The sequence below is a fragment of the Podarcis tiliguerta genome (assembly GCF_965153285.1).
Source record: "Podarcis tiliguerta genome assembly, chromosome: 12".
Taxonomy (NCBI): Eukaryota; Metazoa; Chordata; class Lepidosauria; order Squamata; family Lacertidae; genus Podarcis; species Podarcis tiliguerta.
The window spans coordinates 40,904,285-41,027,227 of record NC_139545.1 but is presented as its reverse complement, the minus strand read 5'-3'; the positions used below and the strand labels follow the sequence as shown (position 1 = coordinate 41,027,227).

General features: G+C 41.7%; 1 protein-coding gene and 2 long non-coding RNA genes across 5 annotated transcripts; 1 reads left to right on the top strand and 2 right to left on the bottom strand.

Annotated features, from left to right (window-relative positions):
• Window positions 1–5,241: 5,241 nt before the first annotated feature.
• Window positions 5,242–15,509, top strand: LOC310661134. The gene is made up of 3 exons (XR_014503760.1): window positions 5,242–6,789; window positions 10,652–10,864; window positions 12,711–15,509. It is a non-coding gene; the product is annotated as an uncharacterized lncRNA (long non-coding RNA).
• Window positions 15,510–34,589: 19,080 nt separating this feature from the next.
• Window positions 34,590–110,352, bottom strand: ZEB1 (zinc finger E-box binding homeobox 1). 3 transcript variants are annotated; one of them, XM_083406140.1, is made up of 9 exons: window positions 110,160–110,352; window positions 60,522–60,722; window positions 55,158–55,220; window positions 52,229–52,390; window positions 48,785–48,987; window positions 43,068–43,173; window positions 39,887–41,697; window positions 37,963–38,143; window positions 34,590–37,154 (listed from the first exon to the last, which is right to left on the bottom strand). In XM_083406140.1, exons 1-9 carry the CDS (start codon window positions 110,215–110,217, stop codon window positions 36,565–36,567), a joined length of 3,375 nt encoding a protein of 1,124 aa, XP_083262266.1. In that variant the 5' UTR covers window positions 110,218–110,352; the 3' UTR covers window positions 34,590–36,564. The 3 variants fall into 3 exon arrangements, with proteins under 3 accessions (XP_083262266.1, XP_083262267.1, XP_083262268.1); XM_083406141.1 differs by lacking the exon at window positions 110,160–110,352 and adding an exon at window positions 107,566–109,984; XM_083406142.1 differs by lacking the exon at window positions 110,160–110,352 and adding an exon at window positions 107,888–108,225.
• On the bottom strand, window positions 71,252–85,180 carry LOC310661157. The gene is made up of 2 exons (XR_014503791.1): window positions 84,621–85,180; window positions 71,252–71,805 (listed from the first exon to the last, which is right to left on the bottom strand). It is a non-coding gene; the product is annotated as an uncharacterized lncRNA (long non-coding RNA).
• Window positions 110,353–122,943: the final 12,591 nt, after the last annotated feature.

Below are 122,943 nucleotides of genomic sequence, written 5' to 3'. Positions count from 1 at the left end.
CCCAAAATATAGTCCGGCCCACCACATGGTCTGAGGGACGGTGGACTGGCCCACGGCTGAAAAAGGTTGCTGACCCCTGTTCTACACACTTGGTAAGTATGTATTTTAATTCTTTTTAACTTCAAGACTGGAGTATTGCAGTGCACCCTATGTGGTGAGTTTGGAAATTGCACTTAGCGCAGAATGCTGACTATTAGAAGGCACCTTTGCTATATTGTTTTAGGTGCCTACTAATATATACTTTAGCTATAGATATTAGCAACCCTATCTGGGCATATAATTTAGTTATGTATAATTTTTTCTAAATTTTGCTGATTTTATCTGTATATTATTGATAATTATTTTACTGTTTTATGTACACTGCTTAGAGTTTTTGACTACAGTTTATAAAATTTCTTAAATAAATCTTTTTTCCAAATTACCTTTTCTTTTCTCTTTCTGTTTTTGTTTTTATTTAGTTTTTTTTATCTTATTGTAGTATGAAAAAGCTTTAATAAAAGCACATTATTCTTAATAATAAATTTCTTACATCTGCTTATCAGCATTTTGGGCTTGGAGGAACCTTTCCTGATCTGAGAAATATGTAAATATTATGGAAGTTTAATAAATCAAGCTTTCTGGAGAGAACTGGCACCCTTGACTTTCAGCTTCCTTTTTAATAGTCCTCTTATTTTTTATCTTTATAATTTTCCTCTTTTGAAGCCAATGTGACTGTTTTGTACCCCCTTATTCACTTACGTATATACTGCATTTTGGAGCGGTATGATTCACCAAAACCTGCGTCACAAACCAGTTCCTGGAACCCTCTTAGGATTAAGTATAGCAACTAGGATGGGTGCTCTTGACCAGACTCATATCGCACCACTTTCAAAGGATCTGCACTAATTAATGATTCATTCTCAAGCCCAATTCAAATTGCTTATGCTAACACAGGGGTTGGCAAGGTTTATCTTGCCTGGGCTGGATCGGTCCCGCGGAAATCCCTCTGTGGGCTGGATTGTGTGCGCGCCCACAATTTTTGGCATCTGTGTCTGCACAGACGTGATTCCCAGCATCTGCACATGCGCAGATGCGATTTCTGGCACCGCGGAAGTGAGTCCCTGTGTTGCACTGCGCCGGTTTAGCGCAGTGCGCGAACGGGCACCTCAGTTTGGGGGCGGCTACTGGGCTGGTCAAACGACCTCCATGGGCTGCTTCTGACCCATGGGCCTTAGGTCGGTGACCCCTGTGCTAACATAAAAGGTAAAGGTAAAGGACCCCTGATAGTAAAGTCCAGTCGCGAATGACTCTGGGTTTGCGGCGCTCATCTTGTTTACTGGCCGAGGGAGCCGACGTTTGTCCGCAGACAGTTTTTTCGGGTCATGTGGCCAGCATGACTAAGCCGCTTCTGGCGAAACCAAAGCAGAGCACGGAAACACCGTTTACCTTCCCGCTGGAATGGTACCTATTTATCTGCTTGCACTTTGACATGCTTTCGAACTGCTAGGTTGGCAGGAGCTGGGACCGAGCAACGGGAGCTCACCCCGTCGTGGGGATTCGAACCGCCAACCTTCCGATCAGCAAGCCCTAGCCTCAGTGGTTCAGACCACAGCACCACCTGCCACCCTGTGCTAACATATAAAGCCCTAAATGTATTGGGACCCAAATATCCAAAGGAACAATTCATCTGCAGGGCAGGCCCTTATTGTGGTCCCAACACGAGGTGAAGTTTGAGGAGTGGTGGCATGTGAAAGAACCCTCTATGCAGCAGCACCTTGCCTCTGGGAGGACCCATCGCCAATCCTGCTAACTTTTCATTGGTTGGTGAGTACACACTTCTTTACTATGCTATGCTATGCAATTTTGCGGAGAGAGTACTACTGCCTAAGAAAATATAAGTAACAGAAGCAGAGAAATCTCAGGTGCCTTCAGCTCAACTGGAGTTGTGTACAGAAGGCTTACAGTTTTCCAAATATATATTCACCTGGGATATAGCCATCAAATTTGGGGAAGCTTGCAGTTAAGGAGTTCTGGGAAGGTAAGCAGGAAGGGAAACAATATTTGTTTAGAGTTACCATAATTATTGTATTGTTGTTCTACACACACACACACACACACACACACACACGGATACAGCATATACTAACACATCACTACATATTAATATTCCTGTGGTTGCAGATCTCCCACAGAAACAACTAAGTTTGAATGATCCTTCAGGTGCCAAACAACATTGATACTAACAGCCGATGTCTAGTGCTTAGGGCTTTGGAGATAAGCTTTTATGACGTTAACATGTAAATATTCCAAAATCTGGATTTATAATATAACTCACTTGCTGAATATGCATACCTGAAACATCTCAGCTATACCTGTCACTGCTAATTAGAAAAAAAAGGTCTAAGGGGCTTAAATCTAAGCCTACTTAATACGCAGAAAACTATTCATCTGTTATCACTTGAGCTGGGTACCTGAAGAATGTTTAACTTGTAGGTGAATTACTTAAAACTGCAGATTAATAACCAAGTCTGTCCTACTTTTCTGCAGACATGTGATGATCTGTGTAAACAGGCTTTCAAGCTACACTTGAATTAGGGTCTATTCAGAAGACCACCTAAGTGGGTATTAGCTGCTAGAAAAGAGTAGATCTATCGGCTGGCTGTATGAATCTAATGCCAGGCATTGTTTATGTAAACCATTGTGAACATCGTTTTTCAGCTATTTGTGTCAGTGCTCCAGAATCTGAATATTCTGTATCACAGCAGGTACACAGAGCAGGTTCAACATAATTTGGGAACCCAATCTGCAGGTTCTACAGTTCCTTTGCAATGATTGCTGTGTTGTGTGAATGGACTCTTAAGAATGAGTTCCCAGTGAAGTTTTGAAATGCCACATAAATGTCTGAGGGAGGCAGATGAAGGCCATCTCAGAGCCGGCTCCAGCTGGATATTCCTCTGCTCACAGACTCACACCTTGGGCAAATTTCCACCAGCTCTCTTCTGGGAATGATTCTAGGAGAGAAACAAGGAAAGCTGGCGGAAAAAATCATGGCCTTCTCTAGCTCAATTGTCTCTTCCCTGCCCTCTCTGCACTTTCTACCACCATGTGCTCTATGGAAAGAATTCTGATGAATTATGATAGTTTAATATTACTACTGCGATTTCATTAAAGTCTTTTTTATGTTTCTTATAAGGCACCTTGGAAAGATTAGTGTCCTGAAAGAGTGGATATAAATAATTGCAATAAATAGGATGCTGCTGCTAGGCAGTTTCATTTTGCCTCCCATATCCATTTGTGAGTTCTAGAAAAAAAGAACCCATTCAAACGGTGAGCAGCACAAGGTGGGTAGGAAGAAGGAAGGTTTGAAGATCACGCCAACCCAGCTTAAAATGAACTCCCACCTAGCCTCACTACTGTATTCAAATAGTGCAGAAAAAACCCTAACAAAGTTCCTAAAATAGACTATTTAATAAATAAACCAAACTGGTTCTTGAAGTCAGCTTAACATGACTTCAGCAAGTTTGAAATAGTATCCTGACAATCACAGATACAGCATTTCAAAGTTTGAAGTGTCCAGCTTGACAGCTTCCCCAAAACTGGACATGTAAAAGTGAATAGAACCAGTGCTTTTTTTCTGGGGGGATGCAGCGGTACTCATACCCCTAAACATTTTATGGGAGAAGAATTTTTTTTTTTAAGTTTTAGTTTCTTCTCTCGCATGGTGAATTGTCATTTTCATTGAATAGCACGGTGAATTGTCAGTTCTGTTGCTACCCCTGATGGCGGCCTCATTTCCTGTCACAATGTTTTCCGAGTCTCAGATGGAAGCGAGTGTTTAATGTGTGAAGCAGTGTGGATGTGTGGTGTTTTACTAATGAAAGTTTGGCTTCACTGGGGGCAGTATTTCAATATGAGTAATGCATGTTCTTTGTACTTTTGTCCATTTACTGTATTTATTTTTCCTGATTTGAACTATAAAATGGTGATTTTCTTGAGTCAAAATGAGAGTACCCCTAAACATTTTTAAAGAAAAAAAAGCACTGAATATAACACACAAAAATACTGAGTGTTGCATATATCCCTAAAGCTCAGTATGGAGAGAATCCAGAAGTAATGCCAATGTTCAAAAATTGGGGGCCAGCCAAGCCGATTCCCAGTCTTTTAGTTTCTGTTTTCTGTGTTTATATTCCTGGCCAATAGGGATCCAAAATGGCAGCAGAGTTCAGTTGGTTCCTTCTTTGGTTTCACAGTGCGAAGATTTTCAAAGTGACATTATGGGAACATATGGGAACAGAGGCCACAATCACACAAACCATTACTTCGATTTTAACAAACGCACTTTAAAATGGTAGGACACTTTGAACTGGCAGGACACCGAGGAAGGGGAACGGGATTCTGGCGTGGGGTGTAGCCAGGACTGGTATAGACTGAGACAAGCTGAAGATGGGGAAGGGGAGGTTGGGGACTTAGGAGGTACTCACCAGACATCAGAGGATGTTGCAGGGACAGCTGACAGTTCAGGGGAGCCAGGAGAGGGGGACACCTCACCAGAACCAGAGGTGACCCCATCTTCACAGGCACAGCCGGCTCTGATGCACCAGGAACAGCAGGAAGCACACTGCAGGAGACTAACTCCGGCAAGGGAAAAAAGCCTAGCTCACTACTGAACTAGGTGGAGATCATGGGCCTTGTTAGTTCTGGGATTAAACTCAGGGCAGGTGAGAATCACATGCTTCATTAAGAGGAGAGACACAGCTACTCAGCTGGAGCAAACTCAGGTGCAGCAATCAAGACTGAGAAGGATAAAAAGGAAGCAAGGCAACAATTCTGCGTCTACTCAGCTTTCTCTGTTGATGAACTATGGCTTGGCTGCTTTGCCCTTGGGACTGTGTCCCTTACCTGCTGGGCACACCAGAGTTCAGGATATCTTGTTGCCTGAATACAGTGGTACCTCGGGTTAAGTACTTAATTCGTTCCAGAGGTCCGTTCTTAACCTGAAACCGCTCTTAACCTGAAGCACCACTTTAGCTAATGGGGCCTGCTGCTGCTGTGCCACCGGAGCACGATTTCTGTTCTCATCCTGAAGCAAAGTTCTTAACCTGAAGCACTATTTCTGGCTTAGCGGAGTCTGTAACCTGAAGCGTATGTAACCTGAAGCGTATGTAACCTGAGGTACCACTGTACTTGTTTGCAAGAACATTGCAGGGTTAGAGACTGCATTTCATTTTCTCCGCATGCTGCTGTCCTTACTGCCTGGCTGGGTCTGATGGGAGTTGTAGCCCAAAACATCTGGAGGCCCTCAGGTGTAGAGAACAACCAATAACATCTAGGGCATCTCTATACAAAAAGTGGTTTACAAACAATTTCCTCTTCTCAGGGAACTCTGGGAAATGTAGGTTTTTAGATGAATTCAGGGGGACTAGGAATCTCAGCATTCCCACTTAGCGACATTTCCTAGGATTCTTTGGGGAAAGCCATGCCTGTAAGCTCGTATAAAACCAACAGAAAACTGGTGATAAGTCTCCTGAGGATAAAAAAGCACCATGTATTATTCCTTTTCTTTTAAACTGCCCATTGTTGCTGCAAAAACGGCGTGAGTGCAGGTGTGCATTTGAGTGAGTGAAGCACCTGGCTGGTCACGATGCTTATCCGAATGTGTTTGGATCAGTGAGTGGCAACTTGTACAGGATCAGCCCTGCAATGAATCCTGACCACCATAACCACTGTGGCCTCTAAACACATTCCCCGCCCAAGTGTTATATCCTTAATAGACAATTCTACATTACAAGGAGGCAATGTGTTTAAATAAAATCTGCACCTGCTAGTTCAGAAACACAGGTGCAAAAGTAGACATTTAAAAAGAAACTGAGTGCACCCTATCACTGTGGAGAAGCCTGTGGCCGGGTGACTCGTGTGGCTGCTCAGTCTGCTGTCCAGATTCACACATTCATGGGCCTCGCCTGCTCTCCCTTCTTAGGCTTGTCTGCCTTGGAACCAGGCTTGGACTGAGCAGCCTTTCCAAAGGACAAGGCCTTCAGATAGAGGACAGTCCTATGTAAAGTAGGACGGACCGTCCTACAAAAGGTTTACTCCAAAGGCCTGTTGCCAAGGCGATGGGGGTAGCCGAGCAGCAGTGCCGAAGCCTTATGGCCTGGGCCCCATTCACAATGGGTCGTAGAAAAGGCCACGCAAGCGGCTTCGGCCTATAAAACGCTTTTGGAAGCAGAACTGCTCCTGGCTCTCCTCTTGCCGTAGTGCAGCACTGCCCTCCCGCAGTCTGAGATTTAAAAGCCCAATCTGGCCCAGTGTATAGAACCACCGAATGGGGGAAGGGCCCCTGGGGATAGATAAATAATGGACTCCAAACTCCCCTCAGGCCCCTTTTATCTACTATTCAGTTTGCTGAGAGGAGGTGCTGAAAAGAGCCTGTTCATATTCAGATGTCTGCTTTTGTCTTGATGTTCTAATTTAGGGTGGGCCCAGTTAAACACTTGAACGCCCTCACAGGCCTCTGCATTGCCCAGAATGAGATGTGCTCACATTCAAGGAGAAAAAGTTTATTTTATTTTATTTGTTTTTTAAAAAGCAAAACAAAACAGAAACCCTAAACTTCAGCACAGACCTAGCAGCTCACAGTGTTTATGTATGATCAAATATTAGGCTGACTTAAATTGATTCTCCTCCTACAAGACAGTAACACCTGAAATTCTCCCCTCCCCTTTTTTCTTTTGGTAAAAGGGCAAGGATCAGGAAGTTTTGCATAGCTATGGGAAACAAAAGTGTATCAGTTCAGATAATTTCTACACAGGGGTATAGTTCAACTGAGAGCATTATTTAACATGTCACATGTATCTACTGTAAAAAAAAAAAAAGGCTTTCAAAAAAATATAGACTATATTTTAATGTTTTAAAACCTAGAGTTGGACTCTTGTCTCTCTGCTTCCTGTATTTTAGTGGCAGATTTTCTGAAAATTATAAGAATCAATACGATCCTAAACAAATTCTGTTCAGTTTCTCCAGGCTGTTGTGCATCATCATGGCATCAAAATGCAGGCATGTCTGAAGAACATAGCAGGGTCACCTTCATAGGCAAACGGATCATACTGCGAAAGTGGAACGCCACCAGGTCTCCTGATGTGGATTAAGGAGTGAAAGAGCTCCTATATCTCACAGCTCATGAATGAACAGGACACAGGGAAAGAGGAAGGGGGGGGAAATTCAAAATATCTGATGGAATTTCTTAGAATACTATGCAGTCTGAATAGCAGAAAACAGGTTTCTTTCCTTGTGCTACCCACCCATCATCAACACAATGTTTTCTTTTTATTTCCTTGCCTCCTTGCTTTCTGTTTCTCCTTCAAGCAGAAGAGTTTCTCTTTCGAGTCCCCAAAATATTAAATTCCTGCACCACAGTAACTAAGACCAGCCCTGTTCTGTGAAACAGAATCCAAGTTGAGAAATGGCTGGCACCCACTATACACAGATGGAACAAGCAATATATGTTGTTGAATATTGTATGTAATTCCAGACTGAGTGACTGTATTCGTACTTAAGCCTTATTTGGCCACTCTAAACAGGGGTAATTGGAATCATCCATTACACTATAAATTAAAATGTGTATCAGCTAGTAAAGAACAACTTCCTCTTTTCCATTGGCCTAATCCCAAATCCGACCGTCTATTATAGTCAGTGCCATTCAATTTCATCTGAACAGATTTACACAGCACACAGCTGGCAATCATATAACACCCGCAATTTTTTTTGCGATTTTTTAATGTATCCTTGTTCATTGAGTTTACCCAAAAACTGAAAAGGGTTAGCTGTTCTCCTTGTTTCTGGAACTAACTGGTTCAAGAAGAGATACATAACACAGAGCAGTATAATATGGATATTATAATGCCAATTTCTAAAGTAGGCAACATTTGTTGTTAGATGCAGTGTAGTCACTGGATAATACTGAGAAATGACTGATCCATTCTGATTGTTACCGAAAACAGAGTGATGGGGAAAAAACAATAATATTGCAAGCAGTTACATCCTCTGGCTGTGGGACATTGTAATGGACTTGCCTAAGGACCTAGAGACAGCTAATGAAAAGATACATGAATTCTCCTAACAGATTTTTCAAATGCTTAAAGGATCTTTACTCCAGAGGCAAAAGTGGATAGAGCCAGTGCCAAAAATAGATGGTACAACCCCTTTCCCCACATTTTTGCCTACATGAAAGAAGGCCATGGGCTGCATGAAATTAAGCTGAGGTTGCTCACTCCTGATTTGATTTAGCAGGGTTTTTCCCACAAGAATGCAGACATGCCCATCAGTTTCCTACAATACTTCTTGAAGAATCACAGTGGATATTGTTTAGTGTCTGTTTAATAGATTAAAGATCCTAACAGATAAAAAGTCAGGAGGGGAAAGCAAGGGTTGCAACAGCAGCAACAAAACCATATTCTTGGATTCTTCAGCAGGAGCTGGCTGGCGGGGTGGGGGGTGGGGAGGCATTTTAATTACATCTCTAGCAAATGGACCGCTGCTTTCATGAAGTTTCCAAGCTGCTCTGCAGTTTGTTCAGGTGACAAGCAAATGTCTGAGCAGACATATGGCGAGGTGAAGAATCAGTCTGTGTGGGTTGAAGATAACACTGCCAACTCACCTTCTGCCACTGCTGGGCAATTAAGGCAATTCAGCATCTCAGTGTGTTTTTCCTGGATGTTTACAAGTGAAAAAGAAAGAAAATACTTGCAAAGTCTGGGTGTGCTTTGATTGCTATTGTGGTGCTTCTGCACCTGAAAACTGTGCAGTAAAATGGTCTTGGGAAGCTGCAGACATTAATTAATCCTGTGATTTTGAAAATGGCTAGGCAAGGCCATTCCCCACAGTCCTTTTGCATGATGAAATAGTAATCTGAGAAACATAGGAAATATACTAGGCCAGACCTTTTGACCACATAGCTCAGGGTTAGGAAAACTTTTTCAGCCCACAGGCCACATTCCTTTCCTGGCAATCTTTTGAGGGCCACATGCCAAACTTGGTCAAGTGAATTAAAATTACTGTGGAAAGTAAAGGGCAGGTATTCAGGTATTTAGGACTATCTTAGATGATGCGATCTTTGAAGTCTGTCGATCAAGATGTGGCTGGCTTTCCTTTAATAACTAAGACAGGGGTCAGCAAACTTTTTCAGCAGGGGGCTGGTCCACTGTCCCTCAGACCTTGGGGGCGGGGGCGGACTATATTTTGAAAAAAATTATGAACGAATTCCTATGCCTCACAAATAACCCAAAGATGTGTTTTAAATAAAAGTAAACATTCTACTCATGTAAAAACTGCTGATTCCCGGCCTGTCCACAGGCCAGATTTAGAAGGCGATTGGACCTGATTTGGCCCCCGGGCCTTAGTTTGCCAACCCATGATCTAAGATATCCACAATACAGTAGAATTACTTTTTTTGTTTGTTCTTGTTTTACACTCCAATTTGATCTCTCAATTGCACAGTGTTTGGAGATCCCTAATTGCTTTCCTAGGGGAGACTGTCATCAAAGCAGGCAAGAGCGAGGGAGAGAGAAAAAGGGTAAAGAAAAATAAAACCCCCGTGACAGATTAACTTTGGCGTTTAGGGCAAGTTTATCACCTTAGGGCATGAATCAAAGAGTAAAAATAATATTTTACCGGCGGTAAATCTCTTTGGAAGCGAATTAAGATGGCTGCTGTGAAGAAATGCATTCAAGCTCTTTTAGCAATTACAGCAACATCAGGAGCAGCTACTGAAGGGATTGTTTGGGGCACACAATTTCCCCTTCCCCAAGGTTCTTCATTCATAGTAACTGGAATGGAGAGATAATATTTGCCCCGCAGACATGACACAGTGAGTCACTTTTACAGGGCATCGCCGCTTGTCCCTTTGCCACTGTGGGTTGAGGAAGCTGCTCCCCAGTGCCTTCCAGCACTCCCCCACAGCTGGAACAATAACAGCCTATGCCTGTCCGGCTAGCCTGGATTATAATCCGGCAGCAGCCGTGGAGGATCTCAGGTGGAGCTTTACATCATCTTCTAATGTAAACAGCATTGTATGAGAGCCTGACAGTCCCCCAGGATTTCCACTGAGCAGTGATTGATGCGAAAAGGGATGGAATTGCCATGATTCGGCATCAGTCACAGTTCTCTCTTGGCTCTAAAGCTGACCCTGTTAGCACAGTCTGACTTGGATCATTTGTCTCAGAAGTACCGAGGGATTTTAAAACAGCTGTGGATTCAACCATTTCAAACGGGAACATACTTCTGGTTTGTGGTAAGAATAAACATACATCATATGCTCTTCAGAGCCCAGGGGCTCCTTGTTCTTGGCTTGCTTTCCGGCTCTCTCACTCTCTTTCTCTGCTGCTGCTGCACTTTCTTACTGCTGCTATTCTCCCCCCCTCCCCCCCCCGGCTTCTTTCCACTGCTTTCAACTTATGCCCACCTTTGTCCTCACACATCTTCCCTCCCCAAATTAATATACTTCCCTTTCCATCTCTTCTGATATAAGTGAGCAGGTGGGTGGGAGAAGTGTGTCTAAAGTCGAGAAACAATTGTGCATTTGGCTGTTTTGTACATCTAAGGCAGGTGGTGTGTCTTTGGGGTTCTGCTTTTTTGTTTTGCTTTTTCAGCATCTTAAACTAGTTCCCACTTTGAACAGCATCCAGGCAGCGCAGCAATGAAAGAAATGCAGCAAAGTGCAATAAAGATGAAGCCTGTCAGTCCTGCTGCATTTCTAGTGAGGCTGGCTTCTCAGAAGTGTAAGCTTTCAGCGATGAAGAAGAGGGCCTCTCTGGTGCTGCTGCTCTGATTATGGGATTCCCTTCCTGCAAAGGCTCACCTGGTGCCTAACTTAAGAGCTTTTTGAAACCAGGTGAAGTCCTTTAAAAAAATAATAATGCCATTGTAACCGATTTCTGGGTTTTACATGCTGTTATGGTGCTTGCACTCATTTTTAGGGATGAAATTGAATGCAGCTTATAAAGTTTTGATTCAGTGTTCTGAAAATGTTCTGTGACTGGGAACCCTAAACACACAGGGTTCCCAATTTATTTATTTTAATAAATTTATTTATCATTACAATTTTGTCCAGCTTCTCCGAGGAGCTCAAAGTGATGCACATAGTTCACCCCCACCCCCCACTCAATTGTATCCTCACAACAACCCTGTGAGGTTGGTTTTTTAATGTTTAATGTTTTATTATGCTTTTTATAAATGTTGGAAGCTGCCCAGAGTGGCTGAGACAACCCAGTCAGATGAGTGGGGTACAAATAAATAAGAAGAAGAAGAAGAAGAAGAAGAAGAAGAAGAAGAAGAAGAAGAAGAAGAAGAAGAAGAAGAAGAAGTTAGGCTGAGAAACTGTGGCTGGCTCAAGGTCACACAGTGAGCTTCATGGCTGAGTGTGGATTTGAACCCTGGTTTCCCAGATCCTAGCCTGACACTCTGGTCACTACAGCATTACTTGCTCTTTGCAGGGGAGACTGAGTTTGGCCCTTTCAGATCTTCCCTCCTAATGTGGAAAGACTGTGAATGGAGGAGACTGTCACATGTGACCTGCAGCCTCCCTCAATGGACAGAACTTTTTAAAGTACCTGGTTAGCATTATCTGTGCCTTTTCTATCAGAAATGGAATATACATTCACCCCGAAGGGCTTTTGAGGTATAACATATTTCAGCTTGACAACTGCTAGATTTTAATGTGTAACATCTTTTAACTTCACCACCACTGGCTTCCATGGTACTGATTACAGTATAACAATCTGTGACATTTGTATATGGCAACATCATAGTGTTTTATCCCTTTGCTATAAGCTGCCCGGGATGCAGGTGGTGCTGTGGTCTAAACCACTGAGCCTCTTGGGCTTGCTGATCAGAAAGTCGGCGGTTCGAATCCCCGCGACGGGGTGAGCTCCCATTGCTCGGTCCCAGCTCCTGCCAACCTAGCAGTTTGAAAGCACACCAAAAAGTGCAAGTAGATAAATAGGTACCGTTCCGGCGGGAAGGTAAACGGTGTTTCCGTGCGCTGCTCTGGTTTCGGTGTTCCATTGCACCAGAAGCAGCTTAGTCATGCTGGCCACATGACCTGGGAAAACTGTCTGTGGATGAACGCCGGCTCCCTCGGCCTGTAAAGTGAGATAAGTGCCGCACCCCCAGAGTCATCTGCGACTGGACTTAACTGTCAGGGGTCCTTTACCTTTACCTTTTTTATATATAAGCTGCCCAGGCTACAATAGGAGAAAAGCAGTATATCCATTTATATTATAAATCAGATTCCCATAGGTCAGCAGTACGACAGTTTGCTGGGAATGTGGTGTGATAAACTATGACTAGGCCTTGAATGGAGCCTGCTGCAGTAGTGTGTGGTTAGGCTCACCTGCTCAGGTCACCTGGAGGGGCAAACACCATAGCACAGTGCCTCTTAGTTTCTCCTGCACAAAGGGGTCAGGTTCATGTGGATTAAACTGTAGTGGGGCCTAAGGCATGTAGGATTGGGGCTGTCAAAATATTTCACACGCTTCAGTTTCAGCAGAGGTTTCTCTGAGCCAGTATACAGATTTCTGCCTGGACCTCTACAGGTGTGAATTAATATGCCTGATTCGCACAGGTCTCTTCCAATTCAGATAATCTCAGGATGCCCTGCTCCACTGAGATAAAGTTACCTACTTCCATCCGCTTTCCCAACTATTTTTCCATCTTCCGTCTCTTTATTTCCTCTGCAGCAACTCCATCCCAAGAGACATCTGCTATGAGGAGCGATAAACTGAGAAACGAAATAATTACCACAGCTTGCGCTGTCTCAAACAACCTTCGGTGCTCACATTTAAATTGCTGGCACGGAAAGCCAAGAATATAACAGGGTAAAACAAGTTCCCAACCACATATGCCCCAAAGCGAATGTTTCTTTGCCACATGAAGGAAACTGAAGCTTTTATTTACAGACGTCCTCCAGCCGGTGTTAAATGAAGCCAATCTGGTTCCCAGGATATGATTCTACTGTGTTAAATGATGGGAACACTACTGTGCCTTTCTCCCCATAGAGGACTCCGTGGCCTGTCGGAGAATTGCAAGTTGGGAAGGACTGACTCGGAATCCCATTTTTCAACGCGAAGTGGCTACTTCCCACCCACCCCTCTGAAGTTAGCCCCAGAGGCTGTGTGGGATGATCTGTGGGCTTCTGATCAGAGGGAAAGAATGGCAGCAGTTTTATTCCAAAACGCAGCTGTGGATTAATATCACAAAGAAGAGTTTAGCCGGGCTTTTTTTCTTTTCTTTTCACAGTTCATTCACATAATGAATGTGAATGTCAAGACACCTTCATCTGAAGTCTGAGCGCTTTGGAACAAAGCAAAACAAAACAAATTTAGTGGAGGTGTCAAGTTTCAGGAACGCAGGAGCGGAGGTGGCGAAAAGCTCCACACAGGCTCAGCAATTGCTTTCTCTTCCATCATCCTGCCGGGATAAAATATGACCACACTCTTGTCTTCTGCTCCACCCACTCCCAAAGGAAGAGACGGTTGAGAATGTCTACAGCTTTGGCGCGTGAAAGGACTGCAGTTTCTATGAGACAAGCTGTATTTTTTAAGGGGGGGGGGGAGAAAGAACACCTTTTAGAAACTAACTTGGAGTAAATTTGAGGTTAGGAAATTCTCTGAGCCCTTCCATAGTGGCCCTTATTAATATAAGCTTGTACTATTAGCACAAGGCTAAGCATCCAGTTTTCACCAGTTTCCCCTTTGCGCTGCAGCCTCTTTGCTATATGCCCTACAAAGAATCCCCCAAGCCACAAGAACAGCTCTTGTTAGGGGCATGAGAGGCTGCAGTGGGTAGGATGCCTTGCCAGAAATCAGATATGCACCTTGCACAAGCAGAAATGTAAAACCCTAGTGCAAAACCAGTGTAGACGTCACTGAGACAGGAGTGTGAACATGCTGGGAATGTGGAAGGCGTTGAGGCGTTGCTCCTGATGGTGGTAAATTGCCCACTGCTCCATTGTCTCTTGAGACAGTCGGATCTCAATAACAGGAGCGCACAACCATCCGTGGTCACAACCGATAGCACCCCCCCCCCCTTATTTTAAGTGTTCAAAGCACTAATGAATTCTTACAACCAGAATGTTTACCCTCATGTTGCAGACGGCACCAAGAAATGGTGACTCATCTAAGGCAACAGGGAGTTTTCGGCAGAGGTAAGATGTGAAACAGGAAGTTGCCATCCTAGGTGGCATTCTTAGGACACAATTAGACAAGATAGCAGGAGAAGTGCAGTCAGCTTTCCTGAATGTTTTAAAGAAGCTAAATGCACCCACAGAGCAGAACTGTGCCACTGTGGAAGAGGAGGTGTTAAACATCCCCCTTCCAGTTTCCTAGAAGTAGTCTTTGCTGCATAGGTGTTGGGGGTTAATTATATTATCTGAGAGGAAGCAAGTGCAATCAACTCAAGGAGCTGCCAGGGGGGATTTTTTGTGGGGAGGAGATAGCTCCAAAATGCTGTCCTCCCGAGAGGGGCCTCTGGAGCCATCCCGCAAGCCATCACCAAAACTTTAATGGGCCCTCTACTTTTGTTACTGATGGAGGGACTGTTAGCACTTCCAGTGTCACTGCAGGTAACATTTGCACAGAGAAGTAGTTCAATTTCACGCCTGCCCTCCATTCTCTTTATTACTGGCTATGACATGGTGTACCTGAGACATTCTGCAAACAACCACAAAGGAGATCAAAAGAGTTGATGGTATCTGTGCTGATGAAGCACAAGGCGCAGGGCACTTATAGTGGCCCAGGAGCCATTGAAAGGCAACGCTTTCCTGCCCTGCTCAGAAAAATTATAGTTACATCGTGAGCTGAAAGTAACATTGGAGGAACCGCACTGTAGCTTCTTCCCACACCACTGTCTTTTCTTCAGGAGCAAAGGTACCATGGAGGTGTTTGTTGTTGTTTTTTTAAAGGCAGGGGAGGAATAAAACACATTAAAATACTTCTAAAGTCAACAAATAATTACTCAATTAAACAAATATGAAAAACCTAAGTGGCCATCCTCAACCCCAAATTCAATCCAATCAAGTTTTGGTTCTGGAAAGAGATGGAAGGGAATGGAAGTCCAGGCCAGAGCCTGGGTGCCACATCTGACAAAGTTCTATCTCTGGTCTCCACACACTTTTCTTCTGAAGATGGTGGGGAGGGGACATGGAGCAGGGCCCCCAGTTATGACTGCAGAATATGGGGCAGGTTCTTTGGGGAGAAGTGGTCCTTCGATTAGTTCGATGGGAGAAGATAGGTCTCTACAAAGGAAGTTCGCCTGGTGCCTAAAGGTGTATAATGAAGGCGCCAGGAGAACCTCCCTGGGGAGAGCATTCCACAGACGGGGAGCCACTGCAGAGAAGGCCCGTTCTCACGTTGCCACCCTCCAGGCCTCCCGAGGGGGAGGCACATGAAGAAAGGCCTCAGAAGATGATGGGTACAGGTAGGTTCATATGGAAAGAGACAGTCCTTGAGGTATTGTGGTCCTGAGCTATTTAAGGCTTTATAGGTTAAAACCAGCACTTTGAATTGGGCCCGGAAACTAATTGGTAGCCACCAGGATTGGTGTAATATGCTCAAACCGTCTTCCAGTGAACAACCTGGCACTAGCTGAAGTTTCCGAACCGTCTTCAGAGGCAGCCCTAACCTTTTACCTGGCAGTAACCTGACCTGTAAGAGATGGTTTATCTTACTGGTCAGCTCTGTCAGCATATTTCAACAGATTACTACATAAATTTGAGAGCCTTCATTCTGCATCTGGTCTCTATTATTTGCAAGCTTTTAATTCACAGAGTAGTTCTGCCACAGACTTATCCGTTACAAAATACTTGGCAGGTCGTTGGATTGGAAAGGTGTCAGCCTATGGCCAAAGTTGCAGGGGGAACAAACCCTAATAAGAAGCTGGTACCTGTAGGAGCCAGGCCTGTCGCCTTTATAAAATAATCTTATTCTTTCATCACAATTTGTTTTATAGGCTTCTGCTAGTTTTTGTTTATTATTTTAACAATGGTAAATACAAGGTGGATGGGGAAACAGGGAATAAATATGTTAAATAAACAGTGCAGCAGGGGAACCCCAAATTTAGTATTGTGCTACCTGGCAAATCAGCTTAACTATTCCAGTTACTACGGAAGATATCAACAAGCCATGCGTTCATTTAGAATCTGAACAGATAGAGGGGCTTCCCTTTCATGCCCTGAAAATAAATTCAGAAATAACCCACATACAGCTAGTCATTTTCCCCAGTGTTTCTGTGTCGACAGTGGTGGATTTGGCACTTTCTAATTTCAGTGGCGCCCTGTGTGACACTAAAATTTGGTGCCTCCTGCTTCTCAAGCTCTGTTCTACAGCAAAACACCTCTCCCCACCCCCAAACTGATATGGAAATGTGGAGAACTGAGGACTGGAAAGATGAGAGACTGAAATGGCCAGATTCACCCATCCCTAGCTTCTGTTGCAGTCAAAGTGAGCACATGCCCACATATTGCCTAAGGCAGAGAGTAGGGAAACTTTCTGCCTTCAGGGAAGCCTTTCCGTACTGACTTGTCTGCTAATGGATGCCTGCATGTTTAAGATGATTTGGGAGCATCTTCCAAGGCGGTCCCTCAGTTCTCATGGGAGGCTGGCCACTTGGGGCCCAACTCACTTCCAATTGCATGGTCTAGAAATGCGTCCAAGAGCACCTCGGGCGAAGGAAGACCACCAGTGCTGAGCAAACTGGCAGAGTGGGTGTCCGCCTTGCCGCACTGTGCTTTAACGCTCCCCCCCCCCAGGAGCATGCCCAGTTGGCGGTGATTGGCCAGCTAAGCCCACTCCCAGAAGGTAGCCCTGCCCAGAGCCACCGGCATGGCCAAGCACCAGCAAGCAGGCATCTAGTCTCTGGCCCCCCAGCCAGATCACCGTAGGGCCCTGGTCAGGCCACAAAGATGCCCTCCTAAAACCTTTGAAACAGAATGTAAGTGGAGGCAAACTTTCACAGTCACATCAGGCAGCAGATTCCCAAAGAGCAACGTGGGCAACACTCCCCCAACCAAGGCTGCAACCCAGTTTCCAGTTAGAAACTCCTCCCTCTCCGTCTTTGACAATTCTTGCAGCCAAGCTGTCCTAAATCTGCACACCAACTCTCGTTTCCAGATACCGGATTGCATATCTTTTTGTACTTCCTGCTGCCCCAGTTCTGTAAACACGTGTCTGTGTAGGAAGAGTGGGTCATGTTTGAAATGTAGCATTTCAGTTCTACATTTCTGTACCACTTTTCATGCTGATCTCTCACTGCGCAACAAGCCCAACCAAATGGGAAGGCCAAACGGGCTAGTTACCTCCATCACCTGAACTTGGACTGCCTCATCCCACTTAGACAGGAGTGGGTGCCGTCCTCTAAAGAACTGCCACTTTGCAACCTCTAATAACATTATTGCCGCCTGCAATGGATCACTGGGGAGTCTTCAGTGACACAAACACAGAGATTATGCAGCAGGGTAGGGTGGATCGTGTCCAATATCTGCAGCACAGCTGCTGATAGTGGCTCTTTCAAGCCAGCTCTTATATTGTTGTTGTTGGCTGTGTCCCAAGAGCAAGCAATGCAAAATCCCAGTCGCTTAAAGTCGTCCCCCCCACCGCTGTCGGTTCACCATGATGTATGGCTTCAATGTGTTCTGTAACCTGCACATTGCTTTGTAGAGAAATGTAATTAATTGTGAGCCACTGCTCCACATATGGGTGCGTGGGGGAAAGAAACGTGTTTGATTTGTTTATTCAAAACATTAACGTTTTTTAATTCCCTTTTTGCTTTCAGGCAGAAAGGGCAATGGGGGTTAAGCAAAGCACCCCTGGTTCCTGGAACGTCAAAAAAAGAAAAACATGGAGTTGGGGGGAGAGAGAGAGAGAGGAGGAGGAGGAGGAGGAGGAGGAGGAGGAGGAGGAGGAGGAGAAGAAGAAGAAGAAGAAGAAGAAGAAAAGAAACCTTGCTCTTCTGGAAAGATCTAAGATCAGTCACATTATTTGAGCCAAGTATCTCCAAGTCCAAGATTGCACTGACATGAAATCTTCCGTTGGGGAGGATCCTGGCTATGTGCTCATCTTGGAGCAGCATACGAAATGTCCTCTGTGGCCTTGATCCTGCTCTGTGTTCTAAGTGACTATTTCATTATTTAAAACAAGGTGCAGGTTTAATTTGACACTGGGAGCAAGCAAGGGGGTTTCTACTTGAAGTTTCCTTTTGTTACCAAGATGCCCCGTTGAGGTGATGGGCACTGAAAGGTTCTTGACGTCACCTGTATTGCAGATATTAATATTGCACAGCTTGAAGCAAAAGGGTGATTAAAAAATGGACTCCCCTTGGAACATAAATTGCCCAGACCCTCAAGCAGCAAATCGGGATGGGCCGCCCCTGGGGCAAATAAAGGATCAGCCAGAGCAGGAGGGTGATAGAAATAGAGGTTGCCAGAGGAGCAGTGGGACACTGGCCAGGGTAATACTCTCCCACACAGAAAGCATCTCACCTGGGCCCCCAACAGACCTTGTGGTGCCTCTGACTACAGGGTCACACTAAAGCCTAGTGATAACAATGATGTAGAAAGCCCATGCCTGGGCAGTATTACTGAATGGTTCTTCATTCCAAAAGAATTCCCTGAGCCTAGAAAACTAGGAGTTAGGGAGAAGGTTTCTAGCCTTCCTCCTAGCATCTAGCCTTCTATACACAGGTATTGTGTGTGTGTGTGTGTGTGTGTGTGTGTGTTGTGTAGGAACATTTATTCATGTGAGCTTCCACCTGAAGTGACATGGGCTTACCACCCCAGGAGGTACTAAGTATAAATTAACATCTGAGATGGTTATGAAGCACTTCAGTGATGGTTTGACTGTGCCCTCATTCAATACACACTGACAAAAAAAGCCAAACATATCTGGAAAATACAGTGGTTGTATGTGGTTGCATGAATCATTGTATGTGAAGACGTTTCTGTGGGATCCAAATGTTATGGAACAGTTTCAGAAGATGTCAACATCCTTCGCTCAAATGGAGCCAAGCAGGTTCTGCTACAAATCCCTGACACAAATTCAAAAGGCATGACCCTAATCTGTTTCCCTCACCAACTGTTTCTGCTGGAAGACTTCCAACTGAAAAAAACACGCACATGAGGACCACTCAAGGACAGGAAGCCATCTTAGAATTTTATTCCACTTTTGACAACATGGTCAGGGAGTGGACTGGAGGTTAAAACAAGCTTCAAGTGATCTACTAATTCCCCTGTATGTATTGCTTACTTGGCTGCTCATAACATCTGCCAATTAAATGAATGTCTTGGTACCAGTCCCAGTTCTCAAAGAACGTGTTGCTCGCTCAGAAGACTGTCAACAATTCCTGAGATTACTTTATCCCCTCTGATATAAATTCATCTTTATTCACAATGGGCTGGATCCAGTGCTTGTTTCTGTTTCTCCAATAGGAGGAGTCCTCCTCCTCTGGCTGAATGACTCTTTCTAGCAACGGAAGGACTGCTCCACTGGAGGAAGGGAATATTTGGATCCCAACATTATCTAGCAGAGCAAGACAGGGCTCTCTGGTCTCATATGTTGTTGGACTCCAACTCCCATCACCCCCAGACAGTGCACCCTCTGTTGTTGTTTCCTTGAGCAAGACCATTGGCATCAACAGGAGTCTTTCCTACTCCACCTTAATACTAATTGCTGCACAGGGTAGGGATATTTCCCCAGATCACAGCTGGGAAGTGAAGATTTCAGCTACCGCTCCCCACATGGTGCAGGGCTGATCACAATCATGCTGCCTGGGTCTGGTATTCAAATTCAAAGTAGTGCCCTACAGAAGTTGCTGGACTGCCACTCCCATTATCCCAACCACTCAATAACATCTGTAAGGCACACATTCACTACCCCGCCCTAAATGATGCCCAATCAAGGTGAGCCAGTGAGCTAGGTGGAATATTTTTTGATGCTATGCTAGTTGGATGTTTCAGCCTGGTCTGGAGAGACTCAGATTCCTATTCATTAATGAACCAAATGGCCCTTATGAGCAACTGACTCCCATGTTTCCCTCCCCGCCCCCATATCACATGTCATGTGAAATTAGGTAAATTTACTTTGTATTATGTGGATGAGTGATTCTTGTACTGGAGTTGGAAGTGAGCACAAGCTACTCCTACAGAGTTGCTAGTAGATGATGTTGTGCATCAAATCTGAGAATATACTAATATTGCCTCACACAGCGACTCCATATTAAAGATGGGTTAAACATTTCCAAATTCACTATTATTTTATTTGTTTGTGAAGGCAAAAGTCTCTAGCAAAATACAGACAAAACCAGTATCTATTTTGTCCCTGGGGTATTCAGACTGTTTCTGAAGTTAACAAAAAACGACCACTTGAAAATACATAACTTTTTATCTCTTTCTCTCAGATGTGCATGTCTGTTTGTGGGTAGGAAACTTTGTAAATTTTTAATGTTTATTATGTTTTTATATATGTTGGAAGTTGCCCAGAGTGGCTGGGGCAACCCCAGTCAGATGGTATAAATAGAATAATAATAATAATAATAATAATAATAATAATAATAATAAAATAATTGATTAGGACATCCCTATTTTAATCGGAGATGTTGGAGGGCTTGTAGGAAGTGTATGATAACAGTCACATGATGTAACCTCCCTGCAAACAAATCAAAATGAATACTCATTAAATAGGTGGCAATGTCTAGTCTCCCTGCAAATGAATCAGGATGAATGCTGAATAAATAGGTTGTCTGGAAGGGCTCATTGACCCCTACAGCCTGTTCCTCTCTTTCCATGAACACCTGTACACTTTGCTAGATTCCTGGAAGACTCCACCATAGTACTTTATACCTTTATAAAGCACCCTCAGGAAATATTAGCTTCATTCGTACAGCATTATGTAATAATGGCTGTTTGGGATTTAAATGAGCTCCTCTTCTTCCTTACATTTCACTCGATAACAAGAGATGTTTGAGGGACTGACAAGTGTGTAGGTTTTTACCCGAAGTCTCTGCACCATGTTTTGTAACAGAATCACAAGATATAGATGTAGAACACCTCTTTCTCTGCTCTGCATGTTGCTTCAACCTTTATTTGGAGGGAAAGTGTCAGGCAGTGAATCCTGCTAGCTCTTAATAAGCGCTCCCTTCCATTTGCCAGAGACTGGCACTCAATTTCTGCTGCTTGCACTTGTTCAAATAGTGGCTGCATGGATTAAGTCTTGTTTTCTGAAAGCCAGTTCCCTTGCCTGCTGGCGCACTCACCCATTGCTTATATATATATAAAAAACCCCACAGGGACTGAGAACTGGGAAAAGAAGAAGAGGTCTTTATAACCTGATCCCCTCTCCCTGCAAGAAATAAAATGCTGCACTTTTCTGATTGCAATTTAGCTGCAGGCAATGGATTAGCAGCATGTGGGAGGCCTACTTAGAGCCAGTGGTAATTTGATTGCTGTGTCCTGGCACTAAAGCACCTTGAAAGGCTTCATTTTATCTTTGCAATGTGAATGCATGTAGCTTTCCAGACCCATCGAACCTAATGATCACACAGAGAGGGGTTGCATTGGCACTGACCCAGTTTGCACAAACCAAACCATGGCTTAGCATGAACCAGCAGATATGAGGGTTCTTAGTGTAGCACCCTGCTTGTGGTTAACGCTTAGCTGGAATGAAATATTCAACGCAGCAATAGAGAAATTAAAATAATAATTTATTTGTCAGACAAATAAATGATAGGCACAGTGGTATATGGTTACCAAAGCTCTGCCCCCTCCAGCCCTGATGGCCAGCACTTATATTTCCTCAGCCCAGCCCCTTTGCTCCTCCTTTGGTTGCCTCTGTCCAATCAGCCTGGTTGAAATTCCTATTGGCTGTTTGCTAGAACCAATAATAAAAGATACACCCATTTCCTATTACCTTTTATGGGAGACAAAGAGCTATATTTCCTTCTATCCATAAATGGCAGACAAGTAGCCATATATCTTACATTTGCCTCGACAAGGCACCTTAATTACCAGATCACCTTTTGCCCCTGTTGCCCTTGCATTCCAAAACAAATGGCTAAAACAAATGGCTCATGGTATTAAATTCTATCTTAAACAGAGATCTTGGGTTCACATTCTCACACACCATCAATGAAATAAGAATCTAACATAAGAATCTAACATTTCTTACTTTCTAAATCCTTTGCATAATTACATTAAGCCAACAAATCTCATACATAACATAGATAGCTTTTTAGAAGAAAAGGCCTTTGCAAAGAAAAAAGGAACTCAGTAAAAACAGCTTCAAAAGAAGCCTCTTCAGTTTACACCCCCCTTTCCCAGCCAGCTGCTTTTCCCATTAGCTCTTCCCAAAATTTATTGCCCTTTAACTTTCTCAGTATACCTTAAACCTTAGGAAATATGGCTAGAGTCTGATGGGAGGCACATGGTATTATTTTCTGTTAAACAATAAATCTTATTATTAACCAACTCTTAATTAGTGTTTTTGCAGCTTGATTGTATTCTGTAATATGTAGGGTCAGTATAACATTTGCTCCCAGCCTGTAATTCCCTTTTACAACTTTGAGAAACTTGTCTCCTGCTACTGCTATAAATCAGGGGGGCCCTTGTTCAGGAGAGCAGGAAGATAAACAACTGCCAAAGTACTTAGCCAGCTAGTTTTAAAATACAGACCTTGATCAGATGCCTCATTAGAGGGAAGGTTGCAGATGGCGTGCTCCTCCTCTGGTCTTACTGGACGTAAAACTAGTGTTATGTTTGAACCTGGGCTTGTAGTTTATTTTGCTCCAGGCAGAGTCGTAGGTGGTAAGCCAGAGAACAAATCTTGGTTAACGGCTTGTGGTTTGCCTGGAGAGAAATAAACCACAAGCCTGGGTTCATATCTAATGCTAAGCCAAACCATGGCTTTGTTTTCAGTAGCGTAGCAGGAGCAGAACTGGAGGAGGCACAAAGCAGTCATGATCTGATCTTTGGGAACCTGCTTGTTTGGCTTAATATCACGGGCCATTTCAGCTCAGGTCCTGAGGCTGTTTCTTGTGTCTTTCTTCTGAACTGGGTGGAAAAGGCATCAGTTATAGATCACGGCACGCCTTTCTGTATGATGTAGGAATTGGGTCTTACTGTGGAGGCACCTGTCTCTCCCATCAATACCATATTGGCCCAAATATAAGCCACACCCGAATATAACCCACACCTTTAAAATTAGAAGGGGAGGGGGGAGAAAAAACACCCGAATATATGCCGCTCCATTCCTCGCTGCTCCTGGCTGCATATTGGGTGGGTGGGGAGCACCGCTGCGTTGCCAGCAGCCTTCCTCGCTCTCTCCCTTCCTGGCCTTGGGGGAGAGGACGGGGGACTGCGCATAGGGCGGACATCGCTTTGCCGTGCTCCTGGTGCTGTTTGCCCTGCGCTCCTGGCTGCATACCATAAGGTTGTGAATATAAGCCGCACTTTAACTTTTCACAGTCGGAATTTGGGGGGAATGTGCGGCTTATATTCAGGACAATATGGTATTTCCCCCCCCCCCCCCAATGCCAGGGATGTTGTGATACATCATCACACTCTCCATAGGGTCCCCACCTGCTGTCAATATGGGGTGGCAGTTCAACCACTCTCCTCACACCCAAGCCAATACAGTGGTACCTTGGGTTACATACGCTTTAGGTTACAGACTCCACTAACCCAGAAATATTATCTCGGGTTAAGAACTTTGCTTCAGTATGAGAACAGAAATTGTGTGGCGGCGCGGCAGCAGCAGCAGCAGCAGCAGCAGGCCCCATTAGCTAAAGTAGTGCTTCAGGTTAAGAACAGTTTCTGGTTAAGAATGGACCTCTGGAACGAATTAAGTACGTAAACAGAGGTACCACTGTATTCCATTCACCCTCTTCTCAAAGAGTATTCCCTCCCATTTTATATATCAGACAGGCACCATCTCTGTTATTTTTTGACAACTGTTAGCACTTTTTCCTTCAAGCCTTGAAAGTGAAGCTTCTTATCCCAGTCTGCATCGGATGTGAAATGCTTTTTTCTTTTTCTTTTTTTTAAATAAAAATGTTTTTATTGTTGATGTTTTTATTCTTAATTGCTTTGGGCTGTTTTATGGGAATTGATTCATAAGTGAAATGAAGCAAACAAGCAGAGATGCTGAAAATATTTGTCAATTAGATTTTCGAGAAAGCTCTTCCCAGAAGTAGCACACTTTCTCTTTGAGATTTAGACTATGGAGCTCTGTGCCCCTGGGGAAGGGTTTTCTTTTCTTTTTAAAATCTGTCGCTTCCAGGTCACCTGTTTATTGAGCATGCATCCTGATTTGTTTGCAGGGAGGTTAGATGATGCTGGCTCTTTACTGAGCAGCAATTCTCTTTGCAGGGAGGTTAAACGGCATTGCACCCAGTGAGCACTATTCCCCCTTTCCAGTGCAGTCTCCTGTCGCTCTCCTCATAGCAAATGCCCGCTTTTTTTAGGGGAAGCAGGTCTGTTGTGCAAGAGGGTCAGATCAACTTTAATTGTGCAACCCGCATTTGCCACTGTGTAACTGAACCCCACCCCAAAATCGTAACAGTCTAGGAAGTGAACATCATAGAGGTTAATCGCTCCTACCATTTCTCTTAAACTGGGAACTTCTCGGGAGGAAGTCATTTGGCCTGCCGCAAAGAGGTTTACAGGCTCTGAGAGACCTGGAAGAGGTGCCTCATCTACCCAAAGTTCTAAGCAAGAGGGCAGTCTAAGAGGGTTCCCCCTTCTCAGAGCCTGACTCACATGGGTATAAGTGATGTGGGAGTTCCCAGGCGTGTTCCTTTGGCTCACAGTATTATTATCAAGATAGAGAGTGTGTGAAGAAGAAGAAGAAGAAGAAGAGGAGTTTGGATTTGATATCCCGCCCTTCACTCCCTTTAAGGAGTCTCAAAGCGGCTAACATTCTCCTTTCCCTTCTTCCCCCACAACAAACACTCTGTGAGGTGAGTGGGGCTGAGAGACTTCAGAGAAGTGTGACTGGCCCAAGGTCACCCAGCAGCTGCATGTGGAGGAGCGGAGACGCGAACCCGGTTCCCCAGATTATGAGACTACCGCTTTTAACCACTACACCACACTGGCTCAGTATTATTATCAAAATAGAGAGTGTGTGGCAAAGTAGTAATACTTTGTGCTTCTAAAAGCAGAGATGGGCACCCTTTTACAGTGGTACCTCGTGTTACATACGCTTCAGGTTACAGACTCTGCTAACTCAGAAATAGTGCTTCAGGTTAAGAACTTTGCTTCAGGTTGAGAACAGAAATCGTGCTCCGGCAGCGCGGCAGCAGTGGGAGGCCCCATTAGCTAAAGTGATGCTTCAGGTTAAGAACAGTTTCAGGTTACGTACAGACCTCTGGAACGAATGAAGTACTTAACCCGAGGTACCACTGTATGTCAAAGTCTGCATTCCCTCAGAAGAAAACTCTTGAAATCTGCATTTCTTGGTGGTGAGCAGACCCAAAGCCCAAACAGCCTGCCTGTGTTCTTTCTGCCACACTCGCCTCTTCTTTTTCTGACTCGCCCCGCCCTTATCTGAAGGAGAGTTACCTGAAAAATCATCTTCACCCATACCAGCTGGCTCACACGGTTGAGGGAGTTTCTCCTCACATCCCTGCCTAGGCTGGTTGGCAGGCCTGAAGTCTCTTCCGCAGTGGCCCTGCATCCCTAGAGTGGTGGGGGCCTGTGAAGCCCAAATTACCCGTCTTCTTGAAACGTAAGTAAAGGTAAAGGTATCCCTGCCCGTTCAGGCCAGTCTTGCCAGACTCTAGGGTTGTGCGCTCATCTCACTCTATAGGCCGGGGGCCAGCGCTGTCCGCAGACAATTCCGGGTCACGTGGCCAGCGTGACAAGCTGCATCTGGCGAGCCAGAGCCGCACACGGAACGCCGTTTACCTTCCCGCTGGTAAGCGGTCCCTATTTATCTACTTGCACCCGGGGTGCTTTTGAACTGCTAGGTTGGCAGGCGCTGGGACCGAACGACGGGAGCGCACCCCGCCGCGGGGATTCGAACCGCTGACCATGCGATCGGCAAGTCCTAGGTGCTGAGGTTTTACCCACAGCGCCACCCGCGTCTTGAAACGTACACCAATTCAAATGTGGGAAGGGAAACAACCCTGGTATTTGTGCTAATTGTATTTTTGTTTTTGTGTTTTGGAAGTTTACTTGCTATGCTGGGGGAGGAGGGCTGCACCTGACATGTATTGGCATTTCTTCCTCTTTCCGTCCTCTCAAAATGCCTCAAAGGGGCCTCTGTATTATGAATTAACCATCTTGAGAGCAGACAGGAGACATCCTGCTTTGCAGAGAAATAGCACACACTGTTTTATAGGCATGATAACTTCTTCCTCCCGACTCACCATTTCGAGGGAACACCTGTGGAAACAATCCCCATTCGCTGTCTTGTCTCCATTGTGTCTGAAATGGAGATAACAGCTCAAAGGACGAAGACGGCATCCCTCTTACTTGTTTGTCGAGCAGTCTGATAAAACACTGGCAGCCCCCCCCCCCCAACTTAGTGAAATGCAGCCAGAAACTGAAGAAGTGTGCTGAGGTAGCGTTGCTGAAGAGATGAAAACAGTGGGAGACAGAATGCCTGGGCGAAGTCATTAGCAATCTCTAATTATACAGACAATTTCACAGCCTAATGCCAAGGTGACTCAGAGTTCGGTAAACATCACACATTTTATTCTCTCCCTGTTACATTTGGTCCGTCCTTCTTGGAGAGCCTGGGCTGTGTTATTTGTACCACCAACTTGCCTGGATGCCATGAAATGGTTTGATGCAGAGGAATGCTGGGAGGAACCAGCTGGGGAACCATTAAGGGAAGGAAGGCTCAGAGCCCAGACAGTGGTGGTGGGACTACGATGATTGGTCAGAGGGAGAAGATTGGTCAGAGGAGGTGTCGGAAGCTGAAGAGGTAATAGGGCTTAGTGAGCTGGGAGAGTCTGTGGCAGACAGAAGTCCAGGATCAGAGGCTGAAGCTGAAGCTGAAGCAGGCGAGTGGGAGATGGGAGGTCAAGAAGCAGAGGTGAGTCAGGCTGGTGAACGTCATGGGAGGCTTCCCCTCCTGCTGTGACAAGCTCTCCTCCTGCATGCCTCCCAGAACTAGGAGGGGTGTGAAATGGGTGTAGCAAAGGGACAGGCACAGCCTCCGATTGCTTGGAAGAAGCCCTGGAGAGGAGATATAGATGATCACGGAGAGATGGGGACCATCTCAGCAACTGATTTCATGGAGTAAGACCTATAGGTAATGAGCTGCTGGGCTGATTTGGCCTGACACTCAGTCAAGTCTGTAAAAATAATGATTTTGCTACTAAAGAGCTAACTCCAACCTTCAACTGTGTGATTTACTGACTGGCTCGTTCTGCGACACTGCATGATGGCTGGTACACAGAGGAAAGATGGGAAACTTGTAGCCCTCCAGATATTGTTGAACTATAGGTCCCATCAACCATGGCCATTAGCCATGCTGGTGGGATGGAGCTGATAGGGCTTGGGAATCCAACAATTTCTGGAGGGGCACAGATTTGCCATACCTGGTATACAAGGAGGGCTTGTATCATGAGAAGACTCCAGGATGGTGAAAGACAGAAAGAGAGGGTCACATGCCAAGCACAACCTTACAGGATTCTTGTCAGGGAGATCAGGGCCAGATTTAAGGGTAGGTTCTTGGAGGCGGGGTTGCCTAAAATTAATAGTGTAAAGGCAAAGGAAAAGAAGTAAGCCTCCAAGTACGCTTGTTTTCTTAAAAATAATAATATGGAAAATAATCAATAATTTGTAAATTTATGTTTTTAAATGAAATTAAATATTAATTTGCTACAAAACTGCTTTGTGTATATGACACACTACTTGTTGCAATGCTTAGGCCTAAAGCACCCTAAACAAAAATTGGTTGTTTGTTCTAAATATATAGGACTTGCCTACTTACTTCAATGGAGAAAATGCACGATTTTAAACAAAGCCATTTCCTTTTCAAAGAGTGTAGCTACTTTGTTTTGATCCATCCATCCACCCATCCAATCTAGCAACAGAATGATTCGAGTAATGCATTTGAGGACATTTTGTCTACGTTGGGCAGCCCAGAGAGACTGATACTTTCATTAAACATCTTGTAATACACCCACTTCTGTCAAGATACCATAGTGCTGATTTTTAATCAGTTTAATCCATTAGTTAAAAGCAAGACAGCTGAACAAAACAAAACCCCATCTATCAATTGACAGCCCTAAACCATAAAGCTGTTTTCACCTGACACATATTCTTAGCTTACCCTCATGTTTTGCCAAGAAACGAGAGAGGACGGACATTTCAAACGGGCTTGAAAAGTATTAATTTAGGAAGGGGAGGGGAAGAGAATTATGCAAACTAGTCTGATCATCCCTAGTTTCTTACTTGGGAGTTTATTGGAAATGACAGGAAAGTTTTAAAGAGGGATTTTGAGGACATTATATCAATAAAGCAAAACAAATAACAACGCAGTTAGAAGCAATTATTTATGTCTGAATGCATTATGTGGTTCCACTGCACCAATTAACCCAGACTGTCTCCCACTCAGTTATTGCAAATTGCCTCCTTTATAATTGTATATGCAACCCTTGGAGGATAGAGGCTATGAAATCTTATTTACCCAGAGTTTATAGCACTTGCATACCAACATTTCAAAGCCAAGCTCCATAAAATGTCTTACAGATGAAATATCTGCATATCCCAGCATCAGGCTCTGCAGCTAATTAAATCAATTTTTTTAAAAAATGAATTTTCTATATGGTGCACTGGACGATACCTGCACACAACTGTGATGTATAGACTTCCATTATGAAGAGATGAGTAATGCGGTGGATGTGTCTGTGTGATGCGGCAAGACACACATGGGAGCAGCATTACTACTTTGATGAAATGTTCCCAGAAAGCCTGTGTGAAGCTAGATAAATATCCTGTCCCCGTGATAGGCTTTTCTATAGGAAACAGTTGGAAAGTGCTAAATCACCTGTTGGATGAAAACAGGTACACTTGCTTTATGATACGTGAGCGGGGCTTCATAACAGCAAGTCAAACGAACAAGCTGTTTTCATGAGGTCCAGCGTCATGTCCTATCCAATAATACTTGCAACATTCACTTTAAAATATCATTGTCTCCACAAGCTGAAAAACACACACACCCCTTTTCGCATAGGGTTGGCATTATATTTGTATTCTATTACCTGGCAACATCTCTCCCCCCTCAGATGGCAACACACACAATTTTAGCATTGGAAGAGACATGTGCTTGGCGGATCAGCTTGAAGGGGGGAGGTCACACCAATATGTACACCTTGTGTACCTGTTAACTCCAGTTTGACGGCATGCTAATTGCAACTGAAAATCCCAAAGTTCAGTGGTCTTGTTTAGCAGTGCTGGAATATTGATAGGAGAGAGAATTCACAACAGTGAGATTCTGTATTTTAAGCAGGATGATGGAAACATTGTAAAAACAAACGTGACAGACAAATTAGCTTATTAAGCCACTTTACAGTGTGAGCTGACAAGAGCTGCTTTTAGACATAGCCCTTTCATGGCAAAATAGTGCAGGAAAAAAAAAACACAGAACAGAGATCTTAAAAGGGAGGGGGAATGAATAACAAATCTTTAGGCCAAATTTCTGGCTGAAACAGTTGTATTTTTGTCATTGAAATGGGAAAAGCAGCACCTCTGTACATTTTTATAGGGTGGCGAGGAAAGTGTGGAACCGCTGAGTTCACTCCTGTTATCTCACACCAGAACGACAAAATGGGATGGAAGTGAAATGCCCAGTTTTCATGCAATAGGCATTTGTGGTGTGATTCGTGGACTTGGGAGGGTTTGATTGGAGGAAGCGAGTTCAGATCAGAACAAGCAGTTCCATTAGCCTGCTCTTTTTAACCGACTGACACTCTTGCTGGCCTCTGCTCAGCCACCCACACGGATTGTTTGAAGGCTAGAAACACTGATCTGCTTGAGTATGAACCATTCTGGCAGGGGAGAATACGCAGGGAATTACATAAGGCCCTCCTTGCAACAGAATCTCACCCCAAATATATACAGCACATTTTCTTAAGCCCTTAGCATAAACAGGCAGTGGGGCTTATGCGGTAGAAGCAATCTCCTGATGTGTTGATATCAGATTCCCTTTTACAGCTCCTGGACATCGGGCCAGTGCGTTAGGTCTGCAGGACTAGCTTCCTGGTATAAGATGTGAGAAAGGCCACAGACTGGGGCAGCCAACATGATGCCTTCTTGATTTTGTTGGACTCCAGCTCTCAGCATCCCTGCCTATTAGCCATACTGGTTGGGGCAAATGGGAGTGTGAAATCCAAACTTGGAAGACATCACTGCCCCAGATGTCATATCTATGCCAGCCTTCATTACCTCCACTGGCTATGAAGCAATAAGCAGAAAGAACCTAACCCGGCTTGTGTCAATGGAAGTAGCCTGCTAGGTATCCCTGGTCCTCAAGTGTTTTGGACTTTAAACACCTAAAACAAAATGATGAACTTGACTCGCTTGTTAATAGGCAGTCAGTGCAAATCTTTCAACACAGCTGTAATACGTGCAAAGCTGGTTGTTCCACTGAGCATCCTAGCAGCTGCATTACAAACACACTACTATCCATCGGCTCAGCCTATTTTGCAGAATTAGTGTGATGTGAGAATAAAAATGAGCTCCATGAATGCTGCTGCTCCGAGTTCCTTGGAAGAAAAGTGGGAAACAGATGTTATGGCACTAGATATTATGGGGCATTTGTGAAGTCACTGTCCTGGAGTGATGAAACAGAAGCAAATATTCAGGCAGGACTTACTGTACTTGCTTTTCCCCCATTTAAGGACATAAGACAAATTACAGGATACAGAAACTTTTTATTAAACCTTTATTTCATTCTCAATTGTATTGTTACTCTTCAACACACAGCTGTTAAGGAAAAGATCACACAATCAGATTTTAGGGGGGGGGGTTTGCTTCCATGTTTTTCTGTTGCTCACTTTTATATTCCCAATAATGCTTTGCCACTTGAAGTTAAAGCCAGTTTTAAAATTGCTTTAAAGATGCTCCTCTGTCTTCTTTAAAAAAAAAAGTTTAAAAGAATAATCTACGGTGCCCAGCAGTATAACTAGTTGTGTTTGACTAGGTAACATACTACACAGATGTGACAGCAAAAGTCTGACAAATTGTGAGTACTGTTCCCTCTTTAATATTGTTGTTAGGCTGCAAGCTAGAGAAACAAGGTGGCATCTTTATCTTCTGGCTGGGCACTTTTGTATTTCATCCTTTCAAGGCAGAGAACAGTTAATTAACAAAATGGAAAAAAATATCAGAGAGGACAGGAAGTTCTGCAACTGAGCATCACGTGTAATTTGGATGCAAGGTAGTAGGAAGTGCTTACATAAAAGCCATGTGTAAGACACCGTCTTTCCTTTCCTTTCCCTTCTTGCAACTTACCCTGCAGGAAGAAATGCAAGGAAACCACGTTTAGGAGTCATCTGGCTGCACCTTTTCATTAGTGTATTAAAGAAACACCACCTGAAATCAAAATTAGTGCACAAAGCCACCCTATTTCCAGATGTGATCAAAGCTTCATCCCTTGTTTGTGGCAGCAGCAACAGCAGCAACAACAATCTGTTCCCTGTGCCATCTAGAAGAGAATTTAAGATTTACTCACAGAACCTAAGAGTTTACCAACAGCAGAAGTGGAAGATAGCTCTCATGGTTAGCAGCCATTGATAGATTTGTCCTCTGTCCATTTGTCTAACCCTTTTAAAGTCATTCAAGTTGGTGGCCATCACTACATAGCAGATCCTCACTACACAGTACAGTGGTACCTCGGGTTAAGTACTTAATTCATTCCGGTCTGAAACTGTTCTTAACCTGAAGCACCACTTTAGCTAATGGGGCCTCCTGCTGCTGCCGTGCCGCCAGAGCCCGATTTCTGTTCTCATCCTGAAGCAAAGTTCTTAACCCGAAGCACTATTTCTGGGTTAGCGGAGTCTGTAACCTGATTACCACTGTATATCTGGCATCCCCAACCTGCGGCCCTCCAGAAGTTTTGGCCTACAACTCCCATGAGCCCTAGCTAACAGGACCAGTGGTCAGGGATGATGGGAATTGTAGTCCAAAACACCTGGAGGGCTGAAGGTTGGGGATGCGTGCAGTATATCCATTATATTTTATCACAGTAAGTTTACACTGGCCCTAAAAGCAGTAGCTGAACCGGTGTTAAAACTAAGATGTCTAGCTGGATACATTTTAGATAAAAAAAATTATAGTAAGATTTGGATGATTTGAAAGCTCTTAGTTGAGAACTTTTTGGCCCAAAATGTACTAGCGTACCTTCAAATTCTTCCTAGGTTGGCAGGTACCCTTTCACTTGCCAGAATGCCTAGAACATCACTTTGTTGTGAGGGTGTTCTGTGGCCGGGGGAAATGATCATGAGCCCAGGAAGAGCACCAGGAAATTCCATGCCCTGCTCTCAAATTGTCAAGCGGTTTTTTGCAGTCTGCAAATGAAATTGCAAAAATGGGGAGCTTTTCATGCAGCATTAGAATTGGCACTTGAATCCCACTCATATACAGTACTTTTTTTTTTTTAAAGGAATCCCAAGAAAACTGATCAGCAGAATTGTAACTACTACAGGTGTCAATCGTTTAGTGTGGCAGCACCTTCACTTTCGAACTCCCTGCCTATTGATATCAAGTAGGTGCCTTCACTGTATTCTTTCCAGCACCTGCTAAAAACAGTCTTGTTTAGACGCTTTTAAATCTTAATTTATTTCAGTATTTCAACTTTTGTATATTTTAAAGTTGTGTTGTCACCCCCCTTTATCTTTTCGTAAACTGTTTTGAGGTTTTTTTTTGGTTACAAATCAAGTGGTGTATAGTTTATGAAATAAATACCATAATAAATAAGAAGGTGTGCACATGGTTGGAGACTTGCAGAACAGCCTAATCGTGCTTACTCAGAAGTAAGCCCTGCTCTGTTCAAAGGGCCTAACTCCCAGATAAATGTGCACAAGACTACAGCCTTAAGTAGAAAACTTTATTTGGATTCCCCCCTCTATTTTTAGAAGTATTTCCAGGTTCATAACTTATTTACTTTGCATTTCCCAAGTCAGCATTTCTAGTAAAAGAGGACAAAAAAGGACAAGTAATGGGGGTAGAAATTTTAAAATGAGGCATTAAGAGGTTTTGAAAAAGCATTTTCAGAACATATATAGAAGATAAAACGCAGTTACATGAAATACAAATTTAACTTTGGTTAAGAAGCCTTTAATACATTCTCACATTATGTTCCAAACACATTCAATGCCAATTTACCTTTGTTCATTGTTGAGATACTAATTTCATGATTATGTCCAAGGATAAGAGCCTCAGCTTTTTACTTCAGTGAGTAGATTATCGTAGTTAAGCAGCCATTAACTCCTACCTCATTGGGAGCACATATCTTGCATAATGTTAAAAATAAATGCTCTTATGCAGGAACAGAACAACGTATGTATGTATGTTAGTGGTATAGTGGCATGAAATGAAGTACATGATGCTCACTATGAAAATACTTTCGTGTAGAAAGCAATGAACTGATAGCATTTTTTCCTTTTGATGTATGGAATGATCTTGACCATTTTAAAAAAGGTAAAAAGGAAATCTTCCAATTTCAAAAAAACGCATACAGCTGGGACATTAGCTCATTTTCTTTCAAAAGAGCTCAATGGTATTTGGCAGCAGGCGGATCAAACAAGAAAACAAAAATTGTAATTTAGCAAGGTGCTACCTAAAATTTCCTGCTGATCTAGAAACCAAGGAACAACTCTATAAGGAGCAGTTTCCTAGTTGCTTCCACTTTAGTTGCTGACCTCAAAAAACTCACTAAACCACTCAAGTAATCCATTTGCCTACATACAACATATGCTTCTTCTAACAGACTTGTTTCCCCACCAAGCTCAAAGTGGTTATCTGCACCTAAGCAAAGTCTGAAGCAGTACATAGGCAACAGATTTTCAGGGATGCATTGGAGATCAGTCACAGGTGGTTGTGGCAAACACACATTCATTTCTACATGCTGCCATGGTCTCCAGTCCAGTTATTATCTCAGGTTTTTGCGGTGCTTTAAAGTTGTCCCCAGGACAAAGGAAAGCAAGCTTCCAGAAGCATGTCAGATACTGCTGCTGTAGATAGAGCGCATGCTTTTGTTTTTCTGTTGAGAGCATCTGTTGGCTAATGGTGGTAAGGATTCCCAACCCCCAACACAGCTACAATTTCGAAAATTTAGAATGCGAAAGAATGGGAGCATAGCAACAAAGGGGGAGGAATGCAAAAATTTCTCTCAGCGGTGAAGCTTAGTAAAGTTACTTTTTTCTTCACAGTAAAAGTTCTTGCTTCCCTGTTTCTCCCGTTACATTTGCACCTAACTATCAGTTCTACAACTGAGGGGGAAGTCATTCCAGCTGCTCTTGTGAAAGAAACAGGGCACACGCAGCCTCAGTGATGTCCCACGGGAATGTGCCAAACAACCCTCTCCTTGCTTTTATTTCTGCAATAATGACAGTAAATCAGGCTTGTTGACGCTTTTTATTGTGAGATGGGGAGTCTGGTAGAAAACTAGAAAATGACCATGATGTAACAAGGAACTTAAAAAAAAAAAAAGTTTCAGATTTGTAACTCACATACATGAATACAGGAACAAATTGGCACAGAAATGTTAAACATTGTTCCCAACACTGTTTAGAAGATTATTCTATCTTGGCTTAGCTAAGGAAATGAGTGTTTTATGGTTAGGCTAAACTCTTAATAAAACGGCAGAGCATCATGCTATTAGTCATACAGTGAATTTCAAAATTTAAGAGCTTTATATTAAAAACTGGGAAAAGGTAAAATGAATTGATTGCGATTGTAAAATTGATACATTCCCGTTTTAATTCTTCTCTTCTACAGTCCAAGGCAAGTATAAATGTTAACATAACACTGTTAAATCAAATCTCAATGCAAGAGAACCAATTGCATCTCTACTTTAAATCTTATCAACTTTCCAAATTTTCATACTAAAATATATTATTGTATTAATACAAACTACAGTATTATACACTACACTGTGTAATAAATAAAGAAATATAAAAATAAGACACATAAATATAAAAGTTTTCTAAAACTAAAAAGGTACATATGTCAGTAAGAAGGGTATTAATACTGCCAGGTTTGAAAACATACAGTACAAAATGTTGCACAGATCTAAAAACTAAAAGAAATAAAATAATACTGATAGGTTAAAATCAGCTAACATTGTCAATAAATGGGGTCCAGAATAACTAACATTTGGAAACATTTATGAGTCCAATAACATATGATGTATGCGTCTGAAATTAAGTGAACCAATAAAACAAATTAAAAATTTCCCTTCGTAATTACTATAGAGAAATTCTCCAAGTAAGTAATTAAAGAAAAAATAATACTGAAGAATTGCATTATGAAATGTACCAGTGCTTTTACTTTTCTGATGGCTAAGTGTTCTTCCCCCATGATTTTGTTTTATAGAAGTTCAATATAAATCAACAAATGCTAGTTATTGTAGGCCACACATTGGAGAAAGGCCGGTCAGAGCCTTTAAAATACTGAGAAATGGCACTTACAGCACACAAGGTCTTGCATAAGGCCAAAGGAGATACAAAGCTTCATGTCATATCCTTCATATTTTAAACTACATACTCCAGACACAATTACAAACACTGATTTTGACAACTTGGCTGTCCTCACCAGTATTAACACTGTTAGTCCCTGCAATCAGAACCCCACCACAATCTTTTCAAACTACATTTTCAACCACATGAGTAAGAAACTTCAATTCTTCTATCAGCTGCTTCCTTAAGGCTAACAATACACTTTAAATGAGAACATGTTCTACTAACAACATCTAAATGTTTTAAACTGCTACCTTCTAAGCTGAATTTACAAAGGTAGTCAAGCACTGTTTGGAACTGCATCATACCTTTCTGCTTAAGGGAATCTTGTAGTGCAGAAGTTCTCACATTTTAAAAATATAATAAAATACTGAAGCGGAATTAGCAGAATTGTTTCACTGATAAAATCAAAACAACGACAACAACATAAATCTCTCCCAATTGTACAGTTGAAAAATTGAACCAACAAAAAGAAAAAAAAGGGCGAAAAAAAGAAAAATGATTTTTGTTTTAATACTGATAAAAACAAACTGATGTCCAACACATATCAAATAAAACATGTTTCCTACAACATGTTAAATATCTGCTTCCAAAGTCACCATGTTCTTCTAATCTGTTTCAGGTCACAAACTTGTTCCTAACTTTGAAAAGTGTGAAAAATTACTAGGTTTGAGGTTCAGGCACACCTGGATATATATATTTTTTATATTTTCTGTTTTTTTTCCTTTTTTGTTACACAGTAGTGAACAGGAATCACAGTGCACAAGCTACTGTGCTTCCATGAAAAGCATGTAGAGTACAGAACAACCTTCATTGCCAGCCGAGATTTCTCTGCCTTGTACAAAACCACACCATCAGTTAAGCTTTATCTGCTGTCGATTCTGACATTGGCTCCTCTTTCTGTATATCTTCTTGTTTAGCACTGCTTTCTTCATTTACAGCTTCCTTATCCTTCCTGCTACCTTCACTTATTTCTTCCTCCTCTTCCTCCTCTTCGTCTTCCTCCTCCTCGTCTTCTTCTTCCTCCTCCTCTTCTTCCTCCTCTTGTAATTTCCCACATTCTTTTCCTTTTGGCGGTTCCTCCTCCATCTCTTTGTCTTCCTCTTCCTCCTCCTCCTTTTCGCTGTCTTCCTCTTCCTCCCTCGTCAAGCTCTCTCTCTCATCGGAGTCGAGCTGCGAGGGGGAAGCCCCGGGCCCAGCGTGCTCATTACTTAGCCGCTCCTGTGCCGCCTCTTCCTGTTCTGTGCTGTCGCGTTCCTCAGCTTCCCTTTTGCAGTAGGAGTAGCGATGATTCATGTGCTGGGAGTAGGACCCCGAGTGCGAAAAACGTTTGCCACATTTGTCACATTGGTAGGGCTTTTCTCCAGAGTGCAGTCGCATGTGTTCGATCAAATGATGCTTGTGTTTAAATGCCTTTTTGCAGATCCCACACTCATGAGGCCGCTTACCTGAAAAAGGAAAAACAATATAACTTCCAGGCGTGTGTGCTGGGACTCAATCACTGCACACACAATCAGAGGTCCCATGATTTGTTTGGTCTTTTTGAACAATTTTGTTCACCGTTTCACTCAAAGACAAAACTAAACATGGCTAACACTTTGACCACTGATAAACCTCTTAAAGAGTGGAGGTTGGGAGAGGCCTTTGGCCTCTAGTGTTACCTATATCTAACTGATCACTTTCTTTCTTGTTTTATCACTACAGTGGTACCTCTGGTTACGTACTTAATTCGTCCTGGAGGTCCGTTCTTAACCTGAAACTGTTCTTAACCTGAAGCACCACTTTAGCCAATGGGCCTCCTGCTGCCGCTGCGCTGCTGCTGCACGATTTCTGTTCTCATCCTGAAGCAAAATTCTTAACCTGAGGTAATATTTCTGGGTTAGCGGAGTCTGTAACCTGAAGCATATGTAACCTGAAGCGTATGTAACCCGAGGTACCACTGTAGTCATATTCACTTTTTAAAAATTTGCCTGTATCTAAATGAATTAGATACAACTTGTTATGTTCTTGTCTTGATCCATCAAGGCAGCTATATTGTCAGCCTTCTGTATCTGCAGTCAATGGAAATGGACACCTGGATGGGCAACCTTATCTGCACAATCTTGCTCCTCTGAACCCAATTTGGACAGGCTGGAGATGCCATTTTACATGAATGGTGAGGCATATTCTCACCTGTGCCTGACTAGTTGCCAATGACCACATTTGACTCTGGATGGATGTAATAAACTCAACCCGTGTACCTTCTTGTTCACATACCTGTGTGTTCATATTTATGTCTCAAGAGTGAGCTACTCTTCTGGAATATTTTGTCACACAAATCACAAGCATACATTCCATTTTCTGTCTTTCTCATCTTCTTCTTCGGTGGTGTGGAATCCGAATCATTCTGATCCTCTACATTTGATACACCTTCTGAGCTAGTGTCTTGTCTTTCATCCTGAGAAATCAAGGAACAACATTCTTACACCTGCTGAAATGCAGTGAACACAACAGGCAGTATGAAGTTATTTTTTTACATTTTGGTAAAATCATTTAAATAACAACCACATTTATGTAGCAACATCTCTCTCTTTTTAATGAACCTACCACTCCAGTTTTGCTAATAATTGGGGGCCATGAAGATTTAGGTTAAATAATTGCCTGATGTTCAGGCTTTCAAGTAGAACAGAGAAAGCTATTCTATAGTTAAGAAGGCAGATATCAAAGGCAAGAATGTTATAGACTAAAAAATTGTAAGAAGGCACTTCGGCAATGTGTTCATTTAGCTTTCTCAAATGTTTTTAGCAGTAGTGTATAGGTGCTCCAGATTTCACTACTTTGATACCAGTTATGAAGAAGTAAAATGATTTTCCAATGTACTATATGCGTTTAAGTGTTGTTTAATTTCACTCTCAATTATCTGCATATATTTCTAATGCATTGCCAATGAACCTGTGCTAAAAGTTCATCCTCGACTATTAAGGCGAAACCCCCCAAAAGTCATTTCAATTCCAGCATTAATGGTATCAACAAGCTAAAAAAAGGAGACTTTCTAGCAATGCATCTTAATAATAATGTGATCACTACATAATCAGTCACCTAGAAACTGATTTCCCTCAGTCTAGGTTGGCTTTTCCTGCCTGGACTGTGTTAAGAATCCATGTTAGCAGCAGTCAGACAGTTTCCTGTAACCAAACTACAGCTGGGATGAGTCCTTGCTAGGGAGAGTAGCACTGGTTGAGGTGTCTGTAGCACACCTGACTAATAACCAGGCTAGAGTTTATATAACCCAGGCATAGGCAAACTCGGCCCTCCAAATGTTTTGGGACTATAACTCCCATCATCCCTAGCTAACAGGACCAGTGGTCAGGGATGATGGGAGTTGTACTTCCAAAACATCTGGAGGGCCGAGTTTGCCTATGCCTGATACAACCCATTCACACTCTCTGCCTTTGACTTCATCTGCCCTTATTGCCATTTAATCTGACTGGCTCTGGCAACAACATCATGGAATAACATCTTAGACACCCGCAAACAGAATCATATGGCTTATTCGGCTGATTAAAAGGCAAAAAGGCATTTGGCTAAATGAGGATGATGGAGATGGAATATGGCACTATAATCAAGCAGTAACCAGAAAACTGTAACAATATAAAAAAGCCACGAAACAATGCAATTATTGGGCAGATCAGTATTTTGCAGTAGCATGCACATTCCTTTAGGAATGATCAAAATTAGAGAATATTCAGTAAAGGGCTAAGAATTTGGTTACATAATTAGAAAATGCAGGAATTGATTGTTAAAATACCCCCCAAAATATTTTGGAACGTGCCTCAGAATATAATGGACACAGGTCAAAGGTGTGTAACATTACCATTGTAGAGCCTATGATAAGTCACGTTGTGTAGGCATGGCCACATGGAAAAGGAAATTGCAATACCAGACTCAAATTCTTGTCGTCGTCTGCATCTAGTCCACAGTAAAGCTAAATGGTGTCTGGCGTATGGAATGAAAGGCCTTGCTTACATTAAGTGTGTGGTATTTGCACAGAAAATTCATTCTAACTCGTATTAGCTAAATGCAGCTAGTCAGAATAATTTAATATTAGCAAAATGAACACTTCATTCCCCCAACATTATTTTGTGACTTTATATGTTTGCCTCATTAATTAAAATACATAATCATATATTGGTTCAGGTACCTGACTTCCATTGGCCTGCATCTGTTTTGGTGTTTCTTGAACTGTAGGGTTAACGGTGGTTGAATACGTATAAGCTACCTGTGGGATAAGAATGGTTTGCTTATTGGCAGCAAGAGCTCGTAAGCATGGAACACTGTTCTGGTCAGCAATGGCAACAATTGTAGGTAACTGGGCAGTGACTGTAGGTATAGCAATATTAATGGGATTGGCACTTGGTGGGATTACATTTACAACTGGTTCAGAGTCTGTAATACTGCTGTCCTTTTGCGGTTCTTTTTTTGCACAAGTCAAGTTCAATGGTTCTTCTTGGACAGAATAAGCACTGTTCTGGTAAACACTAGTTATAGTAGATCGCTCTAATGTTTCTCCATGTTGCTTTGGTAGTGAAAGGTCAAGAGGTTCTATTTGTGGCTCTTCCTGGACACCTTCATTAAGGTACACGTAACCCTGTGAATTTCTAGATGAAGAGAGGTTAAGGGGTGATGGGGATGCTGTGTTACTCCGCGAACCATTCTGAGCTGATCCTGTTGATACAGTCTGTGGTTTATCTACCTTGAGGGAGCTTTCAGAATTAGACGTGCCGTCCTGGTGTTCATTTGCCGTTTCCAGTCCTGCGCGGTCATCATTATCCACAGAATTTTTTAATTTGTCAGGTTCAGGGGAAGATGGTCCTGATGATGGTACAGAAATTTGGCCAGCTTGCATTTTTTCAAACCACTTTTTTACTACATCCAATGGCAAATTTACCGAGTCGGCAATTTTTGAGAGCTCTTCTGAGCTTGGTTGTGCATTTAATGCATAATAGGCTTTTAGAATGGATAAAAGATTTTTTAGAGGGGGTTGGCCAGGAGATAGATTAGCCTCCCCTGTTTCTGGTGAAACAGAGGGTTCGGACTTCTCAGCATCTGCACTGCTGAGCTGAGATGGCTGAGTGGGATTTCTGATATCATGGTGCTTTGATTCTTGAAGTGCATTGGATTCTCCTGGGCAGTCGTCACGAAGAAGGCAAGTGCTATCATTGGTCTCTCCATCAAAGCTTTTTTCTTTCTCCGATTTCACCCTAAGATCTTCTGGCAACTTTTCGATTTTGCAGCTGTTTGTTGGGGTGGGGTTTTCTTTTTTCAGATTCTGTGGCACGACCTGAAGTTGGCTAGGTTGTTCCAAACTGTAGTTGATGATAATTTTGGTTGTCCCATCTTGATCAACCAAAGGAAGACTGATAGCTGAAATGAGGGAATGTCCAGCTTGCTGTATGGATGCAGTGTTGATTGTTTCTTGTTCTTTGGATGTAAGAAGATTGGCGTGACTGTTCTCCAACACTTGTTTTATTACATTGCCATCAACGGCAACTTTAAGTACATTTTGAATGTCACTTAAGTTGATACTTATTGGAGACACCAGACCAACGGTTGGCAAAACAACAGCTTGCACCACACCCTGAGGAGAACTGGTTGCCTGTAACGGGCCACCACCACTAAAAACCCCGTTTTGCAAAGGGGCTGAACAGTTGATTCCTGAAGCAACCACTATGGGCTTGAATTCATAATCCACAGGTTCAGTTTTAATTTGGTTAATGGGAAGCTGTTCTTGTAACGGCTTATTCTCTATCTTTTGTCGTACTTGTGGTCTTGCTGGGCTACCCGGCGATGCAGAAAGGGAAGGGGAAGAGCACTGAGATGTCTTGAGCCCTGATCGTGCCCGGCCATTCACAGGCACCAAACCAATACATTTCTTACTGCTTATGTGAGAGCTGTAGGAACCAGAATGGGAAAAACGTTTCTTGCAGTTTGGGCACTCATATGGCTTCTCTCCTATAGAGGTATAAAAAAAAGAAAAAGAAAAAAGCCATTATAATCTAGGAATCTGAACTAATAAATTATAGCTTGGATTGAAAGAGTCTGGAAGGATAATAGCTGCAAGCACAAGAGCTCAGACACTGGTACAAAAAAGTAGGCTCTACAGCAATCATGCTTCCATATGATATGGAACACTTTGTATGTAGCTTCACTTTATTTGCACAACACTCTAACTTGCATCAGCAGAAAGTGCTTTTCACATGTGGAAGGACACCTTGGATCCGGCGCAATAATCTGCTCAGCAGCTCCTCAAAATCTACAGATGCAAAAGTAATGATAAGCCAATTCATATGCACACATATACTACCCTTTCAAGTAACTTTGCACCAAAGCCTTCAAAAAACAATGCAAAAGGCACAATCCAATGAATGTTAGCTATCGCTAAATCCCTTCAATGGTACTTAAACATTTAACTATGCATTTTCTCTCCAAAGGTAGGGATTTAATCACCACTAATTTTTTCTGGACTGTACTACATTTTCTATGGGGGGGGGGGGAAATCAAGATTTCACACATTTATAAAATCTGCATATCATCTAAGTGTCCAACAGCTCATCTGTTCAGCTGAACCAATACATGGCATTGTACACCCTGCCCCCGATCCAGAAAAGGGCAAAAGAAGTTTTTTTTAAAGGCAAAATCCAAGAAATGGATGGCACATGACAGCTATAGCTGCATGAACCAAACATTTAACCAGCCAAAAGAAAATAGCTGCGCTTGCTGTTCCATAAATGCTTGCTCCAGAGGTAATACAGTAATTTATCTCAGGTAGGATCTGTAACAGTTTTTGTGGTTTTGCTTGCAGAAGCTGATTGAACATTATATTTGGATGTTATTTGTATTTTCTCGTGCAAGGTATAAAACAGAGTGGCTGGGGAAACCCAGCCAGATGGGCGGGGTATAAATAATAAAATTATTATTATTATTATTATTATTATTATTATTATTATTATTATTATTATTACCCATGAATGGAAAATACCTTTGGATACAACCCAACAGCAATAAGTATAAACTTTAAAATCACCACTTCTCAGTACCAACACTGGATATCCAATGGCTGAAACAACTTAGTGCCACCTTACAATTTAGGCAGAACAAGGGTCATACAGTCGAACAGCTTTGATAATGTACAGTAAACCTTCTTTATTGAGCCTCCTTAACATATTTTATGTGCTTTCACTATATCTTACCTAATTGCTGACAAATTATGTTCAACACACCAAAACACATAATTTATGCTGCAGGCTATAATTTGGTATAGTTTTGACATAGCAAGTGGTATGCAACACTTTATACTGACAAGCAGGACTTAAGATATTTACCACTGTGGATTCGTAGGTGTTCCTTTAAGTGATGTTTATATTTGAAAGCTTTTCCACATTCAGTGCACTTGAATTTTCGGTTACCACTAGATTGAGTTACATGTCTCTGTAAGACAGAATGTGGATATCAATCAGAAGATAAAGAGAAAACAGGTATAACGAAACACACAAGTGAGGAATCTCTTATTTGCAATAGAAAAAAAAAGATAAAATTTTAATAGAGTTAAAAAAAATCATCAGGTGATTGAAGATATTGCTTGTGAAATACAAACTAGCAAGAAAACGGGTGAGCAAAGTTAGAAAAATAAGCCACAAAATAATTTTGCCCTCTATCAAAATTTCAGGTAGAGACTGTATTGGCATTTTACATGTCTAGGAAATTCAACAAGGCATTCCCTTATTCTATTTGTAAAAGACATCCAAAGAATCTGGGTTATGAGACAAAGAAACATTAAAGCCTGTTTAAATTTTAATTATTTGACTTGATTTTTCCATTTACATGCTTCCGGCTCTTACTGTTGGCCTCGAATTCCTTTATGTAACGACATCACAGGGCTGCTCTAGGGAAGATGGTCCAGTAACAAATGCACTCAGTCACAAATCATTCTCCAAATAAATACACAGAAATCATATTTCAAAAGTTAGTAGAGCTCACATATAACTAATAATCAGCATTAATAAGTTATGTTGAAGCCATGTAACTATCTTGTAAATAAAGAACCAGTCAACACATCCTAAAATATGTGCAATATGATTTAGCCCTTCAGGCTTACTTATTTTTTAGGACGCAACAGATAAGACATGGAATTGAGATATTTATGCAAGAGTTGTCTTTGTAGTAGGTAATGTTTTTACTATTCAGGGGGAAATTTGTTCTTTCTTGCATTTAAAATGTTTTTATTAAGCACACACAAATTGGATTCAGCTAAGTTCAAAGTTACATAAGAGTTAAGATTCCAGAAATCCTTGTCTACCTTGATACTTGAGAAACTTTCGGGAAATAAAAAAAGATGTATCAAGCAGCTTTCAACCTTTACACTGTATAATTCACTTTGATCTGAGCTGCTTCAGTCAAGTTTCCACAATTCAAAGGTGCCCAGGGCTCCAGTCTGCATTTGGTAGAAGCTGCATATGCTCATTCATGACTACTCAAAATAGTATCCCACAAGGCTGGTAGGTATGAGAAAATACATGCAATTCTGCCAATGAAGTGGATACATTTTTGCCCCCCATCTACTATAATTTGTTGCACCAACAAGGGATGCAGGGAAAACACTTCTATGAAATGGAACAAAACAATGGAGTCCCACACCAGAAAGGGCTGCCCAGCTGACTGCAATATTCGGAAAAACAGCCCATACCTGGCATTGAAGTGAATGTACAGGGCAATATGCAGAATTGTCTTGTTATTGGGGTGAATTTGCTTTAACAAAAAGAAATTCAGTTCACAGGAAACATGGTATCAGGAAACAAACAAAAAAAAATGTGCAAAGGTACTATTTTACTACGTTATATACTAGTCCTAATTTATTGAATCACAAGCCAGTCTTTTAAAGTTGGGGACATAGATTTAAAGCTTGTGATTAATTTCCCCATTGAACTTAACAGTGCTTATTTATGGATTTTTGTATCCCTATAAATGCTCATCTGAATTAGGCATTTTGCTAAAGTTTTGCATTGAAATCTCCCCCATTATCTTTAATGGAACAGGACTGGACCGGCAGTTCCCATGGCAGACTCTCCAGTGCAGCTTTCCAACAGAGAAGAAACAAGTGAAGGTTCCTGATTTGAAATCGTGACCCACAGCTATGGATCCCCTAACAGATACCAGGAGGCAGAGAAAATCCATGAAATATTGCAGGCAGTTATAAATACAGTGGTACCTCGGGTTAAGTACTTAATTCCTTCTGGAGGTCCGTTCTTAACTTGAAAGTGTTCTTAACCTGAAGCACCACTTTAGCTAATGGGGCCTCCTGCTGCCATCGCGCCACCGGAGCACAATTTCTGTTCTCATCCTGAAGCAAAGTTCTTAACCTGAGGTATTATTTCTGGGTTAGCGGAGTCTGTAACCTGAAGTGTATGTAACCTGAAGCATATGTAACCCGAGGTACCACTGTAATTAAAATAAACGACTGGCTGTTTGCTAAGTACGCACAACAGAGGGATCAACTTTGTGTTAAAGGCAGTAAGACATCAAAAGCATGAGTTACTATTCAGCCCTTTAATAAGTTAAGGTGCTGCTCTCATCACCATAATCGCAATAGCAAAGTGAAGTGAATCGTTATATATACGGCCTCGGCCCAGTATACCTGAAGGAGCGTCTCCAGCCCCATCATTCAGCCGGGACACTGAGGTCCAGCTCTGAGGGCCTTCTGGCGGTTCCCTCCTGCGAGAAGTGAGGTTACAGGGAACCAGGCAGAGGACCTTCTCGGTAGTAGTGCCTGCCCTGTGGAACACCCTCCCATCCCATCAGATGTCAAGGAAATAAACAAATATCCGACTTTTAGAAGACATCTGAAGGCAGCCCTGTTTAGGAAAGTTTTTAATGTTTGATTATTTATTTTTAATATTTTGTTGGAAGCCGCCCAGAGTGGCTGGGGAAACCCAGCCAGATGGGCAGGGTATAAATAGTAAATTATTATTATTATTCCCCCAGTTGTATAAATAACTGAGACTGGGATCTGAACTTGGCAAGGGTCAGTGAACAAATTAATGGTTCAAACAGATAGTGCTCATCAATCAATCAATCAATCAATCAATTAATCAGGCCTACAAATGTTCTATATGCCCTATAGGGCATTATGTATATCTTACAAAGAGGCCTCTGCTGAGTCCAAAAGTTGTTTTAAAAGAAACCTTTCAGCCCCAAAGTGGGGGTTTGGGGTATGTGTACAAGAAAACTCCATTGCCCCCCCCCCCCCCAATTCATGGTCCTGCCCATGATGACAATCACATTTTCAGCTCTTGCTGGGTGGCATTTTTCTGTATAAACTCATAAGACTGCAGAGGGAGGACAGGAAGCATAACCCTCACTCTGACTTCATGGGGCTTCAGACGTCTTCCTTCTGGAGTACTGCGGGATGCCCAAGAGAACCAGGAATCACCAGCAGCAGTAAATCTGCCCCACCTCAACACATTGCCACTCCCAAATCCAGCCCAAGAACAAAATAGTGAAGTGTGTGTGTATGAAAGGCATTTTGCCCAACACTAAATCAAACACTGTCGTGACTATGAAACTTAAATTCTTAAGGGCATGGAAGAGACATGATGTCCTTATACTTTTTATAAGACCACTCTTATACTTTTTAGACAGGGAAAACATGCGCAAGAAGAACTTGGAACTAAGGAGATGCAGTGTTCCTGGTCTCTAGGTAGCTGTTCCACCTATGCACATTTCTTCCATGCTGAGGGCCACTTTATACATAGTGGTCCCCAGGTGATCACACCTGGAGCACATTGAAGCTGCCACTGAGTTAACAATATATAAGGCAGAGCACCCAGGGAGGCCTCTGCACCATGTGAACAACGTAGACATGGAAGACTTGTTTTCATGTCACAAATCATTGTGACTCACACAAGTCACAATGGCTGCATATACCATATTTTTCGCTCTATAAGGCGCACCAGACCACAAGACGCACCTAGTTTTTGGAGGAGGAAAACAAGAAAAAAAATATTCTGAATCTCAGAAGCCAGAACAGCAAGAGGGATCGCTGCACAGTGAAAGCAGCAATCCCTCTTGCTGTTCTGGCTTCTGTGATAGCTGTGCAGCCTGCATTCGCTCCATAAGATGCACACAAATTTCCCCTTACTTTTTAGGAGGGAAAAAGTGCGTCTTATAGAGCAAAAAATATGGTATATATCTGGTACTCAGTCCCCAAACAGGAGCACTTGGCAGGCCATGCAATGTAAATAAGCAATACAGTAATTCTGCAAATTGCAGATAAAATGCAAGCTGGCTTCTAGACGATAAAGGCTCATAACGTATAAGTGATTTAGCAACTCAGTTGTATTTCATATATACATTCCAACTCTTATTGGGCATTGCTATAAATAAATGAGAAGGAATCATAATAAATAGCAAAGTCATTCTTGGCAAGTCATCCTTGTTAGAATGCCATGTTCTTGAAAAGGTTTCTTGGGATCCCTTTGTCAGAGATTCATGACAAGAAAGCATTTTGTCAGGTTTCCAACGTCAAGGATAATGGACTTGGAAGAAATTTTGGAACACCTACTTTATGAATCAGGAAAATGCAAGTGAAGCTATGTTACAAATGTGCAACCAATAAGAATATCTATCTATCATCTATCTATCTATCTATCTATCTATCTATCTATCTATCTATCTATCTTTAGGAATATATAGAAATATTTATAGGAAAATATGTATATTCCTGTTTATGTAAATATGATATTTGAAGCAGAAGTTACTAGCCACAAACCCGTCTAAGAAATATACAAAGTTCACATATTTTGGTTGCTTCCAAACATAGAACAAACCACACTGAACCAATAAAAATGAGTAGTCTATTTATTTATCTATTTAATTTATTAAATATTTACCGCCATTCATCTGAGGATCACAGGGCAGCTGACAGTATTCTGCCACAAAGTTTGAATTTTCTTGCCACAAGTTACTGTTTTTCTTAAACATATTATGCGGTTGCCCTAAACCATTAGTCTTAAGAGGGGAAATGTCCAGTAGAAATGTTAGAATTCAGCACAGTAGCCTTGGGAGGGGGTGGGGATTGCTCTGAAAAACAGATATTCATCTTTTAATAAATAAAAAATATTATCTATTTTATGTTGACCAGGTGTTGGCAGCTGACCATATTATTTGCAAGACACTGTGTATTGTTTGTATATTGGCTGCCTGCCAGAACATCTCTGAGGTGTGATATCTATACAACAATCTGCAATCACTCGTGCAATTGCTGTAGCGGCATCTGCATGGTGTCAGGAGCAGCGATGGCCCCAGGTTACTCATCTCTCATGATTTTAGTTCTACAACGTGCTTCACTGCTCTACATCATGGGTGGTATCATTTCACAGCTTTATTAGTGGAGATATTTCTGTAAGTCTTTCCCTTCTGTAACTATCAACACCTTTCCCCTACAGAACTTGGTTTAACAAAAGTTATCACATCACCTGCCCTCTCTTGTTATCTGTGACTAGTATACCGATAATTCTCTATACGAAGCCCTGAGGCTTTTGATCAGCAACAGAATCCAGAAATGAGCAAGAGAAAATAAACATAAGATATTAGTGTTATTTTCACCTAAGGATTCTAATAAAATCATCTTAGCCCAGTCATGCAGCCAATGCAAAATGCCCTGGTAAAAATGCTTTGCTAAAAGCTGTTAGCGTCTGGATTCAGCTAAGTAGGTGTGTTAACGGGAGCCAGTGCAATGGGTCCTGCTATAGGGCAACAGGACTTTCCTTCCTTTGCATTGCTCCCCAGTTGGCTCTGGGGATATGCACCACAACAGTGCATAAGGGCAGAAGAAGAGACCGTCCCATTGGGCAAGCTGAAATTTTTACATTGATAGAACTATCAGAAGAGCACAACATCACATTGCTCCTGTTATTCTAACAGCACATTGTTGAACATATATCAAGGCAAGTATACTCTAAACACACTTATATACTCAAATGAACACAATACCAAAATCGTTTAAGTTTCAAACAGTGCATTGGATGTGAACTTTATCACTTACTTGATCTCTTCCTGATTTATGTGATGTCATATGGCGTTCAAGTTGTGTTCTATATGCAAACGTGTAACTGCATAAGGAGCAACTAAAGTTATCTTCATTTTTTTCATGGCGATATTTAATGTGTTCTTTCAGAGAGGTAAAGCGTTTGTACCCTCTATCACAGTAAGGGCATGTAAGCAGCTGGGAAAATGCATCTGGCGTGCCTGAAGAAGAATAAGGAAACATTTTAGGGGACTAATTGTTGCAGCATAGTGAATCAGTACATTTAGGGCAACATCCAAAACCGTCCACATGAAAATCCACTTGCACAATGGGACTCTTGGTTTTTCTCCCCTCCCTCCAGTTCAACATACACCCCAAACCTGAAGAGCAGATTTGGGACTGCACGGGGGGAGGGAAAAGCCCTGTTGTGTAGATGGATGCCTGCTTGCACTGCCCTGACTCTTTCTTTAAGGATATAAATTGTAAATAGATATCTAACAAGTTCTGAATTTCTTAGGATAGCCTTGATGAATGGTGAAATGACCCAATAGCAATGGGAAAGGAAATTCTACACCCACACTGACGCATACCCTACTATACCACAAATGCTATTTTCTACATATCCAGTCAGAAGTCCTAATTACTTTAATGATGCTTACTCCCAGGTACATGGGTACAGGATCACTCTGAGTTCCTTTAAAACTGACTTAAAGCTTCCAAGTCACTCACCATAGCTCTTCAACTGTTCATTTTCATATTTTGATCAGGGCTAACTCACTGGCTACTTTTCCCAGTAGTGATGTATGGAAGTGAGAGCTGGACCATAAAGAAGGCTGATCGCCGAAGAATTGATGCTTTTGAATTATGGTGCTGGAGGAGACTCTTGAGAGTCCCATGGACTGCAAGAAGATCAAACGCATCCATTCTTAAGGATATTAGCCCTGAGTGCTCACTGGAAGGACAGATCGTGAAGCTGAGGCTCCAATACTTTGGCCACCTCATGAGAAGAGAAGACTCCCTGGAAAAGACCCTGATGTTGGGAAAGATTGAGAGCACAAGGAGAAGGGGATGACAGAGGACGAGATGGTTGGACAGTGTTCTTGAAGCTACAAACATGAGTCTGACCAAACTGCGGGAGGCAGTAGAAGACAGAAGTGCCTGGCGTGCTCTGGTCCATGGGGTCACGAAGAGTAGGACACGACTAAACAACAAGAACAACAACTCACAATAACTTTGTGGGGGTTTTACCGAACACTTCTAATTTCTTTATAAAAGAATACAAACTGGCTACTAATACTAGTAAAGCTAGCCAACCCTTTAAAAAGTAGTTTTATTTTGAAGATATTTCACAGTGGTTAATACTAAGGTTTTTTTATGGAGTGCCATAAAAAGGCACTTCCTTTTAATTTGGAATTTACTGCTGTAAATTAACATCACATAAAATTTCAAAAGCATTTAATATATGGTTCATTCCATATCAAGTGATCCAACTTTTTTACCTCATGTCATCCAATTTTCTTAATATTGTGTACGCTTGTTGAATGATCAAAACCAAATTTAAATCTAAATTTTTAATTTTTCATCTCATCCCATTTTTGACTTACGAGGGTTTGAAATTTCAAAAAATTGAACTCAAAAACAGGATGAGATGAAAAATTAAAATTTTCCATTTAAACTTAGTTTTGATCATTCAACAAGTGTACAAAATATTGAGAAAATTGAATGACAAGAGGTAAAAAAGTTGGATCACTTGATATGGAATGACCCATACAATAGACACCGTAAAGTATAGTTTGGCAGGCACCTTATCCAAAGGATTACAATGAGACATAGTTGAAATCTGAGATCAGATTACTTGACTTCGCCAGTCCCCAGCCCTTAAAAGAAGCCATGGGGACAGGGAGCTCTGATTTTGATCAGAACCGTGGCATTTGAGGAAGTATTTAGCCCTGGAGTACCCAGTACAGTAGCCTTGGGCATCACAATGCCTCCAGACATCATTCATGGTGGCTGAGCCCCTCCGCACCTTCCAATGTGCTAGACAGAGAAGAGCAGGCCTCCACCTGCCCAACGCTCTTCCCTTCCTTTTCCTCAAAATGCCCCAGAGCCCTAGGCAGGGCCAGACACATTTTCATAGAAAAGGAAGAGCCCATGCTTCAGTTTGCAGACACCAGCAGAAACGCTTTCAGGAAAGAAAAAGAAGGGGGACCCTACCGCTGACTTGTAAGTTTGGAAGATTCGATGCGTGTTTTGCTTTTTCCTTGGTGGATGTTTGGGATGGGTGGATTTGTGTGTGTGCGTGTTCAGTGGGGTGATTAGGGCTCGTCTTCTGCCTGCCCTTTTTAAATACAGGGGTTACCTGCCCTCAGCCAGTGTGGTGTAGTGGTTAAGAGCGGTAGACTTGTAATCTGGTGAACGGGGTTCGCTTCTCCGCTCCTCCACATGCAGCTGCTGGGTGACCTTGGGCTAGTCACACTTCTTTGAAGTCTCTCAGCCCCACTCACCTTACAGAGTGTTTGTTGTGGGGGAGGAAGGGAAAGGAGAATGTTAGCCGCTTTGAGACTCCCAGGGTAGTGATAAAGCGGGATATCAAATCCAAAATCTTCTTCTTCTTCTTCTCAACCTCCTCATAACTTTAACTCCCTGAAGCTGCTGCACTGTGTGTGTGTGTGTGTGTGTGTGTATGTGTGTTTCCTTTCTTAAAAAATGAGCTCCACAGGAGCTAGTTCAGTCAAGAAAATGGTGTAGGGAAACACTCCCTCCCAGTGCCACACTCTGATTAACTTTGGATGCCTTCCTGTGGCTGCGTTAAAAGAAAAAATTAAAGGTTCTCCGGTATTGCATATGATCCGGTCTTAAGGAGGACATGAAAAAGGGGGAAAGAGGAAGTGCAAATGGGAGAGAGAGAGAGGCTGTTCTATTTTCCACACTGGGTATTGCTCTTTCAATTCCTACTTTTCAGCAAAGATCCTTCTCACCAGCATCGGCTTGTAGGGCCACTTCCACCTTATTCTGCCCTATGCAACCATTACTCTTTCTACCACTGCTTTTAAGTCCATGCTCCCTATTGAAACCATGCAGTTTCTTACACCCTGCACAATACTGGCACTAAACAAACATTTCAACAATAATGACTGAGAGGACCAGTCCTGCCCCTGTAAATATATGTCAGTTACAGTGGCATTTAGCTTAACCCTAAAGACTAGTAAGTAAATCAGATTTGAATTATAACAGTATTAATATATGGAGAATATGAGAAACACACAGGATATCCTAATGATAAATAAAATTTTAACACAAAGGTTATATTTTGGATTTTGACTGCATTTTAAAGCCTATGGTTTTTTTTCTGTGGAAATGCCATCATTCATACTTTTTATTTCAAAATGGAAGCCAATGTATACAGCGCTTGCTTCCAATAACACCATTTTACAAATTACAGAAAACAGAAGTAATATTAACCATTTTCATCCTGGCCACTGGCTTCTGGTGTTCCTTGTCTTTGATCCTCCTCAGGTGCTTCAGGGTAGATAACTGCTGTATCGTCTTGTTGCAGAAATTCTTCAACATTAGGGTCATGATTTTGTTCATTTTCTGCATCAGAATCACATTCATCTTCTTTTACTAGAAGTAAAAGACAATTTGTGAAGAATGAGAGAATTTCAATAACAGATACTAGAATTTAGCTTTCATTTTTAAAGGAGAGACATGTCACAGCCTTCATAACTATGGAGAGAAGCTTGAAAACATGCGGACAATGATATAAAAGTCTGGGCCAAAGTCTGCATGCTGGAACAAATAACTCTTTATTTCTCCCTTTTTGGTCACTCTGTTTAAAATACTGCCAAGGCTTGAAGCAGCATCATGGTAGCTGCAGCAGCTCTTGAAGAGAACTACAATGCCATTTAGGAGTTCTTGAAGGAAACTACCATATACAGTGGTACCTCGGGTTACATACACTTCAGGTTACAGACTCCGCTAACCCAGAAATAGTACCTCGGGTTAAGAACTTTGCTTCAGGATGAGAACAGAAATCGTGCTCCGGCGGCGCAGCGGCAGCAGGAGGCCCCATTGGCTAAAGTGGTGCTTCAGGTTAAGAACAGTTTCAGGTTAAGAACAGACCTCCAGAACGAATTAAGTACGTAACCAGAGGTACCACTGTATACCCGAGTATAAGCCGACCCGAGCATAAGCTGTGGCACCTAATTTTAGGACAAAAAACTGGGAAAACTTATTGACTCGAGTACAAGCCTATTCACCACACCACAAACCTGGTGGTGGCGGCAGCGAGGAAGGAGCAGACCATCCGCCGCCGCCTCTGTCGCTTGCAAGAGCAGGCATAGGAGCCTGGTTGGGAGAGGCACAGGACAGCGCAGCGCCTCTCCCAGCCACGGCTCCTGTGCCTGCCCTTGCGAGAGGCAGGCAGCGGTGGAGGGACGAGCGATAAGAAAGGGCTCGTCCCTCCACTGCTGCCCGCCTCACTAGAGTATAAGCCGAGGGAGGTTTTTTTGGCTTATATTCAAGTATATATGGTACATCTGCCACAATGTTCCTAGCCATAGAATCCCTTAAGTCTGTGTGGCTGAAAGTGATGGAGGGAGGCTGGGGGAAAAGGGCTCCCTTTTGCTTCCTGTGATGCCACTGTTTTCAGCCCACTGCCAACAGCAAGGTAAGGGGAGAAAGCATGTTACTGGGACGGCGGCAATAGCTTTGAAACTTGCAGGAATGTAGTAAATGGTGGTAGTTTGGTGACATCTCTCTGAACTCTCGGGATTTTTCATGAAAACACAGAAAAATCCCGACGTGCCAGAGAAAAGCCTCTGGTGTTTCACTCATCACTACATCCTTGGTATCTCATTCCCTGCTTACCTTCCCTTTAACGCAGGCCTCCGGCTCTTATACGAATCTTTGCCCCAGGTCTCAGTTATAGGAGAGAAGGCCTTAGCAGTGTAGAAATAGTTCATGCAACTTGCAAACTGGAGTTCATGATATTATTAAGTGATTTGCATATAAACCTCCACACTCTCTGCATCCTGAGCTAATTTGGCAAGTCTTACTCCATATGCCTCCTGATCTAAAAGAGGACTACCTCCTTCTCCATGGGCCCTCTCCACCAGAGATTAGGCCCATGGGTTTTTTTCTGTCCTGGCACACTGCTTATAAAACTCTCTTCTAAAAGAAAGCCTGCAAGATACAATCCATAAGGACTGTTAGAACAATCGTAAATAGTTTTTTTGTTCTGCCGGGCCAGTAGAATGTTGATTTTAATTCTGACTGCTGGGAGTATTGTTAATTTTAAATATTACTGCTACTGGCTGGTTTATTTTTAAACTCTTCTTTGAAAAAGCAGGAAGAGAAACAAAACTGTAAAAAACAAACACACCCATGAAAGATGCTAAAAAGACATGTTGCATACACACACACACCCTTGCCTTTTCAAAAATGGCTAACCTCACTTTTTAGCCTAAATCAATCTTTGAAAACCTCAGTTTAGAGCACTGGAAGAAGAAACAGCAACAATCTAGCAGCCCCAATTACCTGTATAGAGTCTATTTAAAGGGCACTCTCTGGCATCACAGTGTAAAATGTATATTCATGCATGCAACACTTCCTTTTCATAGCTAAGTATGGGAAGTACAGCGTGTGTAGGAGTTTGTATTGTGGTAGGGAAATTTCTGTTTCTTTTTGCTTACTTCCTTATTTTTTTTATCCTTTGAACACTTTGGTAATTGCATTTTCAAATACATCTCTATATCCCCAGAATATTAACAAGAGCTTGCAGTATGAATAATAATTATGGGAGACAACACGCCCTACAGAGGTGTACGTCGCTCACCCAGAGTTAGGATATAGTGCCAATTTAAAACCTCATGCGAAGAATCATTATTTTCTATACAATTAAAATAAGGCAACTACAGTAAATAAAACATCCGTGGCATATTGTGGCTCATTATATATAAGCTAATTTTACATACATTGTTAAGCATAAAATGTAATATTAAGGTATTATGGCTAATAGTATTACCTCAGCTGGGACCCATCATAATGCTCTGTTGTGATCTTGCAACAGACCAGAAGTAAATTGTTCATCCATTGCTCTTGTTCCCTGAACCAAAAAGCAGCTAAGAGGCTGCAGAGGCACTGCAGTCAGTGGAAGGGATTGCTTTGCATAATTTACTAGCAACACCTCAAAACGGCTCTAATGGGAGTCTAAGCCAGTCATCTTCACTAGTCATACTTCAGGCTTCATGTGCAGACAGAAAGACCAAAAGGGCGAGGGGTGGCAGAGAAAGACAAATAATAGCCTTCCTTAAGAACATGCACTGTTATGTAAACCTCAATGATATGCTAAGTACCGCAAGCACAAATGAAGGAATTTGGTGACAAATACCTGTACATCCAGATTCATCTGCTTGAGCTTCAGGCCCCAGGATTTCCTTTGCTTCTTTACTAGCTAAAATAGGACAAGAAGAGAAGTGAAGTTTAGACTTTTACATAATCCAGAAACCCTCATTTGCTTAAAACAGCTTTTCGTCTCTTGCCATCGGAGAAATGCACACCCTCAGACACCAGCACCACGGTGAGCAGAAATTTTCAGTTACACAACAGAAAGCAAACAGATTACAGCAACGAGCTAGAATTCATAAGTCTTGGTTCACTTTCTAGCCACTCTCTCTCACCAGGCTATTGCAAAAGGTACCATTTCTGGTGCCTCCTGCAAAAGTCCAATTGGAAGGGACCCCCGCTCTGCAGATTTGGGAAGCCCGGACAATTATGTTATTTGAACATGGATAAGACATTCTGCAGGGACGCGGGTGGCGCTGTGGGTAAAAGCCTCAGCGCCTAGGGCTTGTCGATCGAAAGGTCGGCGGTTCGAATCCCCGTGGCGGGGTGCGCTCCCGTTGCTCAGTCCCAGCGCCTGCCAACCTAGCAGTTCAAAAGCACCTCCAGGTGCAAGTAGATAAATAGGGACCGCTTACTAGCGGGAAGGTAAACGGCGTTTCCGTGTGCGGCTCTGGCTCGCCAGAGCAGCGATGTCACGCTGGCCACGTGACCCGGAAGTGTCTCCGGACAGCGCTGGCCCCCGGCCTCTTGAGTGAGATGGGCGCACAACCATAGAGTCTGTCAAGACTGGCCCGTACGGGCAGGGGTACCTTTACCTTTTTAAGACATTCTGCTGCATATTTAATCATGGTTGCCTCTTTTGCATAAATAAGATGTATGTTGTGTAAAAATGCTCTGAGCATATTATTAACAACAGTACATGTTAGAAACTCTCTCCAATGTCCAAATTCAAGGAACAATATGTTTATTTACTATAGTAGTAAAAAAAACAACTAAAGGCAAATGTGGCATAATAGTATAAAATTAGAACATGTAATCAGAACGTTTATCAATAGATTTACTAGCCCTGATTCACGTTCTTGTAAGAGTTAAGTACAGTACAGAAATGAAAGTACTATGCAATGTTGCTACTAAGCAAGAGCAGCAAACAGATGATGCATTTTCCAATCACTTATTCTGCTATATACCAGTCCTGTATTGACTGCTAAGCTGCATCCAACCAAGGCATACTCAGACATACAAGACTATTGGTTCAGTGGGTCTACTATAAATATCACTTAGCTGGGTACAAACTGTATTTATTTATATCTCACTTTTCAAAGGTAATTTCTGGTGGAGTTCCCAATATAAATAAAACTGTATAGAGACAAATATATATATATATATATAGATAGATAGATAGATAGATAGATAGATAGATATAGATATAGATCAAAATCCAACAATCCAATATCAGCAAACAAACTATCAGGTAAAAACCCGAACAAATTTTAGAAGAATTGTGGATCATTTTAAAAAACAGTTTCATATCTATTTTAAAAATATAAGCAGAAAATTTGAACAAGGGGTATTAAACCCCATTAAAAGCCTGCACAAACCGCATTATGCTTTCCTGGCATCCAACTACAGAGCTGTTTCTGCCTACTGTTGATTAGGTTTAATTTATGGACTTGTAATGTTTATGTCTTACACGGTTAGCTTGTTGTACTGAGCCATATGTAACTTGCCCTGGGACCACATGGTGTAGGGTGGGCTGCAAATGCAAAATCAATAAATATAGTGATATATTAATTCTCTTCTGTCAGTACTAATTAACAGGCTTGCTGCTATATTTTGAATAATCTTGAAAGGCAACCTTGGTGCACTGAAGTTATCCATCTAGATCAGGGGTCTGCAACCCGCGGCTCCGGAGCCGCATGTAGCTCTTTTACACCTTTGCCGTGGCTCCGGGGCGGATACTACTCCCCACTGTGGCGGGCGCTGTACTGGCTGTGACGTCGCATGGGGGCGGTGCGTGCGTTAGTCACGCACCGTCCCGACGTCACCTTCCTGCCTGCCCACCAGCCACATTGTAAGGGGCATGTACGCTGGTCACTGCATTGAAAGGGGGCATGTACGCTGGTCACTGTTTTGAAGGGGAGTGAAGAACACACACACAAAAAAAGGTAACTTGTTAATTTAACATTTATTTCTATGACGAGTAATTCTGAGGGGTCAAACAAAGAAATATAATAAAGTGACAAAAAAGTTACTTTTATAATGACGAGTTTTGCAGCTCCCAGTTTATTTTTCTTCGGAAACGGATCCAAGTGGCTCTTTTTGTCTTAAAGGGTGCAGACCCCTGATCTATATGTTATCAGGGCCTTGATAACTTTGGCCAGCTTTCATTTCTGTAATTTTTCTTTCTTAAAATATTGATAGTGGATTTGGAAGTTGATGGCCAAAACAGAATCTACATACACAGGAGATTCCATGTGTGCTCTCAAAGCATGGCCTTCAATTACGTGAGACACTGCCCCACTATTTATACTTTGTGTATGAGTTTAGAAAGTGTCTAGAAAACTGTGCTAGGATCTGTAGGAAAGACCTTGGGCTTGCAGCTGATGCCATTTAGAAGATTCCTCCTAAAGAATTCACAACATGCCTCTGTAAATAGCTCTAACTTAGCCCTGGAAATAAAATTAGGTTTAAATTCAAATGTGAACATGACCCTGGAGAATGTGAATTATTCCTGGGTATACTCTACTTCATTTAAGAAGTTCTACCTTCTTCATGGGAGGATGACCTAACAAGCACACATAACCTTTCAAGCAGCAGACTTTAGTTAAGTATTGCTTTATTCACACAAGTACAAATACAGAGATGTGCAGATAGGTCATCAGACTATTCCCAAGTGATAGATTTAAGCTAATTTATTATGTACAAACCAAATGTTTGCCTCAGATATCTATCTATCTATCTATCTATCTATCTATCTATCTATCTATCTATCATCTATCTATCTATCTATCTATCTATCATCTATCTATCTCATGCTTCCTCCTGTTACCCCTCCTGCAGATAAACCAGATTTCAAAAATTAAAACTAGAAATATGTAGTAGCAAAAGAAAAATTGCAATCCTTCAATCTAGCTGTCCATTTCTTAAAACTGAGAAATGTCATATAACAAGAGACTGGGTTGTTGCTTTATTCCACAGAAGGTGGTTCAAGGAACTTCAAAGCCTTGACCTATGGTACTCAGATCTAATGCTTTTCCTGTTTCTTCAGAAGAGAGGTGAAACGTCTGTAACACCAAATATTTTAAGTATTTCAGATGATACAAAATTTATTCAACTGGGTTGATGATGTGAGAAGCTGAGAGAGTAAAGGCATGGGCTCAGAGAAGTGTATCACAAGAATAGAATTCTAGGAGTGTATTACTTTTTCTGATTGGCATTCTCTGGTAGTAAAGTTGGGAGATTGCAGTGAGATCTAACAGAAGTAACAGACTAATTGAAACTAACAACATGTACTCTAGCTATCTTTTTGTAGTATCATCACAAAAAAGGTTACTTCATAGAGGCACGAGAGTGTCTTCCTGTTGCAAAGTAATTAAAAATTGCTCATTTCCTCTGCTGGAACAGAAAAAAGCATTTAGGAAAGGAATCTTGAGTTGGTGGAAGTCAGAATTCAATACTGCTGAAGCAAACAAACAGAATGGTCAGCAGGCTTGCAGAGATTGATATCTAACTTTGCAAAAGTTAAATTGTTATAATAGGGATAAAAGATCTTGAACATAGTTGGCCTTCATGTTTCTTTAAGTACCAAAGAAGACCTCATTGTGCTGGGAGAAAAAATCAACAAGATCTGAACAACATGAGCACAACTTAAATGCAGAAGAAAATGCATTTAGACCCCCCCAAACACTCCCAGCTTTGACAATCATTTGAGATTTCATAAACCAGAAAAGACACAGCATGCCCATGGCCATGGCAACTTGGCATCCCATTGAAAAAGAACTCCATGGCTGGTTGGGTGGGGAATAAAGGCAAAGAGCCTAGGAGCATAATAAGTTCTTATGTTTGATCATTACTGGTAGGTGTCAGAGTAAGAAGCTGAGGAAACAGAAAAAGTTGAGTCTCAAGATCTAGCAAAGCCCTACTGCAACATCCCAGTGAACTGGTAAGGACCAAGAAGTTTTGAGCCCAAGTAAATAGCGATTAAGGCTACACACGTTTTCATGTGAGTAAAATTCCATGCAACCTGACAAATTAAACTCATGATAAGGGGCATATGAAAGCAAAAAATATCTACAGAAAGACACATAGGGCTTTTAATGAAAGAAACTGCAGAATGAAGTACGGTAATAATAAATTGAAAGCAACCAAAATTTGAACAGTGGACAGATTTTGCTCAGACACCTGTTTTCAAAACCAAGGAGGAAAGTGTTGGTGCAAGTAAAAAATAGGTATATAGAAAGGAGAATTCCATAGATGCCAAAATCCAGATTTGGGGGCAAATACTCTTTGGTGAGAGAAGCCCTGCAGAGATTTAAATTCACAAAACATACAGCAAACTAAAGTGTGGAGATAAACCTTTAAAATACGCTGTTGTGAGTTCCAAAACTTCCCTCTTCTCCCAGCAAAGCAAAAGACCAAAAGTCTAGTAAGTTAAACATTTGTTTACTTACAAACTCTTCAACATGTGCTTTTCCATACAGCATTCCAAAAAAGTTGCACAGGAAGCAAAACCTGACTTAATTACAATCGTGAAAATTCCTAAATTATTGGAACTGAAGGAGGAACTGAAGAGCGGCTTGTGAAAGCCATGTGGCTAAGTCAGAACAACCAGCTTAGACATCTTCACATGGTGAGTTCATCAGGTACACTGAGAGAACGATAAGCTTAATTGCCCATTTCCTCCTAAGGTAAGTGGCAGTGATGCTGCTAAGCCTGGCAGGACAGCTTACTCTATGGTATTAACCCCTTTATGCATTAATTAGACCTAAAGCATGTTGGTCATATAAGGCTGGTTGTCCCACAGAAAAAAACCTGAAAACTTTATTAGTCCTGCTACTTCTGAACACAACTGGTACTATTAACCCAACCCCAGCTCACAAGTCAATGGGTGTGGGCACTTCATTTACAAGGTAGAATGAGTGGCACAAGTCTCTTCTCTCTGCCATACAGGTAACTTCTTGTATGAAGCAGGAACTCTATCAGCACTAGGTAAAATAGGGTGGGGGAGATGATCTACCTGAATCAGGGCCAAAAATAACTGTTATTTGAGCTAGCAGTCAACAACTGTTCCCCTTTGTTTCATTTTTATGCAGAATGCAGTCATTTCAGTGCTGTGCAATTCTGTAAAAAGTTAATATATTGCTATGTTTGCAAGGTCTTTTTAGGTAGAGACACTGATGATGACACATACCTTCATCTTCCCAGCAACTGTTTGCACTTCCTTCTCTTTCACTGCGTTCTGGTAATACTGCATGGTCTTTTGGCAAGTCATCATCTGGCACGCTGTTATCACAATCTGCTGCATCTGGTATACTTTCCTCTTCAACAATGTGCAATTTGTCTTCATCATCTGAATCAGAATTTGTTTCTACGACGTTATTGTAATTGGTAACTGCAGAGAAACAAAACAAAAGATCAGTGTAACTATGCTGTTTAGTAACTTTTGGTTTCCAATGCGTACTGACAATCCGCTCTATCTGTTGACTTAAGAGGGTAGGCCTCAATTCCAGACAGGAAGCAGAATATTATTGTAATCAATGTTAAAACACACTCTGCCCATGTTCAGAGGCAGCTTCCCCTTTGAGGTGACTCAGATCAAGACCTGTAATTATGGCATTCTATTAAAAAAATATGCAACGGCAAGAGATCCACAGCAGTTCCTACAGTATAATTCAGTATAATTCAGAGTGTATGTAGTGTATGTTACTACAAAGCTAGTAATGTATAATACTATTTGTTGCTGATGACCTGTGACCAGTCTCCATTGCTCTTAAACCTTGTTCCAGGATGGCAATAGCCATGAGTGGCACTGCTCAAGAAGCTTGGGGACAATGCAGGCAGCTCTCTGTGTGACTTCAGTTAGAATATTGTTGTTCCATGCCAGCTATGTATTTGCACTAACAATCAGAGTATGTTAATAATGGCTAAGAGCTTTTTAGAACTCAAGTAGCAGAGAGCTAAAGTAGGGAATCAAGAGATAAAAGGAACAACTGGCAAATTTGGTCTTGGAATTCAAAACGAAGCAGGGCAAAGGCTAATAGAGTTCTGTCAAGAGAACAAGCTGGTCATCACAAACACTCTTTTCCAACAACACAAGAGACGACTCTACACATGGACATCACCAGATGGGCAGCATCGAAATCAGATTGATTATATTCTCTGCAGCCAAAGATGGAGAAGCTCTATACAGTCAGCAAAAACAAGACCTGGAGCTGACTGTGGCTCAGATCATCAGCTTCTTATAGCAAAATTCAAGCTTAAACTGAAGAAGGTAGGAAAAACCACTGGGCCGGTAAGATACAATCTAAACCAAATCCCTTATGAATACACAGTGGAAGTGAGGAACAGGTTTAAGGATTTAGAATTGCTGGACAGAGTGCCTGAAGAACTATGGATGGAGGCTCGAAACATTATACAGGAGGCAGCAACGAAAACCATCCCAATGAAAAGGAAATGCAAGAAAGCAAAGTGGCTGTCCAATGAGGCCTTACAAATAGCGGAGGAGAGAAGGCAAGCAAAATGCGAGGGAGATAGAGAAAGATACAGGAAATTGAATGCAGAATTCCAAAAAATAGCAAGGAGAGACAAGAAGGCCTTCTTAAATGAGCAATGCAAAGAAATAGAGGAAAACAACAGAATGGGAAGAACCAGAGATCTGTTCAAGAAAATTGGAGATATGAAAGGAACATTTCGTTCAAAGACTACCATAATAAAGGACAAAAGTGGTAAGGACCTAACAGAAGCAGAAGACATCAAGAAGAGGTGGCAAGAATACACAGAGGAACTATACCAGAAAGATATGGATGTCTCGTACACCCCAGGTAGTGTGGTTGCTGACCTTGAGCCAGACATCCTGGAGAGTGAAGTCAAATGGGCCTTAGAAAGCATTGCAAATAACAAGGCCAGTGGAAGTGATGGTATTCCAGCTGAACTATTTAAAATTTTAAAAGATGATGCTTTTAAGGTGCTACACTCAATATGCCAGCAAGTTTGGAAAACTCAGCAGTGGCCAGAAGATTGGAGAAGGTCAGTCTACATCCCAATCCCAAAGAAGGGCAGTGCTAAAGAATGCTCCAACTACCGCACAATTGCACTCATTTCACACGCTAGCAAGGTTATGCTTAAAATTCTTCAAGGAAGGCTCAAGCAGTATGTGGACCGAGAACTCCCAGAAGTGCAAGCTGGATTTAGAAGAGGCTGGGGAACCAGAGACCAAATTGCAAACATGCGCTGGATTATGGAGAAAGCTAGAGAGTTCCAGAAAGACATCTACTTCTGCTTCATTGACTATGCAAAAGCCTTTGACTGTGTCAATCACAGCAAACTATGGCAAGTTCTTAAAGAAGTGGGAGTGCCTGATCACCTCATCTGTCTCCTGAGAAATCTCTATGTGGGACAAGAAGCTACAGTTAGAACTGGATATGGAACAACTGATTGGTTCAAAATTGGGAAAGGAGTACGACAAGGCTGTATTTTGTCTCCCTGCTTATTTAACTTATACGCAGAATTCATCATGCGAAAGGCTGGGCTGGATGAATCCCTAGCCGGAATTAAGATTGCTGGAAGAAATATCAACAACCTCAGATATGCAGATGACACAACCTTGATGGCAGAAAGTGAGGAGGAATTAAAAAACCTTTTATTGAGGGTGAAAGAGGAGAGCACAAAATATGGTCTGAAGCTCAATATCAAAAAAAACGAAGATCATGGCCACTGGCCCCATCACCTCCTGGCAAATAGAAGGGGAAGAAATGGAGGCAGTGAGAGATTTTACTTTCTTGGGCTCCATGATCACTGCAGATGGTGACAGCAGCCACGAAATTAAGAGACGCCTGCTTCTTGGGAGGAAAGCAATGGCAAACCTAGATAGCATTTTAAAAAGTAGAGACATCACCTTACCAACAAAGGTCCGTATAGTAAAAGCTATGGTTTTCCCAGTAGTGATGTATGGAAGTGAGAGCTGGACCATAAAGAAGGCTGATCGCCGAAGAATTGACGCTTTTGAATTATGGTGCTGGAGGACTCTTGAGAGTCCCATGGACTGCAAGAAGATCAAACACATCCATTCTTAAGGAAATCAGCCCTGAGTGCTCACTGGAAGGATAGATCGTGAAGCTGAGGCTCCAATACTTTGGCCACCTCATGAGAAGAGAAGACTCACTGGAAAAACCCTGATGTTGGGAAAGATGGAGGGCACAAGGAGAAGAGGACGACAGAGGACGAGATGGTTAGACAGTGTTCTCGAAGCTACAAACATGAATCTGACCAAACTGCGGGTGGCAGTGGAAGACAGAAGTGCCTGGCGTGCTCTGGTCCATGGGGTCACGAAGAATCGGACACGACTGAACGACTAAACAACAAACAACAAAGCAGAGAGCTAGATATCTCAACACAAACTGCTGCATAGCAGCTGCATCGCACACCTCCTCTAAATGTATGCTACTTTGGCTTCCATGATGGAAGAAAGAATGGATTTAAGAAAAGAATTTAAAATTAGTGAATAAAGTTCTACAAAGAATCAACCCACTGGTCCCATTTCAAATTATTTTCAGCAAATTTCTTGTTGGCTTTTCATATGCATATGTCATGGGTACTTGCATTCACTAGGTAATTTCAATTTGATTATACCACCCATGGGCAATAGGGATGTATCAGAATGCTTGAGGGAACAAAAAACAAATTAGATAAACTTAGAAACCAGATCCCCCTAAGCAGACCCCCCCCCCCATAGTGAGCATGCTCAGAGGGTACGCAATGCTGACCAGGAAGGAAAGGAAAAAGAAGTGCTAAAAACCAGAGGGGTGGAGTCTTGTGTAAGACACTGCTGACTGGCAATGCTTCCTTCAAAGCCAACTTGTAAAGGGTATTAGTCTAGTTTTGAGCCATCAAGCTAATACTGTTACAGTTCTACCACACATTACCCTTTACAAATATTTATTAAGGATTTCGGCTTCAATAACCAGAAGTAAAGCTGTTTAGCATACCAATCTACAAAGCTAGAGGCTACCGCTCCCTTAAACATAGTACTGCATGTCCCCCCCTCCATCCCTTTGGTAATACATGAGCACAAACAGCACTTTTGATCTGTCAGACATAGCTCCTCCTTCAGCATCTAAAAACATGAGTCTATGGTTTCACCTATAGCTAAGATTTTTTGATGGTTGCCTGCTTCTCAAAATGAAAGATTAATTATGTAGGAGATCCAGTTATATCTTTAGTCTTTTACCAACCAACCAACCAACCAACCAACCAACCAACCAGCCAACCACACACACACCCCTTTAGGGAAGCTGAACCAAACTGGAACACATACATGTACTGTATTTGAATTGACCAACAGTGCCAGACGAAGGGTGCATAGTACTTTTTAGGGACGCAGGTGGCACTGTGGTCCAAACCTCTTGGGCTTGAGTTGCTCTGTCCCAGCTCCTGCCAACCTAGCAGTTCAAAAGCACACCAGTGCAAGTAGATAAATAGGTACCGCTGCAGCGGGAAGGTAGACGTTTCCGTGCGCTCTGGCTTCCATCACGGTGTTCCGTTGCACCAGAAGCGGTTTAGTCATGATGGGCACATGACCCTGAAAGCTCTCTGTGGAAAAATGCCAGCTCCCTCAGCCTGAAAGGTGAGAAGAATGCGCAAACCCATAGTCACCTTTGACTGGGCCGTCCAGGGGTCCTTTACCTTTTTATATATATAAAAAAAACACACCTTTGCATAGTATTTTTCTTACAGTACCCATTTGTTCTTATCTAAAAGCATATCTGAAACTGCTGTTAGCCCTGTAGAAATGATTTTGATTGGGAATCGTATACCATACAGCATTAGAAGTAAGTGTGAGACACATCCCCCAAAGCGCTACAGCTCTGAGCAAATTCAGAGCCCCCACCCCTGCTTTCTGAAGTAAAAATAAAAATATTGGGAGATCCAATCATGGTTCTCACGCAAATCATGCCCAGAGAGACTGGTCAAATCTCATCAGTTGGTCAGTGTGCCATCTAACAAAGAAAAAATGTAAGTTATTTTTAGTCATTATTGAAGACTGTCTACGTACTGTCACCAGATGGAATATTACATGCAGCATCACTGGATGTAGCTAGTTATAATAAAATATATGTTTATGATCATGTCCTTGTGGTGGTATAACTCCTACCACTCCTTCTCCCACCTCCCCTCCAAAAAATACCTAAATTATATTTATCAAACATAAAGGTGCCTTATTCATAGTCTTTCCCATATATAAATATGGGCACAGCTTTTGAAAAAATAGGGGCTAAGAGACAATTGTGAGCCTGGCACATGAAGTTTCCCTGCTTAATCCTATCAATTTCCAAGAGTAATAATAATAATAATAATAATAATAATAATAATAATAATAATTTATTATTTGTACCCTGCCCATCTGGCTGGGTTTCCCCAGCCACTCTGGGCGGCTTCCAACAAAGATGAAAAATACACTAAAATGTCACATATTAAAAACTTCCCTGAACTTCCCTGAGTAAAGAAATATACTAGAGAGGGAAAATTGTACGGCTGAAAATGAGCAGCTCATCAACACTCAAAAAATTATCTCACAGGCCCAGTGAGTCATCAGCAAAGACTAGGAGTTAAAGCAGGATGCAGAGCAAATAAATGCTGTCAGGTCTAACATGCAATGATACAAGTAAATACAAGGACCATAGGGGAAGCAAACATTCACCTTTGCTCCCAGAACACCAGCTATTTGACCTGGGTGGAAGTTATATCCTTTCCCCAAAATCGGACAAATACTCGCAACTCAATTGCACTGAGAGATGGAGAAACAGCATATCCCTTTAATATATGTGCAGCTTTTGAGAGATTGGTGTTAGCAGCAAAACAGGCAAAAGCAGTAAACTGGGAAGAAACATAAAGCAGGGGAAACTGAAATCCAACAGTTATAGGGGGAGAAATAACACTGGGAGTAAAAGGTGAGACACGTACTACATACAGTCCCTTGATGATCCAGTCCTTGATCCAGAGAAAATGGACCAGCCTTAATTATAACTGAAATTGTTATAATTTCAGTTAAGTGAACAGTTAATTTTTTAAAATTCAATTATATGGTTCAGACTACTTTAAGGGCAACTGAATTGTCAGTCAAAGTATTGCAGGAGATTCTTAATCTCTCTGAATTAAGTTATCCCTGGAAAAAGAGCTCTCAAGAACGCGAAATGTGTTTGGCTTTAAGTAAATACGGATTTTTACCCTTATTGAATCAATTCCTTTTTGAGCTTTGGCTAGATAATTTGCACCTGAACTCCAGTGTGGGTAGAAAGTAATGCCCTCCTGCACCTACGCCAATTTCATCGTCCCCATGGCACTTATTTAAAAACACATGCAAATGTGAGGATTTATTTAAGATACAGTTCAGCCCTAATGAGCAAATCCAGACACAAACTGACCATAAGAGTGCATGCTATAGAGAATGGTATCTCTAATCATGGCTGAATTATCTAACATACATCATTTTGTTTCTTTAGGTATAACACTAGGGTTTGGTATCACACAGTTCAATAATGTCCAAGAAGTCAATCATGGAGAAGGAACTTTGGCACTGAATCAGCTGGCTTTCAAAATAGGGGTTAAATATTTTATCACAGCTCAGTGCTGTTTTCCCCAGCTGAAAATACAGTACTGTACAATGCTATCAGAGGTCCTTCCAAGATTTCCTGTGCCCGTTAAAGCTAGGAGATAACACATGTGTAGCATTTATGCATTGCACTGCAATGTCCCTGTTTGTAAAGATCAGACCAAGGCTGCCTTTGCTGCTGAATTCTCATTTTATGGACTTCATGGCTTGAATCAATGCAGATTAGCCCACTCATGGATATTTTCTATGGCAATGACACACATTATTAGAAGCAACTGCCACAAAAAACCCCTCTGCATACAACTGGACCAATCCATCCAGTAATAGATTTTCAATCACCAGCCATGACACAACCTTTTGAGAAATGTTCTCTGTTGCAGCTTAAGAGAAGGGGCCCTGAATTTCCCAGCTCTCAACGCTAACTTTCAGCTGTTTAGAACCACATGGTTATTCATGTGATCACTGATTTGCTCTGTTGATTGCTGTATGCATTATGAAAAAATAACATTAATCACTGAGTACTTTCTGTTGACAGTGGAAAAGTGGCTTGTTCCTCTTCACATCTTTCTTGTGCGTTGTCTGTTTTAGGAATACACATGGCTTCTGGAGTCTATTTAGAAATCCAAATAACTGTTTTCACACACATCCCCAAAACAAAAGGGGGAGGGGAGAGGCGAGTTTCCTCATACATGAGCAGCTCATCATGTTTGTATATAAAGTTGGTGTAAACTGGGCCATATACTTAGCTGGAGCTGGGATACATTTTTCTAATGGATGCCAATACCTTTCCTAGTCATCACAATTACTGGCTGGATCACTTTACATCTCCTTATGATCAAGACCATATAGATAGCTTTAGGGCCACAGCAGTCCAGGACCCAAGGAGTGAATGCATAGGTCCAGGCAGAAGACATACACAACATTTTCCAAACACTAGAGCTGCACTGGAAATATTCTCAACATGTTCAACAGTATTTATTAATATCCAGGATTCAGCTCGGGGTGTGTGTGTCTTCAAGCAGGAATTGAATGAGCATGGCAGTATCTGGCTGGTTTCCCTGATTTAGGTATTCCCAAACCTGTTTTACAAATACACCACATTGATGAACAAATGTTTGAATGTTAACACACCACTTTTAAACATAAAGCAAGGGGGAAAGAACTAAAATAATGGCACATATTCACTTGAAATATTGATCATTCTACTTGCAAAGCTGGAGAAGGCAAAGCACACCTGGTTTGAGAATTTGCTAGGTGTTTTGTTGTCAGATGTGTACAAAATATACCGAGAAACACTTTCTGAATGGTACTTCTTTCTTAACGGTGCAGTAACTGAAATGGAGCAATATCTGAAATGTTATCTCTCTTTTTTAATCTGTTTGAATAATTATGATCCATACTTTCATAATATATCAAGGTGGCTAAAAAAAAAGGACATTTGTTAATGCACAGATGCAGCACAAATTATTCAGTCCTAAGATAACAAAAACACTGCAGGTACATTTTTACCACTTTATTATCTGATAGTATAGTACAGGGTAAAAGGCCACATGCCTTAGTGGGCGGGACCAGAGGGAAATGTGGGCAGGCCTTTTTTTTCTTTTTTTTTGCAATGGGCTACTTTATACACACACTTCTTTCTCTCCTCCATCCAGGCAAGCAACAGGGGATATTAGAGTTCAAAGACACATTCCAACCAGGCAAAAACATTGGAGGGCTAAAAGTAGGACTCGTGAGGGGTAGGGCATGGGAAAGTCTTAAGGGCCAGATCAAGGGTCAGCAAACTTTTTCAGCAGGGGGCCGGTCCACTGTCCCTCAGACAGGTGGGCCTTTTTTCAGCAGGTGGGCCGGACTCTATTATGAAAGAAAAGAAAAGAAAAGAAAAGAAAATGAACGAATTCCCATGCCCCACAAATAACCCAGAGATGCATTTAAAATAAAAGCACACTTTCTACTCATGTAAAAACACGCTGATTCCCGGACCGTCCGCAGGCTAGATTGAGAAGGTGATTGGGTCTATCTGGCCCCTGGGCCTTAGTTTGCCTACCCAAAGGCCAGATGATGGAGGGCCACATTCAACCTCTGTGCCTGAAACTCCCACCTCTGGTACAGACACACCAAGTATGAATTTACAATGTTCAGGTGTAGTCAGGGGTGCCAACTTTAATAAACACTTGGTGGGGGCAAGTAAGCACACACACCATTTGAATGGCAATGCACATCAACGCGCCATCAAATATTTTATTAGGGGTGGACAAAGGGAGTTGGCTCCTATGGGTGCAGTCAAAGAACACATGTACGAAACAGCTAAGAACATTGGTTATATATAAAACCCATCTGTATTTATGTTTTGTTGATGTTACATTGCATGTTGTACTCTGCCTTGCTATATTTTTATGTCACTGAGGATTATAAATTTGTAAAGAAAATAATCCTCGCTTCCCAGGACCTTCACATGGCACAAACAGTAATGCCACACAGATATTTTATTGTACGTTACACATTGGGGGTATAATGTTCTCTTCTTTCTCACACACCTTTCAGATTTTATAGGTGAGTTGCAACCTGCCAGTTTCCATCAGAATTTTATGAGTTGCTGTTTCATCCTTTTTTATGACATTTCATTCCTTAAAAAAAAAGGGAATAATGCATCTGGCTGGGTATTGTGGTGTGAATATTAATAGCTGTTCAGACACTAGCATAAAAATTTACACTTACAATTGGAAGATGAGAAAAGGGAGATGAAATAATTTGAAGACTTACGGATAGAAACTTTTTTTTTAATAAACCACCCATTATTCAAAAATGTTGCGGTGGTGTACAAAAACCAAAAACAAACCAGGGTGTTTATGACTTCTTGTCTCATGCTTGTCTGTCTTTCCACAAAAGGTATAGTTTCACATACTATTATATGCCAACACTAAACCATGCATTTCCCTCAGATTGCATTATGGACTTCTGAGGGAGGTTGAATGAGTCTAGCTGCCTATCTAATAATCCATTTTAACAGACCACATATTAAGGGACACCACCCCTTAAAAATGCATTTAAATAAACAAATAATGAGCAACTGAGCAGAAATGAAGTGTTCAACATGTCTTCTTTAAAGACACCACTGATGGGGGGAAATCCAGTTTAAGAGTTCTTTCACTTTTGAGATTCTAGTACAAGAGAAGTATTGCCTAGAATTCTCATATTTCTTTCAAAGCTTCCTCCCTTCATGACTAGATCTGCAATGAAAATTGCATTTTACGCTTTTGCTTTTTTTTTTTGGTTCTAAAAAAACCTCCCTCTTCATTGTTTTGGATAAACATTTTCATTTTGATCAGAGTTAAAGAGAACCAAAGAAACAGTTTCATATAAAACTATTTAGATACCAAAATACTGACTACACATTTAGAGTTCCTGATCAAGTACAATTGGAGGGCAACTTCAAATTTACACTCAACTAACTAAATAGCTGATAAGGGCATAATTATAATAAATATGTACAACACAGCATCATTAGACACATAAATGTAAACCGACACTGAAATGCCCATGTTAATTTAAAAAGATATATTAGTAATTCACTAACCCAAAACTCACCCCCTCCCAAGAATACATAAACTTACTATGCACATGTCAAAATGCAGATATCAGCTTAGAATAAATGAGGTAAGATTGAGCAGCATAAATGTTCTAACAGCAGTCTAGCAAACAAGGAGCTGTCAACGTCCAATAACCTATTATTCACACCTCTTTAATCACTGCCATGGAGTCAATTATAAATAGCCTCATACATTTTTAAATAAGGTCATTCTGAAATGAAACAAAGGCAGTAAATATTCTGGAACATAAAGCAATTCAAGTTCTAAAATGTGTCAAAACTGAACCTTTTTAAAGTGTTCAGTCTGAAGACAGAACCAAATGTTGTTATTAAATGACATGAGTTAAAGTTTCACAAATACTGTACAACAGAATAGTCAAATCATCATCAAACAATGTGAATAACAGGAAATAGCAATTTATTTATTTCACAAAATTTATAAACTGCTTGATTGTTAAAACAACAACAAACCCTCATAGTGGTTTACAAAAATATAATACAATAAAATCAAGAAATAATTAGAATTTGCCTTTTTCACAGCAGCTATACACTGGGTCAATGTCTTTACTGGACTATTCATTATGACCCCAAGGTCTCATTTCTGGTCATTCGCTGCCAGTTCAGACCCCATGTCTGTATAACTAAAAAAAATTTTTTTGCCTCTACATGCATTACTTCATACTTGTTTACAATGAAGGGCATTTACTGTTTTACTACCCATTCACTCAGATGATCAGCAATTCCACATGTGAGTTCTTTGAGAACTTTTGGGTGGATGCTATCTGGCTGTGGCAATTTGTCAGTTTTGATTTTGCCTAGTTATCTCTTGTCATCGCTATTTGCCCCAATTTCTCAGACTCCCTCCCTGAAAAAGTCAGTTCAGGCACAGGGATCTGCCTGATAACTTCTGCTATGAAGACAGGTGCAAAATGTTCATTCAGCTTCTTTGCAATCTCCTTCTCCTCCTTTAGTACACCTTCGGATGTCTCCCCCAAATTGCCTACCTAGCCAGTCATGTACTACTAATGGGTTTAAATATTTTGTTCTTGTTGGCATTTATATTTTTAGCAATATGCTCCTCAATTTCTTCTTTATCACCCATTACTCTGCCTGCACTTTTTTTTTGCCAGAGTTTAGGTTCTTTTTGTTCTCCTCCTTTGGACAAGACTTCCATTTTCTAAAGGAAGTCTTCTTGCGTCTAATAGCTTCTTTGACTCTGCTCATTAACCATGCTGGCATCCTCTTGGCCTTGGTGGTACCTTTCCTATATAAAAGGAACTGAAAAGGAGAAGAAAAGTTACTTAAGTCTTTTCCTCTGATACCTCCAGTATTTTCATGTTTACTTTAGTTTCTTCCTTGAAACATTTTTAGCTGTTCATTAAAAAATGTTGTTAACCTGACTTTACCCTGAATATAAACTCAAATGGCCAGTTTCTGGAATTGACTTCATAGTACATGCAACAAGGTGTTTCTATTAAAGTACAGATTCAGAACCTATAGCTTGATCCTGTTATTAGTCACAAACAACTTCCAAAGTTCAATGGAACTTGTTCCCCATTAAATGTGGATAGGATTATGGTTTGAGACACTACAAGATATACACCTCTAAAACCACTTCCAGACCTTTGCTTTGTAAACAGAAAACCCTGCTAAGAGCTATTTGGAATATATTGAGCTGGTATAGTCGACAACCAGTTGAGACCCTTGACAAAATAGAAACATTTCTTTAAAATACTACCCAGAAGTTGTGCCTTGCACAACAAGTTCATTTACAAGGAAAGTGAGATAGTACACATTCAGCCAGAATCCTGTACTCTTTTCAAAACATGACAGTTAGACAAATGTTTTCAAGTTGAAAGAACGGTTGGGGGCAGTATAGATATTTCTATGATCACTGAGAGCATATGGAAATCTTAAAAATATTTTTAGAAGCTACTTCCTGCTGTGCAAAAGTAGTGAGGATTAAAATCACCTAGCAGTATTAGAGAGGAACTATGACAACTTCTACAAGCAGAAAACGGCTAAGCCAAGCTAAGCAAGTGCTTGCTTTGTAGATTCAAACTATCAACCTTAATAGTCTGTTTCCTATCTATTATGTCTAATCCTGAAACCCCAGTGGTGGAATAGGAATAAAGGATAGCATAACAGCAGTGGGAGATAGATACAGATATAGATATATAGATGATATAGATATAGATGATGATATAGATATAGATGGGTTTTATACCTAATTTTTGCAACAATCATCACTTGCTGTGCAGAAACAGTAAGCAGGCCAGAAATGTGGGCTGGAGCAATGGGTGTGTGCAGTGGCTCCAAAACACATTAAGCAGGTCCAGTGAAGAGAGCAGGGACAGCTATTTTCAAAACAGTGGCCTGTCAACATGCCCTGCGCCCAGGACTTTAAAAGTACTTTGTAAATTAGAAGCAAGGATGCCTTTTCAACAACACTATACTGTATAAGTAACTGAACCATCAGCAAGAATCCAAACCTAGAGGAGGAGATTAGACACACCATTCATAAAGCTTAAAACAGGCTGGGATGTTACTACAGATCCAAAAGTCTAAAAATAAATCCTAAAAATGCACTATGAAAGCTAAAGAGCCATTTACTAGTAGTGGAACCAGCTCGTTTTCTCCTGCTCTGGAGGGTAGGACCCATACCAATGGATTCAAGTTACAAGAAAGGAAATTCCAAATAAACATCAGGAAGAACTTTCAACAATGGAATGGACTTCCTTGGAAGGTGGTGGACTCTCCTTCATTGGAGGTTTTTAAGCAGAGGTTGGATGGGCATCTGCCATGCATGCTTTAGTTGAGATTTCTGCATTTCAGGGGGTTGGACTAGATGGCCCTCAGGGTCCCTTCAAATTCTACAATTCTATTATCAATACATGTAAGGCCCAGGCCTACCGTCCTCAGTTAATGTCAGGGACAGCCTCACTACAGACTATAATGGAGATAGGAGGAGGAGGGGAAAAGCTGGAGCAGCACTTCTATCCAGTTCGTGCATCTGCCAAGTGTAATGGCTGCAAGGATGACTTGTAATTCCCCTCCCCCAAATGCACTCACCCACTTCCCTTTTAACAAGAATTCCCTACGCAGGTTTTAAATCCATCCCCAAATATATCTCTGTCAATATCAACAACCAGTTTTGTAAGTAGAGCACAGAACACATCTAATTTGTGTTACTGACTGACTACGGTCTAAGCCAGGGGTAGTCAACCTTTTTATAGCTACTGCCCACCAATGCATCTTTCTTGATGGTAAAATTTCCTTACCGCCCACCAGTGCTTGATGGAAGGAGGATTCAGCTTGTACCGTAGAACCCCCTACTGCCTACCTAGAATCCTGAAACGCCCACTAGTGGGCGGTAGGGACCAGGTTGACAACCCCTGGTCTAAGCAATGGGATGTCATGGGACACAGTAATATGTGAAGCAGCAGCTAGCAGTTGTTTCAGATGTCCTGTGAAGACTTCTGTTTTTGGCTCAGGCCTTCCATGACCCATAAGACTGGACGCTGTTTTATGCGTTTGAATCCTTTGAATTTATGTACTATTTGGTTTTATGTGTTTTTATAGGGATGTCTTATTGGTTTTAGCTTGTGCTTTGGGTTGAGGTCTATACAGCACATGGACAACTGGTGACATGCAGCCCTGAACTACTTTCCCTGCATCCCAGCCTCTTCCTCCCTGCTGCCCAATTCAAAAAAGCCAGAAATCATTGAGGAGCAAGCTGGTCAGTGCACTCCTCAGCTGTTCCTATTGCCAATCAGAAGGGCAGCAGGCCAAGCCAGATGGGGCCTCAGTTTGTGGGGACAGGGAAGTAAATACCTCCATATCCCCATACACCTATCCCTATAAATCATACCACTGAGATCTGGGGGTGGGAAATAAGGATGTGCACACATGCATGCATTATAGTTGTTTAAATTCTGGATTTAAGAGAATAGAAATTGCATGTGCAGTCTGAACCATACCATGGTGTTGCTGCTGCTGCTGCTGCTGCTGTTGTTATCCAGACATGATACACTAGGGGGTATGGATGTTTGGGTTAGCCTACGGGAAGAAGCCTATCTAAGTTACAGGCGCAGATTCCCTTATGACAGATCTGTCTCTTTTGTATTTGTCATGGTTTAGTAGGAAATATGCCTATTCAGGCACACAGTTTTGAACACAACCACGCATGGTAAGGTACACCTGCAGAGATTCTGTATCAGTATGCATTAAAATATACTATATGAGCATATCACAAACATCTAGGGTGGACAAAACTCTAGATAAGAATACAGATTGTGAAAATTAGTAGGTCAAACCTTAATCACATTTATTACAAGCATTTAAAAAAATCTTCCTGCATCAATTAAATATTGTGTAATGTCAGAAGGACAAATAGTTTATCTTAAAATTTAATTAATTTAAAAGTTTTATACTCCGCTTTTTGAAGCTATCCTCCACAAAGTGGCCTACAATATTTTAATACACAATATTTTTACTTGAAATGAGAACCAAATCTACTTAGAAGAGCAGTTTCAACTCTCATCCCTCCCCTCTCAATTAGGATAGCTTCACTATCTGAAGCAGTCGCTGCACTAACGCATGGCAAGTCTGGGTTAGTTATCTGTCAGATGCATAACTGATCTGCACATGACCAGACATGTCCTGCTGATGCTTGCATTGTGGCAAGAATAGTTCCTAATTGTTGTGGGACTGTTCATCCCAGAATGGGATCAAACACGAAAGCAAACCTATTATTGTTCCAAAAAACCAGTCTGAGGATTTAAATTAAAAGAAGTGCAACTGGGTATTGGAATATTTTTGTTGTTGTTAATTCTGATCCAAGAGGTTTGGATGTCAGCAGGTTCTATCAGATAATAAATTGTTTTCATGGGTCTCTTTAGAAGTTTGAGATTATGACTTGAAAAAGCTTTGAAGATACAATCTAATAGAATAAATTGTACAACAGAGAGAATACCAATAGTACCAAGAATGTGTGACTTGCTTTGAGCTCTGCCAACAAGCGACTTGCTTTCAAGCCCTGCAGGTGCTTACTTAAGGGCCCATTCCCAGTATAATAATAATAATAATAATAATAATAATAATAATAATAATAATAATAATACATTTCTTGTATCCTGCTCATCTGACTGGGTTGCCCCAGCCACTCTTGGAGGCTTCCAACAGAATATAAAAGAACACGACAAAACACCAGACATTAAAAAGTACACTTTAGATCCCTGTGTGTGTTCCATTTTCTTTCTGAAAAATAGCCTGCAGCATTTCAAAGATGAACAAATTCATTAAGTGGCCTTTGGGGCCGCAGTTTCAGGTGGAACAGAAGCAGACTGCCTATGCAAGCATCTTGGAATAGCTATTCCAGGTTGTCCCAGGGAAAGTGTTAGGTGGACACCTGCTTGTTCACTTGCTTTCAAGACCCTGTCCAGAGACATATCACTTTAAATGGGACTGACAAGCATCAACCTTGCCAAGATCACACGGCTGCCATTCCACCCATTTCTTGCCTGGAATGCTTGCTACCTTCATTTTCACCAGCCTTGCCAATACCGGTAGCTATTTTATTGAAAATTAACAGGATTTGGGAGATATCACCCCCCCCCCCGGCAACAGGAAATCTGACAGAAGAGGTGCAAAACCTATTTCTCTGCCCTTGGTCGCACTGGTCTATATGAAAGTAAAGAAAATGTTAAACAGCTACAAAATGACTGCAAAGGGAGATTGCTAAAATTCTGGTGTTACTCTTCACCTAAGGAAGCACACCAGTTTTTTTTGGGGGGGGGGGGTGAGGGGAAGAGGATTAGAGGAAATAGAGATGGTATCAGAGAGACTCACATACTCCTGTTTTCACAGAGGATGATATTTTTGCACATGAGAGCCTGTGTGGAACAGAGACAAAGCTGGAAAATCCCATTTACAGGAAAGAAAACTGGGAGAATGCATAAAAACATAAAGTCCTGCTGGATCAGAACAAATGGGTATCTAGTCCAGCATCCTGTTCTTACTCTGGCCAAGCAAGTCCTTCAGAACAAGGACCTGATTGCAGCAAGATACAGACACTACTTAATGACCTTACTAAATGGCTGCCTTTATCACACACACTATTAGTGAAATCATTAAGTTTTAATACCCTGATACAGTACAGTATCAGGTACAGTACTGATGTACAGGTACATACAACAGTATAGTGGTTGCATGATACCATAAGTTAATAATTTCCAGTCAAACATAATTTGTTAATATAAGCAACTGCTACTGTGAATCACTATTAAGATGGTTACCTTCTGAGCGCTAGAAGGCTATAAAGCAGGCATCCCCAAACTCGGCCCTCCAGCTGTTTTGGGACTACAATTCCCATCATCCCTGACCACTGGTCCTGTTAGTTCAGGATGTTGGGAGCTGTAGTCCCAAAACATCTGGAGGGCCGAGTTTGGGGGCGCCTGCTATACAGCAACATGCAAGTAGCCAAGTCAAAGGGGACCGTTCATCCCAGAATGGGATCAAACACGAAAGCAAACCTATTATTGTTCCAAAAAACCAGTCTGAGGATTTAAATTAAAAGAAGAGCAACTGGGTATTGGAATATTTTTGTTGTTGTTAATTCCCCCCCCCCCCCCGCAACAGGAAATCTGACAGAAGAGGTGCAAAACCTATTTCTCTGCCCTTGGTCGCAGTGGTCTATATGAAAGTAAAGAAAATGTTAAACAGCTACAAAATGACTGCAAAGGGAGATTGCTAAAATTCTGGTGTTACTCTTCACCTAAGGAAGCACACCAGTTTTTTTTGGGGGGGGTGAGGGGAAGAGGATTAGAGGAAATAGAGATGGTATCAGAGAGACTCACATACTCCTATTTTCACAGAGGATGATATTTTTGCACATGAGAGCCTATGTGGAACAGAGACAAAGCTGGAAAAGGGAGGCCAATGAGAGCGGATGAGCATCTGCAGCGAATTGTTTTGCAATGTCTTCCTTTCAGCAATTTATATACCACTTAACACTGTAGTTTCGAAGATAAAATCAGTTAAAATCAATCAGAGAATCAGAAAAGCTTACTTAAAATACCTGCTGAAACAGAAGTTCAACAGCAACAGGGCCTGTCTGATGTCATCCTGAAAGAGTTCCACCAAACTGAGCCTACCATGCCGAACACACAGCTCCTGGTGAGAGTTGCAGTCCAAAACATCTGGTCTGCACCAGGCTGGGGAAGACTGCTCAGGGGCCTAGCTGATAAGGGTGGCAATCATGTCCTTAGGTTCACATTGCTCCAAAGAGACATCACAAGTTCATAAAAATGTGGCCTGCGAGTTCCTTTCGGTGGTCTGCAGAAAGGCTGTGGATCTGCTAAAGCTGACAAATGTTACACTCTACTTAACAGAGCTTGGCCACAAAAACAGGCACACCCACTACATCAGAAATATGAGTTGTGTGCTTTGATGTGCCAATCAAACCTTTTTTTTATTAACAAGTCTGTCAAGCCCCCAGAAACTTTCAAGTGATCCATTTTTTAAAGTTTGGGTACGTAAAACCCCGAAAGCAAGGGTGCTTAGGGATTATAAACCTCAGAAGTTATGAAAGGAGCAGGCTGGGATCAGAGTCAGCAAGACTAGATGACCCTAGAATTCTATGATTCTATGAAGAACTGAAGAATCTCATCCTGTCTGCATATTTCAAACTTCTCTATACTACCACGTCTTGCCAAAATTATGAGAGGAGATACTCCATTACCATTCTGAAGGATATACTGCTTAACGTACTGTTACTGCTATCCATTGCACTGTGAAAATAACTTTATCTGGTCAAAGCATGGCTGAAGAGAAATTGGGAAGATGTGCATTGTTTCATATTGACTTAAACAATGGCAGTCCATGAACAGAGGCCAGCAAACGTATCTGAGCATTACAGTGGTACCTCGGGTTACAGACGCTTCAGGTTACAGACTCAGCTAATCCAGAAATATTACCTCGGGTTAAGAACTTTGCTTCAGGATGAGAACAGAAATTGCGAGGCGGCGGCGGCGACGCAGCAGCGGGAGGCCCCATTAGCTAAAGCAGTACAGTGGTGCCCCGCAAGATGAATGCCTCGCAAGACGGAAAACCCGCAAGACGAAAGGGTTTTCCGTTTGCAGAGGCGCTTCGCAAGACGAATTTCCCTATGGGTTTGCTTCGCAAGACGAAAATTGACGAAAATTTTCGGGGGGGTTTTCCGCTCCAAAACCCCTTTTTCTGAAGCGCTAAGCTGCTAAAAGCATTTTAGCAGCAAAACCACTAATCCCTTAAGCCTTAAAAAGCCGTTTTTAGCCCTTAAACTGCCAATAGCGCTAATAGCGCTACTCCGCTAATGGGCTTGCTTCGCAAGACGAAAAAACCGCAAGACGAAAAGACTCGCGGAACGGATTCTTTTCGTCTTGCGAGGCACCATAACTCAGGTTAACAACAGTTTCAGGTTAAGAACAGACCTCCAGAATGAATTAACACCACTGTATTAAGCTGCTCAGACTGTTTAATTCATCTAGCTTGGTATTGCCTGCTTCAGGTGACTCTTTCCAACCTTTCTATAAGGGGTCTTTTAAACTGGAAGTGCCAGAGATCGTATCTCAGACTTTGTGCATGTGAAGCAAGTACTACAGCAATAATAATAATAATAATAATAATAATAATAATAATATATTATTTATACCCCACCCATGTGGCTGAGTTTCCCCAGCCACTCTGGGCGGTTCCCAATCGAGTGTTAAAAACAATACAGCATGAAATATTAAAAACTTCCCTAAACAGGGCTGCCTTCAGATGTCTTTTAAAAATAAGATAGCTGCTTATTTCCTTCACATTTGAAGGGAGGGCATTCCACAGGGCGGGTGCCACTACCAAGAAGGCCCTCTGTCTGGTTCCCTGTAACCTCACTTCTCGCAATGAGGGAACCGCCAGAAGGCCCTTGGCGCTGGATCTCAGAGTCCGGACTGAACGATGGGAGTGGAGACGTTCCTTCAGGTATACTGGACTGAGGCCGTTTAGGGCTTTAAAGGTCAGCACCAACACTTTGAATTGTGCTCAGAAACATACTGGGAGCCAATGCAGATCTCTCAGGACCGGTGTTATGTGGTCCCAGCGGCCACTCCCAGTCACTAGTCTAGCTGCCGCATTCTGGATTAATTGCAGTTTCTGGGTTACCTTCAAAGGTAGCCCCAAGCTACAACTGTTGGCCACATCATTGTTATCCAGGTAACTGGAATATCCCTATGTGAAGTGAGAGTGTACGTAACTTGCCCTGAGTAATCCACCAAGGTCCATGCCAAAATATGGCTCAACAACATTTTTCAGCCAGTTAAGCATCCTTAGCTTGAATTTCATTAAACTGTTTCACGAGTGTTCACAATTAACCTCTTGGCATGTCTACAAAAAGGACATCAGATAAAGGCATCCAAGTTCTAAAAATAGTTGAGCTACAAAGTAGTTGTACATTTTAATCAACTGGTCCCTTAAGACCAATTAGGAAAACGTTCTCTTTCTGCTCTGTACTAATCTGCTCAAATATTTCAGAGATGGTACAATTAGAATCCAGACAATTCTATTTGGGAATAGTTTTACATTGCAAAGGAAAAATTAGACGTGGCTCATGTTAGAGGAGCAACCTATTTGTATCAATTCAATTAATAAAAGCCTTAGGTTAATGCAATGCGCAGCCAACACTTTGATATGTTGAATCATCACATCTGTTTAAAGTCTCACATTTTTGTGTCACTTCGTTATATTCCATGCTAACCAATAAGTGGTTTTGTATAAAATATTTTTTTTTACTATTAGCTTGCTAGTAGACCAAAATAATACTCTTGAATTTTCCTGCTTTATTTAACAGCAATTTTGTGTATTCTGATTAGGCAAATTCTGAGATTGTCAGCCTTAAGGTGACAGAAAGAACTATTAATGTTTACAAAAATCACTGCTAACTGCTCTAACCCTATGGCATAGGATAGGATAGGATAAGATAAATAAATTTATGTAGATTTATAGAATTTTTGATGAATTAAGGGAAGAGAAGAAGTATTAACTGCTTAAAAAGGCATCCCCTTTAGCCATTTTTAGCACACCTCTGCAAAAAGGAACAAGAATATCTGCCTACTTAGAAGCTTTGTTTGCCCTCGATGATGTCATCTTATTCCCAAGAAGCATTGCCTTACTGTAAATGAAATTTATTTACTTTCAGCTACATCAGTACATAGCCAGATCTAACTGACTGGAATAACTGATGAAGATGGTAGTCCTAACTTTGGACAGTAAGTGACTCTGGTTAACACAGAATGCTAAACTTCGGTTTGTTTTGCTTAATCATGGCTTGTTTGATTGTATGAAGCAGTCCAACAGCTTAACTATGATTTGTCTGTTTCTAGCAGACACATCTAATGATGGTTTGTCATTATTTGAAAACATAGTATGTTTTATTAATCATGGTTTGTTTGCCCATTCCAGATGCATGCAAACTATAGAGCTATGCAGCAACAGCAGCATAAAAATACTGACCTCATGGTTAAACAGCCTTCATTGGTGCTTTTTTCTAAGGAATTCCCTCTTAACTTTGTCCTTTCCCCACCCCACTCCTCCACGACAACCACCCTCAAAAGGCAGACCACCTCACCGCTGCTGCCCTACAGAGGGAAATTTAGGGTGACCACAATACAGTACTACCTACTAACATCTAATCTGAGATATATAGGAGAGCATATGTAATGATACACAAATCTACCTTATTAAATTGCAAGTCACTTATATGTGAAATCTTTTTGAACACTACAGGGATAAAACAGTAGATGCTGAAGAAGATAAAAAGTGAATGTGCATATAGGTAAAACTGAAAAGGCTAAGAAGTTCAAACTCCTTACCGTATAGAACTATAACCCTTGGAGGGAGGAAACGCTCAGCGAACTTTCAATCAACTCACTATTGCTCACATGCCCAGCAAGAGTCCAATGCACATTTTGGCTTTTCTTCAGTGGTGCCAAGTGGAGAGAAGCAGCTTGGAATAACTGCACATAGGTATCACAACATTCCAAAACCCATCACCACCGAGATGCAAGAACCAATAACAGAAAACCATCCCACAGTGCGTGTGCATTCCAAATGCCACCATCAAGGCAATAGCAGTCTCAAGGTTCACTGTTCCTTTCTTCTAACCAAGAGGAAGACTAAGCTGAGGTGACTCTAGAAAAACACCAGCATTTTCTGCTGAACCCAGACAATCACACTACATAGTGTGAGAAAAGAGATCCTTTCAAAGTTGAAGATCAGTCCTACAATGAGTTGGTGGGCAACTGAACAGTGTTCAGTACAGCCAACCTCCCTATCCAGCAGGACTTTGAGGATAGCTTTGAGTGCTATATAAATTTGATGCAATACATAAAATAAAATAATCCTACTTTCACAGCTTCAAGAGACATCCCTGTCCCAAAATGTACCTGGTACAGGTAACTCCATTCCTATCCCACGACAAAACTTTCTATTTCCTCCCCTAAGAGAACTTTAGACATATGCATAGAAATTAGTTCTAACGTGTCCTTTCTCACCTTTCTTCCACATGCTTTAAGGCAGTGAACAGCAACTTGAGGAAGCTGAATTCTGGGCTTCCCCTCAACTGCAGAGAGATGTGGCACTAACAAATGTGCAAAGGGTAGCAAAACTAAGGAACAAGGACTGCATATAGCTCACAAAGGACTTGGTGGGGGAGACTTGAGGGAGGAAGTAAGGGAAGTGGATGTAGATGCTGTAATAAGACTTACATGTATCATGTAACCCACTGGCTGTTATATCTGCTGTGGTGAGAGGAATGGGTTGGACTAGATGACCCTTGGGGTCCCTTCCAGTTCTCCAATTCTATGATTCTACAAGCATTACTGGTGAGCAATCTGCGTCAGCAGTTGCTTAAAGGTAGCACCTGACTCCTTCATAGCTGGCAGGGCCATGCATTCACTCCTCTTTATAATGCTCGTTTTGACATTTCTTGCACATCAAGTGGAAACTTTTCTATCCCAAGATCTGCTTTCTGCTCATCCAACTCATAAATAACGACATCCTTCCATTTCCCAAAGATCCACGTGGCCATAACGGGAACCAAGAGAAGGTGCAAAGGGGAGGCGGAAATTCCTAGTAAGCTTTGTAACAAGAAACTTTTCTTTGGACGTTGAATATCTTAAAAAGTTTTATGTTCACAAGCCTCAAAGCTGCTTCTTTTAAGCTAAGAAAAGGTGAAGTACTAAAAGTATGCACAGAAATGGTTACAATGTTTATTAATTAAAATGTTTACTTATTAAAATGAGCAGTTTTTGCAAGAAAAAGTTAAAAAATATATTAAAATGTCAATGTGTCTAGAAGACTGTGGTGTGCAGTGATCTTAACATTATTGTTAAAATGTTAAGATGCTGGTGATATGCAGGTAGTACATTCACCTATTTAAAATTTGCAAAGAACTAGGCAAACAAACAAAGACAAATAATTTTGTTCAAAACCCACAAAAGTTACCTGGGTCTTTGTATTAGCATTAGGTTTCCTATGGAAGTCTGGAGATAGAAGCCAAATAGCTAAAAGTTTACACACTACTCTGAAGACTGCCCGGTCATGATCAGGCTTTACTTTGACATAAGTCACGGGGATTTCATTTTTGTTTGCTGCTTTTTATTGTTGTGAGAAGCAACACAGGAAAGAATACAGTCCAAAATTTGTTCAGGGCTCAGGTTCCTATATTCCCGCACTTAATGTCATGAACTATTATGGCAACTTTGGTCTTTATTAATAAGCTCATATGAGAGGATATTTTTAAGACACTTCTTCTAAAGGTAAACAAGGAAAGTAGGCAGGATGTATAAAGGGCAACAAGACTGAAATACAAGACCTGGCTGTAAAAAGGAAACAATACAAATAGTACTCTATTTAGTTCTAAATTAACATGGTTTAGTGAACTAATTTGCAGAGTTTAGGAAATATTTAAAGCAATGGGAACCTCGATTTAAATCAATCCACTCTTTGCACAGAAAGTTTAGATTTGAAGTTCTGTAAGTGGTATATAGAAAGTGGAGTAATCTAACTGAAGCTGTGCTGCAGCAATCTGTTCATTCAGGATTCAATGCTCCAAAAGGGAAAAAAAATTATGGGAGCCCTCCAGTGGCCAAAGTATCATCCATGTTTGTACATAGTTCTAGTTTATGAACACAGAGACATTTCCAGCCAGTTAAAAAGACAATTCATATGGAGTACAGATGACTCTCTCTGTTGTCCCACACATATGTTTCAAAAGTTATTCTTGAGCTTTAGTAAGTAAAATGCATGCGAGTTTATAGAATAGATGGAAGAGTATAAATTTTAAACTAAGCCTCCAGGAATTATAATAACTGTCCTCCTGAATGATGTGCTTTACTGCCAAAGTTTAGTTTGGTCTTATGAAATGCAATGCAGTGAATACAACACAGGGCAAAATATATTCTGCTATGAAGGTTTATATTTACCTACAAACTTCCACTGTCCTAGGAAGTTGCAAATGCACTATCATTAGAATTTAATTTGATTCATTCCCTCAAATCTGAAAATCAGCAATCCTGATTTTTTTTTGCCCAATCTCTAATGTTTATTGAACACTTATTAATTTCTGCAGCTTGAATTTCACTTTTTATTCATTTACCTGGTATCCTAAGCGAGTTTCCTTTATGCCAATTCAGGGAGAAGTGGCAGAACGTGTTTTGCATATGCTACAGTGAAAAAAGTTTATTAAACATCATCTGTTCCGTTGTCCTAAACAACTCAATGCTGCTTCTATTTATTTATAGCTCCATCAACGCCAAAAAGCTCTTCATTACTTGCACAGTAATGATTGCTACTTAATTCTTCAGCTGTTCCAAGTTTTCTTCCCATTCCACCCTCTTTAAAAACACCAGAAAAACCTGCTCTTGTTAATATCAGCATTCAAAACAATCCAATCCATTTCCAACTGTTACACAAATGGAATAATCCAGACTCCAAAAGTCTAAGCCCTCACCTGACAGTGAGTCTGTGGGGATTAGGTTCAAAGCTTTGGATGAAATATTGCAGGGTATGCTTACTTTTTTAAAGTATCACTCATCTTGGAGAAGCTGGGCCTGAGCTGTCTATCTGGATAAATACCTCCAAATAGCAAGGAAAGCAAAAATGTTACATCACTTCAGCTTCCATGAGAAACAGCTGATGCCAAAGTCGTATGATACACATTTATAAGGCTTGTAAATAGCCAGCTGACTAGTCACCTGTGGCAAGTAAGAATCCCACTGAGACAAGTGGACAGTCGAGGGTAAAGCAGTTTTTAAGGCCACATATAATATGCTTAAGTGTGGGCTAGTTAAATTGTAAAAAGGTAAAGGTACCCCTGCCTGTACGGGCCAGTCTTGACAGACTCTAGGGTTGTGCGCTCATCTCACTCTATAGGCCGGGAGCCAGCGCTGTCCGCAGACACTTCCAGGTCACGTGGCCAGCGTGACAAGCTGCATCTGGCGAGCCAGCGCAGCACACAGAACGCCGTTTACCTTCCCGCTAGTAAGCGGTCCCTATTTATCTACTTGCACCCGGGGGTGCTTTCGAACTGCTAGGTTGGCAGGCGCTGGGACCGAACGACGGGAGTGCACCCCGCCACAGGGATTCAAACCGCCGACCATGCAATCGGCAAGTCCTAGGCACTGAGGTTTTACCCACAGCGCCACCCGCGTCCTATAGTTAAATTGTATATGCTAGTAAATGTTGCAGACTTATTTGCGAGGCAGCATTAAACATTCAATTGGGAAAAATAGCTACATGTGTATTTTACAGTAAACTTTCAAATTTGCTTTCAACTGAGCAGCTACCACTGAGAGGCTCCCTCAATATTCACAAGTTAGCTCCAGTAAAGCATAACAGGTTAATTAGTTTTTAAAAGGTCTTTCAAGTCATGGTTCACACATAAAGCAATCAAAAGTACTCATTCAAGCTCTATTCAACAGGAAATGAAGCAGAAAGTCTAGCAGACATCTACCAGAGACAAATGGCAGATTCTTCATGTGCTCACGTTATCTGCTGACCTTCATTATGAAGACAGAGGATCAATTTAGACCCCCAAATTAGCATTCACCTATCATTTCCCAACTTGACCCTGGATTAGAAAAAATGTGTTCACCCACTTTTGCATATTGAGACACACTTGAAAAAAAGATCTAGATTCACAGTGCTACTAATTTAATATGCCCTTTTCAGTGTACATAAATAGCAGCTATCATTTAAGACAGGTGTTTTGCTTTCCAGAGCAATTATAATTTTCCTCAAATCAGTGAACTACTACTGCTTTTTGAGAATATTTTGGTCACACAGGTGTACACTTCATCATTTTCCTGCCCTAGTCCTGCAACACTTGTGCCTGATTTTCCACTGTTTGCAATATCGTTTGCTATAAGGAACCTCGCTTTTATAAACTTCCACCTTGGCCCTTTTGCACATATGAGTTCCCATTTATGAACATACAAGCAGCCCTGCTGGGTCACACCAAAGGCCTATCTAGCACAGCATCCTGTTTCACACAGTGGAAACACAGATGCCTATGAGATGCCCATAAGCGCAGCAACAATCTCCTGCTATAGCAATTTATCCATTGGCCAGTGTAAAAAATGCATGCTTGACTCTTATGGTTAAGAACCAGAAAGGTGTTTATTCTAGGCTGCCCTAGCACATTATGCTGCAAACTCTTCTATATCTGGAAAGCTTATGTAATTTTACTGTTTTTTATGCTTTGGGTTGTATCTTTTGTACTGTACTTATATTTTTCTCTCATTTGCAAGCTGCCCCACAAACTAATTTTGAAGGGCAGTAGAGAAATTTAATAAAATAAAAGATGCTTAGAACAAACTGCATTCCCATTGCTGGGCTCTTGTTAGGTCTCCACCCAGCTTGGAATAGGATCATTGTAGTACTGTCCATGCTTATCAGAGGAAATGAAAAGGTATTACCGTATTTTTTGCTCTATAAGACTCACCTTTTCCCTCCTAAAAAGTAAGGGGAAATGTGTGTGCGTCTTATGGAGTGAATGCAGGCTGCGCAGCTATTACAGAAGCCAGCAATCCCTCTTGCTGTTTTGGCTTCTGAGATTCAGAATATTTTTTTTCTTGTTTTCCTCCTCCAAAAACTAGGTGCGTCTTATAGAGCAAAAAATACGGTATTTTTTGGTATCGTTTCCTTCCCCTCCCACCAAGTCTTGCCTTGCTGTGCGAAATAGTGCCAAGGGGAGTTGCCACTCAAGAATGGAAGTGGCAAAGGAAGATACTTTCCCCTCTCCTTTCTCCTGAAACACTCCTGAATAATACATGAAGGGGAATTGCATTTCATGGCACATAGGCCTCCCCTAACCCCAACTCCTCCTTCCAAGATCCTGTAAGCTGTTTGAGAAAGTCAAGTCTCTTCCTATCCCCTTCCACTATCCTCCAGGTAACATCCAACTGCCTGTATCTAAGCTGACTGCATGAATTTCTATCAAAAGTAAGAGCAACTAAATTCTGCATAAATAATGTATGCATATTAAATATATAGGCAAGTGGAATCAAACGTTCTGCTTGCACATTCTGAAGCATTTCTGCCTGAAAAGAGGGGGTGGCTCTCTCATCTGCAGCTTGCTTTCACCTCGAAAGAACACTCAGTCTAAGAGGACATTCTGGAGCAGTAGGAAACATGGCAAAGAGCAATGCTATATATTGAAATTAGCGTGGGGAAGAAATGATCTCCTTGTGCATGAGCAAAAGAGGTGGATCTTTAGATTCAAGCCAAAAGTAACCCTAGCCAGGTTCCCTATGGTAATAGTTAAAAAGTATTTACCCGGCAAAGCCACAAAAATCATTTATCCTTGGGTTGACAAAGTCACATTATTCCAGTTTAGAATCATACAATCGGACTCATAGAATTGTAGAGTCCCAAGGTATCTAGTCCAACCCCCTAAAGTGCAGGAACCTCAACTAGAGCATTCATGCTAGATGGCCATCTGTCCTCTGCTTAAATACCTCCAATGTGGTTTAGTTTATTAAACAGTTTTATATAGCACTTTTAACTGCACAAAATCCCATTTACAGAAAAGAAAACTGGGAGAATGCATAAAAACATAAAGTCCTGCTGGATCAGAACAAATGGGTATCTAGTCCAGCATCCTGTTCTTACTCTGGCCAAGCAAGTCCTTCAGAACAAGGACCTGATTGCAACAAGATACAGACACTAATTAATGACCTTACTAAATGGCTGCCTTTATCACACACACTATTAGTGAAATCATTAAGTTTTAATACCCTGATACAGTACAGTATCAGGTACAGTACTGATGTACAGGTACACACAACAGTATAGTGGTTGCATGATACCATAAGTTAATAATTTCCAGTCAAACATAATTTGTTAATATAAGCAACTGCTACTGTGAATCACTTTTAAGATGGTTACCTTCTGAGCACTAGAAGGCTATAAAGCAGGCATCCCCAAACTCAGCCCTCCAGCTGTTTTGGGACTACAGCTCCCATCATCCCTGACCACTGGTCCTGTTAGCTAGGGATGATGGGAGCTGTAGTCCCAAAACATCTGGAGGGCCGAGTTTGGGGGTGCCTGCTATATAGCAACATGCAATAGCCAAGTCAAAGGGGAATACCTGCTCAGAGCAGTTTTACATTATGGGCATTAAAAAAAATTAACAATTCTTATCCAGGTGCCTGGTGAGATTCTTTTACGTTTTTAATACAACACAGCTCTGGGACATTGGGTGGATGGGAGGGCAGCAGATTAGTTAAGAATTGTAAGACCGCATTGAAGAATGCTGGAGGCCATAAAAAGTCACTTTATAGAAAGGTCTAACTGGCTGTTATCTGTCAAGTGAGTTCCAGGCAATGTTCCATGTTTTCACTCACTTGCCAAGACTCCTGGTGAGCATGATTAGCCCAAGCATTCCTCCCAACCTTGGTGCTGCAGAGATGGGTGAAATAATCTCAATAAATGCACAGCGATAGCTGCCCTCCCCCTCAGCTCCATGTTTTGGAGGAAGGGTTGGAGTTGTTTAGCTACAACACTGTGGCAGTGACCTGAGAAACTCTACCAAGCAGGGACACAGCAAATACCTCCCATAATTTGCTGTTTCTTGATTGCTCTACATTTGAAGCTCCCAGAGCGGCCCAACAACTGCACCAGGAAGAGGAGGGGCGGCCAATCAAGGCCAGCAAAAAACCCTGAACCTCTACTTCCATGCCATCCATGAAATGGCCTTGAATCCCGTGCTGATCCAAGCATGTTTGTTGCTTAAAAAAGAAAAGAGGGTGGATGGGTGGGAGAAACAATGCCAGGCACCAGAAGAAACATTTGTGTTTTTCTTTATTTAAAAAGACAAACCATGTTTTCTTCCTATTTGAAAAACAGGACAGGGAAACAAGAAGTTGCTTTGTGATTTGCACAAAGGGCAGCCAATTATCACCGAAGCCAGCTCTTGCTGGAAACTGGTTGCCCACCATCTTCAACCCCCAGAAGGAGGCAACCAAGGAGCCAGAAAAGGCTTAAAGCTGTGTTCATATTTATGCACCCTTAGACACCTTGGCACACTAGTACTACTGCTTATTTGTGGGATTTTAACACTCTCAATCCAGTGGTTCAATGTGGTCGTAAATAACTCATCACAGTAAAAGTCATAAAACCAATATAAACAGTGTAAAAAGGTGGAGGCAGGTAGTCTACATTCCACCATCACTGGCCAACAAAAGCAGAAACCTAACAAGCTCTCTTAGTCTTAAACATACAAAACATGGGTTCAAATATATTTCTATGGGAAGGCATGTTTTTATACTACCCTGTTTAAAAAAATCCTTTGACGTTCAAATGAGCAAAATTAAAGAAATACAGTAATACCTCTGGTTACGAACCGTCCTCCTTGAGAAAGCTTCGGGTTACGAGCTCCGCTAACCCAGAAGTAGGTCTCCTGGTTGCGAACTTTGCCCCAGGATGCGAACGAAAATCGCACTTTAAAGGAGCGCACGCAGTGCTAGTCCTCATTAGTGAAAGCGCGACTCAGGTTAAGAATGGTTTCGAGTTGAGAACGGACCTCCAGAACGAATTAAGTTCGTAACCAGAGGTACCACTGTAAGGCACAACAGGATAATGTGTGGAATACATATGGATATATAGCCATATCCAAAGAGCAATGATGCCAAGGCACTCAACACTCTTCTGATGAAGCAGTGGCCATGGGATGTTTGAGAAGGTAACAAACAGTTTTGTTGAAATCTGCCTGGTTGCCTCTGTTAGACACTTGGACAAAAGAGAAATCTAATATACTCAAGTTTGCAAAAGAAACAAAAGAGGGAGTATTGGAAAAGTCAAAGCATTCATGCAGGAAGTAGCTTTTGACTGTTTTAAGCCACAAGCTGGTTCAAAAGACACACACAACAAAACCAGCACAAAGTTTGAGAGATGAAAACAGATACTCAAAATCCTTCCAAATCATCCTTAATACATTGCATACCAGCAACATGAAAGCAACATGATATGCAGTTTCAGCAGTTATAAAGCAAAGTGTGCTACCCAGGTCTAAAACATCATTCCAACCCCAAACCAAGCCTTAAGTAAATAGAATTACAATTGTCAATGAATTTGAAACCAACTATGCATTAAAATCAGTTGAATATTATATTGTAAAGTCTATTCCAATGCATGTATTTTAGGTTGTCTTAACACTCCTAGGCCAGACCTGTACTGCTATTAAACACCTTCACAGGTGGTAGATAGCGCAATTTTTAAAAAACAAATGAACAGTAGAGCAACTTCCGGCGGAAACTCACTGTGAAATATGAGGTACCGAACATCAAAAAGTCAGAAACTCAGTTCCAGGGCATGGTGGAATTAGCTAGATGCTATTACTATACATTAAGTATTCACATTACCCAGGGGCGGAGGAAGGAGAGTGCGGTGGCTGCGGACCACCCCAGGTGTCACCACTGAGGGGGATGACAAAATGCTGGGCGCCACTCGCCGCGGGGCCTGCAACGCGCCTGAGCCACGCGTCTCTCCTGGGAGAGACATGGTGGCTTGGGTGGGTGCAGGCTCCACACTGCCCAAATGGTCTGCCCACTGCCTCCCCCCCCCCCAGCTACAGGGCGGCTGAGTGGGAGGAGGCTGGCAGACTTCGGAGGCCCCGCGGTGCCCCCATATCTATGGGCCCCAGGCGTCCAAGCAGCTTTCTCCTCCGCTGACATTACCTCATGATACTGTGAAACAGGTAATCAAATAAACCCCTGTATTTGTTTCCAGCAGAAATTGAGTATAAGACTGAAGTGGCAGACTATGTTCTTGCAAACAGCAACAATCTAGCCAGGCTCAGAAATAAGGATTAAGTGGTCAATTAAGCAATGTAAAATGCTACTGAAGGTACCATAAAGCAAGAATGTACCTGTGCACTGAATGATGTTTAGCTGCCTATATTTAATTGCACTGTGGCATTATTCAATAGCTAAGGCTTGAATGTGAGCTCTTTGCTTCCCAATGTTGTTGTCAGCATCCGTTTGTTTCAAGAGACAATGTAGTGTGCCTCTGGGGACGAGGTCAAACCACTGCATTAGCAGCACCAAAGTGACCTCCCTGGGGTTCAAGCCTGGGCAGTGTGTATGGACGTCATGGTCTGCCCTGACGAGATCCCCCTCTCAGTCTCACTGATTTGGACCAAAGGAAAATGGATGGTGCAAATCGCCCCAATTCAGCCTGCTATCAGAAACGATGGAACTTTCACAGGAATGCATTTTGGGGGTGTGATTGCTAGGGCAAAACATCACTTGCCCTACTTGGCTACCTGTGGAACATTAGCAGTACTATACTGTTTTTATGCACAGAAAATTTTTCACTCCATGTAAACTAGTTGCACAGTCAACGCACAGACATTTTGGAATCATTTAAGAATAAGAACTGCATATTTTTTTCATTAAAAAAACCCACCCCCCTTATTTGGCAGCATTCACAAAGGTTTCCATATGTAAAGCTAATGAAACCCAAAATTAACATGTCTAACTGTCTTGACAGGTATCAAACTTTTCCCCATGGGAACAAATGACCCAGAAAAATACTAGCTTTGCAATGTTTATAATTGTTTACATTTTAAGTTTCAGCTTATGTTTTAATACATATTTCCCAAGAGAAAAATCTATTTTAAATTTATGTTTCCAAATCACAACACCTATTCAAAGTCACTATCGTCAGAAACACCTTCAATCCAAACTGCTGGATTAGGAAACTTTTATTCATTGGTACAATTCTGACACATCTATTAATCAGTGCAAGGTAGCTGAAGACATGAGAGGAGCATCTTCTTCCTTGGAATGTCATGTGGTTGAAACTATACTGCACTGCCTGCAGAATATTACCAGTCACCCAGATGATGGCAAGCACCTTGTCTTCTAAATACAGTGGTACCTCGGTTTAAGAACAGTCCTGTTTACGAACGATTTGGTTTATGAGCTCCGCAAAACCGGAAGTATGTCCTGGTTTGAGAATTTTAGCTCGGTCTAAGAACGGAAGCCAAACGGTGGAAGGGCACCGGAGTTGGTAGGCATCATTAGGGAAAGCACACCTCGTTTTAAGAATGGTTTCGGTTTAGGAACGGACTTTCAGAATGGATTAAGTTCGTAAACCGAGGTACCACAACTGATCTTCAGTTGGCAGGTTGGTCAAAGTCTAAGGTGTGTTACAGTAACCACCATACACATATATGGTAAAAATTAAGAGTTGTGCCCCTAAATGCATGTTTGGGTTAAATATGGTTCCTGAGTTTGAAAAGGTTGAGGACTATATTCTGAGTGTCAGCTATAGCCAACTGTAGTGAAGCAGTCATCATGTGAAATGGAAGGAAATTAGCCACAACTTGGAATAATACAGCAAATGGAATCTCCATTCCAAACACAAGTTACCAGAGCCAGCCAACACACTCTTCCCTATATTTGTATGAAAATTGCACTACCGATGATGGATGGGCATTAGTGCCACAGAAATGCTAAATAGCAAAAATGTTCCTGTTGTACTAAATATTATCTGTTCACAATCCTTGGGGAAGATGCTATCCAATAATGTCATTTCCAGCTGTGTTACCTCGTTCACATGAAAAGTACTCATTAGCAATCCTAGGAGCAAAGGAGGAATCTTTTTTTTAAGCCTTCATACTATTCTGTTAGGACACATTTGCTTGAGTATACTGGATCTGATATTATTGGACAGTCTATAATGCACCTTGACAGTCAACCCCTTGCCCCTGCCTTGTGTGAACAATTGTACATGAATGCTATGAGATGCATTCGCTTAAATAAAATGAGAGGGAGCACTGCATACCTATGCATAATCATGAAAGAAAATACACAGGATTCTGTTCTCAAAGGTTCTTTATATATGGGAGTCCATTAGCTTTTTTGCATGGTCCATTCTGTGTAGAACTTATCTAGCAGGACCGAGTGTGAATTAGTCATCTTTGCTGTACACAAAAAAGTGTTCTGTTTTCTATGGCATGTTTAACGTAGCACATTAAACACACTTATGTAGGCATGAGAATAAATGTCACTGTTTACAGTCAGATCTCAGATTCTGTATGACAATTCCTAGGCAACAACTATTCCCTTAAGCAAAATGGCATATAATCATGATATTTAAAGGGTTTAAAAAAGAGTAATTGACCATTATTTTTTGTAAATGAAACTAATAACCATATCACTGTTTCCTACATATGCTTAGAATCCAATCTGTGTTACACAGAACCATCAGGTTTGAACTGCTGAGCCTATGGAGAATCACCCATAGCAATCATCCTTCTGAAATTTTCCCCAATTGATGTTGCTATAGTGCTGTGAGAACACAGATCAAAATAGCTAAACACATCAACTAGCTCAATACATAGTGTTTAAAACTAGCAGTGAACAGAGCTTAGCAGAAGACCAGTAGCTGGTGCGTTTGACTTGTATTTTCAAACTGCTAGAGAACAGTTACCCCATCCCCCATAAGCCACTACAATAGTGTTATGATAAATGTGGGATTACTACAAATTGACCCTGTGTGCTTTGTTCTTCCTCTCCTGGGCACACCAAGTGAAAAGATTTAAATACACATCTGATTTCACAAGCATTCAGGCTCAAAGAATGTGGTGAAAGTGAAGTCATACACAGGGCCTTTGCAAGCTCTCCTGTGTCAAAGGTTGTTAGTTTTTCAGCTGCCAAGTAAAGTTTGATATGGGTCTGTCAAGTCTCTGTACGCTACATATTTTGGCAAAATCTTGATTTGGCAACCAAAACTTGCTGTATTTTTCTCTGTAACAAAATTAAGATGCCACCAGCTTGGGCAAGTACTAGCAATTAGCCTTCAAACTAGTTTTAGATCATTTATAAAATGTGAAATATTATTTACTAAACAGACCTTTCTGAATTTGGGCTTTCAAAAAATTAATATATTATTGGAATTCCAAGAAACAAAAGTTTGTTTCAGGATCAAGTGGGTAAATCTTTAAAATTCTAATAACCAATTAGAAATGGTCTTTCATATGCAATGGCAGCCAAAGATTTTATGTGATACTGCAGCAAGAGGGGAAAAAAACTTCCATAAAATGTTAACTGCATGGTATCTCACTCCTTGTAGGCTACTATTTTTAAAAATAAACTTTCTACTGCATTATGCTGGCAATGTGTCAGACCAGGCAGATTTTAAGTATATTCGGTGTGACTTCAAAGAAGTGAATATTTCAGACTGAAGTTATAAAGATGAATGAAATTACAGCACACAAATGAAAACTAAACTGTGTGGTTACATTGTTGGAGAAACTGAAATGATAAATTGAAAATAATAAAATAAAGATGGTAGGAAATATTAGCTGCAGCTGGAATATTGATTGCTAATTAATAGAAAACCCAACAGTTACCATCAATCAATATGTGGGAACAAGCAACTTGGCACAGAAGATTAGCGTATAAAACATACAAGAAATCCCCCCCGCCGCCAAAATAGTAGCAGAACATTTTGAAAGATCTTTAGAGAGTCAGAACTATGCATCTTTAAATTTACTGAATGTCCAACACAGAAATATCAGAAAGGCCATATTGGAAATATGTTATATATGCATGATAAATATTAAATAGCAGCAAAACAAAAAGTTATTAAACAAAAGATTATGACTTCTGGTGAGGATTTTATTTTTTGCAATTAGTCCCTTCTATTTTTGTTATGACTGTAAAAGTCTCTTTGGCAGTACTGTATGTTAAATATTATGATGGAATCTGAAATATAAAAATTGCAGTAGCTGTCAAAAAACTGCACTGGTCTCATGCCAGAATAAAATGTCCAATTGCCTCCGTTGATGAGTTCTGTAAAACAGTGCAATATACAAAATGAAGATACCTTTCAAGTGCTTAAAATTGTTTTTCATAAGAAATCTGTTATGATCCAGTTGAGGGGCATCACTCAGCTCAGTCCTGTTATTACTAAGTTTACAAAAATGCCTTTTAATGATATAACTACTAATGCTTTAGAGTCTAAAAAGAGGAAGTGGATACATCTTAGTAGGTCATGCTAGAAATAATGATCTCCAACTATGCACAGAAACCAAAGCTGACTCTCAAGAATGATTGAAGCAAACCCCTGAGGTGTTGAACTGGAAATAAGTTTTTTTTTGCTCTCCAAATAAGTCCAGAAATGAAAGAAAATATAGAATTTGTTCAGTTCACACAACAGACTGTAGTTCAATCCAGAGTTCCAAGAGGATGCCCTGCGACCAGAGGTTTTCATATTCACTTCAGAGGGGATGTGCGCGTGGAGGGGTGCTCAAAGTGAATGTAAAATAAAAGGAGGATTCCACTAATGTAGGAACTTCACATATTAATCACAGCTTTCAGATCAGGGAGTTGCTGTACTGCAGCCTGACTGCAATTGGAATTGTTCCCAAATGCTGCAATTGATCATTCCTGACAGTCTAAAGACAAAACAAAACAAAAACCCTCTTTTGGGTTGGCACTTTACAAATGCAGATCTCAACTATTCATATTGGCATAGATGCAAACATGTGTAATAACTAATTGTTTTAACATAAGCTGTTTTTAAAGAGTCTTCAGCGGCCTCTCATTTGTAATTCCTCTCCTCCCTTTCATTACCTTGGTAATTAATAAGTCAGAGTGTTTCAAATTCTCAACTAGTTAATCTAAGGCCACTAAAGGTCATGGACACTAGTTGTGCTAGAAATGCCAGATTTTTTAAAAAGGTGTTTTAAGTAGACCAACATTGACAAGCAATTTGTTCTGATAAAGTAGTTTTTTTTAGAGATCTTAGTGTATACAGGCAGTGCAGAGTTTATTATGTGCTCAATGACTTAATATTCATCCTTTTCTGGCAGAACAGTACGAGTTTTATTGAGCAAACATTCCTGAAGCCACCCAATTCCAGCTGCTACCTTTTGTATAGCTTCCTATTAATGACTTTCAGGAATCTGACTCCACCATCCATCAGTCTAAATGGATACATTTGGAAGAAATAATTCTAACCTTGATGCTTGCCTGTTTCAAATACGTTCTGGTCATCTAGCAAGGAGTACCAGATTCAAAATTTTATTCCCATAGCATCCTTAGAGTACATCTGATGACTAGGTTAGGTCATCTACTTAATATATGATTATGATTGATTGGATTACCCATATGGTCTCAGGACATGTCGCAACAATTTAAAACACAACATTAAAAACAGTTTAAAACAAATTACAATCACAATAATATGATAGATTCTAAATACACACACACAAACATACAGTGTCAAAAAGAGACTTAATTCAGCATATGACAATATAACTGTCAGATCCAATTCAAGGTGCTTGTACTATTACACCCAGCTCAACAGCTTAGGATACAAGTAGCTGAAAGAGCATCTTCCCAGTACCAGCCAAGCCATGGTTTGTGATCTGTAGGGAAGGCCCTGCCTGTGAAATTTTGTGCACAAGAGACAGCAATTCCTCAGTTGGGCGCACCCTGTTCTGTAGAGATCAGATTGTCCCTTGCACAGTGGCACCTTAAGACTAATTTGTTCTAGTAGGTCTCTGGAGCAAAATGAAGTGACACCATTTGTATAAGGTAACATGATTATTAATGTTAGGTTTTGCACTGTGTTTCTACTTTTCTTGAATGCTGGACTATTATAGTTAGCCACACTGGGCTCCTGGGAAAAGGTGGGGTGCATGAATTGAATAATATACACAAAATAATTTACACTAAAATATTCTTCTGCCCCAAAGATGGTTCAGAGGCTGACCATCAGTAATTCACAATTCCACTTTCCACAAAGCATTTTAATTGCTTTTGGGGGAGAGCGATTAGGGGGTCCCAAGCTTCCAGTTTGAAACCAGGCAGGGGAGAGACACTGTCCTCTCAGTTGTGCAGTGCTCAAAAGCACAGTTCAGCTACAGGGAAGACTAGGGCTGCCATATTTCAAAAAAGTAAAAACCAGGGCACACTGAAAGTTGTTGGCACCGCCTTGCCGAAATCCCTCCTGTATTTGAAATCCTGGTAATGTCCAGAAAAATCCAGACAAATGGCAGCCCTAGGGAAGAGCCCTAGGGCTGGAGGTCAAGTTGGAGAATCCTGTGCCAAAATCACAATTCCAAGACACTGCCAAATGCCACTGCAGAAAAATGCAAAACCATGGCCACCTCAGCTCCATGTTTGGAGCTGGCAAGTGGATGGAGACTATACCAGCAGCTGCACTAGGCTTCTGTAACTGCAGGGACACCCAATCTATTTATCCAGTTGTGAAAGCTTATCATGGAATGTGGGCTTTCAAGAGGTGCAAACAGGCCTGGAAGGAAAATCCTAACAGTGATCTCTTTACACCACTTCACATACCTGATACGCTGTGGTGGCACCATATATTTATAGTTTCCAGTTACATTATTATTTGTTATATATGTACACCCTTCCATCATATAGCCGGATTTGGCTATGTGGTGAATTTCTGATGGAAAGTGAGCTTCTCCCATTGCTCTTACTCTGAATTGGGATGAGGGGAAAATAAGAGGGGATGCGATTCCACTGCACAGCCAACAGGGCAAGGAATCCTGTCTAGTGAGCTATTTTATTTCATTGCCTGCCAGGGCTCAGTGCAATACTTTCACCCTAGTTTGATTCTCATTATGTAAAACTCCATGTGGATAGCTGGGACAGAAAGGAGATGAGCAACTGAAAGCATATCACATTGGAAGTACAGTGGTACCTCGGGTTACATACGCTTCAGGTTACAGACGCTTCAGGTTACAGACTCCGCTAACCCAGAAATAGTACCTTGGGTTAAGAACTTTGCTTCAGGATGAGAACAGAAATCGTGCTCCAGTGGCGCGGCAGCAGCAGGAGGTCCCATTAGCTAAAGTGGTGCTTCAGGTTAAGAACAGTTTCAGGTTAAGAACGGACCTCCGGAACGAATTAAATACTTAACCCGAGGTACCACTGTAATGCAGTGCGCTTCTCTGTCAACATTCAATCTCCCCTAACTAGTAGGGAGTAGATCATAAGGGGAAATGTCAATCTGGGGCTTGCTTGGCAACACGGATCTCTTCTCTTTTCTCTCCAACTACCGCCTTACAAATATATTTCACGCCTTTCCACAAAGGAGCAATGAAATGTACCGTAACTTGGAGAGAGGGGTGTTTTGCTAGATACAAAACTGTTTAGCACCACCACCATTTCGTTTTCCAGCAAGTTTACACATATTTTAAAGTAACATTATTAAGAGTCACCAACATGGCACTTGTGGCAATAGATGCACCCACCCGCGAAAGGCCTCAGAAAATGATAATACATAAGAAATGGTTAGTTCTTCTTCCTGCTCAGTTTGCGTTTGCACTTGGCTCAGCTTCTTGTACACTGAACATGTCCCATCAAACGTGTCCACATTTCACTGGATGCTACGACTGGACCAATCCTTCCATTCCAAACAGAAGTGTTATAACCATTGCAGCTATTTTGTAATTGGCGCCAACAGCACTTTCTCAAAATTCAAGCTGGCTCAGAAAGGCTGATGAACCCTGGTATTGACTATATTTCTGATAGTCTATGATACTTAACATCCTATTTTCATGCAAGATAGAATGTATGTAGGATATTTAAATAACTTCCCCACCTGTTGCAACTGGTCGTAGATCTTGAAGTTATGGAAACAGGAAGTTATGAGTAGTGGTTTAATAATACAGCAGCCCAGCCATACTCCAAACACTGGAATATGTTTTAAGGAGCTATCTATTCACTCCTCCACTCTGTTTCATGTTCAAATTTCAGTGGATGTAAACAGTCATCCCATGTGACATTGCTTTTCCATTTGAGAAGAGAAGATTCTGTATAGCAGAACAATCTTCTATTAAACCCAAAGACAACAGAGCAGCACACACTGCACAATATTTCTGTTGGTCTGCTGGATCCAGCTGCCACTCAGACATGGTCCACTTGCAGCCAGCCAACACACAGCTACCAAGAGAGAAAGACAGCTAGGCCCTTGCACTGGCAAGTTGACCTATTGTATTTTACAGTGCTTTTATTAAACACCTGAGATTATTTTTTTTGAAATTTTAAACTGAATTGTAAGTATGAATAAATCTTTGGCCATTTTCAAAGAGCAGAAATAAAGTGACTCAGCATAACGGAAATTTCTGCAAGAAAAGTTTCTCCCCATAGAAGCAAGATTTTTTTTTTTTAATGTTAACTTTACTCCTGATCATTCTTCATTTTGTGTAGTCTTAAGCCCAGGCAACCAGACCAGAAGCACCTTTCCTTAGTTACCATCCTTAGCTAAGCATGAGCCCGATAAGCAGTAGCTGTTCTGCAGAGAGCATAGTAGTTAGTCCAAATAGGCCTGTGTCAAACCTCTTCATAGAATGGTTAGTACTGGTGCAAAGTGTATAAAAATCCCCATTCATTTTTTGCTGATTAGTGTGTGTGTTCAGCAGTGCTGTCTGAGAGGTAATTCTGTCTGGTAATTCTTACATGTACAAACTTCCTTGGAAATATCCTAGACAACAGTTTGAAAGCAAACAGTGAACAACAAAAAAAGAAAGGGTAGAGAGGAAACACAATGAGATTATTCAACCCATCCACTTCCTCCTGTGACAGTAATAATAACAACAATAATTTTATTATTTATATGCCACCCATCTGACTAGGTTGCCCCAGCTACTCTGGGCAGTTGGAATACCAGTTATATACCCCTTTCCTCCCCAAGGAAGAACAGGTACCACACATTTCTGTCCCGTTCACTTGCCAAAAACACCAGTACTAGATTTGATGGGCAAACTCAATCAATATAGGGATTTAAACAGAGAACTCCCTGCCCCTCAAATACAGAAGCTAATTATGGGGAGGGGGTTGTCAAAAGAGGTAAGAGCATAGCTGTCAACCTTCCCTTTTTTGTGGGAAATTCCCTTATTACAGCGCAGTTTCCCGCTGCTTTCCCAGACTGTTAGATATCCCGTAGACGGTCCCCGGGACAGGTGAGGCTGCTGATCCCTTATTTTCAAATCTGAAAATTGACAGCTATGGGTAAGAGGTACCAGCCTCATGGACAAAGATACATTAATACAGTAGCTGCTTTTTGGCTAAACAAACTCTCAAAGCAACTTACAAAAGATACAGTACATGATAATAAATAATAATAATAAAATAATAATAATAATAATAAAGATTACAGTACATGCATTACTCAGCATTCCACGTCATCAAGCTCAGAAGGATTTGCTCCCTGTTAAGCAATGGGAGAGGCCTAGCTCCTCCTGCCCAGCAAAGGAACATGGTAGATCTCAGGGGAGCAGTTTCTTTGGCAACCTTAGCTTAAAACTAGTGACGTAACAGACCCATAACAGACCCCACCTGTTTTTGCATAACCTGATGCAGATGAGTTATTACCGGACAAGCGGCAGCTGTACCCACCATGCTGCAGACAAAGTTTCCACTTCTTGGTTGTCTTTTACAGTTCTCCTTCCCCAAGTCCCAAAGCAGGCAAGTGCTCTACACAAATGTCCCAAAAATATCCTGTGACACAAAACCAAGGTGTTTTGGCTTCCTCCATAGGATCTATGCACTAGCAGTATTTTAAAGAGTTTTTATTTTAATAAAAACATGTTTGATGTTTTTATTATGTTTTTAGATATGCAGCAAGCCACCCAGAGTGGCTGGGGAAACCCAGCCAGATGGGGTATAAATATAACAACAACCACCTCTGATTCAGCTGCCACACTTAACTTTTCAATTGCATCACTTGGAGTGAATATGGGTAACTAATAACAGAATAGGAGGAGAGAGAGCATAAAGCCATCTTCATACTCCTAGTCCTTCTTACAATCCTAACAGAGAGTGATACAACCAGAACACAAGATTGAACTATCACAACCTACAAATGCACTATTGAAAGAGACATGCAATTAAGCAGCCTGGAAAAATATTCACAGAACATATGTAATCATCACATATTTTTTAATACTGTAAAATTAACTTAATTACAATGTCATTTGAATCATCACTATAAAAGTTCTGAGTTCTGTCTCACAGAGATTATTTCACCATCTTAAAAAGAATGGCAATGCCAGAGTTGTGGAACAAAGAACTTTCAGGAAAAATTGTTTAGTATACAGGTCTTCACAATATGTATGGCCAGGGCTTTTTTTTCAGCTCTGGCACCTCTCAGGTCGGAGCCATTGCCATTCTAAGAGAAGTTATAGTGAGCTCCAGCACCTCTTTTTCTAGAAAAATAGCACTGTATATGGCTGCTAAATATTGAATAATTCTAGCCAAGTGACCTTAAAAAAATATCAACCTAAGAAGTCATCTTCACCAATCATGTGATGGCAGCAAAGTAGAGTGTGCTTTAGCTTACTGGCACAACCAGCTTTTCCTTATTTGAAGCCTTCCAATAGCTTACCATAGATGAGTTTGTGTGCCTTAACAGATTGCATAGAATTAGAATATTGACCTGTGCATTTGCACCTGCCTGATCCAGTGACAGCTGGATGTTTGAAGATGCCAGAGAAGAATGGCCCCATTATCAATATGTCACTTGGTATGTTATCATGTTTTATTTTGGTGTAAACCAAGTTTCAAAAGTTTCTTACAATGAAGTAGGGTACTAATTTGTACAATAACCAATTTTAAAAATCATGATTGTGTCACATGGCGCTGTGGTCGGCACACTAGACAACCAAAACAGCAGAGACTGATCATTTCCTCTTGCTAGGACTCAACTTCCTGTGCATCACTTCACCACTCATACTATTTTGCAAAAAGGGTGCTGTGTTTTACTGATGCTGTCCAGAATGATATTGTCTTAAAGATGTTTCTTCCTATTAAGTTCTTAGAATGGTTATTTTGAGACTGAAACCTTATCTTCACAGAACATCACTGAAGTCATTGACAAGAGTTTTGCCTTGTTGAGCACTTTAAGACTAATGACCTAAATTTGTACCTTGCCCTTTCCCCAACATACTTCCAATAAGCTCTATACTGGCATATATAGGGTTTGCTGTGGATACCCATGGGTGTAGTGGTATTCTTAAAGCTACTCTATCAGACACAAAGTACAAATAACCAACTTAAATCAAAAACCTTAATTACAAAACACAGCGTTTCATCACGATCTAAAACTTTAGGATAGTATTTCCATGGAAACTGTTGACTAGCTTGCTATGTGATTATCTTTACTATGCTAGAGATTTTCAAGTTACCACAGGTATCATGTTTTTCACAACATTTATGAAAAAAGAAGCACAAGAAAATAACAAAAATGGATGTCAAGCGGCACTAACACCTGCCAACAAGCAATTATTTGCTTAATGCATTTATTAAGAGTATTTTTACAGCTGGCTATATATAAACTTGGCTATCTACTAAATTGCGGCATTGTTTACTACTCATGAGCGTACATCAATGTTGAATGTATGACGCTGTGTAACATTTAAATATTTGCATTCTGCAGAGCGCTAATGCATTACAGTAGTGCAATTTTCTTTTTAAAAACAATCATTACCCAGAGGAGTCACCTGTTGGCGATACAGTTCAAACCCTAGGGGATTAAGTAATTTATGATTCAGAGGATAACTATAGCAACTTTTATGTCGCGAGCAGGGGTGGGGAACCTGCAGCTCAAGTGCATGTACGGGGGGGGGGGGGCAGATGAAGCTGACGGAAGGATGTGGCAGGGGGAGAGTCACCCCCAAAGCAAAAGTTTAGACTTTTGGCCAGAGTGAGCCATCCTTCTCTTATTCAACAGTTGATTATTACTACAGGATATCAATACACAAACACATTATGCACATTTACTTGGGATTCAATTAGTTATGGTTTCTCCCTTTTAGGTCCTAATTGTTTGAGACCAGAGTATCTGAAGGATGCATTTGCCTTCATGAGCTCACCCATACATTAAGCTCCACGGTTGGGGCTCTGCTCCACTGGCAGCGCTGCAGATGGTGATGCTGGAGACGGCCTACCAGAGCTTTGAAACAGGCTGCCTTGGCAGGATTGCTTGTCACCCACCCTTTCTGTTTTTAGGTACAGGGCAAGACATCAGTTTCAGTGAGCATTTATGGCTGCCATGTGGCATATTTACTGCTGCTGAAATCATAGTTGCTCTGTTGGGTGGCTTACAGGTTTGTTTGTTTGTTTTAATAAATCAGCAGAGTGCTATGGGCTAGGCTATTAATATATTCTTGTTATCTCATTTCTGTTACTAGCTGCAGAAAGGTCAGATAAAAAAACTTTGGCAAATAAGGGATTTGCACTACACACGGCATTTGCCCTAGTCATCTTACTTTCATATAGGGAATCAAGGTTGTGATAATTTGCCCAAGGCCAGTGAGAAAATGCAGCATAAAATATTTTAACACATACAACTAAGACCCCCTACATAGCACCCATGGACACCAAGACGCCCATGGATGTCTGCTTGATGCCCACCAAGGCCCCTTTCCCTCAAATTTATAAGGTTTTTTCCCCCCCATCTGGGGCTTGGCTGCTTTGGGAGAGAGCTGCCTGCTTTTCTACGTGTTTTGTTTGTTCTGGAGCACATGTAGATTTTTACCTGTTTGGGAGGCAGGGTGGTTCTGAACATTGCCAGCTTTTCTTCAGTGAAATGGGTATTTAGATTTTCAAATATCTCCTGGCTATGCTTGCTAAAGCTGATGAGAACTAGAGTTCAACAACATCTGGAAGTTAGCAGCCCTGCCCTAAATAATATTTAGCATTTTGTTGCTGAGCTACCCTTGGGTTCGCACTGTCCCCAACACACTACAGTCACAAGTCCAGAAGCTTTTGCTTTTGGTTTAAATTGTTCATATGTTGCCATGTTATCCATACCTGGAGAAGCTGTGGCTAATCTTAACTATGGTTAAGTGAAACAAGACAGCTTCATAAACTATGGTTTGAAGTTGACTTGTGTCAATTAGCTATAGTTAAGAGTAGCCACACTCTATGCTTCGGATAGTGCATTACACTGCAATATGCAAGTTTTTGCTTTCGCAAAGAAGGAAGGAGAAGGAAGCATGAAAGCCTAAGGTTTGTTCTCATAATGTTAAATCATGGTTCAGGGTTATCTCGGAATGCAGCCAAGTTGTATGTGACCAAATAAAAGCCTATAATGACAGTTTTACTGCTGACACTCTCTGAACACTCTGGAAAAAATGCCAGTATCATCGTACGGGTTCATATAGTGTAGCAACTAGAAGTGTGCAGCAGGAAGTCCAAATCTCACCATAGCCATTAGCTTACTAGGTAGCACTAGAACACAAGAGCAGGTCTGCTGGATGAGATCAGAGGCCTACCTAGTCCAGTATCCCATTTTCCATAGTGGCAGACAATATGGCTATGGGAAGCCTACAAGCAACACAGCAGGACAATGGCCTCCTCCCGTCACTGGTACTCAGCTGGAGGTAGTACATAGCCATCACGACAAGTAGCCACTGGTAGCCTTATCGTACACAGTAGGGAATTTCATTATTTAACTACAGTGGAACCTCGACTTACATATGGTTCTACTTACGTATGATTCCAGTTACGACCTTCAGTAGGTGCTTTGACTTATGAACTTTCCTCTAGATAAGAACAGAGGCCTTCTTGGCAGCCCAGAGCTTGCCTGGCCAGCTGTGGAGCAGCGCTGAGGCTTCTGCTGCCCAGGAGAGGGCCCCCATCCCATCCCTGAAGCTGTGGAACAGGTGCCGCCTGCAAGAAGCACAGCAGGGTTCACTGCAGCCCCAAACCCCACCGAGGAACTAACCTGAGGAAGTCCAGAGAAGAACCTGGCTGGGCAAGAAAAAAAAGTGACCCTGGCTGAAGTGAATCAGCTCTTTACTGACCCTTGCCCCACCCCCAGCTTGTAGTCAGGTAAGCCTACCCACCCTCAGTGCACGTAAGAAAGAAAAAAGTTAGTTTTTTTCATCTACAATGCTGTCTTATTTATTTTATAGTAAAGTACATTGATTATTTGGGATGCGGGTGGCGCTGTGGGTTAAACCACAGAGCCTAGGACTTGCCGATCAGAAGGTTGGCGGTTCGAATCCCCATGATGGGGTGAGCTCCCGTTGCTCAGTCCCTGTTCCTGCCAACCTAGCAGTTTGAAAGCATGTCAAAGTGCAAGTAAATAAACAGGTACCGCTCCGGCGGGAAGGTAAACGGCATTTTCATGCACTGCTCTGGTTCGCCAGAAGCGGCTTAGTTATGCTGGCCACATGACCCAGAAGCTGTACACCGGCTCCCTTGGCCAATAAAGCGAGATGAGCGCCGCAACCCCAGAGTCGGTCACGACTGGACCTAATGGTCAGGGGTCCCTTTACCTTTACCTACATTGATTACTGCCTTCATTTTATAGATCTATGGTCTCGTTGGACAGTAAAATCCGTGTTAAATTGCTGTTTTAGGGGGTCTTTTTCATAGTCTAGAACGGATCAATTCACTTTTCCATTACTTTCTATGGAAAAGTGTGCCTCTAGTTATGTATGTTTCTAGTTATGACCGGACCTCCAGAACAGATTATGGTTGTAAGTAGAGGTTCCACTGTATGTGTTGTGTGAACTGGTACATCCTTTTCATTTAAACTGATTCTCCCACCATTCAGCTTCACTGGACGATTCTAGATTCTAATATTACGAGACATTGAGAAAAACTTATCTTCTCCTCACCAGGTATATCTTTATACACTTCCATGTCTCACTCCTTAATGTTTTTCCCCAAAACATAACATCTGAGCTGTTACTCTCAGCCCCAACCCAACTTGCAAAATGGAGATAGTATCGTACACAGGTGTTATAGATGAGAGAATGGAAATAAAGTACTTTGAACAATCCAGAAGGACCATATATTGTGGGAAAGTATTTAGGAATGTTACAAATAAAAGGTATATATATTCAGACAAAGCCAGCCATGGCCATGAAGAACTCTGTGGCAAACCACAATTGACCTAGCCATTGTTACATCATATGCTCCTAGATTTGGTTGGGCAGGTAGGTTCATCTGGAAATTGATTGCTCTTTGCCTTTAAGGCCAAGGCATCAGGCAGTTCTTAGGACAGCCCAGTCCTACTGACACAGTAAACAACTTTATTCAAACATGTACTAAATCCACCTTGAGGATCTAAGACATAGAAAGCTGAGAAATAAATACCTGAAATAAGCAAGTGCTATAATCAGTCCAAAGTAAGCTGTACCATTTAAATGTAACAACCAGTAGCCATTTTAGATTAATGAAGTGATTTGCATAGATCTCTTTATTTGCAAACTTCAAGAACACAACAGAAAGCAGAAGCAAAACTATACAGTGTAATACTGACAGACCACTAAATAGTTCAGGACACTTTTATATGAAATTAATAGATTTATTTGTATTAGCTCAGATGACGTTTCTGTATTTGCCTAGACTAGACATGACAGCTCCTGTGCAAAAAAAACAAAACAAAACAAAAAAAAAACAGCAAAAAAAAAAAAAAGCTGCTCCATTTGAGCAGATTTTCTGACTCAAGTTCAGATTTCTAGCGGCAAATATTCATGTTTAAGTCCACACATCTTGGAATTCAAATACTCCAACTGTCAAATGAGAGGGCAGTGCAGTGATTACACTTAGAGATTAAAAATGGCACATACCTCAGGTATACCTACATTGGCGCACAAAGATAATACACCTTTATACTGTTAAGGGGGGAGGGGGAAAAGAAAAGGTAGTTGATCAATGTATAGTTTAATAAGAGTGGAATCAAAAAGTAAGTCCTTTAAAAAATTATACCATTTTAAAAAGGTGTACACTACTCCATTAAGACAGCAGCAGTACTTAATCTGGTGTTACAACTAAGTAAAAATCACATTGCTGGAAATCAGTTTATCATAGTCTGTCCTCCTTAAGACTGGAGACAGGAAAAATATTACACAGGATTAGCAGGAAGACATGGAACCTATCTTTGAAAGGCATGAAATCAACACCATCTTCATGGAAGAGATTTGATATAGAAATAATTTCAATTGTCCATTTGTGGGAAAGGTTTAAGGGTTAACTTTCCCTGGCAATTCTGATCGGTAAACATTTGCAAGTCAAACAGGAACCTACTGCTGAGAAATCTCTATTATCCGGCATCTATTATCTCGCCTACCCAGTGATGGTTAATGTAGAGCAGTTCAAGTTATTCTTTATGTGTTAAAAGATTATATTATAATCAGAACCACTCAATAATAAATCAAAGGCTTTCCTTCAGAACCTGAAAACACTGGGGTGACGATTTTAACCGAAATAATGAAAAATGAAAAGATACCTGGAATAGCATTATATCCCACGCACCTTTTGTTTTCTACGAGTCATGCATGCTGCAGACGAAATGGTTTGTGCTAAACAGCCTCAAATCTATTTTTCTAATATTAAGCACAAAGGAACAACACTGACAGCAAGCATGGTAAATAAATATCTCCCTTGAGAACAAGAGCAGCAGTCAGGAGCGCTGACATGCATGCTAGAGAAACCTCACACACCATTTTTTCCCTACCTGCACAAGTTGCCATTTGCTGCAGCCGTCAAAATCCCTCTTCCCCCTCTTCCCTGGTTGATTTCAAAAGGAAGGTTTTCAGGCAGTCTCTCAAGGCATTTACTAATATGCTTTACAAGTATAATATTCCAATTAAGCTTATCTTTAAGAGAAAATCCATTTTCTTCCTTGCTCAGGTAAACATGTTTACAGCTCCTGCCCGGAGACTGGGTGGTTCAGACTCCCATGTCACACACATGTCGTCAGCAAGAAGAAAAGCCCCCTTTCTCTATCATTAACATTTTAAATAAGGTAAGGAGAGAGGAGCACTTTGCAAACTTACCTTTAATATTGCCTCAACATTAAACAGACCACACAAATGCGTGCTCTAAAACAGGAAATTAGCATAACAATATCCCGTATATATATCCTGATACTTGCTATAAATAAACCCACCCCATACAGAGCAGGGAGCTACTAGTTCTGAACCACCCGATCAACTAGTTAGTCGATTAGAAGGCCAATGTTTATGTGCGTGTTTCACGTTAAGTATCAGAAGTCGTAGCGCCCTCTCACCCGGGGAAACCATAATTCCTTCTCGGAGATATTAAAAAAAAAAAAATCCTGTCCAAAACGTCATGATCTCGGACCAACCACTAGAACCCTTCCAATCCATAACCGTATACAGGAAATGCCAAACGAAAGCTTTAAAAAAACTGCCAAGAAAGGTTACAAAACCTCCCGTTTTACATCCTAAGAAGTCATCAGTTTCCCCGTTATTATTATTTTTAATAGAATACATAAGAAGAAAAATCCAACAACGTAAGTTTAGAGTATTTATTCCCCCACTTTTCAACGCAGGTTTCAACTCATTTCAAAGTAATACGTATGCATAAAAAGGGGGGGGGGGGAGAGAGACAGCCCTTAAATCTGAAAAGTAAGCGTCATTCCTTATATAGGCTGTAGCAGTTGTTCCTAGCCAGCGAAGAAAGGCGGGGAGGGGGCTCAGCGGACAAACCGTTACCACCCATTATTATGATTATGATACAAACAGGTACCTCGAAATCCAAGAAGAGGGCGAGAAAGAGAAACTTGGCTGATTCACGTCCCCTCCCCAACCCACACAGAAAGAAAGCCTTCCTTTTGCTCTGTCTTTCTCTCCCCCCCCCCCACTTCACCCCAATCACGTTGATAAAGGAGGGGAGAAGGGGGAAAACACCACCCACCCAACCTCACAGAAACACTTCCAACACTTCTGCCAAGATCTGGAGGTTGGCGGGGGTGTGGGAGGAGAAACAATATGTTCAATGGCTACGGAGATAAATCAACATGCACTGCAGGCACTAAAAGAGGCGGAGGCGAAAGTAGCGGGGGGGGGGGGAGAGAGAGAGAGAGAAGAGGGGGGAGCAATACATAGAAGGCAGGGGAGGAGGGGCAGAGAAAAGGAGGGGGTCCCTTTCCAGGGCAATCTCAGGGGTGCGCATGTGGTGCGTTTCCCTTGTAAAAAAAAAAAAGGGGGGGGGGGAGAAAATCAATACACACTGCAGCAAGCAACAGTGCTTCCCCTCGCCTCCCGCTTTCCCCCCGCTTCTTCCCCAGCCGGGGCCAAAACACGCCACACGCCAGAGAACGAAGTCCCCATTACAGTCATCCTGCCCTCGACGTTTTTGTTGCGTGTCTGGCAAGCAGGTAGTTCGGGAGTTACACGCAGTTCCCTCTGGATCTCTCTCCTCCCCCCACCTCCAAACTATGAGCCTTAGCGCACCATCTACCCCCCACCATCCCAAAACAACAACAACAAACTATGGGGGGATCGCGAAGACTGGAGGTGGGAGGCTGAGAAGAAAAAGCGCCGCGCTTCCCTCGGGGACTTTCCCCAGCGCGAGGGGAGGAGAGAGAGGAGGGGAAGTGACCCCCCCTGCCTCCGCAATAGCAAAGTCCCCCCCCCCGAAACAAAAAGTTTGGGGAGCGGGGTCGGAGGGGGCGCCCCTTCTCCTCAGAGGCCGGCGAGACCCGCCTCAGCTCAGGTAATAAGTTTCCAAGTTGAGGTGAGGGGGGGCCCGTTATAAGGTCGAAGGCGCGGCCTTCCTCTCTCTCCCCCCCCCAAAGAGAAGGGACCGGAGTGACTAGGAAAATAAGAAAGAAAGCCCCCCCCCCCGGCTCCGCTTCGCCCTCTCGCTCCTGAGGGAAAGAAGCCGGGGACGGGCGGCGGCCGGGCAAAATGAAGGGTGGGACACGGGGGAAGAGAAAGAGGAGGCAGCGGGCGGCGTGTAACGGTCCCCGGGCAGGGCTGATCCTCGCCGGCGAAGGAGGCTCGAGTGGAGGAGGCACCGCTAGGCGGAGAAGGAGGCAGCCCGGCGGCGGCGGGGAGGGAGAGCGCGAGGCGGGGAGGGAGGCAGGCAGGCAGGTAGCGGATCTAACGGTGCAGGGCGAGCCGGGCTCCCGGCGAGGAGCGCCCGGGAAATTACTTTCTACTTCTCGGATCTGCTTCTGTCTGTCTTCTTTCTTCTTTTTCCTCCCCCCTCCCCCCCGTTTTACTCCGCCCGACCCCCGGCCCGGTCCCCCCTGAGCGTCCCCGGCGCGGCGCGGGCCGTTGCCCGGCGGAGCTGACTGACCGTTATTGCGCCTCGGGTTCGCCTGCTTCCTGCGCTTACACCTGGGGCCATCCGCCATGATCCTCTCGCTTGTGTCTAAATGCTCCAGTCACCTCCTCCCCCCTCCCTTCCCCCCTCCCCCTCGCCGCTCTCCCCCCCCCAACCCCCGCCCGGACCTGGTTTACGACACTGGGTGGTTGGGTGTATGTGTGTGTCTGTGTATGTGTGTGCGCGCGTGTGTGTATATGTCCTTTTTTTTTTTTTTTTTACTTTTTTACATCACCTTCCTACACCTAGTGCTCGGCCGCCGGAACCTTGTTGCCAGGGGAGACGGCCGCTTTACGGCAGCACGTTTGAACCGGCAGGAGGGAAAAGTTTCTTCTTCGCCCCGCTTGGGCGCGACGCAGGTACCCGTGTGTGGCGCACGGGGTGCGCAGGGGGCGCCAGGAGGAGGGCCGGGGAATGGGATCGCGAGAGGGAGGAGGAGGATTTGGGGTGAGAGAGAGAGGGAAAGTGCCTCTGGATGTGGGGTGTCTAAGGGGAGGGCCCAGAGGACGACACGGATAGAGAGCGAGAGCGGTGCCCTCCGGCGCAATGGAGCCGGGCGAGCGCGCGTGAGCCCCTAGTGCTGGAGCCGGGCGAGGAGGCGCCGCTAGCCGCGCTGTTATTATTATTATTATTATTATCCTCATTATCACGGATTGCAATTTGTTGTCGCTTTATATCAATACACGACACAAGCACACGCGCATCCGTATCAGCCCAAAGCGAATTAAAGGGAAGTAACGAAAAGGCTTGCAGAGAGATAGAGACGAGGGAGGTGAAGTGTGGATTTGTTGTTTACACGGTGTTCTTGTGCGTGTGAAGTTTTCGTGTGTGTGTGTGATAAGTTGTTGTGCCCTGGCTTTACCGGTAGAGCTTGGTAAAGCATCTTAAGTTCAGGAGTGTGGGATATGCAGCTTGTTCATGTGTACACTTGCTGATGGGTTGCTGTATTGTGGGGACACGCACGGTCGGCTTTACTGTCGACACACGCCTTCCCAGGGCTTCTGTTTGAACTGTTAGCTCGCTTAATGTAGATTATTTACTTATTTATTTAGAGTTTTAGACAATTCACCATGCCCGCCCCTTCTGGGGGAAAAAGTGACAACAAGGTGGTTTACAACAAAGTGAGAAGTAAGATGAAAAGAATACAGAAGGTTATAAAATAATGCAATCTTTAAAATTCACAACTCATAAAATGCACGGAATGGCCATTTATTAAGAGCTGCAGTAGCAGCCTATTGATTGATTGATTGATTGATTGAAGAAAAAAGGTGGGCTTTACAAATGCAAAGTACTGAAGGTCGTGTATGTAGTTTACCCTCTCATTTAATTCCCACAACAACCTCATAAGGCAGGTTAGGTTGAGAGGCAGTGACTGGCCCGAGGTCACCCAGTGACCTTCATGGCTGAGTGGGAATTTGAATCCTGGTCTCCTAGGTCCTAGTCTGACACTCTCTAATCTGATCAGGTCTCTCTTCCAAATACCTGCAGAAAAAATGTGTTTCTTTGCCAGCTGCCTAAACTGGGGCCAGATGCAGTTCAGTAGAAGAGAGGAACTTGTGCATGCAAGGAGCCACCACTGAAAAGGCTCTTCCCCTTAAAAAAATGTTAGTGGAAGTGAGGAGGAACCGGAGCTGCTTTGGAGAAAAGGAAGGAGAAATCAGACACAGGGGAACATCACAGGTTCTGAATGGCCAACGTGACTTGTGATTTGGTACAATTAGTTGACAACGAGCAGGAAAATAATCATGAATTGCAATAGTGCTCAGTCACCCATCAGATGATTGCCTCCTAACATGACTGGTCAAGTATCTTCAAATACTGGGTGGACATCTCCAAATGTTCTATGGCCATTTATTTGGGAGCAAGTCCCATTGATGTAAGTGCAGCTTACTTCTGAGTAAGCATGCATAGGCACAGGTTGCAAAACGGTCTTAGGCTACGGTTTTGAATAATTTCTTTATATATTTAAAATATTTATATACCACCCTTAAGCCAGCCTTGCAATAAAGAACAGTTAAATGCAAAAAATAAGAAACAATTGCTGTATGTTTAAAAAGTGCATTATGGTGATAGTTATGAGGGGCTGTTCTGCATACCTCCTTTCCACCTCACAGTGCAGCCTGTGCCATCTCACACCCAGTCACTAGTGGAATACAGAATCTTGAGTTGAATATGAGAATAGCATTAATGTTAGGAAATATGCAACATGCACCTGTCTATGCAGTGTACTTTTTTGTAATTAATCTTTCATCAGAAACATACAAATGCTCTTCATAAAACAATGCCAAAAGAGAAAACAAAATACAGTGGTACCTCGGGTTAAGTACTTAATTTGTTCCTGAGGTCCGTTCTTAACCTGAAACTGTTCTTAACCTGAAGCACCACTTTAGCTAATGGGGCCTCCTGCTGCCACCGCGCTGCCGGAGCACGATTTCTGTTCTCATCCTGAAGCAAAGTTCTTAACCTGAAGCACTATTTCTGGGTTAGCGGAGTCTGTAACCTGAAGTGTATGTAACCTGAGGTATCACTGTACTAGATGCTTGTTCAATATGCACACTGTCTGTGAGGAAGAGACAACTCCAAGCCATGTGTGCATCACACAACCTTACTCAAAATGACAACGATACCTTGGTAACAAGTTCTTCTCAAAGAGTTTTTTGGTGGGTAGGGGCTGTTATTGGTCCCCCATGACAACTCGCAACCCTTTCAGCTTGGCATAACACTAGTGATGTGTAATCTTTAAATTGGCTGCTACCAGCAAAAAAAATAATCTGATTTGATTTCTACAAAATAGTCTACACACAGCTTCCAGAAAAATGAAAAGCAGCACCATCCCAGGTCCCAGATTATTAACTGCTTGAGTACTGCTGACATCTGCTGAAGGCTTCTGACCCAACAAGCATTCACAATAGGACAACTTTATCACACATGATTTGAAGCCCCTTGGAGTATATTTCTGAACATGAGATGAAGGGACTGGTTGTTGCCTTCATGCCTGATTGCTGCGGGAAACTAAGCATTGGACTTCTGGCCTAGAATAACAAGTGTCTTAAACAGATTGCTGCAATTGAACACATACTTATGAGTTGAAGTGAATTGTCCCACTGAAGTAAAAAAAGAAGAAGACGACTTATTTCTGAGTAAGCCTGCATTGAACTGGGCTACAGGAGAATGAGGTTCAGTTCCTCAGGTGGATTATAACAGAGGAGTTGTACTGCTTAGAAAGCTGTGCATTAGAGCGCCGTTCCTCCTCCAGTTCTACAATACAGTTTCACCTGCTTGTCTAATTGCTACCTCCGCCTCCTCCCTAGATTACTGGCAGGGATTTACTTGTCATGTACTTAAGCCTAGGTGTTACCATAGGATGATTTGCATAATTATTACCTTACGGGACTTTTAAAAAAGGCTAGAAGGTAGATGCCAAGCATCAAGCAGCACCCAAGCACAAGGGCATTTCTGGGATCTCCAGCAACTGGTATTCAGAAGCCTACTGCCTCCCAGGGCCGGCTCATTCATGAGGCAAGGGGAGTCAAGCACCTCAGGCGGCAGCAACCACCAAAACAACAGATCCTGGTGTAGATCTTTATTCTCCCTCCTTGTTCCTGATGTAGATCTTCACTCACTTCTTCTTCCCTGGCAGGGGACGCCATTATGTGGTTTGCCTCAGGTGTCAAACGTGGAGGCTGAGCACAGCCATCGTGGCTAGCAGCCCCCAGCAACCATGTCCTCCATGAATTTATCTAATCTTTTAAAGCCAACCACATTGATGGAGGGATGCGGGTGGCGCTGTGGGTTAAACCACAGCGCCTAGGACTTGCCAATCAGAAGGTCGGCGGTTCGAATCCCCACGACGGGGTGAGCTCCCGTTGCTCGGTCCCAGCTCCTGCCAACCTAGCAGTTCGAAAGCACGTTAAAGTGCAAGTAGATAAATAGGTACCACTCCAGCGGGAAGGTAAATGGCATTTCTGTGCACTGCTCTGGTTTGCCAGAAGCGGCTTAGTCATGCTGGCCACATGACCCGGAAGCTGTTTGCCGGCTCCCTCGGCCAATAAAGCGAGATGAGCGCAGCAACCCCAGAGTCGGCCACGACTGGATCTAATGGTCAGGTGTCCCTTTACCTTTACATTGATGGAAGGTTTGGGGTAGTCTGTATAAAAATGTGTGATGATAAACATATAAAAACACATTATATTAAGGGAAACTGCTCTGCAAAAATGCGTATGTTAGGGAAAACTACATAGAGAAATGTGTATATTTGGATTAATTTGCACTAAATTGCTGATAAATTTTTATGGGATTTTTAAAAATAAAAACCAACAAAAAGCTTGCAAACTGAAATGTGGAGAACTGAACTTGATTGGAAAAATGAGAAACTGAGAGAAACCAGAATTGGCAGAATCGCCCATAACTACTCAAGAACATGTATTGGAACTGGTGCTTTTTAACTTGTTCAGAAATAGAGTAGCCAAGTTTTCCGATGTTACCATATTATTCAGGGTGCTAAAAAGAAAAAAAGGAAGAACAAAAGGATTATGAAGAGCTTCAAAATAATCTCTCCAGACTGGGTGAATGAGCAATAAAATTCCAAATGTGGTTCAATGTACACATGTGTAAAGTGATGCACATTGGAGCAAAAAAGAAATCCACATTATATAGTGATGGGGTCTGATCTGGCAGTGAATGATCCAGGAAAGTTATCTTGGGGTCATGGTGAATAGCTCAGTGAAGACATTGACTAGTGTGCAACAGTTGTGAAAAATGAGGATTTTATTTTGGCAATCATTAGGAAAGGGAATGAAAACAAAACTTACATGATTATCATAATACAAATAATAATACAAATGTACAGTTCTGGTTGCTTTTGCATATTCTTTTAATTTTTTAAATTATCTACAGAATTTGGTTCATCTGGAGCAAAAGATCGGCTAATCTTACATAGTCAACTCAACACTGACAAGGAGGTACCATATAATCTGGAATCTTGAAAGTGCTTGATAAGACAAATGTAAGCTTTGATAGCAGAAGCACAGAAGTAATCTCATCTGAGATGCAGCACTGACAAAATATTTTGGAAAGAGCCACTGAAGTTGTAAAAGTATTTACTACGCAAAACAGCACTGCATCGGAACACAGATATCCTGTTCATGTTCAGCAAGAGCAATTCCTTAAAATGGTAAAGTTAATACTGATAGTTGAAGCCACTGCTTTGAAATAATCCATTAACAAGCTATGCATAACCATTATCTAGGCAAATAATCGAAGTGAGATAATTCAGTTCTTTGCAGCGCAAGTAAAACAAAAGATTTTGGCTCTAATCAAGGCAGCAAATTATTCTGCAGTGCCAATGGTAGTCACTAATAAATGGCTTTTGTTGCAGGGTGTGTGCCAGAGTGTCACAGAACATTCCACCGACAGGAATATGCTCTGGCAAAGTCAACCTGGGAGCATTACGTGAGGCTTGAAAATTGTGGAGTCATCCTTTACACTAGCGGCATTTAGACTTTTTCCTAATCTGGCCCTCCGGGTTTTCAGTAAGGAAAAAAGCAAAAGTACAAGGGTGCACTTTTTCTCCTTTGCTCCAGGGATCCAGAAGCAAAATGACAAAAATTTACTGCAAGGATGCATCTGGCCAAACTTTTTGTCCAGGTGTTGCCTCTTCTGTCATTTTAAGGAAGACACATTTTTGTCCCATGCAGCTTACCATATATGGATTGGAAAGCATTTATTTTAAAGCTCATCAGGCACAGACCTGATCAGTAATTAGAAGACCAGTGTAATGCTCATGTAAGAGCAGGGTCTACATGTTTTCACACACACATGTATTGTTCCTACCCCAACTGTGAAACTACCCAAACCACTCACCTGTGAGAGCAGATGAGAAAGAAACTGTTGTGGTCAATTTTCCTTTCGCCTCCATGTACCTGGAGTTTTTCATTTTGCTGAGCCTGGACAGCTCAGTTGGGTAGAGCGTGGTGCTGATAATGCCAAGCTTGCAGGTTTGATCCCTGTATGGGACAAATGCATATTCCTGCATTGCAGGGGGTTGGACTAAATGATCCTCAGGATCCCTTCCAACTCCACGATTCTATGCTGAACTTTTTCCACTCTCCTGGACAGGCAAGAGTCAGAGGTTTCTACATACAAATATACTTCTTTTTTCATTCTTCATCCAACAGGTTCAAGAAGACAGCCTGGCAAATATACTCAAGAAGAGTTGTGAGGCAGGGTCAGTGAGGGGTGGGGCCATTTTTATCGCTGAGATTCTCCCCATTAATGATAATTGCATTCTGCCCCATATATCTAAATCTTTTTTAAAAAAAATTCTTTCCAAGCTCTCATGTAGTTGTCTTTGTAGATATTATGATTGTTTCTTAATAGCCACACTTTTAAATACTTCACTTTTTTCTCTATTTTCCAGCCAGCAATTTCCCTTAATTTCTTTTTAGCTTGGTTATCCATGTTCTTAACTAACATTTTGGTTTTACCTTTGTTTATTTTGAGACCTGCCAATTTTCCAAATTCAGTTATCTCCTTTAATAACTCTAGTATACCTTCTCGAGGTTGTTCCAAAGTTAAGGCAATAACATCTGCAAAAGCTTTTGTTTTGTAACTTTGCTCGCCCACTGTCATTCCTCTAATTTTATCATTATTCCTAATACTTTGCAATAGAATTTCTAAGGTAAGAATAATAACAGAGAGAGTGGGCACCCTTGTCTTGTTCCTTTCATCATATTGCATTTTTCTGACCCGATGTTATTTCTTATAATGTTTGCCCATTGTTCCTTATATATAGCCTTGATACCTCCCAAAAATACTATTCTTATTTAAAACAATCCCAATACTTAATGACACACAATGTCTAAAAGATTGGCAAAAGGATCTGTCCAAGTTTATCTGGAGAGGGAAACCTAGGATCAAAAAAATAAGATTCTTATTGATATAAAAGAGCAGGTTTTGCATTCCCAGATTTGGAATTGTATTTTGAAGCTGCTTGCCTGTATTGGATAAAAGACTGGATATTGCTAGAAAATACACAGTTGCTATATTTGGAGGGTCATGATGTCAAACACGGCTGGCATGCCTATATCTGGTATGGTAAAGCAGGAATACGTAAAACCTTCACCAATCATGTCATTAGAAAAAACTTAATTAGGGTATGGGAAAAATACAAAAACCTACTAGAAAACAAAACACCAAGGTGGTTATCCCCAATAGAAGCTGAGACAAGGAAAAAAATAATGACATGAATGATAACAGGGGTACCTATAATGAATTGTTAGATTTTTCAGAATGACAGCCCAAAATGAGGAAAATTGAAGAGATCAAAGAATTTGTATCGGACTAGTTAAATTATCATCAAATCAATTCAAAATTTAAGGTAGATAAGCAGTTGGAGCATGCTCTGGTCCATGGGGTCACGAAGAGACGGACATGACTAAACAACAGCAAGCAATTGGAATTTGTAGAAAACCATCAGTTTGAAAAAACAACAACCCTAAGATCCAGAGCTAAAAATTTATCTAAAATGTATAGGGTCTTGATTGGGAAATGAAAGAAGAATTTGCAAAGTCATCTATGATCAAATGGGCACAGGCTGTGGGTCATAATATTGATTTAAACCTGTGGGAACATTTGTGGAAAACAAATTTAAAATTCACCACTAGTTTCACACTAAACGAGAACTGTTTCAAAATGATCCACAGGTGGTACTTGACTCCAAATAAACTAGCTAAAATGTTTAGATCTAAACGTGACTTATGCTGGAAATGTAAGGAAACAACTGGAACATTTTATTATTCATGGTGGTCTTGCAGATTAATAAAAGAATTCTGGGAGATGATTTATAACAAACTTAAGAAAATGTTTAAAAGAGCATTTCCTAAAAACCCAGGAGGTTTGCTTCCGGGAATAATGACAACAGAAATACCAAAAAAATCACACTACGTTATGGATGTATGCAACTACATCTGCCTGAACTTTGGTAGCAGAAAAGTGGAGAACAGATGCAGTACTATCACGAGAAGAATGGCACCTTAAAATAATAGATCATATAGAACTTGCCAGCATGACAAACAGATTAAGAAATAAAGACAATAAAAAAAAATTAAAGAGGGCTGGGCGTTATATACAGATTTTGTGGGAAAATACTATAACAAGAAAATAAGTGTAACATTGAAAAAATGCTCAGCAGTAGACGTGACAAAATGGGACAGTATGGTAATAAAAATAATTTAGTAGAGTAAGAAAATGCAGTTTGAAAAGATAGATAGGAAACCAGGAAAAGAGGAACAGGAGTTGAAATTAAGGTTTATAAGAGTTAAAGTGGAGGAATAAGTTATGTTGTGATCGTTGCTTATATACATGTGTGTTATATTTAAGTTACGTTTTTCTTTCTTTCTTTCTTACTACCTTGTACTTGACTGTAACACAGTGTGCATTGATGATAAGATTAAATAAAAAAGCAATAAAATAAAATAAAATCCTGAGGGCCAGCTAGAGGCATGGAGGGGCATATCAGGATCTGCAAGATCCGAAGCTGCTTTTTTCCGCATTACACCTGAAAAACAACCTAACATGGTATGAGGTTTGACAAAGGGTCACAGCTCATTGATTGCTATGCAGAATGTTCCTGGTTCCTCCAGTGTCTCTAATATGGGCTGGTAATGTCTGCTGCCTGAAACTAGAAAGTCACTCCCAGTCAGTGTAGACAATATTGAGCTAGGTAGGCCAAAAATCTGACTTGGTATAAGGCAGCATCCCAGGTTCTTCTTGTCAGCCCTGGGACTGGCATAGTTAATTCCCTCCCTTTGCAGCCCATGAAAGAAGAAATGAAAGCTGCTTTTCCTGTGCAACTGCAGTGCTCTGCCATATGATTTCTCTCTCTCTCTCTCTCTCTCTCTCTCTCTCTCTCTCTCTCTCTCACACACACACACACACACACACACAACCCATAAATAAACCCATAGAATTGCTCAGCCTGCACAATAACGGCTGTCAATACCTGTTTTTTCCCTTAAAGCGTAAACTCTATAAGGAAAAGCGTTTACAATTGAGTTGCGAAAATATTTACAAGTTTTCAGATAAAAATAATTTCCAAATACAGCTTTGAATTTGTCAGAATGTGAGATAACAGTCCATTGCTAAATTCGGCCACTTTCCCCCTTTATAACATTACAGGAATTTGCCTCTTTCTTCTCTGTCCTTGGTCATATCTCACCTTAACTACTGCAGTCTTCTCTCCAAACTTTTGTTGTCTCACCTTTGTCCACGTCCGTCCATCCTGCACTTTGCTGCCAAAATTACTCACCTCTCATCACTCTGACCGTGTGAACTCCTTAAACCCCTTCCCTGACTTCCTGTACACACATAGATCTTGCACAAGCTTCTTGCCATCCCCTTTAAAAACCTCGTGGCCTTGCCCCTCCTTATCTCTCTGTACTTATTTCCCAACAGGTTCCTTCCTGTGAGTTTTCCTCATCAGCTCTACCACCCACCAATGCCTAAAGGTTTCCTGCTCCCTGAAATGACTTCATCCATTTTCCCTTCCTGCCCGTTATGCACAGAACTGCTTGTTGCATGACCACCTTAATCCCTTTTAAATCGCACCTCAAAACTCAAGCTCTGTGGGGAAACTTTGCCACATCTCGCCAATCCTAATTTAACTAAGCCAGAGAATATGTAATTGAAGGAATCATGTCTCTCTCTCTCTCTCTTGCTTATCCATGCCTCAATCTCTCTCTCTCTCTCCCCCCCCCCCAATTCTCTGTTGCTTCCCTGTGTCTATATTGTAATAATAATAATAATAATAATAATAATAATAATAATAATAATTTTTATTTATACCCCGCCCTCCCCAGCCAAGGCCGGGCTCAGGGCGGCTAACAAGCAATAATAAAAACAAGTTGAATGAATACAACTTAAAAACAAGATTAAAATACAACAATTAAAATATTGAAACATTAAAATATTAAAATGCAGCCTCATCACAGGAGGAGAAAGGAAAAAGGAAAAAGAAAGGGGGAGGGAATCAAATTGGCTTCAAGCCAAAGCTCCTTGTGGCATGGCCCTGTCATTCTTCTTCTTTGTAAACTGCCATGCACATAGATGGTGCTATAAGTAAATAGTTTGCAGTGCTTTTTAATATCCCAAGGCTTGGTGGTGAGTGGGAAAGGACTATGGCATTGGCTTTAACTTGGCCTTTCTCGGAGGGGCTGAGGACGCCACTGTTAGCCGTCAGGTGGCCAGAGAGATTGGGGCCTCTTCCCTAGCTGTGCCTGTGTTTGGAACGTGCAATTAAATGGTGGCATCTTTTCATCTAGTCATTTCCCCCCTTCCCTATATTTCCACTACCCTTCAACAATCCCTGTGTTATTTTCTTACACCATCTCCACTGTGTTAAAAGCTTTCCATTCATGTTGCTTCCTTTTTTTGCCTTGCATGTCTAGCCATTGTGCTCTGTACTATAACGATATCAATAAACCTATCCATGCAGATCAGCATCAGAGTGTGAATGACATTTACATTTCCCCACGCAACTGGAAACGCACTCATTTAGATGCACCAAATATATTGCCGAACCTATTGCTGGCTGGAAGAAGGATAAACTTGAGCAGCTTTCGTCACCCAGATGGATGGTTGGATGCAGAAGTTGGGAACCTCAGGTCCGGGGACAGAATCCAGTCCTCTGGTCCTCTCTATCTGGTACTTGGGACTCTCCCCAGGCCAAACCCCCACCAGCCCTGTTCTACATTGCTTCCTTGTGGATGGCTCCATTGGTTAGAGCATGGTGCTGATAACGCCAAAGTTGCAGGTTCAATCCCCGTATGGGACAGCTGCATAGTCCTGCATTGTGGGGGGTTGGGCTAGATGATCCTTAAGAGTCCCTTCTAACTCCATGATTCTATTATTTTTCCTTGGCTGGATTGTGTCCTTGAGCTATGCTAATGTCTCTTGCTTGCCTGGATAGAGAGATGTATGCATGGTGCTATAGAAGCCTTGTTTGTGTACGTGTGGTTGAAATGTAGCCTGCTATGAAAAGGTAGAAGTTGCCTCCATTGCTCTGCCCAATTTAGTCTCTGTTCCCATCAGCCACAGGTAGGCAGTACCTCCGAAGCATATCCGCAAGGGACTATGGCCCTTAGGCAGAAAGATCTTCCCTACCCTAGCTTTAAGGGTGTGACTGCCTGGTCTATCTGTCAGTCAGATCCTTATTGTAACCCTCCCCAACTTTGCAGTCCTCTTAAATAGCTCTTTTCCTAGGAAAACGTACAACACTTTTAAAATGACTACCCTTCAGCGCATCGCAGCGTGTTGTAATTACTGCCTTGTTTCAAAAACTCTTGGGTTCATTCTTCACAGTGCCGCAGAAACTAATTCCCATAATGCCCCATACTTCAGTGTGAGTAGTCTCTTGTCAAATATGGTAGCAGCAAGTTATGTAATATGCCAAAGATAAATTATTTTATTCCAGATTTCACATCAGGTTGCAAACAAACTGGTTTCCTGACGAGTAACAAATGTTTTCTTTGTTCTTTGTTTGCTGTGATTGCCATTGCCTTGTTATTAAACACCAAGGCGTCAAGAATATTGCCCCCCCCCTTTCCATATGGTGTGTTTTTGTTGCCTTATGCAATGTATGTGCTGTTTCTGGCTTCACTCTTTTACACACAGCAATCCTTGCTATTTGCTTTCTCAAAATATTATGCCATTGCTCATTTGGCTTTCATTTGGAGCAGTTCTCTTAGTTACAGTCTCTATACAGCTGGCTCACTCAGTACTCTAAATCTTAACAAGACTTCTTTAATTATTTCACCAAATAGGGTTTCATTTATTCTTTCTTTCATGTTCATGCTTTTATTGCAAGCACATGTCGGGGATGCCGTTCATCTGTTATGTCCTCTCATTTCTTGTTTTAAATTTCAAAATGCTCTGCATTTCGATGGCATACACTGGCTGCCAACTAGCTTCTAGGTCCAGCTTCAAGATATTAACATTGGAATATAAAACCTTTAATGGCTCAAGAATTAATACTTGATGGAACACTTCTCTGAAGCTCTGCCTACCCAGGCTTTAAGATCTGGTCCAATGTACAACTGTGCTTCAGAGTGTGCAGGCACAAGACGGGGCCTTCACTGTTGTGGTGCCCCAAATGCAGAACTGCCACTGAAAATACACTTAGTCCCTGTCTTGTAGCCTTCCGGCATTCATCTTTTTTTCTTATTCTTTTAAATTACATTCATTGGGCATAGCTGAGCCTTTAAGTTATGTGTCTTCTTCACAGATGTATACACTGCTTGATTATTATTGTTGTTGTTGTTGTTGTTGTTATTATGTTTATGGTTTAATTTTACATAGAATAAATTTCATTGGATTAGATGTATACCATTTTGAGAACTTTCAGGGAGAAGGGAGCTGTAGAAATGTGATAAATAAAAATTACACAGTGCTTCTTAGCAATATATGCTCCCCAAACCCCTACTCACACACATATACCTTGTGTCCAGCTAAGACTGTCATCCTATGAAAAGTTGGGCATTTCTAAGTTGCCAATGAAAGAAAGCCAGGAGCTACTTCCAGCTGGATTCTTGTAGTTCACTTTGCATGGAGTTGCCCTTGCAGACTATCCAGATGCTACAATTATTAGAGCAGAATGCAGCGGCCAGAACGTCAACTAGTCACATGATTCCCACTAGCTGGAATCATGTGACACCTATACAGGATTCTAAAATATCAACATTGGCTGACGGTGATGTTGAGG

What these genes read in the sequence shown, in the direction of transcription:
- ZEB1 (XM_083406140.1), bottom strand. Translation starts at nt 110,217, where the DNA reads ATGGCGGATGGCCCCAGGTGTAAGCGCAGGAAGCAGGCGAACCCGAGG. An exon ending in AGATGAATCTGGATGTACAG is followed by an intron (nt 52,391 to 55,157) that starts GTATTTGTCACC and finishes TTTTACTTCTAG; the next exon opens with TAAAAGAAGATGAATGTGAT. An exon ending in TGCAGGCCAATGGAAGTCAG is followed by an intron (nt 38,144 to 39,886) that starts GTACCTGAACCA and finishes TTGATTTCTCAG; the next exon opens with GATGAAAGACAAGACACTAG.